The sequence below is a fragment of the Mytilus edulis genome, chromosome 5, assembly GCF_963676685.1.
Source record: "Mytilus edulis chromosome 5, xbMytEdul2.2, whole genome shotgun sequence".
Taxonomy (NCBI): Eukaryota; Metazoa; Mollusca; class Bivalvia; order Mytilida; family Mytilidae; genus Mytilus; species Mytilus edulis.
This window is the reverse complement of record NC_092348.1, coordinates 87,960,057-88,081,952: the sequence shown is the minus strand read 5'-3', so window position 1 is coordinate 88,081,952 and position 121,896 is coordinate 87,960,057. Positions and strand designations below refer to the sequence as shown.

The following is a 121,896-nucleotide window of genomic DNA, read 5'->3' as shown; positions in this document are numbered from 1 at the left end:
TTAGAGCAAATTTGACATGGAGTACAATTGTTTATCAGGTCAAGATTTATCTGCCCTGAAATTTTCAGATGAATGGGACAACCTGTTGTTGGGTTGCTGCCCCTGAATCGGTAATTTTAAGGAAATTTTGCTGTTTTAGGTTATTATCTTTAATATTATTATAGATAGAGATAAACTGTAAACAGCAATAATGTTCAGCAAAGTAAGATTAACAAATAAGTCAACATGACTGAAATGGTCAATTGACCCCCTAAGGATTATTGTCCTTTATAGTAAATTTTTAACAATTTTCATAAAATTTGTAAATTTTTATTATTATTTTCCACTGAAACTACTGGGCCAAGTTCATTTTAGATAGAGATAATTGTAAGCAGCAAGACTGTTTAGTAAAGTAAGATGTACAAACACATCACAATCACCAAAACACAATGTTGTCATGAATCCATCTGCTTCCTTTGTTTAATATTCACATAGACCAAGGTGAGCGACACAGGCTCTTTAGAGCCTCTAGTTTACTTTATCCAAGAAGCCAAAGTTGCGTTTGGAATTTATTTGGTGACATGTCTGCTTCATTATTGTATTCGCTTTTTTACAAACCTTTGGTTCTTAAATATGTCAAAACGAAAAAATAGGCTCACTTATGTATTCCTGCATTAGAAATTATTCATCAAAATAATTTGTTGTTTATATTTGAAATTTTCCCTTCTTTATAAGACTTCAAAGCTGTTGATGTATAAACATGATTCGAGCGTCACTGATCTGTGATGAGTCTTTTGTAGATGAAACGCGCGTCTGGCGTAAATACAAAATTCAATCCTGGTATCTATGTTGGGTTTATTTTTTGTTGTTCAGGAAGACAACATATTAACATTCAATGTAAATGACCCCGATTTTGTTTTTTGTCTATGGATTTATGAGTTTGAACAGCGGTATAATACTGTTGCCTTTATCTAGTATAGAATAGTCAAAATGGACAAAACCAATAAATTCATGTCAGTAAAAAACGAGTTACAAAACGGAAAGAATCAATGTCAATCATATCTGAAGACGCAATAAGCATAAACTTAATTGAAAATGTGGTCAAAAGGAAATCTCAAGACAAAATCATTTGTTCAAAACAATATTTTAATCTTTCTCGTTAAAATAAATCGATAAAATCAAACAATGAAAATGCTGAAACGATAATTGATTAACACTTGTGTGTCGATTGAAATAATATCAGAACGGTCGTTTGATATTTGTGATAATTTGGATGGTTATTTTAATGCAGGGAATTTTTGGATATAAATATTCTGTCCACGTAAGAACTACAGAAATATCAAATGACCGTTTCCTTGTTATTTCAAAACAAAACGAAAATGATTTTTTTTACTCACAAAATTAAGGAAAGTAATTGATGTAAACGTTTACGATCATATACGATAACGTACATGGTTATGAAATACATATCGGTGAGAATACATTTTCGATATTAAACAACTTATTGCAGGTATTATTTACCTTTTACTTGTTCCTAAATTTTCTTCAGCAGACGAAGACTACGATCATACTTTGCTGTGAGGATATCAACTTTAGACTCGAGTCTACCATACCCCTTACAGACATCTGAATTAAACTTTCCATCGGATATTGTTATTTGATATGCTGACATAAAGCAAACACAGAACGCAATAATGAAAACTACTTGCTGCATTTTAACGTGCGCACACAATTTAAGTATCAACGTGAGTTTGGATATTTCAAAACGTTTGAAAGTATTTCTCTGTTTCTAATGAAGTAGATATTTATACAGATAACTGTTTCGTACACAGTTTGAATTGAAAGTGTTACCATGTCATGCAACACAGTGGATCATTTACAAGTTTCACACGCAATTTCTTTTTAGTGCCTTTGGAGCAAAGCTGTTAAAGTGTATTGAACAATAAGGATACAAACTTATTTGAAAAGAGAGAGACTGAAACATTTGTTTTTATATTTAAACTTAAGAGATTATACATACCGTGTTTACAGACTATAGACAAGCATACTTGCTATCACAAATATCAGAAAAGCCTATCAAACTCATGAACACCAGTATTAGAAATTATATAACATTAAGGATATGTCTTATTATTGCTCTGACTATTCACCAGAGTGCAATTAACATACGTGTAAGCAAATATAACCTTCAACATTGTGCAAAACTCATTCCGTACAGTCAGATATGAAATGTCTGAAATGTGAGAAAAATCTTACGAGAAAACTATTGTCCTGATTTATGACAAAATAATTAAATAAAACCAACCTGACAGACAGCAACAAATGACAAGCACTTGAAACATGCACATACTTATTGTAGTGGGGTTATACATGTTTTTTGGACCTCACTGCCTCCAATACCTTAAAGTAAAAAATAAGAACTGTGAAATCAATTACAAATGGCTTAATTCATAAGATTGATACGGAACACATAAAACAAAACAAAAATATAAAAGGCAAAAACACGAGACTCGTTTGCTATCACTGAAATCTAATTTAGGGCCAATTAGCAGAAATATAGAAATAATGTTCCCAAAGACTAAATTATTAATCAGTGAAAATCCAACGGATTCAGTGCGAACTAGTGAATAGCAACACATAACAAAATCGATGTTAGTACCGATTCTTCAAAAACTAATAAACAAATATATTACAGAACAATATCTCCTTTAAAGCATTGCTTCTTTACAAAAACATTTGACCGACGCTGAGATAACATTTTCCTCTTTAAATATTGGTTTGCAATTGGAATTAGTCCCAATATAAAAGAACGGAGGAATAAATTATCTAAATCTTTCAGGCTTATGAATTTAATCAGATGTGGCGTAACGAGACAATACTACAACACACCTGACCTCATGAGTACTCCGAGTTCAGACAGGTTCTGAAGTAATATGACAGAATCCACCAAAGAATGACAGCGATGCCATACTTCTTACCAGAGAAAACAACAAAATTTAACCACAGACACATCAGCTAGTGTGGCAAATAATGCTCCTTAGTACAAATTACTCACAAAAATTAATATTCTTTTATGTAAAAAATCATGGATTCTTACACTCAGACATCATCCGTTCTAGTAGCACAGATATTATGTAGAAATCGTGACATTTTGACTGTCCCTTTGGTATCTTTCGTCCCCCTTTGCAAGTATAAAGCATATGTGATTTCAGAATTTAAAACATATGTGTTTTGTGGGATTTTATTGATACTTATAGTATAAAAAAGAGAGGCGAAAAATACCAAAGTGACATTCAAACTCATAAGTCGAAAATAAACTGACAATCTCATGGCCAAAACTAACAGAAAGACTCAATATAAAAACTAAAAACTGAGCAACGCGAACCCCACCAAAACTGGAGGTGATCAGGTGCTGTGGAAGGGTAAGAAGATTCTGATTCACAAATTAAACGATCCGATGCTCTTGTTATATACGTGTGCATTATTATAATTCAGGATTAATAATGATAGGGAAAAAATATAACAAGATTATCGTATCGTTTACTTTGTTAATAGTACATTCATTCTAAAGTAACACCTCATAGACATTCATAAACAGTTGGCAATATCCCTTCTCAAAGTTATCTTTTCTACTATACTGTGCATGCACTTATTTATTATGTAAAACCGTAAATTGTCATCTACATTGTTAGTCATTGGTTTTCAGACTCAATGGCGTACAATCCACCATGTTCTACATTTGAAAATGTCTGTACCAGGTCAGGAATATGACAGTTATTGTCCGTTCGTTTGATGTGTTTTATAATTTGATTTTGCCTTTTGATTAGGTAACACAATTATGTGTGTTTTATACTTTAGAACTATATTAATAAAACTTCCTATCTCATGTCAGTATTATGTATAATTGGTCATTGTTTATAACTAAGTGTATTTTTTTCTGGTCTGGTTAATGTCTTGTTTTGTTTTGTTGAGTTATTGACGTTTATACCTCCATATACAGTTTTTGGATTGAAACCGTTTGTATAAAATTTTTATGTCTTTTTTAACTGAGTAAACCATAACAAAAATAATCCGTAATTTCTAAAGTTTAATTGAAGTAAATCATTCTGAAATTTCTGGTGCAATAACAATTACTTCTGACAACTGGAGGTATTCCTTGCCTTTAATGGTCACTTTGACATAACGGCCACTCATTTGCTGGTTACAATGGAATACAAGATGCTCCGCGGTCTTTCCTGGACCTTTATAATGTGCACATAAGGACATTTCTTTCAAGGATGGTCCAACTGTAATATCTACGTCATGTAGACGGTTACCTAAAATTATAAAAAAATCTTCAAATATGAAATTTTACCATAAATAGATATAAGAAGATGTAGTATGAGCGCTAACGAGACACCTCTTCATACAAGTCACAATTTGAAAACTGATATAGGTCAAAGTACGGTCTTTTAACATGGAGCTTTAAACCAAACCGAACAACAAGCTATGAAGGGCCCAAAAATGGAAAACCATTCAAATTGGAAATCAAACGGTCTATTCAATATTAAAAATGAGCAACCAGAAACGCTTTTAACCACATCAACAAACGACAATCACTGAAAATTGGGTTCCTGGCTTAGGACAGGTGCAAACAAAAGTTGAGCATGGTTTTTTGGCTAGCCTAACATTGCGCGTTTTGGCAATGTTTTAAATACCGCTAAAATCACAACATTACATGACAGGAATAAAGTACAAATAAATGCAAGAACAATCAAGACATAGAAATACATAGATAAATAATATAATACTGGTAGTAAATTTCTACATGTTAACCAAAGAATAACAACGAATACCTAAATCTTATTTACGACAGTACACAAAATCAGCATAATGGAATTACGAACTGTATGTATTAATGCCATAAAAGGTTACGTCACAGGTAAATTTATAAAAAATGGATATGCAATTGGGATAAGATTTTTAATACACTTCTGGCGTATTAAAATTTTGAACTTGTTGCCTTTTGTTGGCTGTTGTTCGTGTGATTCTTTGTTAATTGTGTTCTCCAATTTATTTATATTGTAGTCCTGTGTTGTCATTTTGATGTTATATTTCACATGGCCATAAAAGTGCGAGGTTTGGCATGCCACAAAACCAGGTTCAACCCACCATTTTTTCCTTTAAAAATGCCCTGTACCAAGTCAGGAATATGGTCATTGTTATATTATAGTTCGTTTCTGTGTGTATTCCATTATAACGTTGTGTCGTTTGTTTTCTCTTATTTTTGAGTGTAAATTCACATTGCGATAAGACGTGTCACGGTACTTGTCTATCCCAAACTCATGTATTTGGTTTTGATGTTATATGTATTATTCTCGTGGGATTTTGTCTATGTGTGTTACATTTTAGTGTTATGTCGTTGTTCTCCTCTTATATTTAATGCGTTTCCCTCGGTTTTAGTTTGTTATCCCGATTTTGTTTTTTGTCCATGGATTTATGAGTTTTGAACAGCGGTATACTACTGTTGCCTTTATTTAATTGTGTTATTTGATGTATTGTATTATAGTTATAAGAATATTGATATAAAAAAATTGTTATTAATTGTGTATTTTATTGTATTATCTAACCATGTAGAGTTTTCTCCTAAACAAATAAATCCTGTGCATTTAGTTGCTTTAAACTTAAATCATATAGATGGACTGAATAATTAATTATCTTTACTTTTACATACGAATAGAAAAAAAGAATATATTTAAAACTACACAACATAACAAAAAAAAACACAACATAAAACTAAATACACGAATGTTTGGTGTACAAATACCGAGACAAGTCTTACTAGTAGTTTTGCGAATTCACACTCAGCAAAACAGCCATTTTCCGGAATAGTTCACGTTCGGTACTTAAAAGATGTAAATGGTAAACCACAATCTAAGACAAGATAATATGTCCTTAGTTAGTTTAGAGACATACACATCGTATGGTGTAACCAATTCGTGATGGTGTCTATCAAATATATGGAGTGTCATTTTTAATCTTTCCTCCTCATTACCGTAACGTTTTAGAGCAGTTTCTGCGACTGGGACACACATGTACGAACATCACGTATCAACTGATATATGTAAACACCATATGATGGGGCAGATGGTATGTTACTGCTGAGAAATGGAATATTGATAATCGTGAAGTTGAAATTGTCCCGTTTGTCATTGATTTTAGTGTGAAGTCGTCAATCTGTGTCAATATTTCAAGTATCAATATTTCTTTAATTTCAAGTTCACTGGGATACATGAGATGAAAAAACTGGCTTAAATATGGGTTATTCGGTGAAATCATCAATATAACTGATGGTAAAATTAAAGAATTTCGCAAGGTGCTTTTTATTTTTGAATGAATTCGTGTTCATATGAGTACAAAAACAAATCGGCCAATAGGGGTGCACAATTAATACCCATTTAAATACCGACTGTTTTTTTGAAATATCAAAATTCCAAGCTCAACAAATATATTGTCGATCACAAAGTCCAGCATTTTGATAATATCATCTTCAGTATATTTTCTGGTAGAATCAGCGTGGTTCTTCACAAAAGAAGAGTTATCATAACCCAAAGCAAGAAATTTGTATCTACGATTCCCATCTTTATATATAGAAAAAGCTCTGTTTAACGAGATGGCGAAGTGGATTTTTCAATTGAGCATTGGGAATAGTAGTGTAAAGCGTTGTAAAATCAAATGATTAATTGCAGAGATAGTGATCTTAGATTTGGCAGTAGATCTTTAGGACTGTTGAGAATCCACATCTGATAAGACAACTGGTTGAATATATCTCATCACAAGGATGCAAGTTCCATATCAGGAAAGTCGCCTCCCAAAACAACAATATAATAATAATCTCACCACAATATTTTTGAAGGCCATCTATTTCTGTAGAAAGAATACTAGTCAGCACTTAATAAAGAAGTTTAGTCGAACATCTTTATGATCCAGCTATGTATCGTTCTTTAAACGGAGTTTTATAAAGTTTTGGTATCCTGTATAATTTTCTTTGCTTTCCTTGATGTTGATACCAGAAGAAAGAGGGACAGATTGGGATTTTTTTTTAAAATTTCATCTTTTGTAAATGATATTAAGTAATAAGTAGGATTACCAGTTTTGATGTTTATTCAAAGCTCTGTTGTGAACCATTGCAAATAGTAGTTTTACATACGAAGACAATATTATTGGAGGCTTTATTTGCTGGAACAACGACATATTTGTAACTGAAGTTACTCAAATTCATTGTCTATCAAATCAACAATAAACAAATTATTTATGACCTTAAGCTAAGGTAATTGGCGTTATTTAAACAGTATTTGACACCAAAGCTGTCAGTGAAGCAAAGACTTATAAATGAATCAATTATTTTACAGTTGACACAGCTATGTGGACTTTCTGTCCAGGAAGAATAACGAATTTGCTGGTATTTCAAAGGAAAGTCACTAATGACGATTGCTGGTGAAAATAGGTAATTTTCCAAATTCGCAGGTTCTTTAACGACACGGTGGGTATTTAAAGAATCCCGGATATGGGGTGAAATTCGCAGGTGTCACCTGCAGGATACAGGCCAGTTGATATGTATGCTTTTATTCACAATTTCCTCATCTCGAGTTCAACTATCTTTTTATTATTCTGTTATTATATTAGTCAGTACTATTCCAATGATTAAGATTCCACTTTGAATAGAGGAATGCTTTATATTTTTATTAAAAAAAAACAAATTTAACCCTGTCAATGTTCAATGGGACATCTATAGTCGTTGACTTTTGTGAAAACGCAGTACTGTTTTGACAGTAAGGGAAATCGACACTTAAGGAAGGACTTTGATATTGTCTGTGTATTACAATCATTTATAAAGTTTGGAACCGAAGTCACAGAACCTGAAATATTGCAAATATATACATATATACTTGTTTATTGGTGACGACCTGGTATAAATAAGTTAACAGTATTATACCGCTGTTTAAAAGTTATATATCGTTGATAGAAAACTAATCCGGGTTACAAACTATCACCGAGTGATACAAATCATCAATAAGTGGGAAACAACGAAACAACAGAACACCGAAATGCAAAACAAAAAAACCCAAACGACAAGGCAACATACATAGAAACGAACTATTAAATAACAACTGCCATATTTCTGACTTGGTACAGGACATTTTAAGACGAAACGGTGGATTCTTACCTTTTATTTGTCGTTTTTTAACCGTATGATACAAATATAACCAATATTTCAATCAATTGCTGAACACCATGATTATATAACTAAATCCAGAATACACCTCAATAACTAAATCTTTAGACAAATGGCGGACGATAGGATTTGTGGAATATACACACTGTTTTTCTAATTTTTTTTCCATAAATGCGATGGTATTGCTAACACAAAGATCAGACCCAGATTTTCTTGTAAGTGAAAACAGGAATAGAAATTTTATTTATAAAATCAAAAATACGCCCCAATATTTATAAAACAATAAAATATATATCAGCGGTATGCATCCAAATTCTAACATCTAAATATAGCTTACCATAACTTTTAATATGTTTATGATTTCAATTTGCTTTATATAGGAAAATAAAATGAGTGATTTGTTGAAATAATGAAATGAACAAATATTCCAAAAACATAAATATATCGTAATTTGCACTTGTCATCTTAAGGTAGATAGGGTGTCTTCCTCCATCTTGGATTTTGAAATACTAAAAAACAAGGTCTAGATCTTTGATGAAATGTGCAAATTTTTATAGTAGTAGGTAATTCATGTGTAAGAATTTTCATTATAATATAGAAAATGCCATGTTTGATCATATTTATGATTGTATTTTACAAAAATAAGAATTCTTTTGTTTGATTCATGTTTTTCCAACTTTGTCAAAAAAGGGGAGGCAACTCAAATGCAAGGGCAGATAATTCGGAGAGTGTTACTTTTATAATAGAATGTGTTAGGAATTTACCCATTTTTACATGTAGCTAGAAAACGAGTCCGGTGACCCCATTTTTTCTTTTTCTTATCTGAAAGCATAATATTGGAGCTATCTTTTTCTATTTTATCTCAAAATTCTATGGTGAGGTTTGCGTTTTATGGCGGAAAAATGAGTTTTCCATGCATAATCTATACAAAATCTTGGCAATTTTGCATAACCTGTATTGTGAAAATAAGTCCGGTGACCAATTATTTTTATTAATGATTTTAAACAAGCAGGATATGAACTACATTTTGGCAAATTATTAAAAGATTCTATGGATTATAATTTAGACACCCTATCTACCTTAACTCAAACCGTGGTTCCCAACCTGAAAGTAGGAAAATTAAATGACAGAAATGAACATACCAAGATGATCTGATCTGTTTATGATTTCAATCCGCTTTATATCATACACATGTCCAAGATCTACCCACCAGTATGGTAAGTTTTGAATAGCAGTATGTGAGAATGTGGTCGCATTACCATCGTTCGCATATTCAATTGCACAGCAAATATAATTTCCCCAGGAACGTGTTTTCATCTCCCATGAACTTTGTTGGCTTCTTTTCCTTAAGGCAACGTTCTTTATTACAGATTGTTTTGGTTTCCAATCTAAAAAAATAATTTAAGTCGTTATCAATTGTTAGCAAGTAAACATAAAAATGGGTCTTCAACGCAGCAATAAAATCACGTACCCTCAGGTGGTGTCCAGCTATCCCCCAAACAAAACTGTGTACCAGTTCAGTGAAAATGATTTCTTTATGAAAGCGTGACTGTTCTTTTAGAAGAAATTACCTTGATAATACGACATTTTTTTTAGATATTCGGTGAACAGGTCTTTCAAACATTCAAAAGAACTCTAACTTCAAATGTGCCTCATTCCTAATTAGAGACTTGTTATTTGAATGCCATGTGTATTCTTTCAACCATCAATATATAAATAGCAAGTTAGGCCCCCGTCACACTAGACTAAGACCAAGAAGATCCCACTTGAAAATTAAATATTTCAAGGTTATAAAAGAGTAAAAGAGGGCGAAAGATACCAGAGGAACAGTCAAAACTCATAAATCGAAAACAAACCGACGACGCCATGGCTAAAAATGAAAAAGACAAATAGACAAATAATAGTAAACAAGAAACAACTAAACTAAAGACTGAGCAACACGAACCCAAACAAAAACGTTAGGTGACCGTTCATGCCATGATCTTTCTAAGATCCTGATAAGATCCTGCTACTATACTGTCGTAGTAGCTGCGCAGGGTTGTACTACTTTCTACTATTCTGCTACGATAGTAATACATTAAAACACCTTTTGCTACATATATTAGACCTAACCACGACTCCTATGATCGCTGTTCTTTTCTACCAAGACCTTTCTGGTTGTATTGCGATCTCAATACATGTCTACAATGATCAAACCATGACTTCACAATGTTTTCACTACGGTGTCACTGTGCTCTTGAATATGAATATTTTCTTCCTCCTCGTAGTAGAATCGTACCAATATTTTTCTTAAAGCCAAATAAAGATGTTGTGAAATCGGGATGATAGTCACAGTGCAGTAGTAGTAATAACCCCATCACACCAATACTACGTTCCCTCTACTACGTCAGAAAGTATTAAAACACATTGGAACTTATGTCAGACCGTTGTCGAGGTACAGTCATTGTTAGGAAATGCAAAGTTTTTATGATCGTCCACGACCAACTTTGAACGTGCTAAAACATTCGTAAAAAAGGCGTAGGAAGATCATAGTAAGGACGTAGTAAGACAATAACAATCAGAACCAAGGAGTAAACAAAGACTCATAAAATCAAGGGACATTTACATCAACAGTTATAAATAATAGATGAAAAAACAACACGAACTCCACTAAAACCGGGAGTGAAATCAGGTGCTCCGGCAGGGTTAGCATTTCCTGCACCGTATACGGCACCCGTCGTGTTATTTCTTTGTTCAGTTCGGTAATGATGGAAGGTTATTATGACTGAGGAAGAATATCAGATATGATTTCTGACACACTTTTGTCATAATGGCCAATCAACTTCTTTCAACAAAATCAACGTACTTTGAGCTAGCTCTAGAGTAACAGAAATGGAAAGTTGACTATAGGAAAATTAAAATCATCGCGTTTGTCATAAATTTTGGTATTCAACCTTCCATTAGTAGTCTTTTCGAGAAAAAGGTCTAAATAAGAAGCAGATTTATCTGTGTCGGTAGTATCTTTAATTTCAAGTTCACTTGGATATATTAAATGTAAGTGATCACTGAATCTATTATTATTAAGAGACAGTACATCATCAATTTACCGAAAGGTGAACATTAAATGACTGGACTAATTTCTTTTCTCCTTTCTGTCCAGGCCTTGGATAAATTCTGCTTCATAAGAATACAAAAACAAATCTGCAAGCAGAGGAGCGCAAATGGTACCCTATTGGGATTCCAATAGTCTGTTGGAAGACCAAACCTCCAAATTCAACAAATATGTTGTCAATTAAAAAGTCCAGCATGGCAGTGATATCTTCTTCGGTGTATTATTTCCTTGACCCTGTATGATTTTTCACAAAGTAAGCTGAATTCATGCCCAAACTAGATATTTAAAACGTCTAGTGCCCGTTTTGTTAAAGAAACATAAGCTGACGAGTTCTGTCAGTCGAGCTTTAAGTTTAGTATGTGGAATAGTGGTATGAAGAGTTGAAAAATCAAAGGTTTTAATGTTGGTACAATGTATTAATGATTGAGATTGTAAATTCACCGATAACTCTTTTGAATTTTTCAGTATCCAAATTTGATTAACACCACTTCTTGAATTTAACGTTTCGGAATTTTTCTAAAGTCCTTCTTTGACTGCAGTGAGTATGGCAGTAAGAACTTTAGAAAGGGGTTGAGTGGAGATTGAATGATCGCAGAACCTATGTAATGGAAACGCGGTGTACTCGCGGTAGACAATGGAACATATTTCGTTGCGACCTTGCTACGACTTTACTGCGATTATACCGATTTCACTATGTCATTATCACGCTTCTTCTACGATTTTACTAAGAAAAGGAAGACAAGAATACGCTGCTACTACTGGCTTGTCGTCCTCAGCACGACTTCACTACGATTCTTCTACGTCCTAGTCACTATAACTATACGATCTTAACCTGTTAATGTACCTCTTCTATTAGCACCGTGATGTCTTAGTGGTTTTTTTTAACCTTAAATGGCATGTTTTCTCAATGAAACCGTACAATGGGAGAGTTAAGAAATTTAATAGGACGAAGAGCGTAGTGACAACGTAGTCGTGTTTCGGTCAGAGTAACCTCGTATTGAGATCGTAACGCGATCGGGAAGGTCTTTATAGAAGTGTCCAGAGATAGCGTAAGTCGTGGGAGGACTTATTTGACGTAAAAGGAGCCTTTTAAGAGTGTAACTAAAACCTGCTACCGTTGCAACAGAATCGCTGCAGAAATCATATCAGGATCATTGCACGGTCATGGTATGAACGTTAAAACTATTACACCACGATTTTCAATACGATGCTTCTACGCCCATTCTGATATTACCGTCATTACTACTACCTTTATATGCGTCCACTACACTAAGTGTGGCCACATCTGCACTAGGAATGTTTTGAGCACGTTCAAAGTTGGTAAGGGAACTCCACGATTATCACAGCCTTGACACGTCCTACTACAACCCTACTATGACCACCATGATCATTCTTTGACCACCAAAATGTTTCATAATTTTAGAAGTCGTTGCGAGATTGAGGTCCGTGTGTGATGGGATAATTCATACACGGATAAGTGCATAGTACAGACAACCTTCAAGCCTTGATGATGGCTAATCACAACGTGGAGCACCCCGTTTACAAAAAGCGCAATTCCCCCTTTTTTTATAGATTTCTATATATATAGTTTTCTATCTAAGACAGTTTTCGAAAATAGTTACAAGAACAACATATTTCCATTAAATGGTGTCCTTTTTCTACCAAAATAGCAAAATTCGAGTACAGTACGCTGTATGAGTTTTGCGTAAAACTGTTTAAAAATATTTGCAGGGCAAATAAATTCTCAGAGTACCAACTTCAATTTATATCTCTACTAGTTGTACACCATTCTGATTTATCAATATACATTTTAACTAGATATAAGAAGTTCAGGAGTAAATACAAAATGAATCGATTGATATGCAGTAAAAAACAACACTTTTTAAGTTAGGTTATTAAACAAATTCAAAAATATATCGAGAAAACATCTTATACTCGAACATACATAGATAAGACCTTATTTTGAAATAAAAAAATGTTTTGACGGATAACGTACTGTTTTAAAATATTGATTTTTAAATCTATACCCTGTACAGAAACACCTTTTGAATCGTTATTTTCACGAGAGATTTTTTTTTAAGTTCACTTGACAAAATCAGATCGGTATATTTAGAAACTAAGACGTAAAACTGCAATTTGGTGACTTTAAAGAATGTACATGCTTTTTTAAAAACTTAATTTATTTTCATATATTTTCTTTTAATACTGTTGAATTAATACCCTCTTTAAATTATTCAATTGTTTAACTATAAATCAGTTTCGTCGCCGGCATTTTTATACTTTCTATTCTGTCGACTTATTTATTAGATAGGATTTTCCTTTGTCCTCGCCTTAACGGGTTGGCAACTGTTAATGTAACTCAAAAACTCAGAGAGAAAATACACTTAAACGAAAACTAAGCACTCTCTAAGACTAAAAAAATATTAAGATACTGATGAAACAAAGAAAAAAAGAAACAACAGAAAATTGTATTCTTTATCATTTTAGTACAAATCGTATTATAGAATAAAGTACTAGACCATTTATGGTACTTGGATAAACAGTTATGTGTCGTAGTGACAGCGACTACATCTGAATATCTGAATACGAAAATTCTTTATAAAAGGAAAATATGTTTACGCCAGAAACCTGTTTATAATTGAGATACCAGTCTGAGATAAATAAAAAAAAAAAAACTCTCGGGGTTATGTCAAATTAACACAGAAACTTCCTTATTTTCTATTTTCAAACCCGATAATTATTGGCTTTTTTCTTCCTTTTTTACTTTTATCTCTTAATGTTGTTATTTCGAATACAAATCGACAGTGTACAATCAAAACATGTATTCTTAAGGTCAATAGATCATGACAATAGAAGAGTAGCAAAAAGTAAAATCACAAAAATATTGAACACCGAGGAAATTTCTAAACGGAAAGTCCCTAATCAATTGTCAAAATTAAAAGATAAACACATCAAATAAACAACTTTCATATTCCTGACCTGGCACAGGCATTTTTTTACGTAGAAAATGGTGGATACGACCTGGTTTTATTGTACTAGCAATTAGCAAGTTTTACACCTAAGGTGTTTCTGATAAAGGTTGAAAGTTGTCTTATGTTTTATAGAACAATGTTTTCGATATATCCTTGGTAAGTTTGAAAATAATAAATGCTATACGTTGTTGTAATTCTTATATATAGACAATAATAGTGCATTGACTTGACATATCAACGATATAAGGATGAGGCTTAGAAACGCGGAAATGTGAGGCTGTGCCGAGCATTTTCCCCGTTTCGGGCCGAATCCTTATATCTTTGATATGTCAAGTCAATGCACTATTATTGTCTTTATACTGCAATCTAAAAAAACATTTTCAATTGTTGTTTATTGTGTTAATGTTATTTATTTGATTTAAATATTGGGAAAAATCCCCCTTTAAAAAGGCCTCATATCACACAGACGGAGAAATATAAAACACGATGAAATGTACATCATTACCGCAATCAATGATGAACGAATTCGTTGCAGACTAAAATATCAACAATAAGCATAAAACATAATGATTTATAGGTTGCAAACAAAAAAATATTAATAAGTGAAATATGTTTTCCCATAAATTGCAAAAGAAACAAGTTTGAGTCGTTAAACGCATCGTTGTTTACATTGGAAACAAGAACAGGTTGAAGAGGTCGTATGAATAAATAAATATAATTTCGACAATGTCTATTTAAATATTCATGAGGAAAAGTGATATCAGGTCAGTGACTGTATATGGCATAGAAATATACAGTCAACGCATTTTGACTGCTCAAATAGAACGAGTGCAGTATAAACTATTATATAACATTCATTGAATTTTATTTTGTATTAATATTGTGACTGATGTAAACAAGAAATAAGTTCCGACGCACACTAGAGATCTTTCACATAATTTTGTCTTATGAATGTTTAATTCATATTTTTAACGTAACAAATACGTTGATATTTATTTTATATTTTATTTTCTTAAGCACTTTTTAGAGCTTTTATTTTTAAAAATATTTTTAAATTATATGAATTAGTTTTTGTAATAGTCAAATGATAACGCTCGTCGATTTACACACATTATCTTTAAAAATATGAGATTTGCTCAGTCTGAAACTAGAAAACAGGATTGATGAAATTTTTCTTCTTCTGTTAATTGAGAAATGAAAAATAGAAACTATATTTTTCGGCATTTATTTAAATGGAACATAAAAATAAATTAAGAGAAAGAACTTGTATTTCAAGTAATTAACCTGTGGACAGATAAAAGAATTTCTACGAATAAAATAATATATCTACCATTTTGTTCAGCATATTTAAGTACTAAATTTGTCTCTCCTTCAAGGTGCAATTCTTATCGAGATAAATATTTCAAAACTCAGACATCCTTTTCAATTTGAGGAATTCATTTCAGAAATATGACAGTTGTTACTCATTCGTTTGATTTGTTTGAGCTTTTGATTTTACCATTTGATTTCGGACTTTCTTTTTGAATTTTCCAAGGAGTTCAGTATTTTTGTGATTTTACTTTTTTCAGCACCTACATGGAATAACGATCATGTTAAAATTGATTATGTCAGACTTTTTCAAATGACCTGTTAGATAAACATGGAAATATATTAACATTCACAATTTCGAAATAATGTATAATTTCAAACCCATGTATCTATAGTTTTATGGGCTTATACTAACACAAAAAAAGTGGACACACGTAATTAAAAATCAACACTGAAACAGTGAAAAAGATCAAGCTATTATGCCTTTAGATATAAATATTTTCTGCAATTAAGAAAAGAGCTTATACCGTTTTGGACCGAGATATTTTACCTATAGATTTTGCAGCAGACAGAAATGGGAAGGTATTCTAAATAACAGTTATAAAAAAATGGGGGGAGGGGGAGTAAAATCACAAAAATACTAAACTCCGAGGAAAATTCAAAACGGAAAGCCCCTTATCAAATGGCAAAATCAAATGATAAAACACATCAAACGAATGGATAACAACCGTCATAATCCTGGCTTGGTACAGGAATTTTCAAATGTAGAAAATGGTGGATTGAACCGAGTATTATAGCGTTTAACCTCTCACTTGTATGACAGTCGCATCAACTTTCATTTTATTTACAACGATGTTAGAACTAAACAGAAATGATAGGTAAAATAGTCAAAATATAATCAAAATATAGTCAAAATACACCTCTGTGTTACCAAAGATTAAAAAAAGAACTCACTAAGTTATGTTGGTTTCAATATAGAACTATTCATCAGATTTTTGTTTAAATCGCTGTAATTTAGTGGTTGTCGTTTGTTACATATTTCTTTTTCGTTTATGTTTTATACATAAATGAGGCTGTAAGTGTTCTCGTTTGAATTGTTTTACATTCAATTCAGTGCCTTTCATAGTTGACTATGCGATATGGGCATTGTTCATAGTTGAATTCCGTACGGTGACCTATAGTTGTGAATTTCTGTGTCATTTTGGTCTCTTGTGGAGAGTAGTTTCATTTGCAATCACACCACATCTTCTTTTTTTATATCTACTCTTTAAAATGAATCTTTGTGTACATTTTGAAAGGAAGTGCCAGATTTCTTTTTGGTTGTCACATTATAGCCGAAATTTGACACAATCTGAATCATGGATGTTCGATAAAGTTCATATCGAAATTCTACATTTTGATATTGTCATCTCATGAAAATTGTAAATTGAATTTCTATCAAAAATAAAGTTATTATATATGCAAAATACTTCATTTACAGATCTAAGATGCAAGATATAAAACCTTATATAAAAAGAATTCAGAGTTACATAAAAGAAAACTTGATTTCAGAAAAAAAACTTACATCATCAAAACATTTGTATCTCTATGTTCTTGTACTATTATAACTACTATTTTTATATTATTGGTTATGTTATCATTATCCATAGATTTCATATTGTACCATAGTATGCTTAGTATGCTTATTTATGTCACTTGCTTAATTATTGTGCCATAAGATAAATATATGTTGATATTAGTAAATTCACAAAGGAAAATTAATTTATAAAAAAAAACCCAAAAACTCAAAAACTATTACTGAAAAAGTGATACATGTAATTAGTTTGACGCAAATTCAAAACAATAGACCACTTTCGAGTTCATCCGTCACCGGAAAAAACTCGTCAATTATACGCGCCTTTATCACCGTCATTTGTGCGTTTAGGGGCGTCGTCACTTCCTTCCAATGTTGAGCGAGTGGTTATAAAACTATAATTCTATATTGTACGAATTATTCGGCAAAATGAATTCTCAAAATTGACAATCAACACTGCTGTCATTAGGGAATTGTCAGTAAGTACCTACAGAGCAACAATTATTTCTAGTTTATCCTGCACAAAGACGATCACTAAGACGCTTGATGAACGAAAATAGTGCAGGGATACAGGCGAGCCCCTCTATCTGGTAAATGACGTCATAAAGGCGTGCATAATTGACGAGTTTTTGCCGGTGACGGATGAACTCGAAAGTGGTCTATTACAAAAATGCAAAACAAGTTGAAAAATAATATTATGTACAATTATTTCAAAACCAAAAGGAAAAAAAAAAACAAAAAATCAGCCGTTAAAGTCAATGTATAAAACCAATAAAGTCTTCTATAATTAACAAATAGAAAGATAGATTTTTTTTTTATTTAAGGACGACAATAACCATCAAAATCTGTCTCTTCAAGAATTATACAATACAATAATTATACTATAGTATGACTAGTCAATTTTTTTTTATTGGAAATTATTCATAACTTTCGAAGTTTATCAGAAATGTAGTTTTACCAATTGTTCAGTGGATTAGAAGGAAATGATCGGGGAATTTAAACTATTTAGGAACGGAAGCGAGTTGAAATGATCGAATCAGACCAAAAAGAAGTGTGATATTGCCGTTAAGGAACCCCAACGATGGTTGGAAGATATGATGAAATGTCTTCAAAAAAGTAAAAAAACATAAACACCGAACACAGCGGAAATTTCAGACGAAAAGTTCGTAATCAAGAGGAAAATTCAAAAGCTTAAACACAACAAATGAATGGGTAACAACTGTCGTTTTCCTTACTTGTTACAGGCATTTTCTTATGTAGAAAACGGTGAATTAAACCTGGTTTTATGGATAGCTACGTTAACCGCTCACCTATATGACAGTAGAATTAAATGCCATTATATTGACAACGATAAGGGAAAAAATGTCAAAATTAAGGGCACAGCAGTAAACATTCTGTTAAAATCTTAATAACTATAAATACAATCAAATATGAAACAAAGAAACACAAAACAAAATTCTGTCTTGACGAAATTAACCGTTTTTAGTTAAATTTCAATATCATTATTTTCATATAAACAATTTCAAAAATGTCCTGTACCAAGTCAGGAATATGGCCATTGTTATATTATAGTTCGTTTCTGTGTGTGTTACAATTTAACGTTGCGTCGTTTGATTTCTCTTATTTTTGAGTGTAAATTGACATTGCGATAAGACGTGTCACGGTACTTGTCTATCCCTAATTCATGTATTTGATTTTGATGTTATATTTGTTATTCTCGTGGGATTTTGTCTGATGCTCGGTCCGTTTCTGTGTTACATTGTAGTGTTGTGTCGTTGTTCTCCTCTTATATTTATGCGTTTCCCTCAGTTTTAGTTTGTTACCCCGATTTTGTTTTTTGTCCATGGATTTATGAGTTTGAACAGCGGTATACTACTGTTGCCTTTATTTAGCAACTGAACAGACGAATGGTAGAAACGTAACACGTATCGACTAAGCTATTAAAACCAACAAGTCGTACAAATTTTCTTCATTCTCATGAACGATGCCAGAGATATTGAATTACAGGTCGGTCAAGTTTCGTTTCATTAATTATCAATTTATCACATCTGAAAAAAGTTTTAGTTACCTTTAACTTGTTCATTAACTTTGTTCAGTATTCGAAGACTGCTATCAAGCTTTGCTGTGAGGGTATCCTTCAATTTGTCAATTTTAGATTCCAGTTTATCGTACCCTTTGAAGGCATCTGAATTGACCTTTCCATCAGATATTGTTATTTGACATGCGGATATAAGACAAACGCAGAACGCTATGATAAACATTACTTTTTGCATTTTTATCGTGCACATTTTTGGTATTAGAGTAGTAGTTTCAGAGCTTTTAGTTCTAATTCTCGGTTTTTATTAATCTGGATATGTATGGAGACAGCTGTTAAAAACAATTTTGCGATGTAATGTTATACGATGGATCATTTACATGGTTATCACGCAAACTCAATTTTATGCAACTAGGGTAAACTTTATAGACTGGAAAAAAAACAGTATTTAAAAAGTAAAATCACAAAAATACTGAACTCAGCAGAAAATTCAAAAAGGAAAGTTCTTAATCAAATTGCTAACTCAAAAGCTCAAACATTTCAGACGAATGGATAATAACTGTCATCTTAGACATGTCCACCATAAGCCGATACCGCAACCGAAACCGAAACCGAAACCGAAAATAAAAAAATAGTAGTGAGATTAAGTGTACATGTTTATAATGTTAATTAGCACAACCCTTTTACTCTATATTATTGCTTGAAATGTGAGTGACTTAGATGGAGTTTTCCTTCAATTCCTCAGTTCACTTGAATCTATCAAAAAAGCAAAATGAAATTCAACCATTATTTAATACACTAATGCAAGTAATATACAATTTAAGATGATGGTACAATTTGTTTATGATGTACATGAATCATGAAACAAGTTTCGTCGTAGGGAAAGAGCTGCACATAGTTCTACAATAGGTACAGTATCGTTCCGACTATGTCTTTAAAGAGAACAAACTATTTCAAAATTTTCATTCGTCTTATGTAATGTTCTACATAAACTCTACGAATCTTTTCATTGACAAATTTGCGTTGATTTTGATTATTGAATTTTTACCGTGTAGCCACCTTACAGTATATTGTGTAGCAATAGGATGTTCAGATGATTATATGGTATCGCCAAGTAAGTATCAATCACGAAGAAATGGTAATAGTTCATGTGAACCAATCGCATCCATCATTCTGTAAGTCATCGTTTCATTGTTAAGACATGGGGATTTGATGTATCTTATATTCTTTCCTGTGTCTATTATGATTTGCATACGAATGTAGTGTATATAATGATGTTTAAAAAAAATACATATTGTTTTTTTTGTCTCGATCAACATTTTTTTGAAAATCGAATATTATATAAAACAAATATAAGCATAACTGCACAATACAGAGTTTTTAGATATTTTCGATATAACTTTAAATACTTTTAATGGAATATATTCGACACTAAAAAAGAATTGCAACCTAGCACTGCAAGAGGGACAATCAAACGTGTTTCCATACAAAGAAAAGCACATAGAGAGAAATCTTTTTTGTTAAACTAAAGAAATTATAAAATTTATTATAAAAAAAGTATAACAAACTGGGTTTTTTTTACGAAAGCGGGCAAGTTTTTTGGATCCTTATCTTTTGAAACAGATTAACAGTAGTTAAACAATGTTTGCCCTTATAAGTTAATGTTTTGTTTCATTTGTTAGTTGAAGGTTCTCTTTATATATATGGTTGGAACGACGTAGCACACATTGTAAAACTATTTACAGTTCTTTCGACGAAACTTGCTTCATGATTAATGTACATCATAAATAAATGTGTATCCACATCGTAATTGTTTATTACTTGCGTTAGTGTACTTAATACTCGTTTTTTTTTTAAGGAATCTATGATTAAACCGGATGCATGAATATGTGACAATGACGAAACCTAAACCATATAATTTTGAAATATTTTCTGAGATTAGAGCTCTAAAAAATGCTTACCAAAATAAGATATAAAACACCGTACGGGTTTGCTTGCTATGTTGATAAAAAAAAACTAATTAGCAATTCAATAGACTAAATTATGTAAATGATCTCCTTATAAAGAAATTTGTATTTCGAGTATGTTCATAAGGACTTGCTTTTTGCTTGTTTATGTAAATTATTATAAGCCAATACACGGGGAAAACACCATTTACAAAACCGATTAAAATTCAATGGATCTTTCAATAGTATAAACAGATTCCAACATCTTATTTCATTCATAATTTCCAAATATATCAGGGATAAGATGTCGTATTCTTTTTTAACAATAATACACCTTTCAATCTTTATAAAATCAAAAACACATGAGATGTAAAATTAACTAATTTGCGACTCTCCTGTTATTATTGCTTATAACCTATAGAATATACTATTTGACTGTACACTGTCGATTTATTTATGGAATAAATACATCAAAAGAGAAGAAACAACAAACAAGTTTATTGATGCAATTATCGGGTTGGAAAATAAATACAAGAAAGCTAACTGTCCCAAATTGTGTTTATAATGAATAACCACTGAGTTTTCGTTTTATTTATCACAATTGTAAACTATTGTCTCATATTATTAATGATAATCTATATTTCTTTTTGTCAAGAATTTTTGAATTTATATATTCAGATGTGAACGCTGGTATTTCTGTTTTTCTAAATACCAAAAGTAGTCTGGTGCTATGATTATAAAACGATTTGTAAATAATATATAATTTTTCAGTTTTTTTTTGTGTTGTTAATTTTCGGTTTGCGTTGCTTTCCTTTGTTTTTGTTGCATACGTGTTTAAATAGATTTTCTCTTAGAGAGTGTATTTTTCACCTGCCCAAATCAAGAGCCTCTGGCCTGTGTTAGTCTTGTATTTTAGTTTATTTATATGTTAAGGTTCTCAATGCTCTTCAACTTTGTCCTTGTTTGTCTATATAACCATCTTGATCTAAACGTCACTGATGAGTCTTATGTAGACGAAACGCGAGTCTGGCGTATTAGATTATAAGCCTGGTACCTTTGATAATTATTTACACTACTGGGTCGATGCCACTGCTGGTGGACATTTCGTCCCCGATTGTATCACCAGCCCAGTAGTCAGCACTTCGGTGAAGATGAATATTATTTAAATGTTCAATTTATATAAATTTTCTGTTTACAAAAGTATGATTTGTTCATTATACTTATGATTTTCTTACCCCAGGCAAATATTACCTTAGCCGTATTTGGCAGACCTTTTTGTAATTTTAGGTCCTAAATTCTTTTCAACTTTGTACATGTGTACCTGTTTGGATTGATAACTATTAGGATTTTAATCTGAGTGCCACTTATAAGTCTTATGTAGATGAACGCGCGTTTTAGATTATAAGCCTGATAACTACATATACTTTTATTTATTATTTATTTATATTCACCAAACTGAGTGTGCTTCAATATAAAAATATTTGATCAATTTGGTGATTATGCGGATTTTGTTTGTTGAATGTCTTGACCTGATTTTACAAAGATTGGTATTTTACCTTTAACAATAATGTTACGAAGTTTTAATGTTATGTTGATAGGACAACATGTTATAATACGTGAGCGTATCGATAATGAACAATAGAAATACACAAATACGATTGATTTTTATAAACCGGGAAGGAAGATAACAAGATATGGAATATATTAAAAAGTACATAGATCCTGATTACCCATCGTTCTATAGTGATATTTGGAGATCTGTGGGTTGTGAATCAGTTACAAATTTCTATTCGGGAGGACGTGATAATTCAATCTACGTTAATGATTTGAGAACTGGAACTACCTTAGAATTGAATGATTTATCGATTGATTCTGTACAAACTGTTCATACAAGACACCGGAAACAGTCTGGATACTCCATGAAACCGTCACAGGCTTTTAAGTTTTACTCAAATACTTCTACAAGACAGCATGCAGATGGTGACAACATCCCTGTATCAAACTTCAAAATTTTAATTCGGCATAAGCAATCCACAATCAAAGTAAAAAACAAGGTTAGAGGTATTCAGGCGGAATGCGTTAACACAGACAATATCAGCTCTATACCTGCACTGTTTTACTATACCAATAAAGAATTCTTCTATCCAGATGTATTTTTAGACATAATAGGAATTTCTAAAGGTAGGTTTTCTTTTTGGAATTATGGATCCTTAATGCTCCTCAACTTTGTTCTTTTTTTGGCTTTATAGCTATTTTGATCTGACAGTCACGGATAAGTCTTATGTAGACGAAACGCGCGTCTGGCGTAACAAATTGTAATCCTGATGCCTTCGATAACTATTGACACAACTGGGTCAATGCCACTGCTGGTGGACATTAAGTCCCCGAGGGTATCACCAGCCCAGTAGTCAGCACTTCAGTGTTGAATTGAATATCAATTATATGGTGACTTTTGTAAAATTCCTGTAACAAACTTTTGAGTTTTAAAAAAACTAAGGATTTTCTTATCCCAAGAATAGATTACCTTAGCCGTATTTGACACAACTTTTTGGAATTTTAGATCCTTAATGCTCTTCAACTTTGTTCTTGTTTCGCTTTACTATTTTGATCTGACCGTCACTGATGAGTCTTATGTAGACGAAACGCGTGTCTAGTGTAATAAATTATAATCATGATACCTTTGGTAACTATTCTAAAATATATTAAGGAAATAAAACATCATTTCATATAGCATCATGCTATCTTCTGGTTGAATGACATCTTAGATAATAAAATTTAATGAATAGGGGTTACAGTCGTTAAGGTGGCACGGTAGTATTTCCTGGCCCATAGGGATAATGATAGCCTTTTTAGAATTTTCACCACTTTCTAACACTGCAAAAAAATCTACATTCACACTTAACTGAAGTACTGTTATTTTACTATTCAGAAACGAATTTGAATATGTATCATGACCGTTTACTTTTTTTGCTATTTTTAGAAACCTAAGGCCACTAGTAATTTTAGGTCTTTTATGGTGCAGTGAATACAAAATTTAAAAAAATTCTCAAAAATTCATTTTCATCTGTATGTAAAATTATTTCATATTTTTCTACACCTGATTCATCCCTCAGTTTGGGAAAGTTTGTTCAGTTGATACTGTATTGTTTGTCCAATCACACTGTTTAGATTCATTTACCTAAGTAGGGTACACAAAAGAGCAACCTAAATTCTGGAATGCAAATACTACCGTGCCACCTTAACCGCTATTCAAAAGTCACAATTCGATTGAGAGAAAACAAATCCGGGCTACAAACTAAAACCGAGGAAAACACATAAACTATAAGATGACAACTACGAGACAACAGAATATTGACGTGCAACAAAAAAACAAACGACAATGCAGCATTCATAAAAACGATTTATTAGATAACAACTGCCATATTCCTGACTTGGTACAGGACATTTTTAAGAAAAGATGGTGAGATGAACCTGTTCTTGCGATCAGCCAATACTCGCGCCTTATGGCAATGTCAAAAATACCACAAAAACGAAAACATTGAATGACAGGAATACAGAAGAAACAAATACAAGAACACACAAGACAGGGAAATACATAAACAAACAATATAATAGAATCTTAAATTTTTGACATGTTAACCACAGAATTATAACGAATAACTAAAATTAACTTAGGACAGTACACAAAAACATATTTATAGAATTACTGAAAACTGTCTGTCACACAAATGTCAAAAAAGTAACCTCACAGGTAAACTTCTAAAAACTGAACAAATTAAGATAAGGTTTTTAATTAGGTTATTTGATATACTTAATAACAATTACAATAATATAAGTATAGAATTGTGTTAGCAATTGTGTAACTAACATAATGTCGGCCTGTGTAAAACAAATTTATCGTGTGCACATATTTGCTTTAAACTAAAATCATTACAAATTAACTTGGTGATTATTTATCTTTACCTTTACATAAGAATAATTTAATTTTGGATGTAACGCGTCTTCTGATTGGCTGACGTTATTTTGTAATCAGCCCATAGACATAATTTAGTCATGTAACCGTGACCTCATCAACGTTTTTTCATTGTTTTCTACGGTTTAAAATAGAATTTAGAATTTAAATTATAAGAAATGGCTGTAATATTTTTTTCTGTCTATTCGAAATAACATAGAAAAATGTGGTGCACACTGTTAAATAATCCGCTATGTGCACCAAATTTTTTATGTCATTTCTTCATAGATAGAAAAAATATTACAGTCATTCCTTAAATATAAAATAAAAAATGATAAGACACAAAACAATATCCGATCAGCATTTCAAAAGAAACTTCGTATCTTAAGATTGCACGGTCGTATATCCTTGCCGATAAGGGATAGTGATAGCCTTTTTAGGATTTTCACCGGTTTATAGCACTGCCAAAAATTCTACATACACAGTTAACTGAAGTACTTTCATTATACTAATCAGAAATAAATTTGAATATGTATCATGACCGTTTACTTTTTTTGCTATTTTTAAAAACCTAAGGCCACTAGTGATTTTAGGTTTTTTATTATGCAGTGAATACAGAATTAAAAAAAAATTGTCCAATCACACTGTTCACACTGTTGTTATCCATTCGTTTGATGTGTTTGGACTTTTGATTTTGCCTTTTGATTTTGGACTTTCCTTTTTGAATTTTCCTCGGAGTTCAGTATTTTTGTTTTTTTACTTTTTTCAGATACCTTGACCTAAGTAAGGTTCACAAAAGAGCAATCTAAATTCTGGAATGCAAATACTACCGTGCTACCTTAATACATGAACACTGGATATACAAATACCGAGACACGTCTTAAATACCGAGACACGTCTTATAGCAATGCAAATTCACACTCATCAAAACAGTCATATTCTGGAATAGGTCACGTTTGATACTTAAAAAGACCAGGCGAAGTAAATAGTAAACCACAATCTAAGACGTGGAAAACATTTCTTAGTTAATTTAGACACTGACACATCGTATAGTTCAACCTTTTCGTGATGGTGTCCATAAAGTTTACGGGATGCCATTTTAATCTTTCCTTCTCATATCATTGTTACAGCAGTTTCTGATTAAGGAGCACACTCCTATTTATGAAGTCCATATAGTGTGAAAATTGTGATTATAACGTATCAACTGAGATATGTAAACACCATACGATTAGGCAGAGGGCATGTTACTGCTAAGAAAGGGAAATTGATAATTTGGAAGTTCAAATCGTCCCGTTTATTATAGATTTTAGAGTGAAGTCTTACGTCTGTGTCAGTATTCAGGAAGGGATTAAGGTATGAAGCAGTCCTTCTAGTATATATAGTGTCCTTAATTTCAAGTTCACTGTTATATATGAGATGTTAGTACTGGCTATTCAGTGATAGGACATCAACAATATGTCTGAAAGTAAAAATAAAGAATTTTCAACGGTGCTTTTTTTGTCTTCTAGAAGGTTCTGAATGAATGCTGCTTCATATGAGTAAAACACAAATCGGTCAATAGAGGCGCACAAGTAATACCCATTGGAATACCGAATGCCTGTAGAAATATAAATCCTCAACAAATATATCGTCGATCAAAAAAACTTCAGCATTTTGATAATGCCATCATCAGTTTATTTTCTGGTAGAATCATTATGGTTCTTCGCAAAATTAGAACTAATATAATCCAAAACAAGGAATTTGAATCTACGATTCCCATTTTTATAGAAAAAGCTCTGTTTTATGAGATCGTGATGTCGATCTTTCAATTTAGCATATGGAATTTTGTGTGATGCGTAGAAAAATCAAAAGTCTTAATGTTGCTTTAAAAATTGCAGAGATTGTGATCTAAGATTTAGTAGTAGATCTTTAGACTTTTTAAGAATCCACATCAGATTAACACCATTGTAGAATATATATCATCACAATATATGTGAAGGCCATCTTTTACTGTAGAAAGGATAGTAGTCCTTGATGATCAAGCTATATATCAATCTTTAAACGGAGTTTTGTTAGGTTTTTGTATCCAGTATAATGGCAGTACATTTTCTTTGTTTTCTTTGATGCTGATGCCAAAAGATAGAAGGATAGATTTGTGATTTTGTAAAATTTCATACTTTGTAATAAAATTAACGGTACCAATTTTCTTGCACCAGATGCGCATTTCGACAATACATGTCTCTTCAGTGATGCTCGTGGCCAAAGTATTTGAAATATAAAAAATGAAGAGCTATAATCCAAAAGGTCCAAAAAGTATAGCCAAATCCGTGAAAGGAATCAGAGCTTTGCATGAGGGAGATACATTCCTTAATTTATAATAATTTCTATCATTTTGTAACAGCAAATTTTAATAACACAAAAAATCCGTATTTTCATGCCAGTACCGAAGTATGATGTTAAAAAATATGTAGGATTACCAGTTTTTGCTGTTCATTCCAGGCTCTTTTGTGAGACATTGCAAATAATGGTTTTTACATACGAAAACAATATAATGGAGACTTTATCTGCTGGAACAACAGCACATTTGTCATTCAAAGAGGATAAAGCATACACAACCTCTGGGTTCTTTAATTGGTTAAAAACCCGTGTGTTCATAGTACATCCTAGTTTCTGAATGCGCTTCTGAATGCATGATCGAATAGCTTTGATATATTTAGACAAAAGATTTTACGCTTTACACATTATCTAGCATAGTCCTCAACTGCATCAATAAGTAACCTGGAGTTCTTTTTCCAGTTGATGTGTTGGAGAATTCTAAATTTTTGTCCCCTCGCTAACAACTTATTAAGTTGTTTATTGGTAGCGATGATGTGGAGGTGAAAAGTATGATATTCTCGCTAATATAAACAAACACGTCTGTTCAGCCATAACTTTTAATAACAACTCATAAGAGCCCACGGCGTCGTCACTGTAGTCGACGCGTCGTCAATGGGAATGCACAAACTAAGGAACGTCGTTATCCTGTGATAATCTCGACATACTGGGGGCCGAAAAAAGTGTACATTATCATATATTGCACATTAACTGTACATATTTGAAAATAAATTAAATTAAAAAGTCTCTATCTCGATGAATGAACTGAACTGAATTACGTTAAACCAAGTTCTTGTTCACATAAATGAAAAATTTGATTTAACCACGAAAGGCCTTTTTGAAATTGTTAGTTTTCTTCTTCATGTGCGTCTATGATTAGTTATCCGTACACTTCCGTATCTTCTGCCGGACCTTGGCATTTGCTAATCGTCTAGATCGAGTATTTCTATGTGTTGTGATAAGAAAGGTTTTTATATCGTGTTCCTGTTGTTTTTGCGAAGCAAGAATGTTAAATATGTTGGTACTTCACGGCGGTTGGACCATTCCATCGTACTACTTCATCCTCGACTATATCCCAATAGATGTCTGCTCCGATCAATAATGAGATTTCAAACGATACTTCCTGTGTAAATGGATGAGCGAGCTTTAGGCTCCGTAAATAGTTCAGTTCTGTGTTAATGTGACGGATATTGTTCTGTAATGGTGTGGCAATCATACCATACGATCAGAACGTTGATAGGTATTCTCTCTCCGGCGTCTGTTTCTACGTGTACTATTGATTTGTCTAAATGTCGTACGTTTTTGTTTCTATCTCCAAATGACGATAATTGTAGAATTTTAGTTCCCTCTTTTTGTAAATTCAGTTTTCTTGCTAAATATTCGGTCACAAATGATCTCTGTGCTCCCTCGTCAAAAAAATATGGGTATCTTTACATAAGTGGGCTGAACATACGGGTGCTACTACAGTTTTTAAAAGTACATTTGTACGTACCTCGACTGACGATGAGTATAAAGTTGAAGCGTCCTCTTGCTTCTTATTCGTGTCATTTACCAAATGTACAGATGTCTGATTAGATTGTTCATTGTTACTATTAAAATTCATATGCTGTTGGCTGTAATTTGGATTTTGCACACTTGGTCTACTCCTGTCATTATCATGGTTAATCTTGTTGTTAAATTGGCGTACAGTACACATACTTCTGTGTTGTCTTTTGTTGCAATTTCGGCATGATAGTTTTGACTTACATTCATTTATACGATGTGTTCCAAGGCAGTTGAAACACAATTTCTCGCGTTTACAATGTTCATGCGTGATGCTGGATTAGATACGTTCGCCCAATGCGCTTGTGTGTGTACATCATTGCAGAATACAAAAGGTTTATTGTCTAAATTCTGGCGTATATTTCTTGTTTAAGTGCTTGATTTTGGCGGTGTTTTGTTGATTTAGTTCCTGTAAAGAAAGATGACGTACTTATATTGTTAGACGTTTCAATGTCTTGTCCCGCGTCAATTATGTTTATCATTGAAAATGCTTTCTGTAGGTCTCGTAATAACCAGTTTTCTGTTCCATGTTCACGGGCAAGTTTTTTCAAAAATTTCTCCCGGTAATTTATTCAAAATAATTGGTACTCGTTATTTTCCATACGAATGTTGTGATTGGTCCAAAGATTATAGCCCTCGTATATAAGTTTCCATTTGATCATAAAATTTTCTCAAACTGACAAGATGGTTTCGTGGTGAGGGATTTCTAATAATGCTTGTATGTACGCTTGTGTAATTTTGTGTGTTTGTCCGAATCTCTCTTTCAATAAAATAATGGCGTCTGCGTAGTTTGCATTAGTAAGCCACTTACTCACTTAGCAAACCCTGCTATGGTGCGTAATGCTTCATTCTGTAGTTGTGCTTTAAGGTAATTAAATTTCTGGACATCGGTCATTGAAGGGTTCAAATGTATGGCGCATTCATACGAATCCAAGAAAGTTTGCCACTCTAATATGTTCCCTGTGAATATCGGAAGTGTGACTTTCGGTAAGTAGCGATTCTGACTGATTGCGGATGTATACGAATTCATATTAGTACTCACTCTGTTATTAGCTTGAGAGAACAGATTTTGGGACGACTGCGTGCATGAGTTTTCTGTAAGGTTTACTGTGACGAACGGTTGATAGTCAACATTTAATATTTGTGATGAAGTTTCGCTCTTACGTGTCTGTGATGTGGTATGAGTATCTTGAATAAAATTTCGTATGTGTCTGATTTTTTTTTCTAACGTAATACAATATTAATTTTTTGTATATAATTTCATACAGTCTATACTTTTTAATGAGCACAAAAGAACTCTATAAAATGTTGACACTGGAAGAAAGTTTTCTTATGTGGGAATAAATATTTGAGAAACAATTAAATTCTAAATTGGAAAATACTTTTGTTTTAATTTTTCAATATCTCACCGATAATAGATTGAAAATAAACTAGTCAACAAAAGAAACGATACACGACATGGAATAAAAAATTTATCAAAAAGTATTAAATATGAAACAAAATGAGAGATACCATTTTAAAAAGCTTTCATTTGCAATGTATGCACATACTATAATGAAAATTAAAACCTGTCGGAAAGAAAATTCCGTGTAAACGATCGTAGGGTGCAAATTATTTTTGCGGAAAGTTGGATAAAAAATCGACATAAAATATTCTAAGTACTAAATGAATTTTCAAATTTTTTTAAAAATATTCAGTATGCTATTCAAGTTATGTTCATGTTGTAACAAATGAGTTAAAATAATGTTTTTTTTTTTTTGAAATATTTGGTAAAAAGAGTTTGTTTCAAATCTCAAAAAATTCAAACAAAATATATATTTTTTCGTCTCAAATTTTCTTTAGATATGAAAACAACACACTGTTAATTTGAACCATTAGGATTAGTTTTACAAACTAAAACTGAGGGAAACGCATTTATTATGAGAGAACAACGACACAACATTAAAATGCAACACACTCAGAAACAAACAAGGCATTAGACAAAATCCGATGAGAAAGCCTTGGGACTTTTTTTCTAAGATTGGAAGCCAAATGACCTTGGAAAAGCCAACCGGAAGTGAGCTTGTTTTAACAGGATGTAGTATTTTTATACCGGAAGTAGCAAATTATCTCCATCATTTAAAAACAAAATGGCAAGAAACAACATATTGTTGAAATCAGCGTACATAGTTATCATTTGACGCTGAATGATATTTAATACGGAATTTTTTAATATTTTTGTATCAAAATAAATCTTTCGAGAGGAAAGACCTTCATTGTTGTCTAAATAATTGATTTTTAATTACATTCATTTTTACTCTACATTTTTTTTGTATCACCTTAACATGTCATGTCAGCACTTCGATGTTGACATTAACATCAATTATGTGGTCAATTTGTAAATTATCTGTTAACAAAAGTATGAATTTTTCGAAATAATAAGGATTTTCTTATCCGAGGCATAGATTGCCTTAGCCGTATTTGGCACATTTTTGGGAATATTTTGTCCTCAATGCTCTTAAAATTGGTACTTGTTTGGCTTAAAAACAGTTTAATCTGAGCGTCACTGATGAATCTTATGTAGACGAAATGCGCGTCTGGGGTATTGAATTATAATTCTGTTACCTGTGATAACTATTAACATTTCAGGTTTGTTATCTGACAGTCTTAATGTGTCATAACAACAATTTACTTGTTGTTCTTTAAAATTTGGATAATAGATAATTAATTTTGTATTACTTATGTTCACTTGTTAATGTTTTTTGCAGACGCCAGCAGAGAAGAGTATCACCAAAGGTCAAAAAGGTTGTACTCCTTTCTTAAAGATAACATTGGTAATGAGGAAAATGTTACAACAAGAAGGACTTTAATGGATAATAAATTCATATGTTTAGCTGGGGCTGAAGATATTTGTTTTGTTAGCGGAAGTAAAGCTGAAGGTCTCGACATCGAAGGCAGTGATACTGATCAAATGTGTGTGATTGATTATGCAGATGAAATAGATAGAAAACTCCGCGTTAAAGATGGATTCCTCTTTGATTCAACCTCTGACACTACCACACCTGGTTATATCACGATCAGACAAGTTAGAAATGGAACTATTTCAGACACCGACTATAGTAGTAGCCAGTTTAGATTAGTCAGAAAGGACGAGTTGGAAGATAGATTTCGAAGTGTCATTCCAACTTACGAACATGGTCCATCAATATCTGTTTCGAATTTGGGAATAGAAATCGACTTTGTTTATTGCTTTAAATCGAAAAAATGGCCACGCATTGCAGCTGAATTTGAAAACAGAAATAGGTGCTTTAAATGGCCTTCTAAAATGCTTGTTGATCACATAATTGAGTCCGGTTGTCATGTTGTACCAAAGTCATCAGCAGAAAATCAAGATGGCAATGAATGGAGATTATCCTTTTCTCAAGCTGAAAATGCATTAGTAAGATCATTTAACCACACTCAGTTAATGACATATGGCGCGTTGAAAATACTATTTAAAGAGATTTTCAATGAAATGGTATGCAAATATGAATGTGTTTTTGCTTCATACATATTGAAAACAGCATTATTTTGGGTTTCTGAGGACCATGAACATATCATATGGAAGCCATCAAATATAATACTATGTATTATATTATGTATCACATATCTTAGGAAATGTGTTAAAACTATCAATTGCCCTAATTTTTTCGTTCAAACAAACAATATGTATCTTGAAAAATATCCAAAAGAATCAATTCCAGGGCTTTTGGAAATTTTAGATGAAGTCAGTTCTAACATATTGCGATTGGTCTGGCAGGCAATGGCCTTTTCAATTATCAAGAAAGGCCACCAGGTAGTAAGTGGCAAACATTGGGAAATTGCAAATAACGTTAACACCAATCGTCTAGCATTTTTGTCTTATCACAGAATTCTTCTGTTTCACGAGTGGAAATATTTGAGATGCAAATTAAATAATGAGTTTCCTCGTACAGGCGTAGGTGACACGCCAGTACACAATTTTCTCAAGAAACTTATCCTCTATCCGTGTTATCAGTTCATTAAATGTCCAAGTACTCAGACGAATAAACATGACCACGTTCTAAATAAGTTAATTTTGCAGTTAATATTGCGTGGGAAGAAAGTTCACAAAGTCACGGCAAAACTAAATTTAGCGTCGTGGTTTTATAACTTAGAGAGATATGATGATTGTCTCCAAGTACTTGATGTCGCTCTTAAATGGATCAGTAATGCCGTGTACACTTTCGAGTTTTCTGCAGTGTTTCAAAATCAATCAGTCAACAGCCAAGTTATTTTACAATCATATAATTTCAGACAAATGGCATTGAAATTTCATTTAGAATCATATAAAATGTTCCCAAATTCTAACTGCGCTATTGAGGAAATGAAAGAATATATGAAATATTGCAAGTCCAAGTTAAAAGCCACTTTTTTTGATGAGATGGGATTGATTATTCATGCCGAAACCTATTGTCATTTTTTGCGTTTTTTATGCTATCATAAACAGGAAAGGTTTCAAAAACGTTATACATCTTTCAAGGATCTTTGTGATGTAAAATACTTAAGACCAAGTGCCATTTACCAGCATTACAAGTTTTACAATTTTCTATTTGGGAAGATGTGTAATCAGCTTATCGACGGAAAAAACGAAAATTTAGATTATGACCAAATATTTGAAAAGATGAGTATAGATTTTCCTTTGGACCTTATTGCAGAGAGTGGGATCAATACAATGTTTATGTAGAACTAACTACACCTCCGGAGACGAATCTTCTTAATGGATTCACGAAGTTTGGAAAATGCACAATTAACGTGCGTGACCGATAACTCCAAATAATGCTATGAAGGTATGTAAACAGCGACCATTTTCACCGCTTCAAAAGACAATGTTTCATCTGATACATTAAGATGGTTTAACTTGCAATTTAACTTTCCATCTCACTTACAACTCATCGCAGTTTCCGTTTGACGATTGGAACACAACAGAAATAATACAACTCTGATGTTTTGTTCGGGACTTCTGGGATCAAACAAGAAAATAAAAAAAATACTAAAACTGTATACTTGATCTTGAAAATCATTCAGACCAGAATTTGAAGTGTTCGTAATTTCATATAGTATTTTTTTTTATAGATGAAATGATAATTTTCGTCGCAATCGATGTCTGTTCCCTTTGCATAAAGTTGATGAATGAAGGATACGAATCGTCAGAACAATCTATTATTTAAAGTGATCCGGTATATGTTTTGACAATTACCACCAAACGCATTCAATTTCATTTGCCGGCCTTCAGTGAAAATGGACTTCATAATAAACTCTAAAACATATAGTTGAAATATTATTTATTAGAGGCTCTCAAGAGCCTGTGTCTCTCACCTGCATCTACTGTGGTCTTGGAATCATGTTTAATGAGGTTAAAATCATAATAAATAGTATTGAATACTCTTATAATGATTGAGGAGTTTGGTTTAATTTAAATTTGAAAGCAGAATAATTTTTAAAAAGTTTACAAAAAGTACAAAAAAATTGCAAAAAATATCTTTTAAGGACCATGACTCCAATAAGGTGTCAATCGATGATATTGATCAAATTGACTTATTTGTAGATCTCACTTTGCAGAACATTGTTGTTAATTAAAGTTTTAATCTTTTTCCAAATTCAGTCTTATATATGTAACATGTATACGCGAACTTGCACAAGGGTGATTTCTATCCTTCGCAGATCACATGTTTGAGATATTATAAAGTCTTTGTAAGAGAAATATAAAAAAATCAATACTGTTATTTTGGATTAAACATCAAAGAGACAGCAACAAAACACAACATTTGAATGTGTATGAATAAAGGGTAATGACAAATAAATTATCACATGCTGTAAGGCCCTGTTACTTGTCATCCTACAAATGAGAAGCCTTGCAATTTGGTAAAAAGTAAAATCACAAAAATACTGAACTTAGAGGAAAATCAATTCGGAAAGTAATTTGGTAAAACACAGTAAAAAGAAAATAAATGTTGCACTTTAGTTACAAATTAAAGGTGCAGATAATAGACAAAAAATCATGATCCTGATTTGAAATTTATAAAACTCATTTGGCCAGTGGAAGAAACAATGATTTTTTTTAAATTTTATATGGGGTCAGGTAAGTGATGGTTACGGACATTACTTGTAAAATTTACCTCTAGAAATGTGTGTCTTTAATGAAGTATCGCAAGTCCTTGTGCATAATTATAATTTTAATGCATCTTATCAACAAAATACTATTGAACCAAAATCAATCACAGAAATAAAGTTTAAACTTTAGAATATTGCATCTTACGAATCATTGTCATTTAACTTACTTTCTTTGAGATCTCAATAAATATGCGCCTTAACCCTGCTGCATTTTTGCGTATATCCCAAGTTGAAGTCTCCGGCCTTTTCAACACTTACATTATGCTAACCCCGAAAGGCCAATTAAGCTTTCTTCATCACTTGATGTCGGTCATCGTTGTCATCGTCCATCATTGTTAATTTTTACAAAAATATTTTTCTCTGAAACTACTTGCACTTTTACCAAACTTGGCCACAATCATCATTAAGGTATATAGTTTTAAAATGTGTTAATAAACATGGCTGAAATGGCTAACATAGAACATAAGGGTAAAATGCAGTTTTGTATAATTCGGTTTTTAGCTTTAGAGCATTTAGAGCAAAGCTGTCAGGATTAAAAATGTTCATAACGTTAAAATCAATCTGGACTGAAATTTGCCGAAGAATCTGACAACCCTTTGTTCACCTGATGCCCATAAATTGGTAATTTAAATGAGTTTTTGCAATGTTTGGTTATTATCTTAAATGTTATTACAGATTAGGATTAACTGTTAACAGCATCAATATTCATCAAATTAAGATTTACAAATAATTGAACATGATCAAAATCGCCAATTGACATCCTATTGCCGTTATTGTCCGTAAAAGAATTTTTGCAAATTTTTTGGCTTTTTGTAATCTTTTTAAAAACATCTTCTGCTTTAAATTTAACTTTTTATTCAAATTAAACCAAACTTATCCTCAATCATTATTAGGGTATCCAATACTATTTATTATGATTCTAACCCGATTAAACATGATTTCTAAAACCACAGTAGATTCAGTTGCACAAAACAGGGTCATTAGAGCCTCTAGTAAATTTTATTACAATTCGATGTTCTAGAGTTTAGTATGACGTCCATTTTCACTGAACTAGTACACTTAGGGGTCAACTGAAGGCCGCCTCCGGATACGGGATTTTCTCGCTGTGTTGAAGGCCCATTTGTAGATTTCAGATGTGTTCTGCTTTTTTGTCGGGTTGTTTTCTCTTTGACACATTCCCCATTTCCATTCTCAATTTTATCTTTGTATTTCCATATATTTATTAATATGGGGACGGAGTCCCCAATAACAGTAGAAAATTCAAATTAAAAAAAAAATCGGGAAAATTTTCCCGAAATTTTCATTGTACTAATCGTTCATTTTTTTTTATGTCATGTCTTGAATTCACGTATCTGCGCAGAAATCTACAATGTACTTCCTTTTTTCGGTCTCATTTGCATGAAATTTTGAGTAAAATATATATTTATCAGTCTAGTATAAAACAGGAAGGAACGCAATATCAATTTCATTTTTAATAATTCCATGATATGAAAAAACGTTACCTTATGATAGCGTTTCTTTGTTTACATTGCATATGACGTCATAACTTAAATAACGTCACAACTAAAATCCCTAACAACAGAACCAAAATCGGAAACGTTACGGTATTTCCGTTTTGAAATTAAGATATGTTTGAATTAAAAAAAAATCATCCCCTTTCATAGGTAATGCCTGCCTCATATTATTAAATGATGTAATATGAAGCAAGTGACAAAAGATTTTTCCATAGTCAACTTTAGATATTACATGTGAACTCCTGTGTATATTTATGTGCATTTCCCTAGTAATAAGGGCTCATATCTTTACATGATAACTGTTTGTCCATTGAGGAATTTAAATGTCTTCAGAAGACATTGTTCAATTAGTTACTAATCCTAACATGAATGCACATATTTTACACTGGGCGTTAAACAAACATAGGCCGTTGAACAAACATAAATCAATAATGTTATTACAACTAAACTATATCTTACAGTATCTAAATGGACAAACTTAGTAAAAAAAGATATGTTCTCGCTTTATCTAAATGAAGTGACTTTAGGGTAAGGAGCACAATACAATTATCATTCGTTACATTTACTTACAGTCTGATGTAAAAGAGTAAATATGCAAAGTTTAAACTTTATGTCATTCTTACAAAACGTTCGTTTTAGTACATAGACGAGTCTCAATATTTATTATGCGATTAAAACGGATTTTTGAGAGGAGACTAAAATGGTGTTAGTAAATGATTGATTAATAGTTGTTAGAAAATTACGGGAACTAGTATCAAAAGGTTTTTCTATTGTTGATATATTATAAACAGATCATATATTGATTTACACAATCGTAAGACATAATGACACTCTCGGCTAAACTTTTTCCTGGATTTCAAATTAAATTCTTTTTTGCTTGTCCAGTAAACAATTCGCTGATATGTTTTCCGTATACAGTTACCTCAACGTGACATTTCTCGTAAAAAAATCAGTGATGGCAGTTAAGCAAGTGCGAAGGGGAAACCAAATTATCAGAGAGAGGCAACACACGTAATCACCGCTTCGTCATCAAAGTAATCTTTATCTTATGCATAAACATGTTATACACGTGCATACCTACATATCCTTGCATCTTTGTTGATTGTTCACAAACATGACAATCGGTAAACTTAGGCTTCAAAATACGACGGCTAATTAGCTGCCATATTTTCACAAATACACTGAGCGAGGTGAATATATATTTTGACGATTAAACGAAATGAATACATAACCATTTTCAAAATCGTGCACAGAGGACTTAGTTTGTGATATATGCATGCATAAGTCCAATAATTGAATTAACTTCATTTTTCAACAGCCAATTGTTTCATATGACTTTAATTAGTTTCAATTTCATAGCCCTTTACTCCGTTCTTTTGTACTGTTAATTTCTATTACATTCAATTTCTGGTTGAGTGATCTTTTTTCCACGTGCTACTCGTTAAAAATTATTTGAAAGAAAATATGTAATTCATTCATAAGTTGGATTACTGATTTTGTTTTCCAAAAAGGATTATTTCAAAGATATGGTGATTAAATATTTGCTTTTGATACAACATATCCTTGTTACAAGTATATAATAGACATAATTTACATACACAATGGAAAGTGCATAGTACATACAGGGATTTGAGTGGAATGTATAAGATATGTTTTTAGTATTGAAGAGGTCAGTACACTGGCCTGCCCACGCACAAATATATAATTTATCGCTATTGCCGTGCCGTTGTCAAGGAAATTAACAACGTCTTTATAGGTAAAATACTAATTAACAGATTATCATTGGTCATCTCAACGCGATTGCTTTTCTCACTTTCGCCGTACCGTCTCAAGCGAGAAAATCAATCCCCTTGAGATAACCAACGATAATCTATATACATATACAAAAAGTCTCAAAGTAATAGCGAAGGGTTCATTTGTCGTAATTTATTAAAGAGATATGAACAAAAATTGCAATTCATGTTTTATCATATTCCAAATCTTCTATTCAGTAATCCGTTTATTTTGATATTTTTCGATGTATCTAGTTTTCCAAATAACCCATTTCGTGATAAGAAGTACCGTATCTAGATTTTAAAATTTATGTATCTGCACCCAAAATAATAGTCGTTTCTGATTTTGTAATTTTTCGTTAATTAATTTAAAAAGAAAATCCCATATTTTGTCATAATTTCCGCCAAACGTCTGCCACAAGTTAACAGTATAGTATATAAACAGATGAAACAGTGATTCTTTTTCATAACAATAGTGACACTTTCCGTTTGTGTGATTCCTTTTTTGTAATTTTCTTCTGTGGAAATTATATTATGAAGTAACTTCCATTGAAGTTGTTTGGTTTTTAAATTTCAGTTTTTATTTAAATTGTTCCAAATATCACCCCATGTTAGTTCCTTCCCAAATGTAAATTCCACTCAAACTGACTATTTGGAGTTGTATTATTCTCATAAAAGTATCGAATCTTTGGTAAATTGAAACGAATTTATTATTTGTATCGGTCTATCAGAATGACTTTGCACGGTAGTGTCTGTTTTTAAAAGATTAATCTTTTCATGCGTTAACGAAGCTTAAATGCGGCTATATTGTGGTATCCAGTTTCTTTTATATTTTAGCTTGTTAAAATTTGGAAAGAAGTTTTAAAGGGATTATTGTTCTTATCCCAAGCATAAAAACATAGCCGTATTTGACACAATTTTTTTCAACTTTTGATCTTCAGTGCTGTACAACTTTGTACTTTTTTTCGCTTTCGATCTTTTATATCTGAGAGTCACTAGTGAGTCTTGTGTGGACGAGACGCGTTTTTGGCGTATTGAATTTTAAACCCGATGCTTTTTTTTATTCATTAATCATATGTTTCTTTGTCTAATACGTTTTCCTATTTATTTGTATTGTAGTCCTGTAATATTATGTTGTCATTTCAATGTTATATTTAACATTGCCATTAAAGTGCGAGGTTTGGCATGCCACAAAACCAGGTTCAACCCACCATTTTTTCCTTTAAAAATGTCCTGTACCAAGTCAGGAATATGGCCATTGTTATATTATAGTTCGTTTCTGTGTGTGTTACAATTTAACGTTACGTCGTTTGTTTTCTCTTATTTTTGAGTGTAATTTCACATTGCGATAAGACGTGTCACGGTACTTGTCTATCCCAAATTCATGTATTTGGTTTTGATGTTATATTTGTTATTCTCGTGGGATTTTGTCTGATGCTTGGTCCGTTTCTGTGTGTGTTACATTGTAGTGTTGTGTCGTTGTTCTCCTCTTATATTTATGCGTTTCCCTCAGATTTAGTTTGTTACCCCGATTTTGTTTTTTGTCCATTGATTTATGAGTTTGAACAGATGTATACTACTGTTGCCTTTATTTAAGTCCCCTTTATCCTTTTTTAATCCATAAAATTTATTACATATAAAAAATAAGATGTGGTATGATTGCCAATGAGACAACTGTCCACAAGAGACCAAAATGACACAGACATTAACAACTTTAGGTCACCGTACGGCCTTCACAATGAGCAAAGTCCATACCGCATACTCAGCTATAAAAGGCCCCGACATGTTTATTTAAAAAAAAATTGTTTAGAGAAGGTACATTATCTTCAACAAAATAAAATTTTCATAGCAATGTATTAGTTTTATGATACAAAATATCAGATCATTGGTTTTAACTTTTTTTTTGGTGTATTTACAAGTCTTATTGTCTCCGAGAAAACACTGAAATTCTTAGATGTGTACAATTTGCTTATATAACAAATACGAAGCGTTATGAATGAGAACAAAAAAGTATCTCCAAATGTATTTTTGAATAATTTAAAAAGATTGATATAACAGAAAAAAATGTGTATATTTTATCATATTCTGTGTCTTTCAAGGATATTCAGAAAGTATTTGACAGGGATACTTTACTGGAGCTTGGATCATTTTCTATGTTCAGTGGACCGTGACATTGGGGTTAAAACTCTTGTTTGGCATTCACATTAGAAAGATCATATCACAGGGAACATTTGTAATAGGTTTCAAGCTGATTGGAATTCAACCTTAGCCAAAACTACCTCGACCAAAAACTTTAACCTGTGTATCCATTGATTGTTGCTTCTTTTATGTCAGTGTTTTTTTTTAAAATTAACATTATAATGGTTAGACGCATGAATTATAACGTGTTGCTCTCACTTATTTAAGCGACAATAAGAACAGTTATTTTATCTTTAATTATTTCTACGGATCGGGATATTCTCACAGTTTTGTCTGTTTGTCTTTGTCTTTTTCATTTTTAGCCATGGCGTTGTCAATTTATTTTCGATTTATGAGTTCGACTGTCCTTCTGGTATCTTTCGTCCTCTTTGATCAATGGATGACATTTCAAAACGAATAATCTTGTTCAGATCGTCCAAAAGTTATGTAATGAATTCTACTCTGAAAACTGACAGAATCCAATCATGCTGGTCAAATAAATTAGTTTGTGTGGCCAACTCTGTGATTGGATTCACGCGCAATGAAATTTTTTGAAAGCCGTAGTTATTGTTCGGTTTGATCAACCTATGAATTGCAGCAGAGTTTTTGATTTCGTTTATTGTTCTTTTTTTTAATGAGGCAACTTTTCACCAATTTCAAAATAGGATGCAAATAATCATAGGCAACAGTTCAGCGTTCAACTATATAAAGTAGACATCTTAAACTAGTAACGACACACACAATACAAATAATACAACAGAAACAATAAATCCCAAATATTCTAGACAAGTTGTGAATTGAGAAGCAGATTTTATTCTAGGTTTGCAATCAATGTCACTTTTCCTATTTGACGAAACACTTAGTCAACAACTTAGAAAATATTTAAGGGATTTTCTGACTTGATATGGTACGGGTATATTTAGAACATGATGGAGCGGACTTTACTATTTATCGAGGTTTTAGGAACTCCTTTTCTTTATCTCGATCAGTGGAGTAACTAAAAAGGAGAAAAAATGAAAGAAAATCCTTTCAGAGATAACAAAACTCTATAATGTCAATGTTGCAGACGACTTAGAGGTAAAAAGCCGAAACGGAAAACTGATGAACTCTGAACTACACTTTCATTGAGGGTTTAGAAATTACAGAAGCAAAACAAATTGTACTATTCATACTTATTTTCCAACTGTTAAATAAGTGACATTTCATAGAAGGATACCATTCCTTACCCAAATATGAATGTTGTTTATATAGAAATAATCATTTTGACCTTTGATCTGTTAAACTCATATTCAAAACGCTTCTCCTCCTTCCCTATAGCTGCCATCTATGCAATTTTTGTTCCAATCAGAAACATAAACAGAACCAACCTTCCAGAAACGATTTTTCTTTAATTTAACTCTTTATTTACTTTAAGGGCGTTCGCTTATCGATTTCAAAGTAATTAACTTTTTCAAACACTAGTTTATATTGATAGGGGATTAATAAAGAAATCCAAAGAGCAAAAAAAATATATAGGTCACCGTGCTTGTTTTAGAGATATTATTTTCTCTTGACTTTTCATAGCTTTATCATTGACAAGTTTAAGTTCTCAAAAACTATTAAAAAATAATTAAAAATCTATAAGACTTTAACAGATGGCCTATCATTATACATGTAAAAGATTTACAAAAAGAAAAATGGGGGTCACCGGGCAAATGTTTTCAAGGCATTCAAATTGATAAAAGCAGAGGATTCCGAAAATCTGACAAAAATCTAAAACATGACAAGCCAGCTTCCTTAAATAGCAGTGAACTTGCCCTTTGACGTAGTGATCTTAGTATCTTTAAGCTTCTTTCATTCTATAATGCATTTTATCTGTATAAGTTTAGGTTCATTTTAATAAAGCAAGGGAACTCAACTTACTATTTGGCAACAATTATTTCACCAAACATTATATATAAAAACTTATTGATCACAAAATGTAAAAGACATCTTCACCTTCAATTAACTGTATAAGCTTCTTAAGAATCAGAAAAGAAAGGAAAACACAAGTTACCATCTGCAAAACTAGTTTACCGATTTGATTTAAGTTTTAGTAACAGCAACCTTGACCTTGAACCAAAAACAAGGGAATTTGTCAAAAACTTATTTATTACGGACTAGCGTAATTTGAACCACATATGTCATTGGTTGTGTGTGTCGTGAGTTTGGTTGCTTTTTTTTGCGACTAACCAGTTAGTGTATGTTTGGACTTCTTTATTTCTATCTTAGTTTTTCTTTCTTTCTTGTTTTATGTTTTTTTGCTCACTATTTTATTGTTAATGATTTATATGTTTAGTTAATTTTCAATCGCGTAGTGGAATTGGCTATTTGTGGATTCTTATGAATTCTATATATAACTTTTGGACTATTTTAAATCTCGGTCTATTTCTGAAATTTATTCTTACATATTTTGGTTTTTTAACCCTGTATGCCAACATTGCATATGTGAAATTTTAAATTGTTTGTATGTACATTGAACGACAAATATATGTGACGTATAAAATTTTCTGACGTCAGACACGCAAATCAATGAAAGTGTTTGTAGATTGATGTTTTTGTGTTCTGTTAAATTGTTCCTTTTAAAATTGTTACACGATGATGACTGATGTTCCCATATTTTGACTATCGCTATAGAACCAGGTTTAATCCACCATTTTCTACATTTGAAAATGCGTGTACCATTTCAGGAAAATGACAGTTCTTGTCCATTCGTTTTTGATGCGTTTTGTATTTTAATTTTGCCATGTCATTATGGACTTTCCGAATTGATTTTCCTCTAAGTTCAGTATTTTTGTGATTTTCTTTTTTTCATTTCTTCTCGTTAATGTTGAATGAAATATCAATAAAGGAATAATGAGTAATTTATAGTTTAATTCATATTAATCATTCTGATATTTCAGGTGCAAACACCATTACTTCTGACAACTGGAGGTATTCCTTGCCTTTGATGGTCACTTTAACATAACGACCACTCATTTTCTGGTTGCAATAAAATGCAAGATGCTGCCCAGTCGTTCCTGGACCTTCATAGTGTGCACACAAGGACAAATCGTTCTTGGTTCGCCCAACAGTGATATCCACGTCATGGAGACGTTCACCTGTTTAAACAGTAATAAAATAACTACAGATGGACAAAATACATATTATCTACCTATAAATTTTTTTCGGCCTATATAGGTTTTCTATAGATTAAATCCTCATGTTTTCATCATATCGAGTTATTCGAGGAGTGTAATATCTCGATGTTCTTATATGTGTTCTATATTATTTGGTTTAAACATAGGAAGTTCAGTCTCATAACCTACGTGTTCCTGATGTCTTAAAAGTACATGGCCCTCTTAACATCGAAAGTCGTCATACAATGTCTAGAATTGAAAAATGCTTCTTTTGTGATGTATCTATTGTAGACTATAATTGCTTGTATCCACTTCCTTTGGACTCTGGTGGATAGTTGTTTCATTGGCAGTCATACACATAATATTTTAAAACTTTATGTAAATAAACTCAACATAGATACCAGGATAAAAAAAAATATATTTACACCATACGTGCGTTTCGTCTACAAAAGTATCATCAGTGACACTTAAATAAAAAAAAATGTCAAGGCCAAACACGGTAGGAAGTTAAGAGCATTGATGACAAAAAAAACTAAACGTTTTGTGAATGATTTCAGGACCGATCCTTCATGGTGTGTTTCTGAATCTTCAGTAAGTATTAATCTAGCTTTGGAACCATAGCTCTTATGTCCTTATGATATTTTTGACAATATGCATTCTCTACTAAATAAAGTCATCATAGATACCAGGACTAAATTTTGTTCATACGCCAGACGCGCGTTCCGTCTACTAAAGACTCATCAGTGACGCACGAATCCAAAAAAGTTAAAAAGGCCAAATAAAGTACGAAGTTGAAGAGCATTGAGGACCAAAAATCCTAAACGTTTTGCAAAACGTTTGGCGCTTACACGGACAGAGCTGATGTTACAGGTCACATAAATATTATTCAGGACCTACATGTTTCAAATTTACTTAACAGATGGCACATTCCCACAAAATTAATTACATGTAATAATACATTTATTGATTCGAAAACCCTTTTGAACTCTCATGAAAGGAAATATTTAAGAAATGTAAAATGTTCAGGATAGCTTTTTGAGAAATATTTGTCTTGAACCAGTGAAATATTTCCTGAGTCGCTAGGCAAAGAAAATATCTTCTCAAAACATATATGTTTTCGTATACCATTCGTAAGCATGATCATTATATTGCTATTCCGATGAACAAACATTGGTATTTTTTTTAAAAGGGCTTATACAATCGAGTGTACATAATTCTTTCTTTTGGCAAATGGATACGGCAAAATCGTCGGTGATAAAATGATATGTGTCTGATAAAACAACGCATGTTGCATAAACAATACACTACACTCATAGATTAGTACGCATCTCACCAAGCCCCTAGGTATGGTACATGACTGATATCAATTGTACATATTTTAAATGTTTGGCTTTGAGCGTTCCTGTTGAAGGTAAATCCAGAAAAGCGCTTCGGAAGAAAGAAACTATTAACGTGTTTAAAACTTCATTTCATTTCCCGTTTTCATGTTTTCGGTTTCTTCATTACTCGATATCGCGTTTTCCTGGTATTTAGGGAGGGATAAATACTACTTTGTAAATGAACACTCTTATTCAAACAAAACATTCTCTGAAACTGACATTATCAAGATGCTTGATTTCTTGATTGACAAGATATCTGTTACGTTTGGAGGACGTATTTTTCAACAGATTGTCGGAATTCCAATGGGAACCAATTATGCCCCCCTTATTGCCGACTTGTTTCTTTATTAATATGAGGCTGACTTCATACAGGGACTTTTTAGGAAGACAAATAAGAAGGTATCAACATTCTTTCACTTTACTTTGCGGTATACAAATGATTCAAATTTTAGTGACTATGTTGAAAGCATCTATCTCATCAAACTAGAGATGGAGGATACAACAGATACAGTTAAGACGTCCTCATATCTGGACTTACATCTAGAAATTGACAAATAGGGTCGGTGAAAACAAAACTTTACGACAAAAGAGATTATTTCAGTTTTCCAATTGCGAACTTTCCATTTCTAAGAAGCAACATTCCACCAGCACCTGCATACGGGGTATACATCTCCCAATTGAAACGATATTCTCGTGCTTGTATTTCCTATCATGATTTAATGACAGAGTGTTGCTGCTCACAAGGAAGCTATTAAACCAAGAGTTCCAAATGTTGAAGTTGAAATCATCCCTTCGTAAATTTTACGGACGTAATCACGAATATTAACTTTATACCAATTATAAAATAATAAACTTGCGGCAAAGTGGTAAACCACAACATGAGGTGCTAAAGATTTTACATTATATTCGGATTTTGACAATTAATGTCTCTTTAGTGATTTTACAGATCAAAAAGTATTTGGAAGGCCATTTAATTTAGAATAGACTCTTGAATTTTAAAGAGTCAAACTAGGATGAACGGACTATATATTAATATATATTAATTTAATAATAAACAGTAGAAAATAAACTTGCGGCCAAAGATGTAATACCACAAACATGAGGTGTCAATTTTATATATAAATGCGTTTTGTTAAAAATTATTTTTCACTCTTTTGGTCCTTTTGTTGTTTGTGCTGTATTTAGACCCTTCTACAACGAAATTTGTTACATGCACTCGTAAAAAAATTGGGGTTTTTATCAAACGTAATCATAGGTTTGAACGTTGTTTTCAATTTAGACTTGTTTATATTTATTTCCTTTGGGCTTGTATTATATATTTCCTCCGGTTTATATAATCCTAGTTTGACTCTTAAGACGTTTTATATATACTGACTGACTTTAAAAACGCAAGACTCATTTTGTAGATGTTTTTTAACAAATCATGTTTGATCCTCAAACAACTACTATTCATGCTTATCATACTTCTTTCTCTTTCGAAAAAATCATCATCTGACTTTCCTATGGTTATTAAACCTACCGAATTATTGAGATCGCACGAATTTCAAGAAACAAAATTTCGAACCAATAAAAGTTTTTGTCATTTTTTTTCTTTGTGAGACAGTTCTTTCAATCCTTGGCTACAATTAAATCAGTTAAAAAATGTTGCATCTCCATATTGCCAAGACTGAGGAATAAAAAACTGAATCAACCCATTAGAATACTGCAAACAGGAATCCTGAACGTGCTGCAACCAGACAATTCGACGTCAGAAACTCGTCTTACTGTCTTTTCGACAATGATACCGGTAGAAGAAATTTGTTAAAGACCATCAATGACCAGATCAACATGTAGTGACAATGCTACGTCAATAGAATTTCATTACGCAACGTCATTTGCGAGACAGACCAACGGCCGCAACGTCAACTGCTAATCAAATTGCTGAATGCCATTTTGCACAGATTGATGCCATAAGTGTTTCCCATTAACTGAACTGCCAAAGAATCGACTGCAGAAAAACTTTTAAAGCCTTTTAGTTTCAACTGCATTATTGCCAAAATCCATTGTAATAGGTGGAACAACGGTAAAATCAAAAGGTGAAAAACAGAACCCAAAACGTGTCGAACAGAATTAGTTGACTTTTCTTATAATCATTTTGGCGTTTGTTACAGGCAGTCATTGCTTTTGACGGTTACACGTTCATTGGTAATGGGAAAACCAGGGTTTCAGTGTATACCACGATATTTAAACGTTGAAAATGACAATTCAACTTTAGACCTGGCATTTTTTTTAAACATTGAAGTAATGAAAGAACTTTCTGTTCATAAGTTTGTTTACAAAAAAAATAATATTCGAAAATGGGAATTACAAAAAATAATCTAGTGCTGCGTTTCTTTGTTTCTTGTCTCATTGGCAATCATACCACATCTTCTTTTTTATAATCACTGTAAATAAATATATGTATATGTCTGCCTGTGTGTAGTGACAACTGCAAATTATACCTTGTCCATCATGATTAAGAAATTCCAGGCCTTAGAATATGTATAAAGTGCCTAGAAAACCTAACGACGTTAAAGTAGATTTGATTCGTAACTTCCTCCCAGGTCAGGGCTGGAACCTATACTTTTTATTTCTTACTTCTACGACAACTCTGTCTAGCATTGCACAGAGACCGTTTCCCTCCTCTAACTCAAGCCTATTTTTATAAGCTTATATCAGTCTAAAAATTTGCACAACGGTACTGATATAAGGAATGATGCCCAGCGACAGGTTCGTGAAAGCTTTTGGATAAAGGAGCTAAATGTACATCATCCAAACAGCATCAATAAGAAATACTAACAGATTCGTTTTTCACTCATTTGTTATGTTAATATGCACTGATACGTATATTGAAGTATAATGTTTTGTTTATATTATCAGATTCAACATTTTGGATTAAAATCAATAGACCAAAACTTACCTGTACACAGCTACTTTTGCATAGGTACTATTTCTGTACTAAAAATCTGTAGTACTGGAAATTTACTTTTAATTTTTAGTACTTTTTCTTTACTTTAAAATTATTGTAATATTTAGGTACTTATATTTTACAGTACTTGAATATTCCATGTTTGAAAATCATAGTTTTAAGAGATTTGAAATAGAAAAACTTTCAAAATGCTGAAAATGTAACGGTAGTAACCAAAAATCTGTAGTACCTAAATTTCAAGTACAAATTAAGTACTGTAAAATACAGGTACCTTAATATTACAATAGTTTTAAAGTAACAAAATAGTACTGAATATTAAAAGTAGATTTCCAGTACTACAGATTTTTAGTACATAAATAGTACCTATGCAAAAGTAGCTGTGTATCACTGATCTATTTGTACACCTAATATCAGTATTGATAAAACATTTGACACTGAAGAAGGCTATTTGTTAAGCCGAAATATTTGTCAACACGATTTAATAACAATATTTTCGTATAATAACATCTTATATCTGTACCGTTGGGCACATTTTTAGACTGATATAAATTTTTCCTTATCTGCATAGTATCGTCTATTATAGACGATTCGGTACATAGTAAATCTGTTGGTTGGTCCTTTTTATAGACTTCTATATATACTGAAAGCTTCATTTTTATGAAGCCCAGGTGGTCGTGTGGTCTAGCGGGACGGCTACAGTGCAGGCGATTTGGTGTCACGATATCTCAGTGGCATGGGTTCGAATCCCGGAGAGGGAAGAACAAAAAATTTGCGAAAGCAAATTTACAGATCTAACATTGTTGGGTTGATGTTTAGACGAGTTGTATATACCTAATGTACACAGCCATGTATCACCATCACTGCTGTTGATCCGATGAATAAATCTGTTGTAGAGTTGTCACTGGCTCAGACGTACTTATAAATATAATTATTTTCTGTGACTGTATCTTACATTAATTTGTAGGATCCTTTACTATAGATAATTAAGCTGATCTGTAAGAATAACATCTTTATGCCTTATATATCATGTACTGTAGTACGACGCTTGATGAAAACTGACGTTGAAACGTAACACCCGGCCACCGAAAGCTTCAGTTTTATGAAGCAAAGGTGGTCGTGTGGTCAAACGGGACGGCTACACTCCAGGCGATTTGGTGTCACGATATCTGAGTAGCATGGATTCGAATCCCGGCGAGGAAACAACAAAAAATTTGCGAAAGCAAATTTACAGATCTAATATTGTTGGGTTGATGTTTAGACGAGTTGTATATATATGGTGTACTAAAAAAAATATTGACACCGTATGTTTGTGGCATAACATCGTGGCCACAAGTTAATTTTTTTCTGTTTAGTATTAAATTTATATTAAGATCCATTTTGTTACATCTTGTGATCAATTTTATTTGGCAATCGCCAATGGCAGTCAGCAGGGTTAAAGAACATCACCTGTTCGACCTGTTAGTCAAATGCGTTTTGTTTAAATATACTTTTTCACTTTTTTGGTCTTTTGGAAAATGTTGTTTGTGCTGTTTTTAGACCCTTCTACAACGAAATTTGTTTTACATGCACACGTATAAAAATTGCGGTTTTTATCCAACGCAATCATAGGTTTGAACGTAGTTTTCAATTTAGACTCGTATAGATATATATACAAGTATATTTTATATCATATCAAAGATATTTTACTATTCTTGACGTTGGTATAATTACATAAATGTCATTTTGTTTTTATATCTTATGGTTTCTGTCTAATTACCATAAACATAATATTTCAATAATTTTATTGCTGTTATATCCAAATACAAAATTGATTCCTCATTAATTATGACGGTTAAGATACGTTTCGGATCAATATAAGGGAATATATCAATCGCGTGAATGAAATATCATATATCAAACCTCATGGTTTACTAATGTACCTAAAAGTAGGAAAATAAAACTTACTGAACGGAACTTACCAGCATGATCTGATCTGTTTATAATTTCAATCCGCTTTATATCATACACATGCCCAATATCTACCCACCAATATGGCATATAATCATGGTTAGTAACTGCAAATGTACTTGGATTTCCATCGTTTGCATATTCAGTTGCACAGCAGATATTATTTCCCCAGGAACGCGTTTTACCCCACCATGAGCTTTGTTGAGATCTTTTCTTTAGCGCAACATTCCGAATAACTCTGCAGTCTGAAGGAAGAAAGTTTATATAGGTTAAAATATATAAACATAAATGAGTCGAACATCAGTACGTTTACATTTGTGTTGATCTAATTACGTTTTAAACAAGTATCATTTCAAAATTAAAGAAATGCTTTCAACAGAATAGCTATAATGTGCCTGAAAGTAATGACATTAATTTTATGTTGGAATCCTTATATAAACATGTTAAAGAACAAATCGAAAATCAGAAAAATCTAGGGCTATGTCAATGTAAGAAAGGCGAAGGATGCCAGAAGGACACGCAAACTTATTGATCGAAAATAAACTGTCAACGACATGGCTAAAAAAGAAAAAGACAAACAGACATATAATAGTACACAAGACACAACATAGAAAAAATAAAGACTAAAGCAACACGAACCCCACCGAAAACTGATGTTGATCTCAGGTGCTCCGGATTAAAAATATCCTAGGATATGACCTAAGATATGTATTGGAACAATTTTTAGGATGGTCTTATGACGTATCTGAAACATGTCTTAGTATGTAAACAAAGCAATATTGGAACATTTCTAACTGCCATAAGAACTGCCATTAAATCGGCATAAAATACCATCACTACACGATTATTTGATTATTAAAAATATGCAGAGAATATAATGAAATGTATTTTTAAATAATATCATAATATCATAATAACAAACAGCCATAGACAGGAAGAGACGGAAAGAAACTGTAGTTGACCTATGTCCCCCTTCGGACGAAGTGGACTAAATAAAGTCAAGTCAGATAATTTTATATACGAATTCTATATAATTTTTTAAAAATAATTATAGAGAATCAAAATGTTTATACTGGAATTTAATGAGTAGTTTGTATATATAAAGTTCTGATTTCTACTCGTATATGTGGGAATTCTAATTTTAAATAGGTGGTTTCTTAATTTACTGGATTCCAATTTGTATTGTAAAAAATTACTGTCAGCTTGACTGCATATTGATACTTTAACATAACAGCTGAGAGTAACAATGAGATGTTGTTGTTGATTGAACACAATAAGTGATGTCATCAATAATTGCAATATAACAAAATTCTGATATTCGTTCTGTAATTTTTTCAACGATAGGAACACTAGTTTTTCTTAATCTTAAAGGAAAAAAGGAAGATGACTACCAAACAACCTGGCAGTCTATAAGATCAATATTTGATTGAGATAGCTGTAAAATATTATAAATCCCAAGTAAATCCCAAGTTGATTTCAAAAAGTTATGAAAAGAAATTAAAGAATACTATCTGAATTAAGTCCGAACATTCGTCTATTAATAAAACCATTAGGAACTGACAGCAATGAACAGAACAAACAAATAATCTGAAACTTCATTAGAGTTATATGTGCTAAATTGAAATGTCAAAACAGATCTAGACTGGTTGAGATAGGCCGTGACTTTTCAATTCTGAGTAGAGACTGGTCAAGCGTTTGTCGAGACCACATTCAGACTATATCAAAATTATTAAGTGCTCAATTACACTTGCTCAGTAAAGTCGAGACTAAAGTCGAGTACATTTAAGTACAGTTGAGATCTGTCGAGATGATGTCGCGTCTTGTCAAGTAAAAGATTTGCTCAAAATATGGTTTTTTCAGACTCTGACAATCTTCATTATTACCCTCTTGTCCTGCGTTTCAGACCACTCGACCATATCTACCAGATTAAGATATTACTTCAATATTCGTAGTGTTACTATTTCACGTTAGAGAAATATAGAAATAAACATTAGACAGTAGACATGTAATTAAGTGTGTATATATGTTATATTAAAGATTGAAAACTTTGGCACCAAGTGGGATCAATGAAAAGGTGTAGTTTTAATTCGCACAATGCTTTTCATTTGTTTTATATTACATATTTCTACACAGTCTCTACTGCTATTTCTTTAACTTTTTCAACTCTAAATTTCTAAAATTATAGCAGTTTAGATAACAGAATCTATTTTATTTTGATAATTTTAAATCTGCTGAAATTTTAGAAATGTACCAGTTCATATCGCACATAATTATTTTTGTTAGTAGGTGACCGTCACCGTCACCCGCATTCGTATTTAGAACCGTCACCGGTGACCGTATTTGTCACCATCACCGTCACCCGTATTAAGCACCGTCACCGGCACCGACAATCTTAAATTAAAACAAAGTTAACTTTCAACGATTGTCTGTATTTCTCAGACATATTCCAGCTTCTATTAAACTTTGTCACTTCCCATTCTTTGTCATCAATAAAGATGGGTTCTGACTTTTAATTTATTAGTAGATCATTAGAACAGTTTTATTTGAACTTGTAGTATAATAAGGTTACTACCGCGAAAATACGAAATCAATACGTGATATAAAAGTTCTTAACAACTACCATACAAAATTGTCGTATCATGGAAACATCAACCAAATTAACAAATTACAAGTCCTACATAACTTGCAACATTAGACATCTCACTAACATCTATCGTTTGTCCTCAATAATTTAAAGAAACTATAAATAGGTTTACTATAAAAAGGGGATAATGCCGGCATTACATTATATCTATGTATTGTCGTTACTCGTAACGATCCAGCGCCCTAATTAAAAAGATCGTTGATTTATACGTTTTATATATATAAATATGTATGAGACATCAATATATTATACAAATATAGTTTTAATGTCTGATTAATGTCCAGCTTTGTTATAACTAAACGTTTTGTCTTCTTAATATTTGAATTTAATTTCGATGTATGGAAAAAGACTCTTCTATCTTAAATTGCAATTCTACATTCCATTTGAAGATGCAGATAATAACCCAACATCTTGAGCGACATAAACAAATTTAATACATTTTGACATATTTTGACAATAATTTAACTTTATCGGATGACGTTTCTATATAATTGGGTAAGTCAACGATATACATATTAACTAAATTGAGACTTAATTGTATATTTCGTCCCTCTTTATTTACCTTTTTGTACTACCCCTACATCTCATTGAACAACTCCTGTTTCAAAGCAATTCCTAATAACATATCATTAAAACCATATAGGCAAAAATTTCAATAGCTTGCTAGAAGTTTACATAACAAAAGCGGATAGTCAAATATTTTACAAACCCAGTTTACTAAAGTCTTATATCTCAGACTAAACAATCTTTGAAATCATATTATTTAAAATCCAGTGAAAAGGTACCAATATAATCATATAATCTCTAACTGATATTCCTCTTAAACTTAAAAGAGCCTCTTTGGATCATGTTGTATGTACGATATTTATATAATCAATTTTCCATGATTTAATACATAAACAACATATAAAAATTAGGTTCAATAGGTTATTAGAGGAATACTAGCACATAAAATAATTTCGGTTGTATTTAATCATTTCATTCGATGTTTCAAAAACCAGAAATCTTTGAATTATCTTTATATTTTCGTTTGCTTTTATGTAGTCATTTAATAATCTAATAATAAAATTAACGGTATCAATTTTCTTGCACCAGATGCGCATTTCGACAATACATGTCTCTTCAGTGATGCTCGTGGCCAAAATATTTGAAATCCAAAGCTTATATAAAAGATGAAGAGCTATAATCCAAAAGGTCCAAAACGTATAGCCAAATCCGTGAAAGGAATCAGAGCTTTGCATGAGGGAGATATATTCCTTAATTTATAATAATTTCTATCATTTTGTAACAGCAAATTTTAATAACACAAAAAAAAACGTATTTTCATGCCAGTACCGAAGTACTGGCTACTGGGCTGGTAATACCCTCGGGGACTAATAGTCCACCAGCAGAGGCATCGACCCAGTGATAGTAATAAAATTAACGGTATCAATTTTCTTGCACCAGATGCGCATTTCGACAATACATGTCTCTTCAGTGATGCTCGTGGCCAAAATATTTTAAATCCAAAGCTTATATAAAAGATGAAGAGCTATAATCCAAAAGGTCCAAAAAGTATAGCCAAATCCGTGAAAGGAATCAGAGCTTTGCATGATAACATATTATTCTTCGTCCAGATTTTTAGTTTTTCAAAAATAGATATGTCATTATGTGTATAAAATATTAAAAAATATTTAAACCAGTTATTATCACTTACCTCAGCACTAACATTTATTTCATTTTTTTCGTAACAAAGTCTTTAAGTGCTGAGGTAAGTGATAAGAACTGGTTTAAATATTTTTAACATTTTATGCACATATCTAAGCAGGTAAAATATTTTTTGGGATTTATTTGGTGACATCACAATTTAAAAATTCAAAATCACTTGCAAACATCGAAGAGCTAATCAAACAAAAAGAGGACCTAAAGAATAGCCAATACCAAAATAAATTATATATACTAAATAAATAAATGATTTGGAAAATACGTTGAAGCTATAAAAGTCATGAGAGTTCTGAATGCAATTAGGTTCTATCCGGACACTCTGCTTCTAAACCTTGGTTCCATCTGACTCTTTTGGTTCTGAACCTTGGTTCTATCCGGGTTGTTTGGTTCGAAACCATGGTAACTGGTTCAAGATCTGGGTTGTTTTGTTATAGCAACCCAACTTCTTGGTTCCATCTGGGTTCTTTTCTAATGTTCCCGTTGAACTTGAAGAATATATCCACAAGTATCCGAATAAAAAGATAAAGTAGGTCAGAGACGCTAAACTTGTTTTATAACATTAAATATTTCAGCATCGACGGAAAATGAAGCTGTAAGGTATTTACAGCCCGTAACAGAGAAGTGATCGAACTCGCGTTTCTTTACCGTCAGAATAAGTTACGTTATCGACAAACTTATTTCAGAAGTGACATAATTTAATTTTCTTCATCGACAAAATATTTCATGTCCAACGTGTAAGTTTTCATTGTTTAAGTCGAAGGTTTTTTAACACAGTAAAACATTGTTTATAATCAACCTCTGTCATTGGCATTTTCATTTTAACGGTAAAGGATCAAATACGGGATCTCCGAAATTTCTATCATTTGTTACGAGGAAATCATTATTCAATCGAACATATGTCTTTGTTCATGACACATATTATGAGTTACAAAGGAGTTGAAATGATCAAATACTTTCGAACTGAGGGAAACAAAAATACATAATCTCGAATGTGTGTTCTGTCATAAACAATGGCTTCGTTGTGCGAATCGACGAGATCATGATACATGTAACTGATCTTCGCTATAGAAACAGTTGGTGCGACCTCGATAAAATCTTTATCAATTTAATATAAGCGATAAATATTCATGACTACAATGATAATGAATTTATTGGAGTCACATCCACTGTTTCTACTGTAAACATGAACTCGTCGGTTAGTGCAATGAAGACACTTTTAAAGATTGAGATTGTTGGTTTATTCTTTACACCTTCGAGGTATTAAAATTATTTCAGTGTTTATTTAAAGTTAAATTCATTTTCAAATCTTTTCTGTTTAAAATTGTCGAAACTTCCGTTTATGATTTCTGTGGTAAACTATCTATTCTATAATTAGGACCATTTTTATAATAAATACCCTTTTGTACAAGAATTCTTTCTTTATAGAAGTATAGATCTGCTGGTTATAGATATTTTTTTATAACTTTCATTATTGTAACGACGCGCTATGAAAATCAGATTAATTTATGAATGAAGTTAAATATAAAGTTTGGGTCAAAAACACAAATCTTTTAAACAGTTCGATGAGTGCGTCAATGTTACAGTAGTCTGTTTACTGTAAGTTACTAAGCTTGGCCCGATTCATCTGTCATTTATGGAAACTAATTCACCACTTTTTGAGACAATCATTTTTTTTTTCACCATCAGACATGGAGCTACATTTGTAACTAAAGGAAAACTCTCAAATTAAAGAAATTTGACATGATATACTGAAACTTTCTTATAATCAATTAAACGACTGCTTTTCTTAGATATGTGATTTTTCATGGTCAAACTTTTTCATTATTAACGGACATTTTGAGATTATTTATTGTAAAAAAATGGTGTTTTTTTAAAGAAATCAACATTCAAAATCATCAGTTAGAACTTCATGAACATGTACAGAAAGCTGAATTATTGCACATTTATGTACTACTTAAAATTGTACTTCGATCTGTTGCGTCCATAAAATGTTCTGACCGTCCTAAGATTTAATGTACGGAAATGTTTCGGTAAATTAAATTCAAATCCGAATTGAATGTTTATGACACACAAAAAGAGAAAAAAGAATATCTTGATGACCAAACGTATGTACACGTTGGGGCGATTTAGAGCTTTTCAGAAGGAGTGAGATTCCACCCTTGTTGAAAGCCTTGTGGAGACCTCTAGATTTTTAAATTCCTTCTGTTTTTCTCATGGATGGAGTGTGGTCTCTCTGTAATAAAATCAACGGTACCAATTTTGTTGCACCAGATGCGCATTTCGACAATATATGTCTCTTCAGTGATGCTCGTGGCCAAAATATTTGGAAATTACCCCATATCTTTTCATTTTCCTATTTACCGAAGGTTCCATGTGAAAATTTCCATTGGATCATATCTGTTAAACTAAATGTACAAAACAGACTCAAGAAAAGGCGAAATTTCTTTTTCAAACCCGAACTAGAAATCCATTTTTTTCTAATAGAGCACCTTACATTATCGTCAATGAGTTCAGGCATGTGAAAAATTATATAATCATACACAAGAAAGAAACCCTGAACAGGCTATTAACAATAATTTTTACCTATTTAATACTAAGTAAATATTAACATGTACATGTATTTGATTAAGTATACTAGTAGATACAACAAATAAACTGCCCAGTATCCGACGTAAGAGGTACACTTTATACTGCACGCGTAGTCGGGTGCGTTCACTACGAGGACACTTTTACTCAACTACGCGTGACGTATGAGTACAGAATCGTCCCATACAGGACATTTTCTATGTTATCCTAGTATATTATCCGACAGTTAAGAATAGAATCTGGTCAAATTTTGAAGTTGAACATGTGGGAATTTTTTAACTTTGCCACGGACCATTTAATTTTCATGGAGGAAGAGGCCTGGTAGTTTTTAGAAAACAATATTCGGACCCTGATTTTGACTTAAAAAATCTGCTGCCTCAATATTTAGTCATATGAAAAAAAAATTGTCAACAAAATTTTCCTGTATAAACTGTAATAGAAAACAGAGAAAATGTGTCTATGAGACACAGATGCCCCGCCAAACAGGAAGTAGACGAATGACAGACCTGAAAAGAGGAGACACGGTACAATTCACCTTGATAAAGCTTCAGACCAAATATCATACCAATCCGACATACACAAGCCGATATATATTTGACAAAAAATTTATAGACCGGACGTACAGACGTACAGACAAGGGTAAATCTTAATGCCCCGTCGCCTAAAGGCGGGGGCATAAAAATCTGACCAGCTAAGCGGTTATTAAATATTCTGAGATATATAAATATATACCCCCCCCCCTTTTCCCCTCCTGAAAATCAAATGTTTCGTGCCTTAGCAGATGTGTGTTAGCACTAAGTTGTTCAATTAACGCGGTTAAGCAGAAATGTATGTGTATTTCGACAAAAATTGGTAAATTAACACCAGAGATTCCTTCGTTTGATCGAAGAGTTTTCTTGCTTCAAGCTAAATAATTCACACCGTTCTACATGAAAAAAAAGGTTTAAAAACCAAAGTTCCGGCGGGCTTTTTCACGTCCTAAATTTCGAGACCTGACAATCCGGGACATTAAAATTCCATTTTACCAACAAAAAGATAATCCCAGCTTTATTTCTTGATAAAGGGTCTCTGGCAATAATGATACCAAGTCGGAATTAACTCAGGTTTTAAAAAAACATACGTGTACATTCTGGATTTCAAAGTAAGAATTTTTGACAACATATTTGGCCTTGGATAGTGCCTATGTTCAGAAAAGAAGGTCAGATGTTAAACTAAGCTGCCTAATGGCAATCGTCTTGGTTAAGGATCGAAGTCGCCGGATTCAACGTTTGAAGGAGACTAATCAAGGGTAATTTCAGCAGATATGTCGAGATTTGGCAAGTAGCTTAAAAAAGGACTTTTACAAAATTTAATTTCAGCGTGGCGACCAAACATTTTCAAGAACTCACTGGAAACGATCAAGATTCTATCGAAATTTGGTTCCTATTTAATTAGCTGTTTCATTTACACAAGCACGGTTGGCCGTGGAAGTATAAATGCAAAATGTTTACACTTCTTTGTCAGCTATAGAGTACATATTTCTTTAGAAATACAGCGTCTAAAATGAATTAATAGTACTCGATATACAATGCAATGAATTATTCCAAACATATAACAATTATTCATATCTTCAAAATTTCTGTGCATAAAAATACCAAACTGTATACTATTATTGAGAGGACTGCACTTGTTTAATGAAATACATGTTTTTGTTTGTAGCCAAAACTTCCCAGATCAAAGACATGGGAGTGCGATCCCCTGACACCTGTTTTAAGCAATGAAAATGTTTCGTTCTAACGATATAGCTTTGATTATACGAATGTAAAGTTTGGTCTCCCCCACATGTACAGCTTCCCCCAGCCAATCCCAATGTTCGTTCTCGTTCCTATTCTTGCCAATGAAAATCTGATGTCAGTTTGCAATGCTAAATATAAGTCATAAAAGTACAAGACCTAAATTTAGTATGCAAGAATCGCGTTTCTTTTATTTAAGACTCGTCAGTGACGCTCGAATCAAGATAATTGAAAAGGTTTTCCTACTGGGTAAAGTTTTTTAGGTGTATTTGGTGTATTTACTTTTGTGATATACAATTGCGTGCAGTCTAACCATCCTGGTATAAATGGATATTCAGTTAGAAATGACAAATATTTGTTAAACCATATTTCTTTACCAAAAAGCAGATTGGGTGAATTTCTGTGTGATTTTTATAGTTCGTATGTTACTGCTTTTGTTTTGAGTAAAATTGTAAAGGAAATTATACTATCAAGACGTCCTTCCATAAATCTTTTTTTGCTGTTCTGACTTTGAAGAAATGACTACTTTTTGCCCAATCGAAATGGTGCATGGACATATTTTGTTTCATATTATTAGAATTATTTAATTTTTCCATATTATCGGTATTAAACTTGATTATCGACACATGAAAGTTTGTCAGCATTGTCAATCTTTTTAACGTTAAAGTACCAATAGTTCGGTCACTACTCAATTAAGTTTGTCGATAACGTAGCTAATTTTGACGGTAATGAAACATCAATTCGATCACTTCTCTGTTACGGGCTGTATCTTCTCATTTTAATTATTTTGATTAGGAAACTAGACATAAGTAAAACATTGTATAGATTTTGAAAGTAAACCGAAATATACAGTATATCGACCATCCTTTTATTTAAATCAGTCGTTCCGTTTTTATTTATTTTCGTTTACTCATCCCTTATTTCCGTTAATATTTCTAGAAGTTTTAAAACCAACCATATACGACGTGTCGTTCAATTGGCCAACGATATGTGCATCTAGCCACTTGACGACTTCCATATATATTTGATTGAACATTTATTTTCAAGTTTGACTGAATTTTATTTAATTGGCTTAGTAATAATGTCAGCTTTGATAGAAATACATGTGAAGTATATGTAACAAATCGTTTTGTTCAGATTTTTTTTTTAAAAAGACAAATAGAGAGATAGTGATAATCAATTTAAGTTTGTAAGCTTTAATTAGTTTAAAAATAAGCTATAATATATTACCAAAATGTATATGTACACTAATGGAGTAGGTCCAGTAAGATCCCTTTTTGTCCCAAAAATAAAGCAGTTTTATAAAACTGTTAAAATGTAAACTTTTAGTTATTAAATGGAAAGTAAAATGCTTCTGCTACATAAATATGGGCTATTTTTGACAATACAATGCACATATATCTTGTAATAGCATCTCTAAGTCATGCTACCTTACTGAAATCTTCACAATTATAGCATTTTAGTTAAAGTTTAGACGGTTTCCGTCTTTAATGAAAGTGGCCGCATTTGTGTTCATTCTTAATATTGAAATGAAAGTTGTATATGATGCATAACATATATAAAGGTTAAGGATGAACACGGATGCGGCCTCTTTCTATTTTGACAAAAACCATCTGAAAAGTAACATTTTTTGGTGCATATTTAATAAATATTCCATATTTATGCTTGAATCGAAGCGTTTTTAATGAGTAAATAAGTTAAAATCTTCACATGAACTAATTGAATCAACTAAAATAGACACTTTTAAAAGTGTTTAAAAAGTGTCCAAAATCTTAGTCAGATGAAAATGAAATTTGAGGCCAAAAACGGCCCTTACCGGACCTACTCCTTTGTCAAATTTGACACTCCTTGTGAAGGGCATGCATATAATCATTTGCCCAAAATAAAGAAATCAAAATTGAGATAGAATATTTTTATAATAAAATCGTGTGTGTATTAATGACAGTGCTAGTGTGATGAGGATCACCAGCACAATAGTCAGAACTTCTGTGTTGGCGCCGTAGCGGAGGGGACATAAAGTGTTATCCTCGTCTGTCTGTCCGTCTCGAATGTCCCCAAAAAATGGGTTCCGTTCTCCTTACTTTAGTTTGCCTCAACCAAATACTATAAAACTTATACACAATATAAAAAAGAAAGTGTGGCATGAGGCCATGAGTGCCAGTGAGAACTCTCAACAACAGACCAAATGACACATAAATTTACAACTATAGGTCACCATACGGCCTTGAACAATGAGCAAAGTCCATACCACATAGTCAGCCATAAAAGGCACCTTACACATAAACAAACGACAACCACTGAAGTAAAGGCTCCTGACTTGGGACAGGCACATACATACAGAATTAAGGCGGGGTTAAACATGTTAGCGGGATTCCCAGCCTCCCCTTAACCTGGGACAATGCTTATTACCTTAAAACACAAAATCCTATTTGAAATTAAGTAGCGTCACTGTTATCGTTCATGAGTTATCATGCCCCTTTATAAACATAGGAAATGCTGAATTTTTCGTTTCCGTTCTCTTAAATAAGTTTGCCTCAATCAAATGTTATCAACCTTATACGCAATGCTTATAACCCCAAAACACAGATCTATCAAATTTGATATTGGGTGGCGTCACTTTTACTGTTCATGAATTATTAGATGTAAGAAAATGTGGTACGAGTACTAATGATACAAATGTCAAAACGGAGCCTTAAGATAGGAAACATGCTAAATCTGTCGTTTCTGTTCCCTAACCAAATGTTATGAAACTTATACACAATGCTTATGGTCACAAATAAAGGCAACAGTAGTATACCGCTGTTCAAAACTCATAAATCCATGGACAAAAAACAAAATCGGGGTAACAAACTAAAACTGAGGGAAACGCATTAAATATAAGAGGAGAACAACGACACAAAATTAAAATGTAACACACACACACACACACACACACACACACACACACATAAACGGACTAAGCATTAGACAAAATCCTATGAGATTTTATAAATCCAAAACGGTCAAAACTGCGTGAACACTGCATCTATATATGTGGAAGTTTACTCATGTTTTTTTCACAAGCGGGGGCATCTGTGGCCCATAAACATATTCTACATTTATTTCAGCAAACAGCTTCTTTACTTCCATTGAATTTACTTCTAATAGAAGTTACTTGCATATTTATTTTCAGGATCTCAGTGCAATTTGGTAACAGACAGTGATATTTCAAGTTACATGTGACCAGCATAACAAAGTGTTTCACAAGATTGAGCTCTCTGTCTAAGTGTACTTTAAAGGTTCTTTGCACCTAATTCAGTTTATTGATATGCGTATACCTTCTGTGTGAATTTTAAAGATGTAAAAACAGACTATCCATATCTAAATATCTATGAAATGAAATGTAAGGTAAAATGATTGAAACATTTTGCATTATCTATCACAACTGGCAGCACATGGTACTAATGAAGCAATCAATTGAATTTATTAATCGATTAAAAAGATAAGATCATATTTGAATAAAAAAATATTTTTTTAATAATTTCAACAAAAGCATGAGAGTCAAGGGACATTCGGAAAGTTTCTAGAAACACAATACAATTTAAGTTTATGCTTCTACTTTGTATAAGTTCACTTTGCCCTAAAAAAATTAGCCTGATACAAATTTTGAGTGTGTAGCCACTCCAAATTCAAGATGGCTAGCACCACTAGACACACTTTAAAATAAAACGATGGGATATACATAAACAAAGCTTTTTCTCATAAGATGTCTCGCATATTTAAATACACAAAAATTGTAGCTTTTCCAAATCTTTAACATTACATTTAACAGCTGTTGAAATTTCATTTGACAAATAAACATTTAAAGTTGAAAAGAACATAATCTGTTCTTCATTAACTCTCTTTTAATAAAGAACCATTAAATTAATAATCGTAGACATTATGGACAAACTTGCATAAAATTATTTTAATTATTTTCATTTCTGAATATAAACATAGTATGATGGCCATTAAATTAAAAATGTTTCTGGTTTATTGGATGAACTATTTATATTTGACCTGATTGTTTGAGGAAAGTATCTGATAAACAATGAAATAAGTTGGAGATAACCTTAAATTGTTGATTTTCATTTATCTTGAACATAAATGAAATCAATTATATAGGATCCATAAATCAACTTTGTATATTTATATGAACGATAATACTTGTAAATTAAAAAATAAAATAAGAGCTTTGAATGAGAGGGGTATGTTGCCTAATTTGAAATGTTTCAAAAATCGTATTACAGAAAAATCCAACCGACACTAAACCTAATCTTATATTATGCTATTAAGTTTTTGTCTTAAACGTGATAAGCAGATTCCCATGACGAAATAAATTTCTTTAATAGTCAATACGATAATTTCGCTCGAAATGAAAAGACAAAAAAATTGGTAATGTATTTATTTTGACTTTTGTTTTTTTAAACAGAAAAAGTATAAACTTAATTTTCAAATTGTTCCAAAACATCTACCGTTTTGCACATAACCAAAATTACTTGAAAGAATACTAACAGCGGAAATAAGTATAATTTTTTTCAAGGAATTTGTGGTAGGTCAGTAGTACTTATCATGCTTATTGAAGAATCAAAGGTGATGCATTATCAATATTTCTTAACATCTTATTAAATGCGATTGTCATAGCTTTTAGCTTTCTTTAAAAACAGGATTAATCCACCACTCTCTACATAAAAAAAATATTGTACCACGACAGAAGGATGACAGTTGTTTTCCATTTGTTTAGTGTTTGAGCTTCTGATATTGCCATTTGATAAGAGACTTTCAGATTTGAAATTTCATCTAAGTTCGGTATTTTTCTTATTTTACTTTTTATACAGATATATATGCAGATTAGAAGGTATGGTATAATTGCCATCGGAGAGCAAATGGCATTGAAGGTAATAACTTTGTACTTTTTCGACACACAGTGAAATAATTGCGGAAAAACCAGTAAAAGTCTGAAATAGCCTTTTTCTGTACTCGACTGTACTGATTTTTACTCGACCAGTCTCAATTGGTCTGAAATTTTACTTGACAATACTTGACTGTAGTCTGAACCATACTGAACTTGTGCTCGACCAGTACCTTATCATTTTATGCGCGTCTGAGTCATGTTTGTCCTTGTCTGAACCATACTCGACCAAATCTTAACCAATCTAGACCTATTAATTGTATCTTTCTATTGTATGACAACAATTTGGGAACTGTTTTAAAAAATGGCTTGAAATTTAAACAACAATTTGAAATTAAAAATGTATTCAATATAGAATTGAAACCAAAGTTTCACCATAAGCATAAAAATAACTTCAACACCATATTAATTAACACTTACATATATATTTATATATATCACCTTTAAAATAGAAATAAAACAAGCTGATCAAATAAATTTATAAATAAATTTGGACTAATATTTATTATTATTATTTTCTTTTTTAATGTTTCAGATATATTTTATGGTTACTGGACAATTTTTGCCTTTACATTACGCTAGTAATAGGTTTATGGCGTCATTTGAGTCTAGTTAATAATTCGGTAAAGATGTTTATTAATAAATATATGAAGCAACTTAATAAATTTTAAAAAATGACACATTTTGTTTTGTAAAATCAAGTATTTGATATAATCATGATTATGAAATTTCAATAGCAATCCTTGATAACCTTTTGAAAAAGGAAATGTGTTACACAATTGCATTACAAAACTATTTCAATTAAATTTAAATTATTTTTTGTCAAAAAAAAAGACATGACGTACTAGAGTACTTTAATATGGTTTAATCACTTCAGTACAAGTGTTAAGCAGGAGGTTATACTTTTTAATTCATCACTGGTCAGAAGAACAATTTTATTAGTTTTTTATCCCTTTTTTATATATATTATATATCCCAAATTATTAAAATAGATATATTTCCATTATTAGGTTAAACAATTTCCGTGATTTTGTTGGCTATAATTACCTTATTTAAAAGAAAAGTATATAACGATTTTTTTTTATATATAAAAACACATGCCAAGAACAAGAATTTAAGTCATAATAATAAGGATTTATTACCCTCCGTATAGGTGTGTTGTTTAGGTGAAAGAAAATGTTTTATCAACCAAACCCTAAAACTTTAAAATTTATGTAATTAACGTATTATATGATATAATTTGATTTATCTATCTCTATTAGATGAATCTAAGAATCAGGTTCATTTTCTTGTGGCTGTTGTCATGTCAGTTAAAAAGAAATGTATTTTAACAGTTTAAATTATAAAAAAAAAGTAAAGGTTATTTGGTCAAGTATGTTTCAAACTGGTCGAGTATTGCTCAGACCTTTGGTAAAGTATGGTTTAGACTGAAAAACTAGGTCGAGAACTGGTTAGGACTGTTTCAGAATGATCGAGTCACAGTTTAGACTAATTTCAATGGCAAAGATAGGGGTCAAGTACATTTATAGTACAGCCAAGTATGGTAATGAGTGGGGTCGAGTAATATGGAGTAAAATTCAGACCAATTCATACTAGTCGAATAAAAATAAGTACAGTCGAGTATTGACATAGACTATATCAGACTTTATCTGTTTTTTCTGAAAACATTAAGAGTAAATACCAAAACTAAAAATAATTTGGATTATACTTACTTAAAGACAAGTCCAAACAGATATCAATTTGAGTGAATGACAGATTTCTAGCTCTGATCAGAAGTTCATTTTAAGGGGGTTCGCGGGTCTAAATCATTTATATAGGATTTCTCTATATTTTTCTATAAATGAACTTTATCTTATAGTTAATAGAAAAATAAAATAAAAAAGTAGGGTCACCGTTCATTTGCGCTCACAATCTGCCTTCGAAAGAAGCATACATTTGTGTAAAGGCGTTTTTTTCTGTTGAAGTAATAGGAGAAATAAAGGTAATATCGAAAGAAAAAAAAGAAATTTATTACAGAAATCGCTAAAATTTTACAATAATTTAGTTTAAGTACAGCTTATACGGAAATTATATTAAAAAAGATAGGTCACCGATGAGTTGAAAAAGATATTTCAATTTTAGAGCCAAAAAATGGGATTTTTCCACCAAAGGGAGATAATTTGGAACTTTTTCAATGATGTATACATTTTTAAAGTCATCTTGGGCCAACACGAATTGACTGTTTTGAATGATTTTTGTACCATATGATAAAGTAACAACTACAAAAGGAAATAAATACAATTTGTAATGAAAAACAAATGTTTGATTTTTTTCTGAAATTTTTATACCCTCGAGCCTCCTTAAAGTATTATTTTGTCTATGGTATAGTGATCAATAAAAAAAATCTAGGAATCATAATGTAAACAAATTTTGCCAGCTAGAATAGAATAGTCAAAATGGACAAAACAATAAATAAACAATTAATGAATGTCAGCAACGGACGAGTTAGAAAACGGAATTAATTCTATTACAAACCTAACTGTAGACGAAATAAGCTTGAACTTAATTGATAGGATATATTTAAAAGGAAGTCTCAAGAAGTAATCATTTGTTCAAAACAAAAAATATAATCTTTTTTCTCACTAAAATAAATACTGTCAATTTGCAATGAAACTGCTGAAACGATAATTGATTAACACTTATGTTGATTGAAATAAAATGAGAACGGTCATTTTATATTTCTGGTTATTTGGATGGTTATGTTGGTGCAGGGTAATTTTGGATATTCTGTCCAGGTAGGACTACAGAAATATCAAATGACCGTTCCGTTATTATTTCAAAATAAAAAAAAAAGATTTATTTTGCCTCACAAAATGCAGGAAATAAATTGGTACACACTTTACGAACATATACGATAATGTACATAGTTATGAAATACATATCTGTCAAAATATTTTTTCGATATTAAACAACGTATTAACTTAAAGGGGCACCAGCTACGAGATATATAAAAAGTCTAATATATATATTTTTTTGTTCAATCATTAATGAAATGGAAGTATTGAAATAATAATTCGCTTTTATTTTTTAGTATGGTTTAATTTTGGCAAAATCAGCTAAAAAAAATTGATTATGAATTATTCACTTTCAAGTGAATAATTCGACCTCATTGAATCCATATTCATGTGAACTTCTATTTACCTCATACCTTGAGAGATGGATAACGCGTGAATTGTATGTGTAAAGTTATTTAAAGGAAAAGAATGTCTGAAATGTCACTGAAAGTGAATCAAAGGAAAATCATTTGATTTACTGATTCGATCCACAAAAACTCTTTTTTATACAGGTAAACACGGTGATAAACATTTATTTTTCATCTATAATATGAAATTAAATAGACATAGAAAAGTCCAACAGCGTGGTATGGGAGTCTAAAATAAAAATGATAGAATTTGTTCATACTTTGCCAAAACGTAGTATCTATTGATATATGTTCAAAAATGTAATAAAATTGATAGGTCACCGCGCATTTTCTCAAGCTACAGGACGTGACAAAATGACACATTTTGTATGGGTTATACAGGAAAAAACACCATTTTGTGATTAGAAACTAAACAAAATGATAGAATTGTTAAATAAATGAGGAAAAGATAGCTTTCAGACAATGCTTTGAGAATATCAAAAGAAAAGATAAGGTCACCGTGCGTTTTTTCAGGCAAAAATACAAAATAGGAAAATTCCATGTAGAATCCTTCAGAAAATGCACTTTTTTAGAGTTACCTCCCCTGAAAATGCCAATTTCATTTTTACAAAAACAACCAAAAATAATCAACACTTGTAAAAATATTAAAATTTATAAGTTATATTCTTATAAATTGGTTCTTTAGAATGATAGTTCGCATTAAACATCTGTATTCTTGCATCAAAGGACAAGGTATCATAAGGGCCGTTTTTGGCCCCCCTTTTTCCAGAATTTTTAAACTTTGAAGTTGAAACCCATCGCGACTGTGTAATGAACTGCAGTATCTGCTCGTCCATGTAGAACCTTATTTTAAGGTGTTATGTACTCAAATATGTTCAAACTTGGACCTTGAAAAGGCTTAAACGACGAAAAGTGTAAAAACATCTACAATTTCGTCATGTTCGGAGACGAAATTTGACGTCAGCGCCAACGTAGACCATCTTGAAATTTTCAACCATCAACTGTACTCGTCTGTATCTTTCACATAATAAAATATCATGGTGGTCTACGTTGGCGCTCATGTCTAAAATTTGAAAAATAATCCGATTGTTTACAATTTTGACAAGTCATTTTAATACGTCAAAGGGAACGGCACGGGTACGAAATTATTCCGGGATCCATAATTGATCAGAATGTCACGTACGGATTGTTTTACGTCGTATCCAGTCATCAAGATATGTCACTCTCTTAAAAAAATATGTTGTACGTGAAATTAGACCTGCAATGATCAAAATTTAATATTCTAACACTACACAGACAAATACAGAGATGTATCCCTTGCAATATGGTGAATTAATTTTTATTCAATATTATTTTCAAATATTCAACGAACTCGTACAAATGACTTTTATAATAATTTCTCAATACATTCAAACTCTTTTTGTAGTTCTGAAGAAAATCATTACCTCAAAACTTATATGTTTTGCACTATGAAATTTTCTATTTAACCATCTCCAGAAAAATAGATTTATATATCATATTTATTTTGTGCACTTCATTGTATTAAAGACATCAGATCTTTAGATATTAGAATGAAATTTAAACTTAAGTTAGTTAGATTTTTGAGCAGAGAAATAAGAATACTAAAATGATTTGCTGAAAGACAATTATCCCCGTTTACAATACTAAACTTATGCCCTATGCATGTGCAGTTATCAAAATTAAGTATGATATGCAATTATAAACATAATTCCAAATAACAGGCAGTTGATACTGAAATTAAGCTCACGACACTTAAGCAATTTACTATATATATATATATATGTATTACCAGCCTATTCATATATCGGTACACTAATGATTTCCATATATATGTGTCGGAGCACTCTTTTGACAAGCAATAATCATAAAATATTTAAAAGTACAAATGTAGCATTGAATTGACTCAGCCTCTTTGGATTTTCTAATAAAACGTGACTGTATCTGTTTGCCATTTCAAATATATTGTATTTTGTTTTGTCTGGAGTTCTATGTAAGTGACAAAATTTCATGCCAAACCTATACCGAATCTTGGGGAGGACTGGTATACCTCTGACCTGTTCAATGTACAGGTAAACTATGCCCTCTTAATTCTATTTCACCTTTGTTTCCCTCCCCCACGTGACAAAATGTCGAGCACGTTCGTCCATCCATCCGTCCGTTCGTCTGTTTCTGTTCGGATATAAACGTCTAGCTATCTCCTTCAGTTTTTAAGCTAAAATGTCACTAATGCAATAAATAAGATTTTAGAAGTTTCAAATATTTATTCAATACCGGAAAGGTTGAACTTAGTGACTACTACAGCCAATTTCATTGAGTGTGAAGCCAAAGGTAATATCTTTTTAGCTTGCTTGTTAGCTGAACCGTGAAGTCATTTTTAGGTCAGGTGAACTAACCTCCTTTAAGAAAAAAGACTAGTCCAGCAGATTACCAATCTATCTGTCTAATGGACTAGGCTACTTCGAAAGGATGGTAGTAAACCTGACATAATAATGTACTGTATAAATCTGATACTGAATCTTCAATAGTAGTTTTAATCCATTTGAGTTTTTTAATGTACCGGTAATCATCATGTAAATGTGAAATGCTATATTCATAACGTCCACTATTTTTTATGAATTATAAGTGTGCCACTTATTATATAATTAAAAGCTTGTTTATGCCCCATTTATGGACATTATGTTTTCTTGTCTGCGCGTCCGTCTGTTCGTTGCGCCGATTATCCGTCCGTTCGTCCATTTGTCCCTCCGTTCGTCCGTCTATCACGCTTCAGTTTAAAATTTTTGGTCGATGTAGTTTTTGACGAAGTTGAAATTCAATCAACTTGAAACTTAGTACACATGTTCCCTATGATATGATCTTTCCAATTTTATGTCAAAATTGGAGATTTTCTCTTATTTTCACGGTCCACTGAACATAGAAAATGATTGTGCGGATGGGGCATCCGTGTACTGGGGACATATTTTTGTTTATTTTACGTATCAACTTGTTAATGTTTATGCTTACTAATTATTATGTGATAATCTGATTCGTATTTTTTGCATTTTTGTCGAATAAACCGACCAATTCCTTGATAGCTGTCGTTTATTTTATACGAAAAATTGAGAGTGGAAATGGAGAATGCGTCAAAAAGACAACAATCCGACCAAAAAGCAGACAACAACAGAAGTCCACAAATGGGTCTTCAATATAGCGAGACAATCCCGCACCCTGAGGAATCTTTCAGCAGGCCCCTTAACAAATATGTATACTAGTTCAGTAATAATGGACGTCATAATAAACTCCGAATTATACACAAGAAACTAAAATTACAACACTTACAAAGGCCACATGTTCGTGACTTGAGACAGGCGCAAAAGTGCGGCGGAGTTAAACATGTTTTTAGAGATCTCACAGTGTTTTTTTAACAGCATATGATTTAATAAAACACATTTTTAACCGTTGCTAGGCACTATTTTGGTTGCTAATCTTTTTATCAGCATGATATACAATAGACCTACTTTCAGTTCTTACTGCTACAGTTATTCTGGCATGTATTAGTAACCAATCTGACATTATTTTACTCTAATTTGTACAATAAAAAATCAAAAGTTTTTTTTTGTAGTTCAATTTAATTTTTATCTTTTTTGGCTGTTGCTAAGCAACTTTTCGGTTGCTATGGTCAATATAATTTTCTTGAAACAATAATGATGACAGAGACTCAGACATCATTTATGAAAGAAAACTCATATACTGTATCTAAATCTTTAACTATTGCTATATTTATACCTCATATGGCAGAAATTACAAATTTTTGTACCGTTGCTAGGAAATATTCTAGTTGCTAGGTTGTTGCTAAGCATTTTTCTTAAACTGAAATTGAAGTGACTTTTCATTTGCAACCTCAAATTATTGTTAAAAAAACAATACTATTTTGAATTATGCAAATGTGTAATGAGAAAGCAATGCATAAGTGATAATTTGGCTATTTAATAAAACTGTTGCTAGGCAACCTTCCTTTTACCGGAACATAAACAAAATCACAGTTTTGAATAGTTTCTATACTGAGGCTATCTATGATGTATATATAAACTTATTTGGGAAGGGGGCCAAAAACGCCTCTTATCATACCTTGTCCTTTTGCTAACTTGATAGAAAATCTTGACCTTCGGTTCTCTGTTTTTTACAATCCAAGATGGCGGAATACACCCATACCACCTTAATCTATTTATATCTATATTTATGTTTACATCGCTTATATGGTAATCAGATGACGTTAGAGGTCAACTCGATAGTTAATTAGATGGCCTCTAGAACGAAACGAAGCTACGTATGTTCATGTCTGTGCCCTGTTATCTGTTTATTTAAGACTTTTGAAAGTTTGGATCAACGTTTTACATTGTTATAAATTAAATATGAGAATTCGATTAAAATTGGTGAACATGAATTTGACAGCTAGTGCCCTTTTAAAGATTAAAATTACAGGTTTTATTTACCTTTGACTTGATCAATAACTCTCTTATGCATATGAAGACTACGTTCAAACTTTGCTGTGAGGATATCAACTTTATATTCGAGCCTTCTATACCCTTTATAGACTAATGAATTCAACTTTCCACCGGATATTGTTATTTGTCGACATGCTGACAAAAAGCAAACACAGTACGCTATGATAAAAACTACTTGCTGCATTTTCAGCGTGCGCACACAATTGTAAGAATCAAAGTGGTAGAGAATATTTCAAAACATTAATATTAAATCTCAGTTTCAAATGAAACAGATATTTATGAAGACAGCTGTTTTCATGTAATGTTCGATCAAGGACATGCTACATTGTTATGCAACACCATAAACAAATAAACAATAGATCATTTACAAGTTAAACACGCAAACTCTCCATTTGTAGCAAAGTTGATGCTTTGAATTCTGAAACTATTTTACCAATACGCATTGGATTTTTTGTCCTCAATGCTCTTCAACTTTGTACTTTTTTGGCGATTTTAACTCTTTTCTTTTTAATTTGTAGACGAAACGCGCGTCTGGTGCATACACTATATGAAAATAAGACGAAATGCCATGATTGATAATGAGACAACTCTATACCAGAAACAAAATGACATAGACAACTAGACAAGCATATGATCAATCATATACTACGGACTACCGAACTTTAATTAATTAGCACTACAGGTCGGTGAATAATACTAAAAGACTCAAGTCTATATAGAAATAAGGAAGTGTGATAAAATACAACGATCAAGAGATGCCATATGTCCTTGTAGTTAATGAGCGCTAGAATAAATTTAATTTATCCCACATACAAAACATATCATTTGACAAGGATGAGATTTTGGCGAATCCTAAATTTTCCATGGCTTCGATGAACACTACATTAAATATCAAATCCTATGAGTTATCTCTTTTGTAAAGAATACCTTATCTTCACAAAATTCCGTACAAACAACGGTGCTTTGCCTGCTCATCTGCATATTTAACGAAATATTGTCCTTTAGACCGAAAAAAGTGAACAGGAGTCTTCAGAAACAAATACTGTGAAACTATTTACTCGCATATTGGTGTTAACCATATGTGGATTCTAAAACACTCAATAGAACTTCTGTACAAGTTTAAATCTCGATCTTTTTTTAAATTAGTTCTATCAAAACGTTAGATTTGTTGAATTTAAAGGAATACTTTTTCCACAAAAAGTCGATATTCCTATGGGAATGAACGTGCGCCTCTCCTTGCTGACCTATTCTGATTTTTATATCAGTCGTAGTTCCTTCAGACACTTATCAAAAACAAGAAGATCTTTTAATTAACATTTCATATTCAACTATATTGATAATGTTCTTTCCATTAGCAATATAACATTTTCTAATTGGATTCTATTTATATATCATCCAGAATCAGAAACAAAAGACACGATTTCCTCTGCTTCATTAGACTTATACCTCGGATTTATCAGCGGTCATCACAGTACCAGAATCTATGACAAATGAGATGATTTTAATTATGAATGTCCCCCACATTAGTAGCAATATCCCAACTTCACCTGCATTGTGATTTACATTTCCTAACTCATTATGTGTTTATTACGTTGCAGCTGATGCTCAGACTTTGTGAATTGTTACCAATGTCTGAGCAGAAAGCTGATGAACCAGGGGTATGTCAATGAACGTCTGGTTCTTTTTCTCAAAAAATATCATCGGAAGGTACCAAGGACTTGTTGACAAATATTCCCTATTAACTTCACAAATTTCACACAGTAGTCTGGAAGAACATATTCCAGTTACTGACGTTGTGTGTAACTTCAAAACCTGTTATAGTATTCTTATATTTGTCTTTGTGAATTAGTCTATTTTTTATAATATTTATTTGACATGGTACGGTACTTATGCAACACGTTATTGTTTTATTGTGCTATGTAATTTTTTTATTCTTGTCTATCGTTTTTGAAACATGCTATGTCGATAGGCCATTTTGTTTTCCTTTGTTGACATTTTGTCATAGTGATTATGAGACTAGAACACAATGTTGATTCCTGTACCTTATTTTTGACATTTTACCTATTATGTATTTTTGTTTTGTTCACACTTCGTTGTCAATGTTATGGAATTCTATAATTGCCGTACAAGTGAGAGGTTTAGCTAGATATTAAAGTTGGTTTAATTCGCCATTTTCCACATAAGTGAGGGCGAAAGATACCAGAGGGAAAGTCAAGTATATAAATGTCTGTACTAAGTAAAAAAAATGACAATTATCATCTATTCGATTGTTGTGTTTCAGCTTCTGAATTTGTCATTTCATAAGGGACTGTCCGTTTTGTATTTTTCTTGGAGTTCGATATTTTTTATTTATTTTACTTTTACCTATAATATAATAAAATTTAGTAAAAAATAATTTAAGTGTAATTAATACTAATTATAGATTGACAAGAATAAAAAAAAAAGTAAGAAAAACAATAAAACACGAATGTGTCAGTCAGAAACGACTGCATATAATAACTGTTGTGACCTATGAAGATATTGTAATCAGGTGTAATACCACCATTGATTTTCCCCTATAAGTCTTTGTTAAATTTGCACTTAAATCTTTTCAAAAAAATGTGCAGAATTTATCTTTGTTTCAAATGAAGAAATACTTGGCATGGGTAAAGTTTTATCCTGTCTAGTACTGTGGAAAAATTTCACATTAAATGTCATTGCATATAAGAAAATAACCATCATTGGAAGTTAACCAATCAAATTTCTCTTTTTATTTTATCTGTTCAAGGTTTAGTCACCATGTAACCTCAAGATTACAAAATATTCTATAGAAATCCCAAATAAAACATATCGGTGTTTTGAAATACCCAAGACATATGTTTATGACACAGAAATGTGTTACTGCAATAACATGTAGGATTAATTACCTGCAACTGTCAAATTCAAGGGAATATTTTTTTCGACCTACTTTCGTATACAAACGGATGTGACGTACCATGATTTGGTGGTATTACACCTTAACTTGGTGTCATTGTGATCCAATTTTTAAAAGGCACTCAATTAAAGTATTTACCATTAATAAAAAGTTAAATAACAAAAATATCGAACTCCAATGAATTCAAACCGGAAAGTTATTTATCCGATAGCAGTATCAAATGCTCAAACACATCAAAGGAATAAAAATAAACGTCATAAAAGTAAGCAGCCATCACTTGTACTTGTTCATACATTTAAGTTGATTTATTTCACTTGATTGGGCGGAGTTTACACGGTTGGCTCATCATATACCAGTCCATCTATAGATAGGTGTTTTGTGATAAACTCGTCAATAAAATGTCCAGTTATGGTCATTGATCCGGTTAAAAATGTAAAAACTATATATGTATAGGCAAAGTAATTCAGCTATTCATTTAACTGTAAAACATGTTCTAATTGTAAAATTTTGGAAATGAAGGACATGAGAGTATTACTATGACCACGGCAGTTGCAAAATATGCATATTCTGTAATTCTATAACGTTTTGATATACTTGTTTCATTTCTTTTTTCTAAATTATTGTTTTGATGGGTATTGTAGGATAAATGTCAGATAGTAAGTATGTCGACCTAATATTGCTTTCCATTATTGTAAAGCAAGAAGATTTTCCTTTTAAATAATTACTTAATGCATACTAAATGTAAAAAAAGGAAATTCAAACGTTTAAGTTACAAATTCAAAAATGTCTTTATGTATTGCGGAACGTTCTCCTTTTTCTCTCTGTGTGTCTAGTTTATTTTAAGTATGTTGGCCGAGTGGGATGGTTACACTGTCTCTCTATCTTTCTGATTGTTATATTTTTTTTACCACAGTTTGATCTATTGTATTCTAGTATCTTTTCTGTCTGTATTTTATCACTATCACTGTCACTGGTGTCTACCAGATCAATGACCAAATCCTCCAGTTGTTTGTCGATTACAATGTCTCTTTTATTGTATTCATCTTCAATGTTAGCAACATGACGACCATTTTTCTCCCAAGCCGAAACTGTTATTTATGCCACTGCCTCATGTGCAAGTTTCAAAACATCGTCTTTTCTGTGGGTAACGTTTCGAGAAGCGAAAACTTTGTTTTACTTTGTTCAATATCAGTTAAATTGGAGTCATTTTTGGAAGATAAGGTGGGAGACGAAAATGGCATGTCCTCTCTCTCTGGCAATAGTGTCTATGACATATTTTGGCGTTTAGTTGCTGGCCTTTGCTAAGGCAAGAAGTTGTGGACGGAAAGGTTTATTGTCAAACTGTATTTCGTGTAATCGATGCCAAGCCTGAATATCTGCTTTCTTGGTATTAGTTGTAGGACTTTTGTCAAATTGTACAGAATAGTATGATGCATTTATCATGATAACGCTCTTTTCGGGTAGGTCGCTTAAAAGATTTTCTGTAAACCACGTTTTAAAGTTCTCCCGTATTCAATTCGTGACAGTGGTCTCCATTACACGATCTAGCCTTGTAAATAAGCAATGCATTTGGTACCAATCCCAACTTTCCGCTCTCATGGTCGATGATAAAACGTTGTTCGCGGCTTACTGGTTCTAAAACACCACATTCATCTTCATGTTGCCAATATTTCTTTGCAGTATATGCAGTGTATATCTATGTCTCGTCTATGTACACAAAGTGCATATCCTTCTCCCGGTAATTTTCTATTCTTTGTAAATACTGAATTCGCTTTTCAACGATAACATCTTTCTCGATTAGTACCTTTCTCTTTATTTGGGAGCGTGTCCACTTGAAACGAAGTTCTTTCATAATTGTAAGTAGAAGTAATTCACTCAAGGAAGAATCACATTTAAGCAATTCATTAAGTATATTAATGGTTGGTAACTGGCGGCGGACTGTATAAAATTCAGGAATCGTCTAACTTATGGCACATTTGTCGAAATCATCGACAGGTTTATATGAACCTCTAACTTCCTGTTGGGAAAAGTCTCCCTTTTTCATTTTCTCTTGTCGGATTCTTCTTTGTTTCCAGAAATGATTTTGTCGAAAGGCAGTTAAAATTTATAACAATAAAAATGGAAAAGAAAGGTAAGGTAGTAATGGACGAGGTCGGAGGAAGTCAAGCAAGTTTCTAAATTCCTACCAACAACACCAACAATGAAGACAGGTATTTATGAATTTATCTAATTGATAAAAAGTAGTTTGTGATTGATTTAAATTACTAAACTTTTGTCAAAATAAATTAATAAAAACAATATTATCAATTCATACGAATGCACTCTTAATAGTCTTAAAGAAAAGATTTTACCCAGTTACAATTTAGCATTTTTCGGATGTGAATTGATAAATTGTTGTTTTCTTTTTTTTTAGATACTAATTTGTAACTGCAAATCACCCAGAGGAAACAATGCCAGTTACCATTGGTGAACCATGTTTTGAAAATCCATGTTCATACAAAGCAGTAATAAAGTATATTAAAAAACCATTCGCTTAAAAATAGTAACCAAAATCGTTGTTACGAAATTTACAAAAATAACATGATAACATGACGAGTGTCAAATGTAGAACATAATTGCATTCTCGTTGGTATACTTGTGTAAGACATAATAGTGTCCTATGAAATGTGGACACTTTTTCATTGAAATTTGGTATTTAATAATGTCCATTGCCATGGAATGGTGTCCCTCAAAAGGAATTTTTTTTACTGCTAACAATATGAAATAGTGTCCACTCACAGGACAAATTTTCATAGTAGTTGCTATTAAATTGTGTCCTCCAATAATTGCATAATTGACATCAGAAAGACAAAAAAATAAACAACAGTATATACATTTACAATTACAATTGAAAAAGTTATAAATAGATAACATTAAATTATTTAAATTATTTAAACTGCAATGCTTCATATGAACTTACTTTGATACCAGTTCTTTTTGCAGGACATCCGCACTTACATGTACATGTACACCAGTGATTCTAATGCTGCACTTTCTTTTCATTTGGAAACAAGTTAAAATTATAAATTTTAATTTAATCAAGAAGTCCAGACAAAAACTAGATGTAATAAGAACTGATGCTCACTAATTTATACTTTGACTTTTGAGTCAATTGAGAATTTTGGTCATGTTGACTTTTGTAGAACTTACTTTGCTGAACATTATTGCTATTAACAGTTTGTCTCTATCTATTATAATATTCAAATAAGACAATAACCAATTTCCTTAAAATTAACAATTCAGGGGCAGCAACCCAACAACAGGTTGTCAGAGGCGTCATCTTTGTTGATGGGCGGGGTCATCAGATACATTTTTTCAAACTTGATACGTATACCCTAATGATGATTTAGGCCAAATTAGTTTTATTTTGGCTCAGTAGATTCAGAGGAGAAGGTTTTTGTAAAACTTAAAGGATATTGACAGACAAGTTTTGCTTGTTCTTTTTAGGCTCCAGAAATGAAGTGTTAATAGAGCTTCCAATGCTATTTTCTATAAAATTGACCCGTACAAAAAATAATTTTTCCCTGCTTACATGAAATCAAAACTTGTATTAAACATGTAGAGAGTCCGACAACAACAAAATATTCAAATAAAGTTATTCTTTTTATTACATACCTCTCTTCATAAAATAATCCATTGCCTGTTGCTCTTTATATACACATAAAGTCATGAATCAATATAAAAATCTATGAATCCATTATATAATCTAGAAAACAATGCCTCAAATAATTCCGTTCTGTTGCTTAGCTTATTCTTCTTGAAGAACATGTACTTTCATTGAAAATGCTAAAAGAAATAATGTAAAATCAAATGAAGTGAAAATATCTGCCAAATTGCTATAAATATTTTTATACATGTTATAATATGATAAAATTGGCTTTTTTTAATTTTATCTTTTAAAACAAGACCAACAGATCTAGACTTGCCCTGAAAAAAAATTAACTACTAGTAGTACACATGTATATAATGCCAATAGTTTTCATCAGTCAACAGTACATGGTCAAGGGGATAACTTAAATGACTTATTGGTGAAAATAACATGCATTTTGTTGTATGCCAGATAATTTCATGAGTTGTCTACTCTTTGTTTCTAAAAGTTTCTTCATCTGTAGTAACAATATGTTAGTTATTTGTTGTTTTTGTTGGGCACTAGAGAATTTTTGAAACTATATGTGTGCTGCTGCAGTAACTACATGTAAATACAGGCTGATGACATTTTAGCCCATTGATAGGACATTTGAGCGTAAAAAATGGGACCTTTTAGCACCAAAGTAGAACCAATTTTAGCGCCTGATTTTAACCCATTTTACCTAAAATTAACATTGTCAAAGCCTAATTTAGCAAAATATCTTTAACCCATTATAGTATACTTAGTATAATAAATAAAAAACTTTAACAGACTCAAGACAGCACAACATAAAACATATGATGTCCATTAAAATACAGCACATAATGGTTAAAAGATTTAATCAAATGCTAAACGTTTGTTCTAGCCTGGAATTTATATCCTAGAGAACGTATGTAATGGACTCTGAATATACCCCCTGTACAATACTATTGATTTGCATTTAGAACTGTTCTCTGTTCTTTCTATTTCTCTTGTGTAGATTATGATGCACATTCTTCTATACCTAATTTTGTGTACATGTTTTTGTTTGCAATTTTATAATAGTATCAAGAAAAACGTAAATACAGTAGCTGGGCGACAACTATAACATTGCTCATTATAATGGTCATGGAATGACTCTGGACCATTACTTACTCTGGACCATTATTTGTTACCTTTGTATTATACTGAACTTCTGTCCAAAGCTTTAATAGTGAGTATTTGTCAACAAGGTACGTTTTCCCTAAAATGGGCTATCGAAAATACAGGTGAACGGATTAATCCGGCGCTAAAATGAGCTCTATTGTTGGCGCTCAAATGTCCCCTAATAGTTGTTTTTTTTGCTAAAATGTCCTGTGCCCGTAAATACAGAGCCTTTATGATTAATTTTCAAATTAAATGAATACATTTTTAATCAACTATCCTATGGTAATTTCTTTAGTCAATAAGACAAGGTTTTAAGTGATTTAACTTAGCTGTTATAACAAGGCTTAGTTATCATGGTTATTACAGACATGTAATGTAAACATGTATTATATGAGAGAGAGTTTGGTAATTACTTTGAAGCTCGCTGTAAATTAAGAACCTCATTGCATGCTCTGATAATCATGATCATTATGTCTTACAATAAGTATTAGATAAAATACAAAGGTAACAAAGAAACAGGCCGGTAACAACCGTTGCCGGACAGTTTTTCTGACTACAAGTGCAGAAAAACTATTCGGCTGGTTGTAACCGGCCTGTTTCTTTTGTTACTTTTTTTTTATCTGACTTGTACGACGTTTCAAGAAATTTATTATAATACTTTAAGCAAGACTAAACATTTAATAAACTTAGATAGCCACAAAGCAGTAGATGTAAGTTATAGTATAAACACATTTTTTTTTTCATTTCTCTTCATTAGCAAGATAATTTTTGAATTATTATTTTGTCCTGGTAAGAACTGAGAAACAAAAATATAATCCCAAAACATGATAGAAATTATATTTTCACCTACCATAAGCAGGATATAAATGCGTTCATGCTTAGATGCACCCACCACCACAACCATACAAACTATCCAATATGCACATGGTTATAAAATACATCTGTCAATATACAATTTCATAATAAAACAAATGATCGCATTGAAAAATTAAAACTTATACAGGTATATTTTTTGTATTAATTACCTTTAACTTTATCATCAATTTTCTGTAGCATATCAAGACTACGATCAAGCTTTTCTGTGAGGATATCAACCTTAGATTCTAGCATTCCGTACCCTTTATAGACATCTGAATTAAACTTTTCTCCTGATATTGTTATTTGACATGCTGACACAAAGCACACACAGACCGCAATAATGAAAACTACTTGCTGCATTTTTGACGTCCACACACAATTTTTGTTATCAAAATAGTAGAGATTTCAAAACATTCATATTAATTCTCAGTTTCAAATGAAATAGATACTGGTGGCAAAAGCTGTTTTCGTGTAAAGTTTGATCAAGGAAATCATTCAACACCATGACACAATGTATCACTTTTCTACATTTGAATATGCCTGTACCAAGTCAGGAATATGACAGTTTTTGTCCATTCGTTTTTGATGCGTTTTGTTATTTGATTTTGCCATGTGATTATGGACTTTCCAAATTGATCTTCCTCTAAGTTCAGTATTTTTGTGATTTTACTTTTCACTTACAAGTTAAACATGCAAACTCTGCATTGGTAGCAAACTTGACGCTTTGAATTCTGATGTATGTTCAAAGTATTACACAAATACGCATTAAAATTAAAAAAGATTGAGACGAAAGCATATGTTTGTACTTAAGAATTAGACATGGTGAATACAGTGTTGAAAGTCCACGGGTACTGACAATATGAAAATAAGACGACATGGTATGATTGCCAAATAGACAACTCTACACCAGAAACAAAATTACTCAGGCAACTAGACATGTAAATAATCAATCAGAAACTACGACTATCGACTTTTAATAATTAAAACTAGAAGTTGATAAATAATACTTTAACACATAAATCACCAACTTTAGACTATATACAAATGAGGAAAGGTCGTATTATTAGGATTAAGCTATTTTAAAAATAAAGAATCAAGTTTAATGCAAAACATAACAAGCAAATAATGCATGGGAAAATAACGGACACAGTTCACAGAGTAAGTTGAACATCTACCATTTGTCATTCTTTTAATAAATATACCTGATGGATTAGTCGACAAGCATACATAAATACTTGCAAATAAGTGTTAACAGATGCAAAGAATTCCAAGGTAAATTCTAAAAGGAGAATGTCCATAAAACATGGCAAAATCAAACACTCGACTACATCAACTAGCAGAAAGAAAGAAAACACTGTCATACTCCTGGCTTAGTGCAGATTTTTTTTCTGAATTTTTTTGTAGATTAAACTTGGCTGTATTGCAAACAAAGGGTTGGGATCCCGTTAACATGTTTAACCCCGCCCAATCTGTATGTATGTGCCTGTCCTAAGCCAGGAACCTGTAGTTAAGTGGTTTTCGTTTGTTTATGTGTTACTTAAATGTTTTTCGTTCATTTTTTGTACAAAAATTAGGCCATTAGTTTTATCGCTTGAATTGTTTTACATTGTCATTTCGGGGCCTTTATAGCTGACTATGCTTTGCTCATTGGTGAAGGCCGTACGGTGACCTATAGTTTTTAATTTCTTTGTCATTTTAGTCTCTTGTGGAGAGTTGTCTCATTGGCAATCATACCACCTTTTCTTTTTTATATATAAACCTCCCACTTGTACGACAATTTCTTATTGTTCCGGTATATTGACAAAATTGATAGAGCAACCCAAATAAACGTAATTGATTACTAGTAACGTGAAAATCCAGAACATACATCACAGACATATAAAACATTTGGCTGAAAAATATTCAAACCAACATACTGATAAATCTTAGAAAGATGCAAACTGAATCAATTTGTAGTAAATGGCATATGCAGTTAAGTAAAATACAATATACGTACATGCGCCAAATGAGAGCTTTTAATACTGACATGGGACAGCCAGATATAAAATTACCCAAGTGTGTATTGCAGACCGTTATTGCTAATCTACTTCCTTGTCATTTTGGTAATGATTTTAATTTTAATTTGAATTTTTGATACTGGCTAAGGAAATTGACAAATTTTCATCCAACGAGGTACGGCCGGTTCTGAATTAAATGTCAAATATAAAAGTCCTTGTAACTTAATACAGACCACATAACTCATTAAATATTGTAAAATCTTTAAAAATATAATTCGCATGTAACTAGAAGGTACTCTGTTGCAGATTCTAGATTTTAGCGTCTGTTTTTTTTTTTTTGCTATGGTATATTATCACCGTGTTACATGATTATCACGACTGGTACCACATTATTATTGGAATCCCCCAGTTTTTGATATGGTTCGTGTTGCTCAATCTTTAGTTTTCTATGTTGTGTTGTGTGTACTTTTGTTTCTTTTCCGTCGTCTTTGGTTTTTCAACCATGGCATTGTCAGTTTGGTTTTTTACTTATGACTGTGGATATTCCTTTTTTGGTATCTTATGCCCCTCATGTAATTTTTGTATTTTGTGATGCTTATTTTTATACTATTATATATGCGCACAGTCAAGACTGTGTTTTTCACACATGTAAATATTTACTATCATATAAGATTTTTGGTTGAGAATATATCATGATAAAAATGTCTGAAATTGCATACTCCTGTACCAAGGCAGGAGTATGGCCATTGTTATATTTTAGTTACTTTCTGTGTGTGTTATATTTTAACGTTGTGTTTTCTTTTTTGTCGTTTGTTTCCTCTTATATTTGAGTGTGAATTCACATTGTCATAAGACGTGTCACGGTACTTTTCTATCCCAAATTCATATATTTAGTTTTGATGTGATATTTGTTATTCTCATCGCATTTTATCTAATGCTTAGTTCGTTTCTGTGTGTGTTACATTTTAATGTCGTGTCGTTGTTCTCCTCTTATATTTAATGCGTTTCCCTCAGTTTTAGTTTGTAACCCGGATTTGTTTTTTTCTATCGATTTGTGAGTTTTGAACAGCTGTATACTACTGTTGCTTTTATATATACTACTAGATTTGATCCATAACAATGAAAACCCGACAAATATAAATGTTAATCGTTTAATTCCCATGTAACAAATATTTACAACAAAATGAAAAGATCCATGTATAAATTAAATGAGTCTATTGATAATAACGATGAGGATTTATAACATCAGCATCATTTAAAAATAGAAAAAATACTACTTTGCTCACAAAGTTTCTATGTATCATCCAAAATGTTTTCGAAAAATTATAGCAAACGTCTTTGCTACTTAGTATTTGATTTAGGCTTCCAAATGATTTGGTCACCATTGATAAGTCATTATAATTATCAAAGGTACCAGGATTATGATTTAATACGCCAGACGTGCGTTTCGTCTGCATAAGACTCATCAGTTACGCTCTGGCGTATTAAATTATAATCCTGGTACCTTTGATAATCATTGGTACAAGCATTTTCTTATGTAAGGATAGCTATCCTATGAACGGATATTAAACTAAATTCCTGTGGGACTAATGCAGGTATAATTATTCTATCGTTTATTTGTTTCGTATGGTATAAATAGTCGACCATGAGTAACATATTATTTCATAAGTTCAAGATCAAAACGAGGCTACTTGTATACACTTTAGACCTATTTCCTTTTTAGGGACCGTGCAATATTTATCAGGCACCAAAACAAAATTACGACAAAAAAAGTGAATAACCTATACTGATTTTGGCTGTAAAAACTCAATGACCTATGACTTAAATGATGAAATAAAGTATGTGTCCTATTACACTACAAACTATTCAGAGTCAGAAAAAAGACCATATTTTGACTGGTTGAGCATAGATTTGATATGACTCTACATAATCTCAACAGCACTCTTTTGTCTTATCTTTACTTAATATATTAAAGTCTGATTGAGGACTTAATTATCTTGGTACAATCTGAATAAAGTCTCAACAAATTGGTAGCTTGGTTCATTTCTATCAATTTTAAGGATTGAATAATTAAAACGATAAAAAAGTTAAAATTTTCAGTTTGAACTTAATTTTAGACATCATTTTTGGTTGGTTTTTTTTTGTGAATTTTCGAATCAACTTGGTTATATACTAGGTTGTTTGATAATTTTGTGTATTGCCCTCAAAGTTATGAATTATATTAATTGGTAAAAAAGGGGGAAAAAATGAATTTAGGCTTAAATTAAGATAGTCACCTTTAAATTTTTTTATAACTTTTTCAAATTAACTTGTATTTTCATATAGCTCTACCGCAATCTCATTTATATGTTGGGCTTACACAATTACAGGTTGTTTGGTAATTTTGTGTATTGCTGACAGTTTTATAGATTAAGTTGATACCTAAAAAAGCGATAACTTTCAGTTAATGCTAAATTCAAAAAGTTACCTTTAATTTTTTTTTGTAACTTTTTCATATCTACTTGGATTTTTATAAACATCTTCATCTATCTCATTTATACATTGATCTTAGAGAATGCTAGGTTGTTTGGTAGCTGCCATTTTTAAGGATCTTATTTTAGAATAGGTAAAAGAAGGTAATATTTTCTGTACAGGCTAAATTTACCTGAAAAAAAGTTTTCAAATCAACTTGGATTTTTATATGACTCTACAGCTATCTCATTTATATGATAATCTTAGAGAATGTCAGGTTGTTTGGTTGTTTGGTGTATTGCTGTCAAATTTATGGATTTAATCAGTAGCTTAAAAAAAAGCTAAAATTTTCAGTAAAGGCTAAATCCAGATAGTTACCTTAAAAAAAATGGTATAACGTTTCAAAATCAACTTGGATTTTCATAAAACTCTACAGCTATTTCAATTTTATATAGATCTTACAGAATGCTAGGTTTTTATGGTAGTTTGGTTTATTTCTATCAAGTTCTATAATTTAATAAGCATGTAAATAAAGCTACATAAAAGTCAAAAATATGTCTGCTTTTGCTTAATATCATAATTTCTTTCTTGAAAATTAGAATGTATAAAGTAAATATTTGAAATAAAAAACATAATCTGTTATTAAGACAATGATTGGTAATTCAGCATATGATAATATGACTAGTGTTAGAGATATTGTCCCTTAATTTTAATTATTCCCTTTATTTTAAATTGATAGAGTATTTTGAAAATTATATACAAATTGGATATTAACAGTTAATAATTTTTTTTGATTGTCAACAAGTTTGAATAAATCTTCATGTCCTATGTTCACAATAAGCATGTAAATAAAGCTACATAAAAGTCAAAAACATGTCTGCTTTTGCTTAATATCATAATTTCTTTCTTGAAAATTAGAATGTATAAAGTAAATATTTGAAATAAAAAACATAATCTGTTATTAAGACAATGATTGGTAATTCAGCATATGATAATATGACTAGTGTTAGAGATATTGTCCCTTAATTTTAATTATTCCCTTTATTTTAAATTGATAGAGTATTTTGAAAATTATATACAAATTGGATATTAACAGTTAATAATTGTTTTTGATTGTCAACAAGTTTGAATAAATCTTCATGTCCTATGTTCACAATAAGCATGTAAATAAAGCTACATAAAAGTCAAAAACATGTCTGCTTTTGCTTAATATCATAATTTCTTTCTTGAAAATTAGAATGTATAAAGTAAATATTTGAAACAAAAAACATAATCTGTTATTAAGACAATGATTGGTAATTCAGCATATGATAATATGACTAGTGTTAGAGATATTGTCCCTTAATTTTAATTATTCCCTTTATTTTAAATTGATAGAGTATTTTGAAAATTATATACAAATTGGATATTAACAGTTAATAATTGTTTTTGATTGTCAACAAGTTTGAATAAATCTTCATGTCCTATGTTCACAAAAGTTGAAAAAAGTGGTGACTCTACGCCTGAAGTGGATGAAAATTGAGTTTGTCCTACTAGGGTTTGCACCGGTCCTACCTGCTTGATAAATATTGCACAGTCCCTTAACAGAATCAATATACAGAGGTCTTAATTAAAATGTATTAAAATGAGAGCTGTTCATCAAATGATTATTCTTCACAGCACTGTATTTTCTGCGGCAGAACCAGAATTAGGTAGATATTTCAAATGTTTTTCTGTTGCAAAAGTTGAAATGTTAGTACACTTTGTAGCATTTGAATCATGATCTTCTGTGTACCTAATAAAGAGATTCCTGTACATGTTCGCTACACGCGAGTTACATATATATGATAGAAATATGTACACACCTTGTAAAGCATTGAATAACGAAATTATTATAGATAGGTGCGTCATGGCCAGAAATGAATCAATGATCTGCAAAACCCAGGTTATACCTGTCAAACTAAATAACTTGATATATATTACACTATTGTGACGGGTAGCTTTGTTGGTGCTTGATCTTTCCATTTTTGGTGTCATGCTTATTTTGCGCATTGTCATGAGAAAAAATATTATGTTGCAACAGCAAATTACTGCCACAGGAATGATCAAACATGCTATTACTGAAGTTGCATTTTTGAGGAAGCAGATTGTCTCCCTTTTTCCATATCCTGTGTCGTTATACTGTGATAATGTAACGGTTATATTTATGACTATGATAGCAGCTGGTGTACAATAAGAATATAAAAAATATAGAAGCATAGTTCGTTTCTCGTGGTGTGCGTCATGTGGTGTGTTGATAGTACCAAATGCCTTGAACATATGGAAGGTACAAACGCTTAAACAGGCGAAAGAACTTAAAAGGAAGAAATGAAGAGTTATACCAAAAACTTTACAAAAAACATCATGGTCAGTTTTGCTGGCTCCGAAAGTAAAAACTGCTTGTAAAAAGAAAAGTGAAAATACGAGTGACATGTTATTTTTACCTGGAATGGATCTTAAATTAGGAAATATACAATAAGTGACAAAGGTCAGAAAGAGACATATCATGGATATGACAGAGGCAATGGTCGTTACAGTATTGAGTATGTAATTAATGCCTACTTCTGGTTTTTTAAGCGATTTCATTGTATCTACGCATATTCTTGCTCCTCCACTTGCTGTGAGTTTGAATATCCCTTGATGTATTTTTATATTAGTCGACTTTAAAATGATGAATGAAGAAGCTGTTGAATCTATAATTATTTCATCTTCTTCCAGTTTTACTTGTTGACATAAAAGGAGCTCAGACACGTGACTAAATGTATAAAATGTGTGTGACCGTCCATCTTTTGAATCGGTTTTCGATAAGTAACACATCCCAGTAAACTGTGCAGCGTTGTTTATCATTGACTTTGTATTCCTAGCCCTCTGGTGTAAACTCACTTTGAGACTGATATGAAAATCATCACTAGAGATGTTGACTATTTCTTCTCTTAGATGTACAAGCTTGGTTTCAATGTCTTTTCTAAATACACTTTCTTTGATGAAGAATTCTAAATTTGCCAATATCTCTACGCCAACTATTTCGTTGGTGTCACAAGAAATATTTGTAACCATGTTCGAAGAAACCACATCTAGTTTCTTCTCAAGTGTTAGATAACTCTTAATGAATTCTTCTAATCCATTTTCAATATCTTCTAAAATTTTATTATATGCCACAAGATTTATAATGCATTCTATTCTGATCGGTAATATATAGCCCAGCTGTTTGGTAACCAGGAGCAGTGGGGTACAAGAAGCATTGACAAGGACATATCCAGGTGAACAAGTTACGTTTCTACATTTGTTCTGAAAAATAAATAATGTGTATTTCTGTTACAGAGAGGAAAAATTTGCCTTGATAACTAGACCGTTAGTTTTGGACATGGAATCGTATTACACCTACCAAAGGCTTATTAATATAGGCAACATTGTTTTACCACTGTTCACAAGTCATCAATCGTTAAGGATAAAACAAATTTGGGTTACAAACTAAAATCGAGGGAAACACATTGACTATAACAGGAAAACCACGGAGCAACAGAAACACTTGAAGTTATTTAGCGTAACAGTTTGTTGATTTATATATATAATAAAAAGCGTATACACAAATATTTTTAACATTCTTATTACTCTTGTTATATTTTCATAGAATATATAATGACATGCAATCATATGCCTTATACGAAGAATTGATGAAATATATACCCCTTCCACTAAAACAAAATAAAACACTTGAAGTTGTGTTAATAAATAATAACACAAGACTGTGGGTCTCAACCATACCATTTACATCAAGTCGATTAATCCTGTTTAAAAGAGGGGCGAAATTACAAGAGGGATAGTCAAACTCATAGATCGAAAATAAACTGACAATACCATGGCTAAAAAAGAAAAAGACAAACAGACAAAAAAACAGTACACAAGACACAACTTAGAAAATGAAGACTAGGAAACACGAACCCAATCAACGACTGGGGTGTTCTCATGAGCCCCGGTAGGGTAATCAGATCCTGTGACACACGTTATTTTGAAAAGGTTTGACAATATTAGGAAAGAGCTACTCTCTTGTAAATGAATGATGTTTTGCTTTGTTTGGCATAAATTAAAGTTACGCTGGTGTTGTTAAATTTCAATAAGTTATATTTCGGAGAGGGTTGGGGTTTTTTTAAGGAAGGAGTAAGATTGGTTTGTAAATAAATTAGTGTGGTTTCATTTTAGGTTTTGACAATATGGTTTGATTTGTAAACATTTCTAATTCCTGTCTAATAGCAAGAATCCCCTAAGGAAATGTCGATTTTTTATTTATTCTACAGAATAAGATACTATATTTCTGGTTCTATTTTTACTTTTTTTTCCCCCTATTAATAAACTTTATATCATATTCTTTTAATATTAAATCGGCGTCATTACACTCAATGCCTCTTACAATAATTATATCCTACATTGCTCATGTTATCACTTTATTACTTAGTGTATTACGTATTGTGTATTTCACTAATGTTTTATATAATCATTGTATTATGGTGTGTTTGTATCTTGCCCAACAAGGGCCCATGATTGGTATAATAAAATATTGTCTAAATGTCTAATGTATTTGCTAAAATAAATAAATATTTTGGTTGTGATTAAAGCCGTTTCATTTTACGATATTAAAATGAATCTCCGTATTATTTACATCTTATACTTACATTAAGTTTATCTAATACTTGGCCGCTTTTACACTCGGTAATTGTCACCTCCGTATCTGTGGGTATAAGAAACAACGTCCTGAATGTAGTAACAACTCCTCCTGCGTAGAAACATGATGTACAGGCTATATTTTCACGATGAGAAGGGGTTGTTGCTTCACTTGGTGTAGTTGTAGTGGATGTTTGGAATCGTAAACCCGGATTACAAAGTGTACAGAATATATTCTTATAACCTCTATAACTTTTGAGGTATGTTGTATTCAGTTTTTCACAGGCCCAGACGACATCTTCATCAAAATGAGGCCATGTACCTGAAACATTGCACAGTTTTATTGTGTTTTCTGTGTCATCGCAAAGAACTTGATTTCTTTGATTTGGTTTATATTTAACACCACAGTTTCTCTGATTAGCATCTTCTAAGATGGCAGCTACAGAGAATTGAAAATAAATCGGTATTGACTTCGTGGCTACACAAGTAATATCTATATCCCATGGTTGAAAAATATGTGCAGCTGCCCTTACATTGAGAGGTTGCATGTTAACCGAATCTTCTGCACAAATTGCACAAAATATATTTCTAAAACTACTTTTCGAGTCAGGTTTGCTTACTGGAAGATCATACATCAACTCGCCGCGCTCATAGCAGTACTCATTCAATCCTTGATCAGCATAACGACACATACTTGAAATAACATTCCCTCCGGAACAATCCAAGTGCTGGTCAAGTACATAATCAATACAACAATCACGATTAACAGAACAGTTGGCAATACACGAGCACTGCAATGACTGGTTACCGATTAATTGTTCTTGATTAAAATTGTAGATTCCGCAAAATTCGGGACCATATGATTGGGAGTATATGGACATCAAATTAGACATATTGACTTGCCGGTCATTGTCGTAATATAGGAGTGAAGAAGTTAGTTTTCTCCCTTCATTCACATGGATACCTGATTTATTGTTATAACTAGTTAGATATTTTTCTAAGAAATCACCAATGAAATAGGCACTACCTATTTTGTATTTAATTTGATCATTATTTTTATCAAATATTAGTGATAAATCTACATTGATATCAGCATATTGATACAAATCATTTTGTCTATTACATAAGTAACAAAATGCATTTTTAAATGGGACTGTCATGGCAGTTGTATTATAAACCATGCATGCTTCGTCCAGGGATTTAGATTTAAATAGTCTTCCGTCACTCTGAATGCAAGATGAAATGACCGTGGAATTTGAATCTGTCAGCGGAGGATTACAAATAAGGCAGAACACGCTTTTATAAATATCAAACGGAAGTTGAAATGAATTACAAGCCCACTCAATATCATAATCATATGTTTGCCAGGTACCAGTTATATTACAACGACCAATCAGATCTTCCTTTATTGGTTGGCATGTATGAGCCTCGTAAAGAACATTTTGTTGGACATAACGAACGGTACACTTCTTTTCTATAACCATATCTGCTATTTCCTCGAAACTTGATAAGAAATTAAAATCTGCAAATTCTTTACAATTGATGTCTACTGTCCATGACTCGGTCTCGGTTTCATTATGACACAAAGCACAATGAATATTCCTATATGTTGTATTTGTTACACTTGTTACCGGAACCATTGAAAGATCAGAAACAAGGTTTGTGTCATCTTCACACAGTTGAGTCAGTTTCTTATCGGTGTCATTGGGGCATGTTGTGATCATTGAAAAATAATGTTCTGAGAGCAGATTTTTAGGGTTATATATAACATCATTTTTACAAATTTCCTTATATTTGGGTAATACTAAGTCTGGGCAGCAATTTTGGTTGATAACACATCTATCACAACTACATGTTGGACATACAGAATACATGTCTGTTAAATCTCTATCATAATATGGCAGCGATAAACTGGTTCCATTACAAAACTGAAAGCCACATGTCGCAGCATACTGGTTATAGATATATTCAATATCAGGCAAACAGTCAGTGTTGCTTGTACAGCACAATACCAAGACGAACAACTTGTATATTCTGTAATAAAGATAAATAATGTGATTTTTAATTATATTTCTGACTATTATACATGTAAAAATTATGATTTCATAAATGAACTCTTTTGTCTATAGATTTACACGTTCAACATGGATATTATATCAAATATTTCCAATAAAATTACACTAAGCGACATTATCAACCTATCTGAACTTATGACAGCCTAATACATTGTAGCCTGAAGAGGAAGTATAGACTAAATGCATATTTTTCTCGTTGAATACACAGACATTGTGGAAATGAATGCTTTAAAAAAATTGACACAGTCTGCAATTCAAATCATATGAAATTCTGAGTGATTTTATTGACAACAAGCAAGCTTTTAAGGCAATCCATTTACTGGTAAACACATGGACCGATTACTACGTAGTCATTTCACTCAATCCATATCAATAGTTTATTAAATTATTAAATCAGAGTTAGATTTGAAAGAATTCAAATTATAAAATCTGAAGCCAGATAATTATTCTTTCTAAAATACAATCTTTATAGTGGATATTTTTATTTATAGATTTATTGCAAACTTTGATACGATATTCCAGGGCATGCTCATTTCAACATAATGTCCTTGATTGATGGTTACTGCTTTTATTGCAATAAGGGTACCATATAGTAAAGTTTAAAATCCTTTTAAAAGTTGTATAGGTGCAGTCATGAATAGATTGTCCGTTAAACACGTACGTTGTCGAAAAACAATCCGTCCTGCTTACCCCGATCACGATTCTACAGAATGCAACTTACTATCGTAATTGACTTGCAAGAATGGTGCCACATAGTAAAGTAATATATCACAATAAGTACGAAACACTAAAGGAACTGCAACCAAACTTCACAAAATAACGCATAAATCCTACGTAAAACAATGGCAAAGTTAATGAATTGCGAAAAATTAATTCTGATCGAAAAACAAGGTAGAAGACACACGATAACATTATATGACTATAGGGGCATTAGCTGTCAAGTCAATGTTCACCAATTTGACCAATATTATTATATTTTATTTATGATATACTCTACTGGAACGTATATCTAAAACACATACAGATCCGATGTATTTTATACCAGACGCCATATGATATTCCATCAAGATGACCTCCAACGATCATATAACTCGAAATGGACATAAATGAAAATATTGATAGTTAGCGACCACATGCAATCAAATTTTTAAAGGTCTGTTTGATTTCATGTAATCAGTTAAAATATATATATATACAAATTATTGCTTTACCTGTGGAAGAATGACATTTGTTAACCAGAATAGTCAACGAATTGGTTATTCCTAGTTCCTTCCATGTTTCACATTTGAATGTTGAAATTACGTGTTTTTCAAATGAATAAACATTTTGACCCGCACATGCTAAGTACGCGCACTAAAAGGTCAAACCTTGCATGACTCCGGATATTAAAAAAGTGAATTATTGACTCACATTTTTCAATAGTACATCAGGGATGTTTTAATAATGCACCAAATTGACTGCTAATAACAACACATTATTCCTATAATCTGTTCTTGTTGCAGCATAAAAAATAATCGTATTTTAGTATGCTATTTGTATATCTAATTCGTATCATTTGTTCATTTGAGAATCTGATAAAATTTCAAATTCTAATGTTTGTTTTTTATAACAAGAGGCTACAAGGAGCATGTGTCGCTCACCTGATATTTTTATATACAATTGACACATGAACTAATTTTACAGTTTCAGAAGACTTTTGTTAAAAATTAAAAAATTTACTTAAAGGGCAATATCTCCTTATTGGGTCAATTGACCATTTTGGTCATGTTTACCTATTTTTAGATCTTACTTTGCTGAACATTATTGCTGTTAACAGTTCATTTATATCTAAGATAATATTCAAGATAATTAAGAAATATTTAATGGCAGCCGTAGATTTGTTTTCATTTAACCATGGGTTGGGCATTTATATACTATTATTTTAACCTGAGGGTTAGCGAGGGGTAAAATACGAATATAAATGCCAAACCCATGGTTAAATGAAAACAAATCTACGGCTGCCATGAACTATTCCGATTCTAATAGGACAAATTCGGTAGTTTTGTTACTCCTGAAAGCCCTATACATACGATACTATTTTCGCTGTTCCTTTTTATCCAATTGTGATAATATTAGTAATATCAGAAGTAATAAGCAATATATATACATTCCATAATATTTAGTTTTTGACAAACTTTTAGTTAGATAACGGAAATAAAAAATTATTTTTTTTAATTTGTAAAGAGGCATAACTCAAGAACACTAAAAAATGACTCTACCAAAATTCATACTTGATCTGTATTTTGTGGTTATGAGCATTGTATATAAGCTTCATAACATTTGATTGGAGCAAACTAAAGTGAGAGAACGGAAACAAAACAATCGGCAATTTTTCATTTGGAAAGGGCCATAACTCTAAAACGGTAAGAGTGACTACACAAAAATTCAAACTCGATCTGTGTTTTATGATAATTAGTAAATAGTATCTAAACTATCTAACTAAATTTTTACCACATCTTAGATTGTGGTTTACCATCTACGTCGTCTGGTCTTTTAAGTATCTAACGTGACCTGTTCCCGAATATGAATGTTTCGCTGAGAATTAATTCACATTGCTAACAGTCTAGTCTCGATATTTATACATTTAACATTCATGTATTTAGTTATGATGATTAATTTAGAAGAAAAACCGATATAGTTAGATAATACAAATAAAGATATCATTACTAACACAATTTTATATGAATATTCTTGTAATTGTTACAAAATACATCTTATAACACCATTACAAACTTTATCCCGATTTTTATATATCAATTTTTAGAAATTCAAATGTCTTCACTTTTGTGGTGTTCAAACATTCGGGTGACACATGGTCTTTTACGGACTGTGCGTCACACGAATGTACCAACATCACAATTATCTCCCTGTACCAACTTAGGAAAATGGCAGTTATTATCAAATAGTTCGTTTCTATGTATCTTGCATTGGCGTTTGTTTTTCTTTTTTGTTGTTGCATTCACTGTTTCTGTTGTCCGTCTTTTCCTCTTAAAGTTGATGTGTTTCCCTCGGTTTTAAATTTAACCCAGATTTGTTTTCGCTCAATCAATTTATGAATTTTGAGCAGCGGAATACAACTTGTGTCTTTATTTTTTTCACAAATTAAATAACTGCAAATTCCTAATGTATACAGTTGAGGGCTTTAATAGAAAGTAGGTTAAGTTGGTTACAGAGAGATCAAATCTAAAACACTGACTCATAATATTTATTTGTTTTATGGTGATAAGGATTATAACACAATGTTGATTGCTGTACCCGTATTTTGACATTTTTATCTATTATGTCTGTTTGTTTTGTTCACGCATCGTTGTCAATATGGAATTCGATGCGACTGTCATACAAGTGAGAGGTCTAGCTAGCCATAAAACCAGGTTCAATCAACTAGTTTCTACGAAAGAAAATGCATGTACCAAGTCAGGAATATGACCATTCGTTTGATGTGTTTGTGATTTTGATTTTGCCATTTGATAAGGGACTTTCTGTTTTGATTTTCCACGGAGATCAGTATTTTTGTAATTTTTGCCTTTTTTCCCACTCGTTGAATCAGTTGATGCATTCTCACATTCGATTTAGACAGTTTTTATAGAATTCTCCCTTTTTGAATTTTCTTTTTCACACATTTGATTTCGGTATTTTTGTTATAGTTAACTGGAATGAAAATTTGATTTTGACGTAACTTTCTTTTGTCACAGAATTTTATTTTATTACTAGCTAATAAATGTATCTGATATCAGTAGAAAGTTGTCTTGAGTGTACAATTAGATGTTATATAATTGTCAAAATCAAATAATTGATTTCTCTGACAACACTTTTAATGTATACATATTGATATATACTTTTTAATTTTGTTTATAATTCTCAAGTTGGCCCTGTAATATCATGAAGTTAAAACGTACTCATTACTCTCACATTTTCAATTCTCTTCGTGATTTCCCATTGGTCGCTTAAATCATTACCATATTCATGTTTAGGCATTAGTAAAAAATTATAAATTAAAACTTGTTTGTCATATTTTGCGTCCACACTTAAACTTCCCTTATGTGGCTCATATTTATCAAACAGTATATAATATCTCCAAGCAAACTATAAAAGAATTCCAACGGACAAAAGGTAATGTTACTGAAAATCCCAGATTACTAGTTAAATAAGAATGTTGATCATTTGTGAAACAATAGACTAGATAAGTTTTAAATTGTTTCAGTATGGCTGTCTTTCTCAGTAGAAAAATAAACAAATACAATGTTAACAGTGATTGTACTATTTTTAGAAAACATGTGTAAAACATGAATGGAACATTCAAAAAATAGAAAATAAACTGAAAAACTCATACGATATATTCTTATCTTCATACAAAATATTGTAACTGACGAAAATCAGAACTTCAGGAAAAACACATTTTATGAAATGTGTAAGGCAACAGTAGTATACCGCTGTTAAAAAAAGTCTAAATCGAATGAGGGAAGGCGAATCCGGGTTAGAAAGTAAACCCAAAGGAAACACATCAATTATAAGTTGAAAACAATGGAAGAACAGAAACACTGAAGTGCAAAAAAAACAAATGCTAAAGCAACATATATAGAAACGTTTTTTTTTATATCAACTGCCATATTTCTGAATTGGTACATTTTAAGTTAAAAAAAATGGTAGGTTGAACTGTTTTTATGGCTAGCCAAAACTCCTGCTTGTATGAAAATGTAACACAAACTGTTAAAATGACAACGTTACCTGATCGGAATACAGTACAAATAAAAGCAAGAAAACTCAGGACAGACAGAGAAATACATAAAAAAACAAATGTAATACTACATGTTGACGACATGTAAACCACAGAATAAAAACGAACACCTGAGATCCGTAGTGTAGTAGATAGCGCATCGGACTACAAACACAAAGGTTCCTGGTTCGATCCCCCATTACGGGCAAAACATTTCAGGAACTGAATTTTCGGCTATCCATTGTCCTCATATGAGAGTATGGTCTTGAGAAAACAACGATAGCCGTCAGAAGGGGACGATAAATGGCTGAACCGTGTTAGAAGAGAGCAATATATGTTGCACATAAAAGACATCCTTATAGATTTTGAAAAAGAGTAGGCTAATGCCGCTTCAAAGCAACACTCGCATCAGCAAATTGGAAAAGGATTGCTATAATTTGTAATAACTTGTTTCCCAATCCACTATATAAAAAATATATGTTTAAACTAGCACATAAAACTAATTTACGACAGTACACAAATACAGCAAAATAGACTTATGAACTGAGCGTCACACGAATGTTTCAAACGCTACTAAAAGTGTCGTCACGGGTATTTTTTCTAAATTAAATATGAAATCGGTATTAAGTTTGTAATGGTGTTATTTGACTATTTTCTATCAATTACAAACATTTTTTTTTTGAACTGTGGTTGTAATGGTGCATTTAGTTGTATTTTCTAACAAAGTCGGTGTTTTTTCTCATTAATCAAAACGATGTAGAACAAATAAATCCTTTGAAATCCTGTGCATATTGGTAATGTAAATCAAAGATCATATAAATTAATTAGGTGATTAATAACTTTACTTTAACATACATATAAAAATGAAAATAAGATTAAAACCACAAATGATAAAGACATAAAACAATATACAATCAAAATTACAAATAAATAAAACCATACATAAATACGTCAGACGCAGTACAAATTTCGTTAGTTAGTTTAGCCACAGACACATCGTATAGCTCAACAAATTCGTGATGGTGTCCATTTGATTTACGGAGTGTCATGTTTAATTTTTACTCCTCGTTACTCTGTTGGAGCAGTTTCGACGTAAGGAGCACACTCCTGAATATTAAGTCTGTATACTGTGAACTTTAACGAGCATAACCTATCAATTTGGATATATAGAAAATATACGATGGGACACAGGGGGGAAGAGAATTTTACTGCTTAGAAATGTAAAATTGATAATTCGGAAGTTGAAATTGTCCCGTTTATCATAATTTTAGTGTGAAGTCGTGTATGTGTCAATATTGAGGAAATAATCAAGGTATGAAGCAGTCCTTCTAGCATCAGTAGTATTCTTAATTACAGTTTCGTTAGAATATTTGAGTTGTGAGTACTGGTTAAAATATGGGTTTTGAGTTATAGGACATCATCAATATATCTGATATTTTGGAATGCCAGCATCCAGATACTTTTGGATGTCAGCATCCCGATATGTTGGGATGCCAGAATCCCAATATTTTGGCATACTAGCATCTAAAGTGATATGATGTCATCATTCCAATGTGATGGGATGTCAGCATCTAAAATAATTGGAAGCCAGCATCCAAACGTTGAGGTGTTCAATATGAAATTTAAAGAAATTACACCAGCATCTATCAAAAGTGAAGATGCAATTTTATATTTTTTCTTCGTTATCCGCAGACACTTTTTTTTAAATATGCTATATACAGAAATAAGAAGTGCTTTACACACAAAACAATTTTACAACTAACAAGTTATAAACATAACCGAGAGAGCATCCATAATCTTTGAGAACCAATAAAATCCATTATGCAGCATCTGCTATTCATAGAAATAAATGAATCAGTATGATTTTTTGTAAAATGAGCATATGTTGATACTCAAACAAATGCAACATAGTAAAAAAAATTCCGAGTATGGGACATGGCCGTAACATTTTCTCTTGACAGTGAAAAATTAGTAGAATACAACATAATTTTACCTTAAAATTTCAAAAACTGTCAAATAATTATCTTTTAGCATATGAGAATTACAAATTTTAGTTGAGAACCCATTGTTACTATCTAGAAACAATTGTTTGCCTAAACCTTATATTAAAAAAATCAATTGATCTCAAAATGAAATGTCATCTTCTCCTATCCTTCATCTGTATAAGTTTGCCATTGTGAAGAATAAGCCAACAAAACCACAAGTTACTGTCCGCAAAACTTGTTTCCCCATTAGTTTCTAGTTTTAGTAACAGTGACCTTGATCTTGACCTTGAAGAAATTGACTCCATAATAGGGGTATAGTCATAGACTTGATTTTTTTTGTTGATTAGTGTAACTTGAACCACATATGTCTTTGGTTATATGTGTCATTGGTTTGTTGTCATTTTGGCGATAAACCATAAGTGTTTATTCGGATGTCTTTGTTTCTAGGTTAGATTTTGTACCTTTAGATGATTTTTTGACGATTCAGATGTTATTGTTATCGATTAATATGTTCAGTTTCCATTTCATTTCGTTAATGTTGAATAAATATTTATAAAAGAATAATCAGTTATTTGAATCAGACTTTAATACATATAAAATTAGTCACTTATTTCAGGCGCAAACACCATTACTTCTGACAACTGGAGGTATTCCTTGCCTATGATGGTCACTTTAACATAACGACCACTCATTTGCTGGTTGCAATGAAAAACAAGATGCTCCCTGGTCTTTCCTGGACCTTTATAGTGTACACATAAGGACAATTCGTTCAAGGTTGGTCCAACTGTGACATCCACGTCATGGAGACGATGACCTGTTAAAGTAGTAAACGAATTTTTGTTTAGCCTTCCTTTCGTTTCACCGACGTATACCAATCCGCAAAGGTTGCACTCTAATCCGTAGACGACATTTATCGATTTACATTTCAGATCACCGTAACTTCTGGTAAAAATTTTATTTACTATAAATTGGCTACGTTCAACATATTTGTGTGAACGTATGTATGAACAACAGTCTTACCCAATACGTTATTTTACGCAAATCAACATATTTCCATTTTTATGTAGCAACATTCTAGCAGCGCCTACAAACGGAGTACATATCTCCAAATTGATACGATATTCCCGAGCTTGTATTTCCTATGGACGACGGGAACAGTTCTTTTTCAGCACAACTTTCAATTTTTGTTCACGAAGTGTAACAATCTACTGCCATTCGTGTAAACCTGTTTTTATATTTTTATTCATCTTCAAAGCATTTTGGGTGCCAAAAACCAAAACGAGAACTTTTTTTAGTTTTTTGTCCGGATTCACACCAAACACAAAGTCTTTGAAATTGAATTTAAAGTTTGCAAACAAAGGATTATATATATCCTTGTTTTGTGATTTTGGAAATGACGCTCTGACCATTGCCCGATTACCTTTAAAACTAAATTTATTGGCTTTGATGGTCACTTTGACATAGCAGCCACTCATTTGCGGGTTACATTGAAAAAAAGATGTTCCCCGAGCTTTGCTGGCCCTTTATAGTGTGCACATAAGGACATCTCTTTCAAAGTTGACCCAACTGTGATATCCGCGTTAACGTCTGACCTATTAAAAACAATTAAAAACATAATTACAAATATGATATAGAATGTGTGTCCGACTTGCATATGTATCAGTTGATTTTCGCTCGTAATTTTTTTTTATTTTACTAGAATATTGGTTGTACAATGCTTTTCAACTTCGTACTTGATTTTTTTTTTTTTTTTAACTATTTTTATTTGAGCGTCACTGGTGAGTCTTTTGTACTAAGTCAGGAATATGACAGCTGTTATCCATTCGTTTGATATGATTTACCTTTTTATTTTGCTATTTGATAATGGACTTTCCGATTCGACTTTTCCTCGGAGTTTGGTAATTTTGTTATTTTACTTTTATAGAAGAGGAAACAACCCTTGTCTTACGTAAACAAATTTCATTCTGGTATGTTGAGATTGTCACAGGTCATATAATCATTATCCATAACCGATAAGTTTTAAATTTCCTTAAAAAGACGGCTCCGAATTACATCATTCCACATTCCGACAGAATCAGTTACATTCAATTATACGAGGAGATTAGCAAACCTTTTATTAGTATTTCTTTTTGCAAATCTTCGTTCATACTGGACAATCATTGGAAGCGGTACCACGATTTCCCGAGAACTACGAGAACAACATAATATCCCGAAAACAAGATTATATATCCCGAGAACAAGATTTTTAATTGTGTTATAGGTGTTTTTATTGTGTTTTTACTACTTTTTACAATAATAAAGAATATTAATAAGAGATAAAGCTATCTTCCATAACGTATATATCTTTTTGATTATCGAACTTACGAACACTTTACGAAAATGTGTATTCATCAAACAGGAAAAATATAAAAACAAATTCATTATTTTAAAGAAAATAACAGTCTAAAGCATCTGAAGTTTCCAAAGAATTTTTATCAAAACCAGTATATATCCGTGTACCATTTCCAAACATAACACATTTATACCTTTTTAAACGATATTTGTTATGAATAAGTTCATTGTGATTGTTTAGCCATTATGATGGGGAGTGAGGGGCAGGAGAGTCGGACTTAAAAAAAAGCGCATATAGTATATGACCAAAAATCTCATAGCAGAAAACACGATAATTACATTATGCAAATGATGGTGATGAAATGATCGTAGTCTGATAAAACATGAAAAATATACTGCTTTTATTGTGTGCTTCATCTGTTTTACTGTTATGAGATTTGTTTATATTTTTCGTGTACTGATTTTTATTACACGTTCTTTTATGTACTTTTTCTTTTATTCCAATAATTGGGTTTACAGATAGGTAGGATTCTTATTTTAATTTATTTGATCCCATGGACACATATTTAAGTCATACTGTACATACATAATTATTCGTTGGATACCAGGTGAAATGCGAATTTAAATGTTCAACTAAGTACAAATTTCAATCAGATTGAATGCAGACTTTGGCATAACCACGAAATCACATATCCCTAAAAGGCTAGTTTTTCAACAATCCACGAAAAAAGCTTGACATTAATTTTATCATCGAAACTTGACGATCGTATAAATTCACCTATAAATATATTTTGTTCTTTTGTTTCTTAAAGTTGCTGTAAAACTGTCATGCATTTTACTGCTTATTATGCATTTCATAACTAAAGCCTTAATAGTCCCTGAATCAATTATGAATTGTGGATTGAAAGAGCGGAAGAGTAATGTATTTAATTTGTTTTTATATAATCGCATGATCCACTTCCAAAATTGTAATACTATTTTAGTAACATTAATAACTAGTAAATATGCATCCTGCCTCAAAAATTAAAGCACAATGGGACTTACCAGCAAGATCTGGTCTGTTTATAATTTCAATCCACTTTATATCATACACTTTTCCTAGATCTACCCACCAGTATGGTAAATTTTCATGGTTGGTATGTGAGTAGGTTGCTACATTTCCATCATTCGCATATTCAGTTGCACAGCACACATAATTTCGAAATGAATGTGTTTTCAGATGCCATGAGCTTTGGTGGCTTTTTTTCTTCAGAGCAACGTTCTTAATTACACATTTGTTTTGTTTAAAGTCTGTAGAAAGAAAGTTAGGGTAATATAAAAAACCGTGAATGTTTATATCCAAGCGACCTCTGTTCAATGACAGTTGAGAATGCATGCTGAATTAAGATTAACACAAAGAAAGTGTAATTTATCAGACAGGTTACTACGTTATTGGTTGTATTTGGGTTGCGCAGTCTTAAGTTTTATATGTTTTTATACAGTTTTGGTGTTCTTTTTTTCACCATAGAATTGCTATATATAATTTGTAAAGTACAGTTGAACAAGTTTCAACAATGCTCGTGAAAGTACTCGATTAGGACCACATATTTGAAGCTGTTAGATTATTAAGCATACACATATGATTGTAAACAATTGTGCTTTTTATAGTATTTGAAATTAAAAATGACTTATTAGCTGAAGTATAACGTATTTCGTCGCTCTTTAAATGCAATGTAACCGACTATGACGGGAGAAATCTGATTAAAGCTTATTCATTTCAAAAAAGATAACGAAAGATAACAACAAACGTTATACACAGCAAAAAGTGCAACGCATGTTTTACGTACGTTTTAAAAAACGTCTGTAAAACGTACGTTTTACGTATGGAAAACGCATGTTTTAGCCAACATGCGTTAAACGCCTGTACCAAAACGGGTGTTTTACGCCCGTTTTGAAACGGGCGTAATACATCACGTACGTAAAACGTATGTTTTAAAAACGCATGTAAAACATATGTTTTACGTGTGCTTTACGTGCGTTTTCATTATATATTTTTGTGTTACGCAGCCTTTTTTTTCTCATATTAAAAAACTCATTTTATAACTTCAAGAGAATTTTACATCAAATTGAACATGTTTTTCACAATTTATTTTCCATCGCTTTTTATTTTCTAGAGAGTATATTTATAAATAGTGTATAAGCTGACAAAAAAATAAGAACTGTTACAGCATATAAATATGAAAACATGAATATTTGCATAATGGTTAACATTATCTGTTCATGCTAAGCCTCTTTAAGCTGATAAAATGATAAAGCACATTTTCCTCCTTTAATAAGCTATATTGTATGTATATATGTCTCTGGTATTATTAAACTTAAAATTTACACATTAAATGTACCGTAGTCATGCATGTGAATCTAGAATTTTAAAAATGCATGTGCAAATTTTCTGTTGAACTCAGAAGTAATCTTATTGGCAATCATACCACATCTCCTTATTTTTAAATGAATAAAAAAAAATCAATGTGAAAAGGTGAAACATTCATGTATTTACAATGTATGTCTTTGATACAAGTATGAAAATATCATCTTATCATATCTTTTTGTTTGAAAGAAATCATTTCCACTTAAGGTTAGATGTAACTGCTGAGGCAATGGGAGTTAATTTAAAATAATAGTTTCTATAACTGATTACAAAGTATACTCATATTTAGATAAATTTGATTTATTTCCCTTGTCCACAATATATGTATCTTTTAAAAAATATATGTCTCTGATAAGTCAGGTACTACAACAGTTTTCACCCTCTTACAGTGTCTAATTAGCCTTACTCAATCCTGACCTTATGATTAAGCAACTGGCTTGATTACCATTTTAACAATATATTTATACACTCACTAATCAGAACAAAATAATGTTCACTGTTTTATGTAGGAAGCATGACAGAGAGCATCCCAACTTGAATTCTGTTTTCTTTCAAAGGGATAAATTGGTACAGGGGAGCGAAACATAGCCTCTACCTATACATTTTTACATGCAGAGAAAGGTATTAGACGAACACAATATTTTCTTTGACTGTAAAAAATAATTCGAAAAGGAATAAGTAACCAAAAATTAAAGGACATTCACAAATTATCGCCAAATTAATTACCATTGAAACCATATTTGAAAAAGATATCTATTTATAATAAATCACAGATGCTGTTAAAACCTGACTGACTGTGTGACCGGGCTGTGTGAATAAATGAATCAGATATTTATAAGTTATTATGAAATTTTGAAGTCTACGCTAAAGGTCTTATTCAATAAAATACGTTTGAGAATATATCTTTGTTGTTCAGTAAGCACTTCCCCCTAATCCGCCTTTGGTTTTTCAAATCTATTCTCATTTTACAGTAAAATGAGAATAGAAATACCAGCAGGGATCAGAAGGACACTTGGATGTGATATTTCCATGGTCATATGTTGATCTATTCTGTTTATAATCACAGTTAGTAAATATATATTTACCGGGGATGGGGGGGGGGGGGGGGGGGGTGATTCATTGTTTACGTTGGCTGGTCTTCTGAAAGGTCTATAATTTCTGGGACTATAGTCCCAGAATATTTGCAGTAATTTCTTTTATTATTGTGGGGGGAAGGGGGCTTCGGTCTCATTTACGTATTAACCACATTATGATACTTTGTATTTCCTTTTATTCATATTTCTAATGAAACTTTTAGTATGGCAATTGTCTCACTTTCATAAAAAGAGTGAAGACAGTTGGCAAATGCATTGTGATTTATATTTTCCTTCAATTTTATATGTTAAGCGCTTAGAGTAATTATGTTTATTAGATAGGCGCTATATAAAAGCTATGCAATAAATAAATAAATAAATGTACAGAAATTATCAAAGTATTTGCAATTAAATAGTGCCCGGGCGGATCCAGGGGGAAGGGGGTTGGAAACACCTTTTTGATGATCAATGAATTTGAATGGGACATATGGTTAGAACCCACCCCCTTTTATCCATGACTGGGCCTGAAAAAAATTGGTTACATGGATCCGCCCCTGCTTAATCAGTCAAAAATAAGAGGACTGGAGGTCACATGAAACATTGTTTTGCCTTTCAGTCCAGTTCACTTTCATGACCATCCAGTAATTTAAACATATATATATAGACACTGATTGCTATTCTTTATTTTTATCTTTATTCATTTTGTCTCAATTAAAAACGAATGAGGGTGATATTTTAAATAGTTCTTAATACGGTGGCATAGAGGTCATATATATGCCCCCTTTGATTTGAAAATAAAAACCATTTTTAACATAAAATCCGTTAATACTTTGTTCTTCTACAATGTCACCGCTTCTGTTCCTGTCATACAAAATATCCTGTTAATATTGATAGTAGACTTAGATGTCTCCATGTAGCCAGCAATTTTGGTCTTAATATAAGGCTATGGCTTTGACAGTCAAATAGCAAAATAAATCTCAACTTTATAATCATTTTGGTTTTAGGGGGTCGTTGTTATGAGCCCCATGTACCCCAAATGGTGAGTGACATTTGGGAGCATACACCACTCTTTTTATTCAAGCTTATACGATTATTATTTTTATTTTTATCAGGAGACGTGTGTACGCCGGGCCATTTAAAACGCCACTGTAGAAAAGGAGGATTTTGTTTTTCAGGATTGATAATTTTTGTTGTTGCTGCTACACATGCTTGCTTGTTCCTGTACCCCTTATTTTCAACTTTAATCCTCCCTTATTCTAGATATATGCTTCTTGATCTTATAATTTGACAATATGGAAATTTTGAAAGAAAGAAATTTTTCGTCTTCACTCCCCCCCCCCTTAATATCAAATGGTAGCTCCATAAGTATCATGGTAATTGAACATTAAGAGCATATTGATTGTTAAAATCATAACATCGGATGGAAAAACTATAACGAACGCCAATCATATTGTTTTGCTAAGCATGAGTCTTCATTTCAGAATCTGGGATCGTGAGGGCTTGTTGAAATTTATGCATCTTGGTGCATGTATATGTGAATTCAAAACTATATAAAGTCAATAAGAATGCATCTTGAGCAGTGCAAAAAAAAAACACAGAAGGGTGTGACAACATTTTTGCCTAAAAATATACCCATTTTAATATAACATGCACTGACTTTCAGTACCTATAGCTACATGTATACAAATATTTAAGAAAGAATGACCTGTATGCCAGAGACATAAGTATTTTTAATTAATCTGCACAACCCAATCAACTGACTTTGAACATGGAAATTTCGTGCAAACCAGTCGATTTATCAGTTAAACCCCTGTGATTGATCCTTTCGGGGTCCGGGAATCTTTTTTTTTTAATTTCGGGATGTCGGGGTTTTGAATTTCTTTAAATTCGGGACCTCATCAGTATTTCATGTTTTTAAGCCTGGGATTTCAGGATGATGATCCCTCCAACCCCCACCCTCACTAAAAATTCATAAACATGCAGCTAATTTCTGGAGTTTATTTGGGATCTATTTGTAAGGTTAACTTACGAATGAATACATCATGAACCATAATTTTAGCACTTTACATATTAATTTAAAGTGAAACCTCCCCCCCCCTTTATTAGTTTTTCAGATAAACGAAGTCGAAGGTGTCAAGACAGGTGCAATTTTATAAATACAATTGAGAATGGAAATGGGGAATGTGTCAACGAGACAACAACCCGACCATAGAAAAAAACAACAGCAGAAGGTCACCAACAGGTCTTCAATGTAGGGCGAGAAATTCCCGCACCTTCAGCTGGCCCCTAAACAAATATATAATAGTTCAGTGATAATGAACGCCATACTAAACTCCAAATGTACACGAAGAAACTAAAATTAAAATAATACAAGACTAACAAAGGCCAGAGGTTCCTGACTTGGGACAGGCGCAAAAATGCGGTGGGGTTAAACATGTTTATGAGATATCAACCCTAGCTCCCCCTATACCTCTAGCCAATGTAGAAAAGTAAACGCATAACAATACCAAGAAATTGTATTTATTCAGTTCAATTTTAAGAGAAGTCCGAGTCTGATGTCAGAAGAGAGGGGGGATAGGAGGGGTCCTGATCCCGAAATCCCGGACTTAAAAAACGAATTCCCGAGGTCCCGAATTTAAATAAAATAAATCCCGATGTCCCGAAAACCGAAAAAAACGATTCCCGGATCCCGAAAGGGTCAATCCCGAAATCCCGAGCTTAAAAACACCCGATCCCGGTGTCCCGTTCAATTCAAGAAAAGTAGTCTAAATAAAAAAAATATTAATTACAGTTCAAAAATCGTTCGTAATTGTGTCCGGTGATTTAGTATCATACCATCATAACATATATATATGAGAAGAACCTAACCCGTGTCATGCCGTTATTCTCAACGATATATTTTTTTATCATATGTTTAGTAGTAAATACAGTAGTTTTGCATATGTGATAAATAGCCTGCAGTTTAATCCATATCGCGCAACTTTGATGCGCACCCTTTATCGCATACCCTTTATCACACCCCTACCCTTTATCGCATACCCTTTATCACACCCCTACCCTTTATCACACCCCTACTTTTTTTTTTTTTTTACATAACAGTCAGTTTTGCTTAAGAAAATTTTTCCTCAAAATAGGTAATTTTTTTGAATGACGTCATTGTTTGATATGTGACGTCACGAACGTCGAGTTTTCACATTGTATGTGACGTCACGAATGTCAAGTTTTCATATTTTTTGGCACACTAAATGCAACTATGAAAAATACAAAACACACAAATTAATACAATAATAAACAAAATATTTTTAAAACAACAGCACACAAATTGTAAGGCAGCAACCATTTGATTTTCTTGGGGGGGGGGGGGGGGGGGGGGCTATGGTTTTTTTTTTCTGTGCAAACTTTTTTTTTCGCCTGCGGCGACAAACAATCTGATTTTTTTCGCGAGAAGTCGAAAACAATTTTTTTCTTTCAATTTTAGCATTACATATAGTGGCAGCTTGGGGTGAAACAAACAATTTTTTTTTTCTCAGAATCAAAAACAAATTATTTTTTTCTCCAAAAACTGGAAACAAACTTTTTTTTCCAAAAACAACCATAGCTCCCCCCAGAAAATCAAATGGTTGCTGCCTAAGGTAACCCAGGTGCTTCGGATAAGTAATTGAGCAGTTCTTTTAAGGCCTTTGAAACAAGACAAAAGTAGAACTGAAGGTAACCCAGTGCTATGGATCAGAAAACAGTTCATATAATATAATACTCTTCTGTTGAAATATATGATAAAGTGTATAATACATGGCAAAATCCGTATCACATGCCGTATCACCCTCGACCAATATCATCCCTCGGGCCTAAAGGCCCTTGGGCTGATATTGATGTCTCGGGATGATACGACATATGATACGGATTTTGCCATGTATTATTCTCTATATATCAGTTTGCAAATTTCCCAGGCCAGTCATTCTTATTTTGAAAAGGCAGTATTAATAACGACAGAACTAATAATATACTCAACATTGAAAATGCGTCAGCGGGAACCAGTAACGTAATCGGGATATTTAGTCCGGATTCGGTTTTCCTTTTTTAGATGTTATGACGCAGACGACAAGGACGCTGGGTGCGATTGTTTATGAGAAATATTGACTTGGAGAGACGGACATTTGAATTAAAACAAATGGAATAAGATATGCAAACCAAGCAGAGGCGGATTATTTTCCGAGAAGAAGGTCGCTTTACAGCTTCAAAAATGGGGACGACTTGTCAAACAGTCAACGAAACAAGAGGCAGATTCAGATAACTTATTTTGGTAAATAATTAATAAATGGGTAGATCACTCAGATCGCTTAAACAAACACACTACATATATTAAGTATGTTGAATGCAATGTTGAAACGTTGCTAATCAGCGTTGCCATATATTTATATACAAACAAACATTCATAGCAAGACCGTTGACAACGATGTCAAGTCCGTTCGTCCTTGGCTTATTGCATGACAAAGTCAATTTTGCCATGTGTTCGTTCGCCCTACTGGTGTCAGACCACCAATTACTCCCTCCAATTTAGAACGTATGTAAAAGTAGTCCTACTTTGACACAAAATAGTGCTTTTGATGTCATTGTTTACTTAAACTAACTAACCAATTTGCAGAAATGAAACTTTTGGTGAAAGGGAAATATATTTAGACCATTTTGAGCCAAAATTCACTTGTCTATGAGTTTGCATTAAAAATTCAGGATTAATGCGCTACATAGTACACTAATTTAAGATTTCCAGAAAACCGGGAGTTATTTTGGTAGTACCTGTCTTTTCAAAATCAGAAATTTGTTACAAGACTTTAAACATTGGTTGAAAATTGGCATGTAGGAAGGTGATACATGTACAATTCAGGATATACCTGGTTTCCTTGAAGTTAAACTTAAGGTAAAATATTTAGAAAGCTGTGAAAATTGCAAAATTTGGTTGAACAGATAGGGATTTTTAATAGGGCTCTTCACGGTTAGTTCGGCCATATTGGATAGGGGGCAGATTTTCATAATGGAGGTACACATGGTGTGAAAAATACGGGAACACATCATTAAAACAGAGCTGTTGCTTGGAAACACACATAGGATTTCCCATACTTTGATACTATTTCCACCTCTTTCTAAAAAATCTGCCCCCTATCCAATATGGCCGAACTAACTGTGAAGAGCCCTATTGGTGGTCTGACACCTACTGTTTTTAAAAACGAAACAAATATATTTAAATGGCATAAAGGTTTTATAAACTGAATCAGATATTATATGAAAAATAGTAGGGATCTAGCAACCATTTTACTTCAAAGGTAATGACTATATAAAAAAAAAGTTTTATTTATTTAAATTAATATATGAAAATAAAGGGTTGGGTAACAGAACCCCATCAGCATTAAGTAGCTTCCCATACTAACTAAATTAGCCTTTCCCAGTAATCTACAGGCCAGGAGCTCAATTTTTGAAATTTTTTAGTTAGATTCTGTTGGCCCGTAGTGTAGATATGATTTTTTAAACAAGCCCGAGTGAGAGCAATTTTACTAGCCTGGGCTGCCACTCAGCGTGAAGACTGCTTCAGTGGCGGATCCAGAAATTTTCATAAGTGGGGGCCGCTCCAGTCACGCTTCAGTGATTCCCTATATAAGCAACAAAATTTTTTCCCAAAAAGGGGGGCCTGGGCCTCCCCCCCCCTAAATCCGCCTCTGTGCTTCCCCACTCCCCACCCCCAAGATTAATTGTCTTTGACTTTATTCAAGATAAAATGTATGAATTAGTTACAATGTACAATGACATAGTTGACTGAGTTGTAGCACTAGACATAGTTAATAGACACTAAAATTATAAAAGATTTACATAATACATGTTTACAGAAGGGGGCAGGACCTTTTTCGTGTTTTTAAGCCCTGGATTTCAGGATCATGACTCATTCGACCCCCCTCATTACATGTTTACTAAAAATTATAATTTAAGAATATAAAATCATGAATATTGTCATGATATTTTGATAATACAATGTACATGTACAGTACCATTTATGAATAGAATCTGATGTGTCAGCGCAGTGGTGGATCCAAGGGGAGGGTTCCGGGGGTTGGAACCCCCCCTTTTTTGGTCGATAAATGCAATTGAAATGAGACATATATTTGGAACACCCCCCCTCCCCTTTTAAAATGGCTGGATCTGCCCTGCAGTGGTTGTCCTCTGTTTATGTAGTTATACCCCACGCAATATTGTGTATATAATGTTTTTGACCCGTCAGTCCTGTTTCTTGTCATAGCAACTCCTCTTGAACCAAACAACATAATTTCACGAAACCTTTTTAGATAATAAGGACATAATATGTAGATGTGCATATCAACAGGAAATTACGATTCATTTTTTTTTCTCAAGAAGTTGCGCCCCTTTGAACTTTTTTGCTTTAATGTACTACTGCAACAGTTTGTCATCGCAACTTCTCTGAAACCATACAACAGAATTTCATTAAACTTTTTAGATAATAAGGACATACTCATAATGTAGATGTGCATATTGACAGGAAATTATGATTCAATTTTTTTTTCTCATACTATTTTCTTTTCTTATTTAATTTCTCCAATGACAATGTGGGGACGTACATGTAGGGTATGTGGGCCCGCTCACTAAGGTTCTTAATTCATATATGTTTCTCAATTCTCGTTTTTATATAGATTAAAACATTGGTTTCCCTGTTTGCATGGTTTAACACTAGTAATTTTTGGGGCCCTTTATAGCTTGCTGTTTGGTGTGAGCCAAGGCTACATGTTGAAGGATGTACCTTTACCTATAATGGTTTACTTTATTTTTCATAAATTGTAAATTGGATGGAGAGTTTTCTCATTGGCACTCATACCACATCTTCCTATATCTAAAGATTACATACCACATCTTATTTATATATATATATATATATATATATATGCTATGTAACTACTTGGACTATGGATATTGGATACCTGATTGATCATATGCAGTCTCGTTATATTGTTTCGTAATCCAACATTTATGAAAGTGCTACTACATATATACATTGTACACAATGCTTATTACCACAAAGCACAGATTGAGGTTGAAATTTCGTGGAGTCAAAGAGATATGCCCCATTATTAGAAAAAAATGGCTGAATCTAGTTTCTGTTCTCTATCTTAAGTATGTCTCATACAAATGTTTAAAACTTATGCTTATAATCACAAAATGAATCCTGCATCTGTATACATGTATGTTTACAAAATTGCAATGCCAAAAGCAATAACATTTTGAAGTTTAAACCTTTTTTAGAACTGTCAAATTGATATAAATCTAAAAAAAGATACCATGCTAATTTCAAAATTAGCAGATGCAGCATGCAATATGAATGCCAATGTCACACACACATGACATTGGCAACTATCCACCTGATGGTCAAGTAAATTTTGTAAAAATATTTGCAGATTATGCAAATTATTTGTACATGTATGCATGAAAATTAAGTATATTTTTTAATTTTTCAGTGCCATATCCAATCACTATTCCAACAACTGAATATAAATGGGTAAGTATTAGATACTGTTTTGTAGCAAACAATTATAAGCTGTAGCTATCAATTTGTCATGTATGATGTACATGTACATTGTAAATTCTCATAATGACATTGCCACTTGGTGATTGAAAAATGTGTCATTTTGCCTGCATCAGAAGAAGGGGTAAACAAACAAGATAAATAATTGGTCAGCCTATACTTGCCATGGCCTTGTGTTGGCACGTCAACAATATAAAAAAGAAGATGTGGTATGATTGCCAATGAGACAACTGTCCACAAGAGACCAAAATGACACAGACATAAACAACTATAGGTCAACATACGGCCTTCAACAATGAGCAAAGCCTATACCCCATAGTCATCTATAAAACACCCTGATGTTTATGTTCAAAAAGACAAGATCAACAAATAGGTCATAAGGTCAAATAGCTGGAATGAAAATTACCTTAAAATCATGCATCATATCAGCAATTTGGGGAAAACTAGCGATAGTTGGTCGTTAAACTATATACTGAAAAACTTGTTTAACTTCAAATTTGATTGCAAAGTCAACCAATACTATAGCTTAACAACACAAAAATTGTGTTGCCAACTCCTTCCATGAGTTGTTAATCTTAAAAAGAATGGTCATGATGATTCAGAAAAATTAAAAGAGACATTCAAAACTTACAAGAGGAAGTGAAACTTATGTCTTACAAAACAAAAAAAACAACCATAAGTCCACACACCACTATTTAGAAAACTAATTATAAAAGACTGAACAACAGTAAACCACCAAAAACAACAGGGGACATGTTTAATAGCAGATTCACAATCACGTAAATAAGTATTGTTGACCCTGATTCCGCGCCATAGCCACACATATACATGTATATACTATTTAAAGACTGTAACAGTTAAACATAAACTTCATAATCATCTATTTAAGGGAGGGTAAAAAAAATCTAAACTTTTATTATATACTAATTTATATAAAACTATTATTATTTTTTCTTTCTTAGGTTTATCAAATATGTTCTTTGGTGTATGATCAGATCCTGTATATACTATAGTATAGATCTAACAAGCTTTTAAAAGAAAAGAAAATGATGTTTTAGGTAAATATAAATGATGCATACATTGTATATATAATATAGGATACATTGAGTTATTCAAAGACAATTTCCAAACATGTCTACAAAATTTATCATTTACTATATATATATTACTTTAAGGATGTTTGCTTGTCATGTTTTGTGATTTTTGTCAGAATATCAGAATCCTCAGGTTTTATTCAATAATTTTAATTCATTTATCGTCTTTAAAAAATTCCCCCAATTGACCCCCATTTTTCTTTCTATAAGTCTTTTAGATGTAAAACTATATGCCATCTGTCATGTCTGGAAAAGTCTTATAAAATCTTTGTTATTTTTTTAATAGTTTTTATACGACCGCAAAAATTTAAAAAATTTTGGTCGTATATTGGTATGATGTTGACGTCGTCCGAATACTTTTAGTTTTCGCACTCTAACTTAAGTAAAAGTGAATAGAAATCTATGAAATTTTAACACAAGGTTTATGACCACAAAAGGAAGGTTGGGATTGATTTTGGGAGTTTTGGTCCCAACATTTTAGGAATTAGGGGCCAAAAAGGGCCAAAATAAGCATGTTCTTGGTTTTCGCACTATAACTTTAGTTTAAGTAAATAAAAATCTATGAAATTTTGACACAAGGTTTATGACCACAAAAGGAAGGTTAGGATTGATTTTGGGAGTTGAGGTCTGAACAGTTTAGGAATTAGCGGCCAAAAAGGGGCCCAAGTAAGCATTATTCTTGGTTTTTGCACCATAACTTTAGTATAAGTAAATAGAAATCTATGAAATTTAAACACAAGGTTTATGACCACTTAAGGAAGGTTGGGTCCCAACATTTTAGGAATAAGGGGCCCAAAGGGTCCAAAATTGAACTTTGTTTGATTTCATCAAAAATTGAACAATTGGGGTTCTTTGATATGCCGAATCTAACTGTGTATGTAGATTCTTAATTTTTGGTCCCGTTTTCAAATTGGTCTACATTAAGGTCCAAAGGGTCCAAAATTAAACTTAGTTTGATTTAACAAAAATTGAATTTTTGGGGTTCTTTGATATGCTGAATCTAAAAATGTACTTAGATTTTTTATTATTGGCCCAGTTTTCAAGTTGGTCCAAATCGGGGTCCAAAATTAAACTTGTTTGATTTCATCAAAAATTGAACAATTGGGGTTATTTGATGTTGCCGAATCTAACTGTGTATGTAGATTCTTAATTTTTGGTCCCTTTTTCAAATTGGTCTACATTAAGGTCCAAAGGGTCCAAAATTAAACTAAGTTTGATTTAACAAAAATTGAATCCCTGGGGTTCTTTGATATGCTGAATCTAAAAATGTACTTAGATTTTTTGATTATGGGCCCAGTTTTCAAGTTGGTTCAAATCAGGATCCAAAATTATTACATTAAGTATTGTGCAATAGCAAGAAATTTTCAATTACACAGTATTCAGTAATAGCAAGAAATCTTTAATTGCACAGTATTGTGCAATAGCAAGAAATTTTCAATTGCACAGTATTGCGCAATAGCAAGAAATCTTCAATTGCACAGTATTGTGCAAAAGCAAATATTTTCAATTACACAGTATTGCGCAATAGCAAGAAATATAGAAATTTTCAATTGATTATTGATTATTATCTTTCTTTGTCCAGAATAGTAGTTGAATCAACTTCTTAAATCATTGTTTTATACAATATACAATGTATATTCACTTTTACTACCAACTGATAAATTAAAACAATTTTTACCATTCAGCATTGTTCAGTGATAACAAGCACCTTTTGTTACATTTTAATATTTTATGATGTATTTAAATGAGTAGTTATTGTTGCAAACTCCATTAGAAATTTGAATTGAGATCAGTTTTGGAAAAAGGGAAAGGGGGATGTGAAAAAAAAATATGGGGGGGGGGGGATTTTTCTCATTTTTGATTTCATAAATAAAAAGAAAATTTCTTCAAACATTTTTTTGAGAGAATCAATATTCAACAGCATAGTGAATTGCTCAAAGGCAAAACAAATATTTTAAGTTCATTAGACCACATTCATTCTGTGTCGGAAACCTATGCTGTGTCAATTATTTAATCACAATCCAAATTTAGAGCTGAATCCAGCTTGAATGTTGTGTCAATACTTGCCCCAACCGTTCAGGGTTCAACCTCTGCGGTCGTATAAAGCTGCGCCCTGCGGAGCATCTGGTTTAGAACTTAAATTGTCATTGATAAAGCTATAAAAAATCAAAGTGAGAACATTTTCCTGCCAAAATTTAAATGGCTAATATCTGGAAAACAAGCACATTGGCCTATATATTTTTTTTGTTTTTTAGTTCCTTTATTAATCACCTATCGATATACATTCTATGTACTAGTATTAAGAAAAGCTTGATATTTTGAAACTGAGTAGGGAACTTCCATAAATTAAAATATATTTGGTGTGTCAGATGATTTGCATATCTGTCTGGCAGTATTAATCTGAATCTTGGTCTGTCTTCAGCCGTTAACTTTGTAGAGTGTCCTTTGTTTGATAAGTACATATACAAAGGTGAGCGAGACACAGGTTCTCTAGTTTTTATCAACTGTACAGTTTTTCCTTATCTATTGTCTTCGTGCTGGCTGCTATCATGTCTCATATTTATGGTTCATTTAATTTGTCAATATTAATTTTATGTGTGGTTTGGTTGGTTTCTCAAATACTGCATTAGCAATAGATCATCTGTATATATATGGTTTATACTATGTTTGTAGGATGAATATGTCTGTCTGTTAGGTTTTATCTGCCCCTCATCCTTTATCATGGTTCATAGGACAATGTTAATTTTTTTAGGTATGGTCTATTTTTCAGATACTACTACATTTGTACTATATACAATTGGGTCAAATATATGTATTGTATTGAATATTGTAAGGTGTACCTGTGTCATCTGACCTTGACCTCATTCTTTGTTCATTGGTTAGTGTTAGTTTTCATGGTAATGTCTTTTTCCCAGATACTATAATCAATCTATCAACTATATATGTAGCTAGGAATGATTGCATAGTGTAGGTGGTGTCTGCAGTGTTCATTTGACCTGAACCTCATTTTTAGCTCACCTGGCCTTGGCCAAGTGAGCTTTTCTCATCACTTTGCATCCGTCGTTGATAACTTTTACAAAAATCTTAACCTCTGAAACTACTGGGCAAAATTAAAGCAAACTTGGCCACACTCATCATTGGGGTATCTAGTTTCAAAAATGTGTCTGGTGACCCAGCCAACCAACCAAGATGGCCACCATGGCTAAAAAATAGAACATAGGGGTAAAATGTAGATTTTGACTTATATCTCTGAAACCAAAGCATTTAGAGCATAATTCAAGATCTACCTGCCCTGAAATGTTCAGATGAGTAGAACAACCGGTTGTTGGGTTGCTACCCCTGAATTGGTAATTTTAAGAAATTTTGCAGATTTTGGTTATTATCGTGAATATTATTATAGATCGAGATAAGCTGTAAACAGCAATAATGTACAGTAGAGTAAGACCTACACATAGTTAAGGAATAAAATGGTCAATTGACCCCTTAAGGAGTTATTGCCCTTCATAGTCAATTTTATAAAATTTTCACAATATTTTTTTAACTACTGAGCCAAGTTCATTAATTTATAGATAGATACAATTGTAAGCAGCAAGAATGTTCAGTATAGGTAGATCTACACACACATCACCATCACCAAAACACAATTTTGTCATGAATCCATCTGTGTCCTTCATTTATGATATGCACATAGACCAAGGTGAGCGACACAGTCTCTAGTTATGATACATACTGATAAGTCAATGTACAGTTTTCTAACTTGTATAAAAATTAGATTATATGTTGTACGATTGCCACTGAGACAACTCACCACAACAGACTGTACAGCCTTTAAGAATGACCAATGGTCAGTTACTCAGATATGATATTAGCAATAGGCTAATTTGGTGTATTGCGTTACAGTAATTCACTGATACATGTATATCAGACTGTTTAGTTTTGAGATAAGTAAAGCAGACTTGTGTTTATAAAAAGGACATATCTCCATTCCTGACAAACATCTACATATATTCATGCTGGGATTTGAATAAAAATTATGTTTAAGTATACTTTGCTATTCCATTAAAAAAAAAATGATTTCCCACGGTCCACCAAACTACATTTTCTTTTGTTTTTACATTACAGCTGCTGAAGAAATCTTTCGAAGGATGGATTGTTGATTATGAACAACAGGATTATATCATCATGACCTTGTAATCTTACAAGGAGAAGTTCAAGTAAATGAAGGAATTCATGTGCAAAAATTACAATATTGTAAACAGGAGAACAGTTTAAATAATACTAACAGTACTAGTTAAACAGTTTTGTGAGACCAAGAGCAAGGCAGAGTAAACTTGGAGTGTATATATGTCAACCACAAGTACATTTAAATACCACATAATGCTAATGAAATAAGAACTATGGTACACACATTTTGTATGATTGTGAATATCGGGTCCCAAAATAAATGCAGTTGTTAAATAAATAGAATTGAAATAACCAAATTTGTAGTGTTTATATTACCATTATATTTTGAGGTCTTTTTGCAAATTCTATCATAGAACCAACCAACCAACAATCAATTCAAATCACAATTGTAGTGAAAAAAAATTCCATTGACCAACAGAAAAAGATGATGTCTAATCCTTAATACATGTACCTTTTCTTCTTCACATTGGCTTGAGTATAACCAATTCTTTTCAATATAAAAAAGGAGATATTGCGTATACATCAATTAAACCAGCATAAAGACCAAAAGACATCTTTAACATGTTTAAGGCAAATAGTCCATTCTAAATGGTAATTGATAATCTTTCTTATGAGGGTTTTTTCATGGATGTAGATCATTTGTATAGGCTGTCATAAAATATTGTGCTTCAATTCTAATTGTAAGATAGCGCACAGTAAATGTATGCCTTGCCAAAAACAGTTCTGGAAGGGAGGCAAAGGTTGAAAAGGACAGACAACACTATCATATTTAAATGTTGTCATTTTGATTTCCAACTAAATACTACAAGGATATACTCATTGATTTATATACATACATGAAGATATGTAAAAGAATCAAATTGTTAGTGTTTACGTAAGAAAAGACAAATATCTATGGTTTATCCATTTATACCAACCAGAAAAAAAACTCCAAAAAATCATATATATAATGTGTTTGGAAATTTTTTGGATGTTGTGGACAACAAAAAATGTTAAACAGATGATGCGTTACCCCATACTAAACTGGTGTAGATGCAAAAAAAAACCCAAGAACATACATATTATGGGTGCTGTGGAAAAAAAACCCATGTAAAACAGGTTTTGAAGACTACAAAAACATGTATAAATAGTTGTTGCAGAGAAAGAAAAAACATACGTAAAACAGGTGTTGGAGGACAAAAAAACATATGTAAAAGGGGTGTTGAGGACATAAAAAAACATACGTAAAACGGGTGTTGAGGACATAAAAAAACATATGTAAAACGCATGATTTGTTAGAAATTAACAGGCGTTTAACGTGCGTTTACACGTAAAACGGGCGTTAAACGTACAATTTTAACGCACGTTTAACGTTCACACACGTATTACGTGCGTTTAACATACGTAATTCATACGTTTCAAACGGGCGTTTTACATGTGTGGTCCTCAATATGCGTTTTACGTACGTTTTATAACATACGTAAGACGCCTGTTTTACGCATGAAAAACGGGTTTGCAATTTTTGCTGTGTATATGGTGTTATTACTAAGCGGGTCGACTTCAATTTAATAGCTAAGTGTCCTGGAAATTCACGCAAGTTTAAAAACAAATATATAGTTTGAGGTTTTCTCTTCAGTTAAGAATTTTATCCTTGGTAATAAAACTGAGTCATATTTATTTTAATCAAAGGGTGGAATGTTTTTTTTTAAGAAAGTTGAGTTTAATCACTTTTGCGACGTACTGTGATCATAATTTCTGAAATAAAATAAACTATACCGATTTTACCAAACTAGATGCGCATTTCGACAATAATGATCTCTTTAGTAAAGCTCATTGCCAAAATTAGAAAATAAAAAATCTGTTACAAAGTTGAAGAACTAATAAAACCCGAAATTGCCTTAAGTATTACCAAAGCTTGACAATAAATAAGAAATCGGCATGAAAGAGATATATTGCATTATTTATAAAGTTTGAAAAGTCCTCACGCCAAATATTTCAATCAAACATTATATCCTAATAACAATCAATAATAGAATCTTATAACAACTTCGACCTTTCAATTTTAGAGTTTAGAGACCATTAAATGATTAAAAAAAAAGTCCAGTGGTTTTCCGTGTCGAAATACATTCTTTCATATTCAGTATAATAATTTTGCACGAAATGAAGTAAAAACAGATTGGCGACCTATAATTTTACTGCTGTTTTTATAAAAAGAAAAGTATAAACAGCATTTCCATTTAACAATACTAGAACAATTAACAGGGAAAATGACATATGTATTTCAGGAAACCTGTTATAAGACAATTGTACTTTTTGAAGGACCATAATAAATGCATCATGAATATTTTGTTCAAAAAACTTTTGGTTCTCTTTCCACATTTATTTCTACTAAAGTAATAACGAGGAAAATGGGATAATGTTTTGAAGAAAAATCCACCGTATTTACCCAAAATAAAACGTTTTTGAAATAGTCAAACTGAAAATTAATCTCTATTTAGAACAACTTGAATGAAGACACGAAGAATAAAAATAAAATTCAGGACTAGAAACATAAAAGCTCACGGCCCTAATGATATCAATATGGATGAAAGTTGTTCATAGATAGAATTATAAATAAGCCAATGGAAAACAATGTAAAATTTCAAGTTGTCGATAAACAGTAAAATCACAGAAAATAAACTCCTAAAGGAAAGTCATCAAATTGCAAAATCAAAAGCTCAAACACATTAAACGAATGTATTACAACTGACATGTGATATATAGTTTACGGGAAAATATCCTTGAATGCAAATATATTTTAAACAGCATAAGCCAGCTGGAATAGAACAGCCAACATAAAGAATCCAAATGAAAAAAGACAGTTTAGGAATGTCACGAAGAACATGTTAGAAAATTGAAAGACTTCCATGTGAACATTCCTGGTTGATGTTATATGGAAGGGTATTCAAAAGGAAATCTCGATGAAATAATCCAATATGCCAAATGCAATTATAGTCCTTTTTCTTGTTTTTCCACTTTTAATATAAATTGTCGATCAAGGAACCCAAGCGTCTGAACCGATAATTGATTAGCACGTGTCGTTTAGAATGCTAATGATTAAGGGACGGCCATTTTGATAAGGCATGACGATTTTTCATTAAAAGTCAGTCCTAGTAAGGACCACAAAACGAAAACCTTATCCTGAATCAAGATAGAGATGATTATTTGGTCTTACACGTTCTCATAATTAAACAATCATCACATTAAACGATGAAAATTACTGGTACAATTTACCTTTATCTTGTTTATTACATTTCTTTTGCATATCAATACTACGATCAAGCTTCGCTGTGAGGATATCAACCTTCGATTTGAGCCTTCTGTCCTCTTTACAGACTTCTGAATAATGAAAGGTACAAATTAAGACAACAATAGTATATCGGTGTTGAAAAATCATAAATCATAAGTCCCACATATTAGTCAATGTACAAACGATGTGATGATACACATTTATAAGAAAAACATGTCTGCCAAAATTTATTTTCGTTATGAAAACAAAAAAAAATTACAGATTTTATTCACCTTTAACTTGTTTATTGTTTTTCTTTAGCATATTAAGACTACGATCAAGCTTCTCTGTAAGGATATCAACCTTAGATTCGAGCCTTCTGTGCCCTTTACAAACATCTGAATTAAACTTTCCTCCTGATATTGTTATTTGACATGCTGACATTAAGCAAACACAGACCGCAAGAATGAAAACTACTTGCAGCATTTTTGATTTGCATACACAATTTTTGTTATCAAAATGACGGAGGATTTTTCAAAACATTAATATTAATTCACAGTTTCAAATGAAATAGATATGTATTACTGAAAAATTATTACACCAGGGTTTTCGATATCACAAACTAGTCAAAACATTTACTAAATTTTATCATCGGTATAAAGACATCATTCGTAAATATAGTTCAACATGCAGACTTCTAATACGTTCAGGTATTTCACATCCAATTTTTTATGGAAATATTCTTTATAAAGCACAAAGGTGTCAGTATTCACCTCAGAAACTTACAAAACCTTTGAATAGACTTATTAAGATGGGATATAATTACGATACTGTTGTCAAGTCATTAAAGATTGCATATTTTGGCGTTAATATTGAGTCACTGATAAGGTCTTTGCATCGGAACTAAACACATTTATTCTAAAAACAGTTGTTGGCATGACACGGGTTATGTTCTTCTCATATATGTTATGATGGTATGATACTAAACCCCTAACGGGAAGGATTGTGCCTGATGTTCATATGATGAAATCATAATCTTTCAGTCAGTTTATTTGAAGTCTGGAGCTGGCATGTCAGTTAATTGCTAGTAGTCTGTTGTTATTTATGTATTATTGTCATTTTGTTTATTTTCTTTGGTTACATCTTCTGACATCAGACTCGGACTTCTCTTGAACTGAATTTTAATGTGCGTATTGTTATACGTTTACTTTTCTACATTGGTTAGAGGTATAGGGGGAGGGTTGAGATCTCACAAACATGTTTAACCCCGCCGCATTTTTGCGCCTGTCCCAAGTCAGGAGCCTCTGGCCTTTGTTAGTCTTGTATTATTTTAATTTTAGTTTCTTGTGTACAATTTGGAAATTAGTATGGCGTTCATTATCACTGGACTAGTATATATTTGTTCAGGGGCCAGCTGAAGGACGCCTCCGGGTGCGGGAATTTCTCGCTACATTGAAGACCTGTTGGTGACCCTCTGCTGTTGTTTTTTATTTGGTCGGGTTGTTGTCTCTTTGACACATTCCCCATTTCCATTCTCAATTTTACTGATGGAGACAGCTGTTTTCATATAAAGTTTAATCAAGGAAATAATGCAACACCATGACACAATGTATCACTTACAAGTTAAACATGCAAACTCTGAATTTGTGTCTAGCGTAAACATAAAATTTCATTCTTGGTATCTATGATGAGTTTAGTTATAACCACGGAAGGGATGCCATTACTGGTGGATTTTCTTTGTTGACATAAATTTTCATTGATTTGGTCATAATAATGAATTTAATTTTTGAACTACTAATAAAATTGAGAATGGAAATGGGGAATGTGTCAAAGAGACAACAACCCGATCATAGAATAGACAACAGCAGAAGGTCACCAATAGGTATTCAATGCAGCGAGAAATTCCCGCACCCGGAGGCGCTTTTCTACCTTAGGAATAGATTACCTTAGCTGTATTTGGCAAAACCTTAAGGAATATTTGCTCCTGATCGAACGCTCTTCAACTTCGTATTTTTTTCGGCATTTTAACGTTTTTTTGTTCGTGCGTCATTGATGAGTCTTTTGTAGAAGCAACGTGCGTCTGGCGTTAACACAAAATTTCATTCCTGGTATTTATGATGAGTTGATTTGTAGCAAATTTGACGCTTTGAGTTCTGATGTATATTCAAAC

General features: G+C 32.1%; 3 protein-coding genes and 2 long non-coding RNA genes across 5 annotated transcripts; 2 read left to right on the top strand and 3 right to left on the bottom strand.

The window, feature by feature from the left end:
- Nucleotides 1-4,053: 4,053 nt before the first annotated feature.
- Nucleotides 4,054-9,582, bottom strand: LOC139524723 (uncharacterized). The gene is made up of 2 exons (XR_011664837.1): nt 9,337-9,582; nt 4,054-4,295 (listed from the first exon to the last, which is right to left on the bottom strand). It is a non-coding gene; the product is annotated as an uncharacterized lncRNA (long non-coding RNA).
- Nucleotides 9,583-22,746: 13,164 nt separating this feature from the next.
- Nucleotides 22,747-34,546, top strand: LOC139524722 (uncharacterized). The gene is made up of 2 exons (XM_071319748.1): nt 22,747-23,300; nt 31,713-34,546. The coding sequence occupies exons 1-2, from the start codon at nt 22,814-22,816 to the stop codon at nt 33,686-33,688; spliced, it is 2,463 nt and encodes an 820-aa protein (XP_071175849.1). The 5' UTR covers nt 22,747-22,813; the 3' UTR covers nt 33,689-34,546.
- Nucleotides 34,547-43,453: 8,907 nt separating this feature from the next.
- LOC139522551 (fucolectin-5-like) lies at nt 43,454-71,526 on the bottom strand. Its single transcript, XM_071316021.1, has 3 exons — nt 71,300-71,526; nt 50,001-50,234; nt 43,454-43,698 (listed from the first exon to the last, which is right to left on the bottom strand). Exons 1-3 carry the CDS (start codon nt 71,493-71,495, stop codon nt 43,484-43,486), a joined length of 645 nt encoding a protein of 214 aa, XP_071172122.1. The 5' UTR covers nt 71,496-71,526; the 3' UTR covers nt 43,454-43,483.
- Nucleotides 71,527-75,059: 3,533 nt separating this feature from the next.
- LOC139525303 (uncharacterized) lies at nt 75,060-90,640 on the bottom strand. Its single transcript, XM_071320504.1, has 3 exons — nt 89,012-90,640; nt 86,786-87,629; nt 75,060-75,313 (listed from the first exon to the last, which is right to left on the bottom strand). Exons 1-3 carry the CDS (start codon nt 90,638-90,640, stop codon nt 75,060-75,062), a joined length of 2,727 nt encoding a protein of 908 aa, XP_071176605.1.
- A 17,054-nt stretch (nt 90,641-107,694) lies between these two features.
- On the top strand, nt 107,695-116,775 carry LOC139524732 (uncharacterized). Its single transcript, XR_011664851.1, has 4 exons — nt 107,695-107,921; nt 111,133-111,173; nt 112,163-112,258; nt 116,417-116,775. It is a non-coding gene; the product is annotated as an uncharacterized lncRNA (long non-coding RNA).
- The last annotated feature ends 5,121 nt before the right edge of the window (nt 116,776-121,896 follow it).

Coding starts and splice junctions, on each gene's coding strand:
- LOC139524722 (XM_071319748.1), top strand. CDS start 22,814: ATGGAATATATTAAAAAGTACATAGATCCTGATTACCCATCGTTCTAT. Junction 23,301..31,712: donor CATAATAGGAATTTCTAAAG/GTAGGTTTTCTT, acceptor TGTTTTTTGCAG/ACGCCAGCAGAGAAGAGTAT.
- LOC139522551 (XM_071316021.1), bottom strand. CDS start 71,495: ATGCAGCAAGTAGTTTTTATCATAGCGTACTGTGTTTGCTTTTTGTCA. Junction 50,235..71,299: donor AGTTATTGATCAAGTCAAAG/GTAAATAAAACC, acceptor TTCTTCCTTCAG/ACTGCAGAGTTATTCGGAAT. Junction 43,699..50,000: donor AAACAGATCAGATCATGCTG/GTAAGTTCCGTT, acceptor CTGTTTAAACAG/GTGAACGTCTCCATGACGTG.
- LOC139525303 (XM_071320504.1), bottom strand. CDS start 90,640: ATGGTTCCGGTAACAAGTGTAACAAATACAACATATAGGAATATTCAT. Junction 87,630..89,011: donor AAGTATTAGATAAACTTAAT/GTAAGTATAAGA, acceptor TTTATTTTTCAG/AACAAATGTAGAAACGTAAC. Junction 75,314..86,785: donor TAATTTAAGATCCATTCCAG/GTAAAAATAACA, acceptor CATAAATAACAG/TTTCGGCTTGGGAGAAAAAT.